The sequence below is a fragment of the Capra hircus genome, chromosome 29 (assembly GCF_001704415.2).
Source record: "Capra hircus breed San Clemente chromosome 29, ASM170441v1, whole genome shotgun sequence".
In the NCBI taxonomy this organism is placed as follows: Eukaryota; Metazoa; Chordata; class Mammalia; order Artiodactyla; family Bovidae; genus Capra; species Capra hircus.
Window position 1 is genome coordinate 43,651,237 of NC_030836.1, and position 134,394 is coordinate 43,785,630.

Below are 134,394 nucleotides of genomic sequence, written 5' to 3' on the forward strand. Positions count from 1 at the left end.
GATGCAGGAAGTGGACTGTCTGGATCCAAAAGGTTACACCTCTGGGACTTCCCTGGCAGTCTGGTGGTTAAGACTCCGTGCTCCCAGTGTAGGGGGCACAGGTTTGATTCCTGGTTGGGGAACTAAGATCCCGAATGCCATGGGGTGTAGAAAAAAATTTTACATGTCTTAAAATTAAAACCATAAGGCCAGATTTTCCTCCTCAGATATTGGATATTGGATATTGGATATTCCCTTTTAGAAGGCATCTAGAACTCTATCCACAAGTTAAAATTCACTTACTTAGTTCCAAGAAACTCTCCCTTCCAAAGCCGGTTTCAGAGCTGTCAGGATTTGGGTATTTTAAGCTCATGAGTCTTTCCTGTGAATATGTATATATTCAAAAGATATATATATATTCACAGTTATATATAACTACAGCTCTAGAGATCTTCTTTCCCAGTTTTCTTTCAAAGGTATTCCCCAAAGATTTTATTTCCTCAAGAGCAACCTTTCCTCCTTTCCATGAGGCAAATGAAAATAACTTTCACCAGGCTCCTAACAGGGCTTTCCAGGTGGCGCTGGTGCTGGAGAACCTATCTGCCAACGCAGGAGACGGTAGAGATGTGGGTTTGATCCCTGTGTTTGATCCGTGTGTCAGGGGCGTGCCGTAGTCCACGGGCTCACAGAGTCGGGCACGACTTATTGCCTTAATAACAGCAACAACAGCAGTAGTGAAGTAAGACCACCCAGAAGTGCTTACAGCAATAATTTTAAGTTTCCCTCAAACCTGCTCCAGCGTTAACAGCGGAGTTGCAGCAATTTTCAAACTTCTGTGACTATGACCTTGTGAGTACATATATTCTGATATAAATCAGAATCTGATATAAATATCAGAAACAAACGTGCTAACAAATACCACGTACCTTCTCTTCAAGGGCACAGGCAGCAATGTTTTATTTATTTATTTATTTGGCTGTGCCAGGTCTTGGTTGCAGCACATGGGATCTTCAATTTTTTGTTGCAGCATGAGGGATCTCTGACCAGGGATTAAACCCGGGTCCCCTGTATTGGGAGCAAGGAGACTTAGCCACTGGACCACCAGGGAAATCCCAGAAATGTTGTGTTTTCTGTTTCGTTCCTTCTATTTAATTTTTGCTCATGCTACCTGGCCGAGCTATATGAAACTGGTATCTGTGTGGTCCAAACGGTCAAATATGAGCAATTTCATATGGTCCAATTTATTTGTGACGCTAAAATAACTCTACAATCTACTTAATGGGCTACTTAGTATCCCATAGTTTAAATAACATTGTTTAGGGGTTATTGTCATTTCAAAAATTAAAATGGGCCTGAAATTCTTTTTTTTCACTTAATATGGCCTGCACATCTTTCCATGCAGGTATTGGGTTGGCCAAAATGGCCATTCAGGTTTTTGTAACATCTTATGAAAACACCTGAACAAACTTGTTGCTCAACCCAATACTACACCTTTCTCAAAGGCTTAATAGAAACCACCACACGATTACCCCAACTTAGGTAACTGATGTCCACTGACGACTCTTTGATTTTTTTCCAATTTCTTGCTGTTCCAAACCATGCCAAAGTGAACTTCCTTGTCATAAATGTTCATGTGCTAGTGCTAGAATTTCCGTAGTGTAGACTCAGGGAGGCACGATGGAAACACACTGTGATCTTAGCTGTATTTCAAAGCCTTTGAAGAAAAATTACTGTCACTTTTTCCCCTTGGGGGCGCTTGCGGAGCGCAAGCGGTGCTGACTGAGGGGCCCCACCAGGCACCCCTTTCTGTCCAGCCCTCATCTCTCTACAACCTTCTTCTGCAAGATGGGAAGTTCCAGCTCACCCCAGACCTCTCCTCTGTAGACAAACACCATGGAGGAACCCAGAAAAACAATGCTCTGTACTGCCCACCAGACCTAGTTTAAATTGCTGCCCAAGTTCCTTAAACTCTGGGGACTCCACTATCACATCTACAGAAAGGAAATAAATCTCTTAGGGCTGCAGGGAAGATAAAGCAGGAAACGTGGATGCTTTATAAAATGTCACAGAAATCATTCTTTTCAGCTAGTGCTGCACTGGTCTTTCCCAATCATTAGACACAGCTGCTTCTACTGCCTACTCACAGTCACCCCATCATTCTCCTGGGAAGGGCTCAAAACAAAGACACTAAGGCTCACCCTTCGTTTTTTATTTTAATTTTTTGGCCTCCTGGCACAGCAGGAGGGATCTTAGTTCCCCCATTTAGGGACTGAACCCACACCCCCCTGCAATGGAAGAAAGAAGTCTTAACCACTGGATCGCTAGGGAAGTGCAAGGCTCACCTTTCTTTTTCTTGGAGTGGGGCACTGAGTGGCATGCTGGATCTTAGCTGCCCGACCAGGAATAGAACCCCTGCACCCTGCAGTGGAAGCAGGGAGTCTTAACCACTGGGCTGCCAGTGAAATCCCAAGCTCATCCTTCTGAGTTTACAATCTGCAGAGTCCCTGGCCTCGGCTTCCTCACTTATTCTGGACTTGAGAACGTAAAGAACCAAACTCTTGGACAAAGTCATTCATTAAACTACAAATATTTATTGAGCACCTACATGTCAGTTATGCTAAGCACATGCGAGCATCAATTTTCTTATTGGCAAAATGAAAAATGGTGCTTCTCAACAGAGAAACAATGGGCATCTTGGGCAGAACAATTCTTTGTGCAAGTCTGTCCAGTGACCTCTAGACGACAGGCGCTCTGCCTTGTAATTGGAACAACCACTGACAGCCCTACACATTTCCTCAGGGGCATTTCCACCCTGGATGAAGAATTCCCAGCCTACCCCCTACGATTGATTTCGGAAGCCAGGGAATGAGGGGAAGCCCTAACACTGGCAGATTTAGGATGACGCCTTCCAGGGCCCAAGACAGCAGGATCTGGATCCTGTTTCCGCGGAACAAAGTAGCCCCAGGGTGACGTAAACGGCCTTGGGGCTCTCGGTTCTGACTCCAGAACTACTCCCTCTGCAGCTAAGACACAGCACCGGAACTTCAGGTTTCCGTTCCAGTCGTGCCTGAGGTCCTGGAAGCGCGGTGCCCTGGTCTCCCAGGAACTGGGGATGCGAAGAGTTAACGCGAGCGGCCGCGCTGAAGCGTCCCCCACCGGGCAGGCTAGAAGGATTGTGCATCCCACCACCTCCCGGCGCCTTCGCGGTCACGTGGGAACGAGGGCGGGCCCAATCGAGGAGCCAGCCAATAGGCTGTGCTGTCCGTGGGCGTGACAGCCAATAGGAGCAGGGAAAGGGGTCCCGGGATACGAAGAAACGGCGGCCGGGAGGGGGCTACCGGGACATGGGGCTTCTGACCATACTGAAGAAGATGAAGCAGAAAGAGCGGGAGCTGCGACTGCTCATGCTGTATCCTTCCTGACGCCGGAGCCGGAGCCGCGAGGGTAGCGGGAGGGGGGGCGGGGGGGGGCCCGCCGGGCGGGCAGTGTCAGGCGCCCCCTACCGGGCGCTGCCTGTGCGGCCGGCCGGCCTGTACCAACTGCCCATTGCGCGTCACGCTCGTGGGCCCTACCATAGCTTTTGGCGGGGGGTAGCCGGGAGGAGGCCGTACCACCGGCTCGACGAGGTGGGGGGGGCTTCTTTTCCAAGGTGTGGGCGTCACGGCGCGGCGGCCGGACCAGGTGTCTCAATATAGGGGGAGGCGGGGCTGGAGACTGGAACACTACCACCCGTCGGCCCGAGCGTGGGGCCGCGGGCCTCCCCCGCCCTGGGCGCCTCCTCCCCTAGTTGGAGGGTGCCGGGCCTCGGCCCCGCCCTCAGGGTCGGCCTCTCGGGGGCGTGCGGGCCCCGCCCTACTCTCCCTGTAGAGGGCGGAGGAGGGGCGCCGTCTGCGGTCGCTAGGTTCGTGTGGGTCCGACTGTCCATCTCTTTGCTGTCTCACGGCCAGACGGAGTCCCCGCGGTTGACGGCTTGTAGGCCCGAGGGCCTTGCCGATTTTCTGAGTCTCACTCGCAGGCGTGCACATCCGTTCCCCCCTTCCGTGCCAGGCTGTGGCGGGGTGGGGGGCAAGCTGAGATCCAAGAGCTGGACTTGCCTCACCCCCCAGCAGAGAGGAGACATTTATGTGCACAAATAACTTAGTAACATTTACATCATGTTTGTTTTTAAGACAGGCACAGAGAATTCACTCATCCAATAAACATTTATTGAGCGCCTGTTATGTGCTAAGTTCTGTCCTGGGCGGCTAGGGAAAACAGCAAAACAAACAAAAATCCTACCTTCGGACATTTTGTGTGATACTGAGGGAAGAAAATGTTAACAAAGTTAATAAGTAAAATATATAGCACTTAGAATAATCCTGCATAAATACGGTGGTCAAAGAAGACCATCCTGAGAAAGTGACAGTTGAATCTAGACAGGTAAGGCATGAATTATGTAGAGATCTGGGGGAAAAATGTTTAAGCAAAGGAAACAGCAAGTGTCAAGGTCTCTGAGGAGGAAGCCGACTGGTGTGTTCAAAGGACTGTCAAGGAGGAAGTGTGTGACCTGAGGGAGTGAGAACACCGAAGGCGAGGTCAGATGAAAGAGGTATTTCAGGTGGGGCCTTTAGTTCTGAAATTTTCCTCTGTTTATTTATTTTTGTGGATTTTTTTTATGAGGACCATTTTTAAAGTCTTTGTTGAATGTTACAATATTGCTTTTGTTTTATGTCGTTTGTTTTTTGGCTCTGAGTCCTGTGGGATCATAGCTCCATGACCAGGGATTGAACCCACAGCCCCTGAATAACTGGAAGGTGAAGTCTTAACCACTAGACCACCAGGGAAGTCCCATATTTTTTTTTTTCAATAAATTTTTTTTTTGCATTTTAACTTTATTTTGCATTAAATTTAGAATTTTTAATATAATTTTTATTTTGCAGTTGATTTTGGGGCTTCCCAGGTAGTGCAAGTGGTAAAGAATCTGCCTGCCAATGCAGGAGACGAAAGGGACAGGTGTTCAGTCCCTGGGTGGGAAGATCCCCTGGAGTAGGAAGGGGCAACCCCTTCCAGTATCCTTGCCTGGGAAATCCTATGGACAGAGGAACCTGGCGGGCTACAGTTCATAGAGTTGCAAAGAATCAGACATGATTAAGCACACACATGCACATTGTTAATTTACAATATTGTGTTAGTTTCAGGTATATAGCAGAGTGTTTTGGTTTTATATATATATATATATATACACACATTCTTTTTCCATCCATTTTTTAAGGTGGTTGGATGGCATCACTGACTGGATGGACATGAGTTTGAGTAAGCTCCAGGAGTTGGTGATGGACAGGGAAACCTGGTGTGCTGCAGTCCATGGAGTCACAAAGAGTCAGACACGACTGAGCGACTGAACTGATTCTTTTTCAGATTCTTTTCCCATATAGGTTATTACAGAATATTGAGTAGAGTTCCCCATACTGTACAGTAGGGGATGTTTCCTTTAATGAGAAGTGCAGAGAGGAAGTGAGAGCTGAGACCAGTTAGGCTACCGCAGTAACACAAGTGAGGTAGGATGGTAGCTTGGATCAGGATGGAGGCAGTGACGGACGTTGATTTAAACCTTGATAGACTAGCAGCAGTTGCTGCTGAATTGGCCATGAGCTTTAGAAGAATGGTGTCAAGCGTGGCTCCTAAGTGATAGGATGAATGAGGAGCCACTTGCTGACAGGTATTATAGAAGGAGGTGGGGAACACATTCAAGGGGAAGATGAGAGCTCAGATTGGGCCTGTAAGATGCCGCTGAGACATCCTAGAAGTGTTACCCGGGCGGCTGGATCTAGAGACCAATGTCCAGGGGAGCAGCCAGGTGGGACGTACGAATTTCAGAGTCATCAGCAGAAAGATGGTATTTGAAGCCATAATTCTGGGTGAGACCACTGAGGGAGTGTGTGTGGACAGGGAAGAGAACCTAGGGGCCAAGCTCAGATCAAAAGGTCAGGGCGATGAGGAAGGGTGACCAGAAAAGTCAGGAGAGCCAGGCAAGGCCGTGTCCCGGAGTGGAGGAGGGGGCTGGCCAGGAGCAGGAGGAAGAGGGCTGAGGATACCCGGTCAGTGGAGAGCAAGGCGTCTCTAAGGACTGACCTTGGCTAGAGCAGTTTCGGGGAAGCAGTGGGAGCAGAAGTCTCATGGGTTCACAGAGGAGCAGGAAGACAGAAACTGCAGAGGGTGAGTATGGACAACAGTCCTGAGATTTGCTGTAAAGGGAACGAGATAAAGGAAAAAGTCGGGGGGAGAGGGGTCAAGAGAGGGTGTTGTCCGCTTCTTCTTGGTGGGGGAGACATCCGCTCATCAGCTGATGAGAATGATCCAGTGGAGAAGGAAGCAGGGTGATGGAGCTGGACTGGGGGGCGATGAGGAGAGCAATCAGCCACCAGTGATCAGGGACTAAGGGTGCGTCTCGGGAGAGGTCCTCTCACCGCCCCCCCGAGTCCCAGCTGTAAGCCCCCATGGGTGTCAGAAGGAAAAAGGAGGGTGGTTTTCTCCGGCTGGTGAACTTACCCATTTGTTTGCACACTCAGCACCAAAGGCTTTGGAATATTCCAGAAACAAAAGGGCAACGGTGGCTGCCTCCAGATACTTGCTCCCTGGAATGCTCTTCTTCCCCTAGTCCTTCAAAAAGCCAGCTCCTTACAGTCTGGGCCTCAGTCCAGCTGTCTCACACTGGAGCGGAAGCTGCACAGGGCAGGGACTGTGATTCCAGGGCACCCCCAGAGCCAGAGGTATTCTGGAGCAGCATAGGCCTTAAGCATGGGGTTGGCAATTAGTCCATCAGGTTTTTCTGTAACATCTGTGGCGAAACCGAAGGGACTTTTTGGCCAACAGTACATTTTTATTTTATGTTTTTGTGTTATTTGGCTGTGCTGGGTCTTCGTTGCCGCACAGGCTTTCCTCTAGTTGCGGTGAGTCGGGGCTCCTCTCTAGCTGTGGTGCGCAGGCTTGTCCTGGTGGCGGCTTCTCTTGTGAAGCAGGGGCTCTAGGGCCCGCGAGTTTCAGTAGTTGTGGCTCCTGGAGCACAGGCTCAGTAGTTGTGCACGGGCTTAGTTGCTTCTTGATGTGTGGAATCTTCCAGACCTGGGAGCGAACTCGAGTTTCCAGCATTGGCAGGTGGAATCTTTACCACTGAGCAACCAGGGTAGCCTGGCCAACTGTGTATATTGTGGGATGAATTAAGAGCATCTGGTCAGATGATATATTTTCACATTTATCGTGTAGGTCAGGCAGGTACTCAACATACTTTTATATGTGGTCAGAGAGGGGCCCTGGGATGATGTCACCAGCCCGCAGAGCCTGGGGGCTTCTCCTTAACCCGGCGTGCCCCCAGGGGCCTGGACAATGCCGGCAAGACAACCATCCTCAAGAAGTTCAACGGCGAAGACATCGACACCATCTCCCCCACACTAGGCTTCAACATCAAGACCTTGGAGCACCGAGGGTGAGCGGAGTCCCCGAGGGTGGGCCTGCCCAGCGCAGGGCAGGGAGGGCGGGTGGGGGCCAGACTGACCCTGCAGCCCCCACTGCCCTGTCCAGATTCAAGCTGAACATTTGGGATGTGGGCGGCCAGAAGTCCCTGCGGTCCTACTGGCGAAACTACTTTGAGAGCACAGACGGCCTCATCTGGGTGGTGGACAGCGCCGACCGCCAACGCATGCAGGACTGCCAGCGGGAGCTCCAGAACCTGTTGGTGGAGGAGGTGGGCAGGGGGCTCCCCCAGTGTCCAGGTCCCAGTGCTTCGTGCACCTGTGTGGATGTGTGAACACTACCCTCAGCCGATTCCCCACGGGGTCCATGATCCCAGGGGGATGCTCATTTGGGGTCTGTTCCTTCACCCAGCCCTCACCACATGTCCAGCACCCTTGGGGAGGCAGAGACAACCTGTACACCCGCCCTGGGGAGGCTCACAGTGCCATGAGCAGAACACGGGTCCGTGTGGACTGAGATGTGGGTCCATGTCCCTGCAGCGTCACTGCTTCACCACCCTGAGCTTCAGTTTCTGCACCTTGAGTCAGGCTTTGGGGAGGATGACTTGAGGCTGGTGTGTGAAGCTTTGGCAGGCAGTGGAGTTGGACTGTTTGCTTTGTGACCTTAGGCAAGGCACTTAGTTTCTCTGAATCGCCACTGCATTTCTCACATGGGCATTATATTAATAATTACGGTGATCTTAAAATGTACTGTCTGGGCCAAAATGCTCTTTAAATAAAATTTTAGATTTATAGAAAAGTTGCAAAGATAGTGAAAAGTTACCCATGTATCTTTCACCTGGTTTCCCTTAATGTGAACATCTTACAGAACTGCCAAACATTTGTTAAAACTATTTAATAAGAAATTAACAAGTTGCTGTTAACCAAACTACAGGTTTTGTTTGGATTGCACCAGTTTTTCCATTAATGTCCTTTCTTTGTTCCAGGATTTAATCCAGGTTACTCCATGCATTTAGCTGAAAATCAGGACCCTTTTGAGAGTTAAAGAGGGAGTTGTTAATGATTATTTAGGGACAACAGGCCTAACCAGCAGTCAAGCAGATCCAGTGAGATCCTGGCTGTTGAATGTTCAGCCCTGGCCTGGCACCTCAAGGCCCTTTTTAAGGGCTAGAGCCACCATCCACATGGAGGGACTCCTGGTCACAAACACACAGAGGGAAATAACTGGAATCACAGGCAGAGAGGAAGGCCTCTCAGGGTAGTGGGACAGTTAGGGGACTGTATGAACTTGGAGGAGGGGAAGCTCATTGCCCACAGCCCCACAGGCCCTGGGATAGTCGCATTCTTTTTGATGTCAGGTCATCAGGTCAGAGCAGTCTAGGAGCAGAGGCTTGAGGATCATCTTGTCCATCACCCCCTCCCCTTGTCTCTAATGCCTCCCCTTGTCCCTCACCCCCTCCCCTTTGTCCATCACCCCCTCCCCTTGTCCACAACCCCCTCCCATTTATAGAAGAGGAATCTGATGCAGGGAGGAGAGAGGTGCCCACTTGGGTGTGACTGTGCTGGAACCAGGGTCTCAGCCCAGCCCACAGCTCCCTCCAGCCCATAATGGCTGGACAGGAAGGCCGTGTTCACACTGCCCACCCTAGTTGTGTCTTTGCAACCACCATGGGACCTTGCTCTAATCTTCCAAACTGCTCTCTGACCCCAGCTGCTCTGGGTGATTAGCGCAGGGGCTGGGCTGCCCTCTGAGCCTCCACCCCGCCTCAGGGTAACTCTGTTTCTCTTCTCCAGCGCCTGGCCGGAGCGACCCTTCTCATCTTTGCCAACAAGCAAGACCTGCCCGGAGCACTGTCCTCTAACGCCATCCGCGAGGTGAGTCCAGGCCTTGGCACAAGCTCACAGAGGAATAGGGGCATGTGATTCTTTGTTGATTTGTTTAGAAAGCATTTATTAGCCCCTGCTGTGTGGCAGGACCTGTTCAGGGTCCTGGAGATTCAGTGATGGAAGACAGAGTTGTGCTCCGCAGCCTGGGGCATGGCAGACCGGCAGGTGGATTGTCCCCGGGGAAAACTAACGGGCAAGCAGTGGGTGCCTTCTGTGTGCCAGGCTCTCTGCGTGGACTACCTTACTCAGTTCTTGCCGCAACCTCCTGAGGCAGGAACCATTATCATCATTCTACAGATGGTGAAGGAGGCTTAGAGAGGCTAGGTAACTCACCCAAGGTCACACAGCCAGGAAGCAGACAAGCCAGGATTTAAACACAGGCCTGTGTGACCGCAGGTTACATCTTAACTCTGACTCTGAAGCTTGAATACCAGAATGAGAAAGAGTGGGGTTAGAATCTAGGTTCTGCCACTGATTAGCTGTGTGACTTTAGGCAGGCTGCTTAACCTCTCTGAAGTTTTCTCCTCAGTGAAATGGCAAACACAATCCCTGGCTTACGGGGCCATGGGGGTGAATGGATAAGAGGACATTTGTAGGGCCCATAGCACAACATCGGGGGCCCTTGTTGCGATCTTATTATAAGGGGTAGTGCTGGCATGGTGGTGACAGAGAGCCCAGGTGCCCTGGGAGGCCAGCAGGTCTTCACCAGGGGCCAGGGGAGGCTTCCCAAAGCAGGCCTTTGAAGGGGGCTTGGATTTCTCTGGGGCCAGGGGAGGGAAGGGGCTGAGGGTGGGCAGGGCCTTTGGCCCCTGGGGCCCGCCGTCACCTTCCGCCCTCCCAGGCCCTGGAGCTGGACTCTATCCGAAGCCACCACTGGTGCATCCAGGGCTGCAGCGCCGTCACCGGGGAGAACCTGCTGCCTGGCATCGACTGGCTCCTGGATGACATCTCCAGCCGCATCTTCATGGCCGACTGAGCCGCTCCTGATGCCCCCCCACTCAGCTCACAGTCTAGGCACCCCCCACCCCCCACCAAGCACCATCCCTGGAAGGGTGGGAGTCCGCCAGCCCAACTAACAGCCCCCGCCCCCGTCCATACCCTGCTGCTGCTACTGCTGCCCACTGCTGCCCTGTGGCCAGCCGGCTCCCAAGGCGGGAGGCCTGTCACCCTGGCTGTCCCCCTGGCTCCTGACCCGGCCCGCCTGCAGCTGCGGGACCAGGAAGAGAGGGCTGTGGCTGGGAGGGGGCTGCCTCTGCTGCTATCGAGGCTTTGGGCCTCACCATTTGCTCAGCTGTGAGAATAAATTGTTCCCCACTCCCATTCCTGGCTGAGTCATTTGTTGATTCTGCAGCCCTGCAGACTGCCTAGAGCCCGCAGCCCAGTGGGGGACGAAAAAGACATCATTTCAGTCAGAGGATCAACTGTCGCTGTGTCAGGGGAGTAGCAGAGAATTACAGAAGCACGGGACAGGGCATTGGAATTCCCTTTGGAAAAGTTCAGGTGGGCTTCCCAGAGGAGGTGACACGAAAGCTGAGAGTAAAGGATGAGTAGAAGTTTTCTGGCCAGAGGAAGGGGAAGGACAATTTACTGGGGCAACTGCTACCTTCAGAGTTATGAATGAGGAAAAGGAAGGCACCCCGACATCAGGGCTCCCAGCTTGTCACACGGAACATGGGCTGCATCTCAGCTCCCAGCTTCCCACTGCAGCCAGGAATCTGTGTGCGGTGGGCAGCCTGCACGGCTGTGTGAGGCAGCACTGGTTCAAGCAGAGGGACTCACAGGACAGAGGCCTGAAGAGCAGGGGCTCTTGGGAAACGGAGGGGTGATGACTCCGGGGTAGGAGGACGTGGATGTCAGGCTGGTTAGCTAACCGAGAACAGGGCTAGGAAGGGACCTTCCCTGAAGGCTAACGGGCACTCTTTGAGGCAAGGGCCAGGGTGGGAAAGGATGGGAACCGGGGGGACCCCAGGGCCCCCATCCAGGTGGCAAGATAAATGGATATTTGGACAGGGTGCCCTGCTTGTAGTCCTTCCAGTGGGGGCTTACTCTGCAGGGCTCTGTTTGAAGTACTTCTCACTTACCATCCGATTGAATCATAAGCCCAACCATACATGTCCCCATTTATGTAGGAACAAACTGTCCAGGAGGTCATGCGACTTACTCAAACCACCCAGCTAGGAAGTAGAGGGCCTGGGATTTGAACCCGGCACGCTGAGCCACCACATCCTGCTCACCGTTTTGTCCTTCTCTGCTCAGAATTCCAGTGCCAGATGGAATTTGGCATAACGTGTTTATGAGGGAAGATGAGTTTTCCTAAGGGACAGGTGAGGAAGAGACACAGATTCACTGCTCTAGGAGCCCTCCCTGGAGGGTGGAGACCACCGCAAATCTGCACTCTGTTAGGAGATAAGAAGGGAAATGGATTTTGGGTGGACAACCTTAAAATACAAACTTGTCGGGACACCCCTGGTGGTCCAGTGGTTAAGAATCTGCCTTCCAGTGCAGAGGACGCGGGTTCGATCCCTGTTTGGGGAACATGCTGTGAGGCAACTAAGCCCAGGTGCTGTAACTACTGAGCCCTCGTGCCTCGATGGCAACCCCATGTGGCAAATAAAGACCTGACGCTGCCAAATAGAGTAAGAAAATCAGTATTAAAGTGTTTAAACTGTCCATCACCGTAGAAATTGAGAACCACCTGCCGTGTCTTCTGTGCAAGATAGACACCATGTCCCAGGCCCCCATCCCTATGAGGAGCAGAAATAGCCAGTCCCCAGAGCCGAACCCTGGCTCTGCCGCTCACCGACTGATGAAAAGCTAGTTGCTTAACCTGTCTGTGCCTCGGGGTCCCCACCTGGGTTGAAAGATAGTGTCACCTACTTCCTAGGGTTGGGAGGAGAATCAGATGGGTGGGTTGCCTTGTGTGTCGTATGCACTATAGGTCAGCTATAATTATCTTTATTTGAACCAGTAGGAGTTCAAGCAGATCCAATCAATGTGAATTCAGGCATCCACTGATCTGGGTGAGTCAACCCAGTGTTCAAGCCTTCCTAGGGGCCCTTAGTAAGCAGCATGCTTTCACTCAAAGGTGAATTATACATGGCTAATGACAAATATTTCCCAGACAAGAATACTGGAGTGGGTTGCCAAGCCTCGCTCCAGAGGATCTTCCTGATCAGGGATCGAACCTGGTCTCCCACATTTCGGGCAGATTCTTTACCATCTGAGCCATCAGAGAAGTCCAGAGACAAATAAGAAAACTAACAAGCTTACAGTCATCACAAGTCCTCTGAATGTGGAGGATGAGCTGCAGCAGAAAGTCTGCATCAAGTGGTCAAGCCGACCCAGTGGGAATGTGGGGAGCAGACCCCCTGCCCCTGTGCATTTGCAGCTCTTCCTTCTCCCCTGCCTTCTGAGAAGGCTCTTCTGTTCACTTCTACCAGTGATGGAACACCTGATGGAAGGAGAAAGGCCAGGGGCTAAGCTGACCTATTTGGGAAAGGTCTTAGATGGATAAAGAAGGCAGAAATGGGAGAATGGGGAGCTGCTGGGCAAGGGAGGGGATGGAATGATGGGAGAGAAGGGGACTTGAAGCCAGGGTCCTGCCAAGAGAACTCTGAAAACCAGGTGTGTGTGTCTGTTAATCGCTCAGTCCTGTCTTGACTCTTTGCGACCCTATGGACTATAGCCCACCAGACTCTTCCGTCCATGGGATTCTTGAGGCAAGAATACTGGAGTGGGGAGCCATTCCCTTCTCCAGGGGTCTTCCCAACCAAGAAAGGGGTCTTCAGAGGAGCCCTGTGTATGCTGTAAGAGGGGACACAGCCCATCCCAGCCTCCTCATGAACACCTCCGGATGAACTACCCTGTTTCCACCACTCCCAAGAGTCTGGTCTGGGAGTTTGCTTTGTGTTTCTGAAGTTATAGCACCCACTCATCTGAGTTCCAGTAAGAATGGCCACCCTTGCTACTCCATTTAGGCTTCACAGCGTGGTGGTGGTGGAATCAGTCAGGGTTCTGGGTGCGCTGTCCAGACACAGATCACTGCCTTCAACAGAAAGAACGTTTCTTGGACAGATACTGGGAACTCAGGGCATATCAATGGAGATTGGACAGCTCCAAAGGCTGGGCAGCCAAACCCACAGCCAACACTATACTCTAGGAACAAAGTTGTCCCCTCACCAGGCACTGTGCCTGTCCCTCACTCAAGAGTCAAGTCCTTCAGGAGGGAGTCCCCAACCCCTACCTGGGACCTGGGGCAAGGAAAGGAGCTGGCACCTTTGGATTCTGAGCTAAGAGGCTGGAGGGCTGCACATACTAGTGAACTACCTTGAAAGATCTGGTGCTATGGTGCTAACAGAAGGGCAGGGGTGAATGCTAGATGGACCCACAAAGGAAAAAGAGAAACATCCACTGCAGCAGATTCTATATCAACATGCCCATTCTAGAGATGAGAAACTGTCGCTCAAGTAGTTAAGGTAAACTCTCGTAGTTAGTAAGACATGTGGCTTCAGAACCCACGTCACCACTGTACTTCTCTGGAGTTCTTTATGTTCCCCTAACTTATATGCAGAGTACATCATGAGAAACGCTGGACTGGAAGAAACACAAGCTGGAATCAAGATTGCCGGGAGAAATATCAATAACCTCAGATATGCAGATGACACCACCCTTATGGCAGAAAGTGAAGAGGAACTAAAAAGCCTCTTGATGAAAGTGAAAGAGGAGAGTGAAAAAGTTGGCTTAAAGCTCAACATTCAGAAAACGAAGATCATGGCATCCGGTCCCATCACTTCATGGGAAATAGATGGGGAAACAGTGGAAACAGTGTCAGACTTTATTTTTGGGGGCTCCAAAATCACTGCAGATGGTGACTGCAGCCATGAAATTAAAAGACGCTTACTCCTTGGAAGAAAAGTTATGACCAACCTAGATAGTATATTCAAAAGCAGAGACATTACTTTGCCGACTAAGGTCCGTCTAGTCAAGGGTACGGTTTTTCCTGTGGTCATGTGAGAGTTGGACTGTGAAGAAGGCTGAGTGCTGAAGAATTGATGCTTTTGAAATGCGGTGTTGGAGAAGACTCTTGAGAGTCCCTTGGACTGCAAGGAGATCCAACCAGTCCATTCTGAAGGAGATCAGCGCTGGGATTTCTTTGGAAGGAATGATGCTAAAGCTGAAACTCCAGTACTTTGGCCACCTCATGCAAAGAGTTGACTCATTGGAAAAAACTCTGATGCTGGGAGGGATTGGGGGCAGGAGGAGAAGGGGACGACCGAGGGTGAGATGGCTGGATGGCATCACGGACTCGATGGATGTGAGTCTGAGTGAACTCTGGGAGATGGTGATGAACACGGAGGCCTGGCGTGCTGTGATTCATGGGGTCGCAAAGAGTCGGACACGACTGAGTGACTGAACTGAACTGAGGGAAGGAGAAGGTAATGGCACCCCACTCCAGTACTCTTGCCTGGAAAATCCCATGGACGGAGGAGCCTGGTGGGCTGCAGTCCATGGGGTCCTGAAGAGTCGGACACGACTGAGCGACTTCACTTTCACTTTTCACTTTCATGCATTGGAGAAAGAAATGGCAACCTACTCCAGTGTTCTTGCCTGGAGAATCCCAGGGACGGGCAAGCCTGGTGGGCTTCCGTCTATGGGGTTGCACAGAGTCGGACACGACTGAAGCAACTTAGCAGCAGCAGCAGGGGAGAAGAAAGGGAAATGATTTGCCAGTGTCTGCCACATACTGAACACAATAAAATTTGAGGGAATGGATGAAAGAAGGGAATTGGGAAGCAAAGAAGTCTTCACGACCCAGATAATCACGATGGTGTGATCACTCATCTAGAGCCAGACATCCTGGAATGTGAAGTCAAGTGGGCCTTAGAAAGCATTACTACGAACAAAGCTAGTGGAGGTGATGGAATTCCAGTTGAGCTGTTTCAAATCCTGAAAGATGGTGCTGTGAAAGTGCTGCACTCAATATGCCAGCAAATTTGGAAAACTCAGCAGTGGCCACAGGACTGGAAAAGGTCAGTTTTCATTCCAATCCCAAAGAAAGGCAATGCCAAAGAATGCTCAAACTACCACACAATTGCACTCATCTCAGGCCGGGAGCCAGCGTGAGGAACTCCGCCCATGGCAAAGGTCATGAGGAAAGAGGCTTGGCATACGCAAAGGCGTGATCAAGCCTCAGGAAACCCCCTGTTCCCGAGCATCTAACCCCAAAACCAGAGTCTGTTTTATGCTCTCACCTACACCTCTGACTTTACGGGGGGCTCTCCCCCATAACCGTTTCTCTTGGAGAAGGAGTAAACGTGCAGCTCCAAGGCAATAAAAATTCTTGGGCTTGACAAGAGTGTTTCAGCTTACGGACTGCTCTGAAGGTTATCTAGCCCACCTGTATAGGTTTGTCCAGCCACGTGATTGCTTACAGCCTCCCAATCTGAGAGGCACGAGATGTTTTAGACTTACTAAAGGCAAATTATTTTAGGGAGTTAGAAATTATTAGTATAGTGTGTTGGTTAGGAATTATATTGGTGAAGGGTTCTTCATTTGTTGTGTCAATAATTGCTGCTAATACCCTGCTCTGGGTAGGACAAGGATGTCTCAGGTCAAACCTCTCTGCTGACAGACTAGCTTGTGTGACAGGATTATCCATACTCCTGCCACTACGCACATGATTGTTTACTACCTCTTAACCATAAACAGCACAGAGAGTTTTGGAGTATTTTGAGAGTCTTAATTAGCATAGGGCTTTTTCTTCTTGTAGAGTCAATGATTGCCGCCAGGCCTCCATATCCTTAGGCACCTGGGAATATATTAATCAATGTATTTGGACTATAGAAAAGGAAATATAGTAGTTTTTGATGTTAGCAATACTAGACTTTTTGAGTTAATGGATTTTCTCTTTTGTAATAGATCACTGTATTTTGTTATAAATCACTGTGTCCTTGCTATGTGAAAATGTAACTTTATCATATCTTAAGACTAAATAGATCTTAAGGGGAGCATTGGTGAAAGGATTTTCATTTGTTGGGCTGATGTTTGCTGCTAAATCTCCATGTTCCCTATCCTTATAATGAATATAACTAACATATAGGAGAAATAAGTATTAACCTTTAAGCATATAGGAGAAATAAGTATTAACCTTTAAGCATATAGGAGAAATAAGTATTAACCTTTAAGACTAATCATGTTAACCTTGGGTTAAATAAATTCGTTTCTTGATTGTAACTCACTACACCCTCACCCTATAGGAATGTAACTTTATTTGGAGGGTGGTGCCTGGTTTAAGAAAAAACACCCTTGGAAGAAATAAGTTTTTTGGTTATCAGAAAGAAAGGATCATAAAATGTCAGCAGGTCTCACTCATGGCCAGAAGATGATGTACCTTTTTTATACATTTATGTGAAGCACCTGATTTTGATAAAGGTCAGGACTGCTGACTCCCCGCGTGACTCTGTATTCATCCCTATGTGTAACAAAAGGTATATGAGCAAACCCAAAAATAAAGAAATCGGATCAGTTTCCGAAAAGACTGATTCCCCCATGTCGCTTCTTTCTTGCTCCCGTTTTTCTGGCTAAATTCCCATCTGGAGCACGGATGCTATTCCACATAATCCAAGTTATTCAGCCTCTTTTTCTCCACTAATCTTCCTACTGCACTATCCATTTCTAATCTCTCTATATCTGTGATTAAATATGTATTTTTCCAAAGACGCCGACTCCGTCCCCACCTTCGAATCACCCTGGATCCACCGGGGCTGGACCCTGGCAATCTCACATGCTAGTAAAGTAATGCTCAAAATTCTCCAAGCCAGGCTTCAGCAATACGTGAACCGTGAACTTCCTGATGTTCAAGCTGGTTTTAGAAAAGGCAGAGGAACCAGAGATCAAATTGCCAACATCCGCTGGATCATGGAAAAAGCAAGAGGTCCCAGAAAAACATCTATTTCTGCTTTATTGACTATGCTAAAGCCTTTGACTGTGTGGATCACAATAAACTGTGGAAAATTCTGAGAGAGATGGAAATACCAGACCACCTGACCTGCCTCTTGAGAAATCTGTATGCAGGTCAGGAAGCAACAGTTAGAACTGGACATGGAACAACAGACTGGTTCCAAATAGGAAAAGGAGTACATCAAGGCTGTATATTGTCACCCTGCTTATTTAACTTATATGCAGAGTACATCATGAGAAACACTAGACTGGAAGAAACACAAGCTGGAATCAAGATTGCCGGGAGAAATATCAATAGCCTCAGATATGCAGATGACACCACCTTTATGGCAGAAAGTGAAGAGGAACTAAAAACCCTCTTGATGAACGTGAAAGAGGAGAGTGAAAAAGTTGGCTTAAAGCTCAACATTCAGAAAACGAAGATCATGGCATCCAGTCCCATCACTTCACGGGAAATAGATGGGGAAACAGTGGAAACAGTGTCAGACTTTATTTTTGGGGGCTCCAAGATCACTGCAGATGGTGACTGCAGCCGTGAAATTAAAAGACGCTTACTCCTTGGAAGAAAAGTTATGACCAACCTAGATAGTATATTCAAAAGCAGAGACATTACTTTGCTGACTAAGGTCCATGTAGCCAAGGCTATGGTTTTTCCAGTAGTGTATGGATGTGAGAGTTGGACTGTGAAGAAGGCTGAGTGCTGAAGAATTGATGCTTTTGAAATGCGGTGTTGGAGAAGACTCTTGAGAGTCCCTTGGACTGCAAGGAGATCCAACCAGTCCATTCTGAAGGAGATCAGCGCTGGGATTTCTTTGGAAGGAATGATGCTAAAGCTGAAACTCCAGTACTTTGGCCACCTCATGCAAAGAGTTGACTCATTGGAAAAAACTCTGATGCTGGGAGGGATTGGGGGCAGGAGGAGAAGGGGACGACCGAGGATGAGATGGCTGGATGGCATCACTGACTCGATGAATGTGAGTCTGAGTGAACTCTGGGAGATGGTGATGGACAGGGAGGCCTGGCATGCTGCGATTCATGGGGTCACAAAGAGTCGGACACGACTGAGCGACTGAACTGAACTGATGAGGGTTTACCATCGCATGGGGTGGGTTTATCTCTAAGCAGACCTGAGTGATCCAGCTTGCCCAGTCCTTGCTGCTGCTGCTGCTGCTGCTGCTAAGTCGCTTCAGTCGTGTCCGACTCTGTGCGACCCCATAGACAGCAGCCCACCAGAGGCACCCCCCGTCTCTGGGATTCTCCAGGCAAGAACACTGGAGTGGGTCGCCATTTCCTTCTCCAATGCATGAAAGTGAAAAGTGAAAGTGAAGTCTCTCTGTCATGTCCGACTCTTCGCGACCCCATGGACTGCAACCTACTAGGCTCCTCCGTCCATGGCATTTTCCAGGCAAGGGTACTGGAGTGGGTTGCCATTGCCTTCCTTACTCTTCCCCAATCCTTTTCCAAATCACTTGGTTCCGGCTTTACCAACCATCGAGAACTTTTTAGACGCTCCCTTGGCCAAGCGCCTGGCCGAGAATTGCGCTGTCACTTGCGACCAGCTCCCTGGGCCGTAGGATGAAAGGCGCAGGCCCGGGCGAGGCGGCGACTGGGGAAGACTGAACTGGAAGGGCGGGGGCGGCGTGGAGGAGGCGGAGGCCGGCGGTCAGCTCCGCTCCAATTTATTTGCCATGTCCCGGCAGGCGAAAGACGACTTCCTGCGACACTACACAGTCTCCGACCCCCGGACCCACCCCAAGGGCTACACTGAATACAAAGTGACGGCGCAGGTAAGGTGGGGCCCAGCGGGAATTTACCCTTTTAACAAGAGCGGGGCCGTGTTTTACTTCAAAGGAAGACGCTGCTGGAAGCGCCCATTTTAGACGACAGAATGGATTTCCCCTTTAAGGAGGGGTGGTGGTTAATCGGCCCTAGTTTACTTCTTTAGCCATCAAGGGGCGGGGCCACAGGGGGGCGCTGCTCTTTTAAAAGGGCGTGCCGGCAGTTCCCAGACTGCGAGGTGTGTCCACGCCCAATGCGTGGCAGCTTGCTGTGAATTTCTTTAAGTTAAGCTGAAAACTGGCTCATCCCAAATATTGATTAGGTCCCCAGTCTCTTGGAGTAAGCTTTGTCTGTTGGTTTGTTTGATATTCATATGAAAACTCTTTAAGGAGTTGAATTACTTTAAATTTTTTCAAAAAATTATCCCTGTGTATGATTAAAAATTCATACACTTCAAAAGAAATAAAGGAATAAGTCTCTTCACAGTCATAACAGGAAGTCAGTAGATAAAGACGAAAGTTGGTATACGAAGTAGTAATAATGTTATAAGTGTATAGAGACAGGATATCATGAAAGGGATTAAAAATAGAAACTATAATATTATCTGTAGAATGACATACAAGAACTAATTGGGGAAGATTTTTTCATTGTAAATATTTTTGTATTTTTACAATTTTGAAGTAGGCAACTATTAAACTGGTGCATTAATAACTTAAAGCAGAAATGTAAAGATTTCCGAAATGATTTAAATGCAGAATCCTAGATGTTTAAAATGGTCTTTCCTCAAATCTTTTGTGTCATTCCTGTATCTAAAAAATGCAAATATTAAAAAAAATTTACAAAATGAAAATAAAAAGGTAATCCAAGACAAAAGGTATCACTTATATCTGGAATCTAAAAAGATTATACAAATCAACTTATTTTAAAATGAACAGACTCACAGACAATAAACTAATGGTTACCATAAGGGAAAGGGGGGTGGGGAATAAATTAGGAGTTTGGAATTAGCAGATACAAACTACTATATATAAAATAGATTAGGGCTTCCCTGGTGGTCTAGTGGTTAAGAATCTGCCTGCCAAAGCAGGGGACGAGTTCGATCCCTGGTCCGGGAACATGCCACATGCCGCAAAGCAGCTGCTAGTGCTCCACAACTACTGAGCCTGTGTGCCCTAGAGACCATGCTCTGCAATGAAAGAAGCCACTACAATAGGAAGCCTGCGCACCGCAACTAGAGAACTAGAAAGTCTGCACCCAGCAATGAAGACCCAGCGCAACCAAAAATAAATAAATAAATCTTAAAAAAAAAAAAGGATGAGCAACAAGGCCCTACTGTATAGCACAGGGAACTATAGGCAATAGGCAATATCTTTCTCTTTTTTTTTGCCTCACCCCCAGGCATATGGGGTCTTAGATCCCTGACCAGGGGTCAAACCCATGCCCCTTGCAATAGAAGCCTGGCATCTTAACCACTGGACTGCCAGGAAAGTCCCTATAGTTGATATCTTGTAATAAGAAGAAGTATTAGTCACTCAGTCATGTCCGACCCTTTGTTACCCCATGGACTACAGCCTGCCAAGCTCCCCTGTCCATGGAATTCTCCAGGCAAGAATACTGAAATGGGTTGCCATTTCATTCTCCAGGGATCTTCCCCAGCCAGGGATCAAGCCCAGGTTTCCTGCATTGCAGGCAGATTCTTTACTGTCTGAGCCACCAGGATCCCATCTTGTAATAAACTAATAAACTATAATGGAAAAGAATCTGAAAAAATATTATTTATGTATGTGTATATACCTGAATATTGTAAATCAGCTATCTCAGTTCAGTCAGACTCTCTGCGGCACCATGGACTGCAGTATGCCAGGCTTCCCTGTCCGTTACCAGGCTCCTGGAACCTACTCAAACTCATGTCCATCGAGTCGGTGATGCCATCCAACCATCTTATCCTCTGTTGTCCCCTTCTCCTCCCGCCTTCAGTCTTTCCCAGCATCAGGGTCTTTTCCAATGAATAGGTTCTTCACATCAGGTGGCCAGAGTGTTGGAGTTTCAGCTTCAGCATCAGTGCTTCCAGTGAATATTCAGGACTGATTTCCTTTAGGATTGACTGGTTGATCTCCTTGCAGTCGAAGGGACTCTCAAGAATATTCTCCAATACCACAGTTCAAAAATATGTTCAAAATCAACTATAATTCAATAATAAATAAGAGTTGAAAAAAAGAGAGTACCTGGGCATTGCTGGGTCATTTGCTGGGCATATGTGTAACTTTTCCTAGTAATTTTCAGTTTTCCAAAGTAGTTGTACCATTTTATACTCTCATTCTCACCAACACTTGATATCATCAGCATCTTTAATTTTAGCCATTCTTGGTGGGTATGTAGTATTTCACTGGGATATTAAAATTTGCATTTCTCTTAGGACTAATGAGCATATTTTCATGATCTTTTTGGCCATTCAAACATCTTCTTTTGTGGGAGTTGCCTGTTCAAGTATTTTGTCCATTTTATAAAGTTGGATTGTTTGTCTTTTTGATATTAATTTATAGAACGTTCTTTTTTTAAATTTTCTATGCTTTGTTTCCAATAATTCTTACATGAGCTGCAAGATTTCCCCTTCTTGTTTGTTTTTTATGTTAATTTTATTGAAGTATCATTGATTTACAATGTTGTGTTAGTTTCAGGTGTACAGCAAAGTCATTCAGCTATACAGACACATATATTCATTCTTTTTTAGGTTCTTTTCTCTTATCGTTTATCACAGAATATTAAGTAGAGTTCTCTGTGCAATACAGTATGTCCTTGTTGGTTATCTATCTTGTATATAGTAGTATGTTCATCCTAAGCTCCTGATTTATTCCCCTATTTCCCCTTGGGTAACCATAAATTTGTTTTCCATATCTGTAAGTCTATTTCTGTTTTGTAAATAAGTTCATTTGCAGCTTTTAAAAAACATTAGATTCCACATATGAGAGATGTCATATAATATTTGCCTTTCTCTGACTTACTTCACTTGGTATGATAATCTGTAGGGTCACCCGTGTTACTGAAAATGGCATTATTTCGTTCTTTTTTATAGCTGAGTAATATTCTGTGTATATATGTACCTATAGGGGTTCTTTCGGCTTCCCTGGTGGCTTAGTAGTAAGGAATCCTGCCAATGCAGGAGATATGGGTTCAATCGCTGGGTTGGGAACATCCCTTGGGGAAGGAAATGGCAACCCACTACAGTATTCTTGCCTGGGAAATCCCATGGGCAGAGAAGCCTGTGGGTTACAGTCCGTGGGGTTGCTAAGAGTCGGACACGACTGAGTGACTGCGCACACACATGGGAGGTATTTATATATCCTGGAAAGGAGTCCTTTGGCAGGTATATATTCCTCAATGGTTTTTCAATATAGTTTCTTTTACCCAAAATATTTTAGGCAAGCCTGTTGTGAAAAGCAAAGACTAGGGTTTCAGTGCTAGCAGTCCCCCCACAGGTCAGGAGCCCTCTCTAAGCCTCCATTTCCTCTTCTCATAAATGGGCATGTGAATGATACGTGCCTCCCTGGGATGTAGAGTAATGAACTGGAGATGTTTGAAAACTGTCAGAGCTACTTCAAGCTGTAGGGTGTTATTTCTTTAATTCTTATGAGCATGCCCTAGTGAAAATGGAGTCTTTTTTCCATGTCAGACGCCAGTCTGCTCTTCACAACCCCGGGGAGGTTTCTTCCGTGTCCAGGAGTGTTCACTTCCGTGTCCAGCAGTGTTCACCCACAGTAGCTTCCTCCTTGAACGGAGGGGTGGCTCCTGGGACAGAACCTCATTCTTTAGAGAACTTGGAGGTCTTTGGTTTCAGAAAGAGATGCAGGGGCTTACCCTCTGAAGGAAGTGAGATAGAAGCTGGGTTGAGGATGGAGCCCTCTAGACGGGCCTTTAGGGCTCCTCCCATTTTGAGAGTGGCTGGGACCTGGGACCCTGTACTGGCCTATATACGCTTGCACCTGGACAAACAGAATACAAAGAAACTGTAAGGGTAGCACTTGCCTGGTGGTCTGGTTGCGAAGACTCCACACTCCCAGTGCAGGGGGCCCAGGTTCGATCCCTGATCAGGGATTTAGGTCCCACATGCAGCAACTAAGGGTCCGTGTGCCACAACTAAAGGATTCCGTGTGCTGCAACTAAGGCCTGATGGAGCCAAGTAAGTACACAAGTAAACAGAAAAGTGTGTGTCAGCCGCTCAGTCGTGTCCAACTCTCTGCGTCCTCATGGGCTGTAGTCTGCCAGGCTCCTCTGTCCATGGGATTCTCCAGGCAAGAACACTGGAGTGGATAGCCATTCCCTTCTCCAGGGGATCCTCCCAAGCCAGGGACCAAACCCGGGTCTCCTGCATTGCAGGCAGATTCTTCCTTATCTGTGCCACCAGGGAAGCCCAAATAGATAGATAGATATTTTTAGAAAAGAAAGAAACTATAAGGAACTCAAAATAACTGCCTGCCTGCTGCTGCTGCTGCTGCTGCTAAGTCGCTTCAGGCGTGTCCGACTCTGTGTGACCCCATAGATGGCAGCCACCAGGCTCCCCCGTCCCTGGGATTCTCCAGGCAAGAACTCTGGAGTGGGTTGCCATTTCCTTCTCCAATGCATGAAAGTGAAAAGTGAAAGTGAAGTCACTCAGTCGCGTCCAACTCTTAGCGACCCCGTGGACTGCAGCCTACGAGGCTCCTCCAGGCTAAGTCTAGGCAATTGTGAACCGTGAGATACAATAAGGCCACAAACCTACTGCCACTTCAGAGGTGCCTGGTGCAAAAGCAGGGTGCTGTGCATGGTCCCTGCACACCGCACCACCAAGGGGATGAGCTGATCACTCAAGCCACCCCTTGGGCCCAAACCATTTAAGGAACCAGCCAGCCCTCCTCGGAGAGAGTGAACAAGGGTCCCTGTCACTTGTTTTCCATCCCTTGTGCTGCATCTGGGTCCCATTAAAGCCTTGCCTGATTTTTCTCAGCCAGCCTCATCAGTTTCTGTTGATTAAAGAGTCCAAGGACCCAGGTCGGTGACAGTTTGACAGATGAAGAAACTAAGGTACATGGTACAAAAACTGCTCAAAGTTATTCTCAAGGCCTTAAACCAGGACCCCTTGATACCACTGGCTGATGGGCTCTGCTCTTCTGAAGGGGGCTGGAAGGTAGCTGGGCCATCTTTTACAGGAGATGGATGTCGGTCTCACTGGTTTTTGCCTTTTTTTCCTCAGTTCATCTCAAAGAGGGACCCGGAGGATGTCAAAGAGGTGAGCCTCATAGGAGGAAGGGGACCATCTCCCGATTCCAGATCCAAAGCCAGTGAAGCGACGCTGGTAACTGCACAGGAGACCAGCCCCTCTCTCTCCCTGGCTCTGGGAGGAGGGGCTGCTGGGCCCTAACGCACACACTGCCTGGAGCCGGGCTGGGGCTGGGGAAGGCCACGTCCCGCCACTGCTCAGCCCAGTCAAGTCACGTGTCCCTCTTAGGTGGTGGTCTGGAAGCGGTACAGTGACTTCCGAAAGCTGCATGGAGACCTGGCCTACACCCACCGCAACCTCTTCCGCCGCCTCGAGGAGTTCCCAGCCTTCCCCCGCGCCCAGGTGTTTGGTGAGTCTTGATTCAGGCATTCAGGCCAAAGATGGAGGGAGCACTGGGCAAAGGGGACACTTGCTGCTGAGGGTTGGATGGAGGGGGTCTGAAACTCCTGGCAAAGATGTGTTTCAGACCACTGGAAGGGCCCTTGTATGGGTGTTTGCTAAGCCACTTCAGTTGTATCCGACTCTTTGCGACCTCATAGACTGCAGCCCGCCAGGCTCCTCTGTCCATGGGATTCTCCAGGCAAGAATACCGGAGTGGGTTGCCATGCCCTCCTCCACGGGACCTTCCTGACCCAGGGATCATTAAAGACGATCTCATTTTACACATGGGGAAATGGCCCTGCCCTTGTTGTGTGTAGAGCCCTTTAATATTAATTCCTGTCCTCATTAGCCCCATTTTCAAGATGAGGAAACTGAGGCTCAGGGTGAAGGGGCTTGAGCCAGAACTCCAAGCCACAACCCGGTGTTTGTTCTAGACCCGCACTTGGCCAGAAAGAGCAGCCATGAACCACCTATGGCTGAGGAGCACCAGAAATGTGGCTGGCCTGGACTGAGATGTGTTTATGGGTCAAATACACTGAAAAAACAATGCAAACTATCTCAATAGTTGATATATTGTTTATATGTTCAAATGAGACTATTTTGGATATACTGGGTTAAACAGAATATATAATTAAAATTTAATCCGTTTCTTTTCATTCTTTTTAAATGCGGCTCCTAGAAAATTGTAAATTACATATGAGGCTCATATTATATTTCTCCCAGACAGGGCTGGTCTGTAACTTGTGTCTCTGGACTCACAGGAGATGTTCTTGTGTAGCAAGGTGAAAAGTCCTCACTAGCAAATTATGCCAGGCAGTGGGATAACTCCCCCGGGCAGCATGATAACTAGCCCAGAGTTAAATAACTCTACATGATGCCTGGAACCGAACAGAGAAGCTGTAGACATGGGGCTACTTTCTGTGTGACCTTGGGCAAGTCACTTCCCCGCTCTGTGTCTTACTTTCCTCCCTAATACATCGAAACCATCTGAAATTATTTGTTTCTTGTTGGTTGCCTGCTTCCCCCTTTCTGGGATGTAATAACCATCAGGGCAGAGACCTCGCTTCACTCTCATTCACCTCCTGAACCAACCAATAGTAGGTGCTCAATAGTCATCCAGTAAATGGATGAATAGGGAGATAGGTCGCTCCTTGCAAGACCCTCACCCCAGGCAGAGCCAAGGAAGATTTCTGGGAGAATGGGGTGGGGGCCAGTGGGCTGCTCAGATCCTCTCAGGCAGGACCAGGAAAAGTGGCCTGGAAGCCAGAAGTCCCCGTGGGTCACTCTTGTCTCCTTGTCCCTTGTCCTGGCGGGTGCAGGCCGGTTTGAAGCCTCGGTGATTGAGGAGCGGCGGAAGGGGGCCGAGGACTTGCTTCGCTTCACTGTGCACATCCCCGCGCTTAACAACAGCCCCCAACTCAAGGAGTTCTTCCGGGTATGTGCGCCTGCTCTTCCCCAGTCCTCAGCACCTGGGGAGCCTACCTGCCCACAGGCTGTCCCCTGTGACTACCCTGGCTGGTCTTTCTCTCGTGCAGGGTGGGGAGATGACACGGCCCTCCGAGGTGTCCAGAGACCTGCACATCCTGCCCCCACCTCTGATTCCCACACCACCGCCCGACGAGCCCCGGGCCCAGCCTCATGAGACTTGGTTGCCCCAGCCGCTTCCTGCAGAGAGAAGGGGCCTTGAGGAGTTGGAGGTGCCAGGTATGTGGGGCGGGAGAGCAAGCCAGGGCTGGAGGGTCCAGAGCCTGTCTGTATGAGGAGTGGGAACCACTCCCTCCTCAGTGAAAAGCCTTTCCTGACTCCTCTACCACTATCCTGCTGAGGAACTCTGCCCAGGTAATTTTCCTTCTCAGGGCTATAGTTTGTTAATCTGTAAAATGGGCACAAACTTTAAGAATGGCATTGTCTATGCTGTGGTTGCTACAAGGCTTCAGTGAGCAGGTAATGACATTTTGAAAGCTGGGAAATAATAATAAAAGCAGGCATGAATATCCCCACTGATCTATTCCTCAGCGGACCCGCCACCATCCAGCCCTGCTCAGGAGGCCTTGGATCTCCTCTTTAACTGTGGGAGCATCGAGGAGGCATCCAGTTCCTCTGCCCGAGGCCCCCTCACCGAGGCTGAGCTTGCTCTGTTCGACCCCTTCTCCAAGGAAGGTAACAAGTTGGGATGAGTGGGGTGGGGGTAGGGTGAGGGGGGTGGAGCTGGGCAGAAGGTCCTTATGGTAGGGAGGCATAGCCACCAGCTACACCTTGCTTGTGTAAATCAGAGAAAGGTGCCCCCTGTAGGCAAAAGGTGGCTTTGATGAGAATTAGAAGCAGTGCCCCTTCCCAAGGAAGGTGTTGGAGAATCTTGAGAGTCCCTTGGACTGCAAGGAGATCAAACCAGTCAGTCCTCAAGGAAATCAGCCCTGAATATTCATTGGAAAGACTGATGCTGAGGCTGAAGCTCCAATACTTTGGCCACCTGATGCGAAGAACCGATTTATTTGAAAAGACCCTGATGCTGGGAAAGACTGAAGGCAGGAGGAGAAGGGGATGACAGAGGATGAGATGATTGGATGGCATCACCGATGCGATGGACATGAGTTTGAGTAGGCTCCGGGAGTTGTTGATAGACAGGGAAGCCTGGCGTGGTGCAGTCCATGGGGTCGCAGAGTCAGACATGACTGAGCAACTGAACTGAACTGAACTACCCCTTCCCAGGTGCTGTTGCTGCCCTGGCCAGCTAGGTACTCCAGCACAGTGAGCAACTGCAGAGGAAGTGAGCCCCTTCCCACCATGGATCCTCTCCCTGAGAATGCTTTGGAACCAGCAGGGTGTCACACTGCCCTGGGAGGGTCTGACTTCTTTTGCTCGAAGCTCAAGGTGGAGGTTTCCTGGCTGGCTCAGGGTCTGGCTGTAGATCCTGAAGGTTATACATCCTGTCACTGAAGGGCAGTCCTGCTCCAAGGACAGCAGAGGAAGCCCCTGGGGCAGCGTGTAAGGGCACCAGACGTGAAAGGGCCCCCCATGGAGGCCCTGGTCCTGAGCTCCTTGTCAGATCAGGAGCTTGACAATCCCCAGCTCTGAGACTCAGGATCTTTTCATTTTAAAATTCTGAGTTTATGCTGTTACTGCAGCTAGGGTGTTGAAGTGGTCGGTTGCACTTTGGGTCATCATGACACAGTTTCATTTTGGCTTTTTTTCAGCCTGTTTTGTTGGCTTCCCTTTACCCTTTGGTGACCTCTTGGGCAGGCCCTTAGCTTTCTGATTTTTTCAGGCACTTGAGTTGTCTCACTCTGAGATCTGATCCAAATCAGGACCTCAGTCTTGCGTTCAGTTTTCAGCCTTACCCTACACCCCCCACTCCCGCAACTCTGGCCTGATTGGTGGCTGGGCCCCTGGCCATGGTAAGCAGGGTGTGAGGAATGTCCTTTGGAGGAGAAAGGCAGGGGTAATGTCACCGTGGCTGATGAACCTGGCTACAGAGAGGCAGGATCCAGGCACTCTGCCTGGCCCCAGCCAAGCCTCCTGGGGTGCCCAGTACCCAGGTACTTGGGCAAGAGCCTGGCAAGACTCTTCAAAGGCAGCTCCGATAAGATGTTCCCTTGACCCATGGAAAAACTCCCAAATTCTCGCCCCCACCAAGCTGGAAGGGCACTTTGCTCAGATGCTACCTCCTGTCCTTGCCCCACTTTGTAGGTTCGTCCAGCCAACCTTTTACCATCAGAATTCTCCAGGTGAGGGCTGGCATTCATCTCTCTCTCTCTTCATCACATACGCCAGGCTCTTGAACTCAAGTCCTAGGGTTTCCCAAGATCTCTTCTGTCTTCTGCTTCATGAACAACACAGAAAGGACTGTAGTCCAACTGGACAGTGAAATGTCACCTTACCTTCCTATAAGGCCCCTGGGCTCCACATGGGGTCCCTCTGGTGGGGCTCTAGAGAGGCCCACCCTTCCCTCTCCAGGCCAGTGGTGTGCAGCGGTGGTTCCTAGTCCTGCACCTTCCCTTTAAAGGCCTTTTCATCCAAGGTTCACCAGATCGCTAGCCTTCTATTGTGGAATCTACAGAGGGAATCTTTGACCATCTCCTTGCCAGTCCTAGAGTATATATGAGCCCTTCTCTCTGGAATGTGTGAATACCTTCCACCCACTTCTTCCCATTTGGGGTCAGCTCATATTGAAAGACTTGAAAAAGCCTGGAGGTTCTCTGGATCCATTATTCTAAGATTCCAAAGCTTGGAGCATTTCTACCCTTGACCTGGCATGCTTGGCCTAGCATCCTTCAATTAAATTTTGTGGAGGAAATTCTTGGATTTGTTGTAGTCAGGAGGGAAGTAGATCCAGTGACCTGTAGCTTGCAAATTAATGTTAATGATGACTCAGTGGTAAAATGTTAATAATGACTCACCGCAATGCAGGAGACAGGGGACACCTGGATTCGATCCCTGGGTCGGGAAGATCCCCTGGAGTAGGAAATGGCAACCCACTTCAGTATTCTTGCCTGGAAAATCCCATGGACAGAGGAGCCTGGCAAGCTACAGTCCATGGGGTCTCAAAAGAGACACAACTGAAAATGCACACACACAAAGAAAGAATTAGGTTATGTTGTACACCTGAAACTTATATAAGATCGTAAATCAACTATATCTCACTATAAACAAAGAATTAGAGAAGTAAGACTATTTTTACAAAAGCACACAAACTCCACCAACCAAATAGATCACGGCTAGTGTGCTATGCACAAGTGGCTTTTGGATTGCTCAGGCACTGAGAAACCCAGACAGGTTGGTGGGCCAGAGAGGTCTGGGGTTGGGCAGCAGGCCCAGGGAAAAAGAGGGCCGATCTGACCTGAGTCCTCCGTATCTGATTACAGAAGGTGCAGGACCCAGTCCTACCCACATAGGGGAGCTGGCAGCATTGGAGGCAGAATCTGGAAGGCCGGACCAGGAACCCTGGGAGCCAGGCGGACAAGCAGAGGAGGACGACGAGGGAGGAGAGCCCCCCCCCGCCTATCTGAGCCAAGCCACAGAACTCATCACCCAGGCCCTACGGGACGAGAAGGCAGGGGCCTACCCTGCTGCTTTGCAGGGCTACCGGGATGGTGTGCACATCCTGCTCCAGGGAGTTTCTGGTGAGCAAAACTTGAGGCTGCAGGGTCAGGCCTGGGATCCTGGATGGTACAGTGAAGGGAAAGAAAAGTGAAAAACAAGGATCAGAATTGCTCTCCACTGACCAATTGTGTGACCTTGGGCTGCTGCTTTATCTCTTGTGGCCTCAGTTTTCTTATTTGTAAAATGGGGAGCATATATCTGACTCCCAAGGAACAGGGAAAGACACATGGTGATGCTCTGTGGACAGTAAGGAGCTAGACCAGGGGTTCTGAATCCAGGTACCCGCTGAGCCATTCTGTCTTCCCAGGTGACCCATCACCTGCCCGCCGAGAGGGTGTGAAGAAGAAGGCGGCCGAGTACCTGAAGCGGGCAGAGGAAATCCTACACCTGCATCTGTCCTAACTCCCACCCCGAGATGGGAGTGGACCTGTTCCCAGGACTCTGGCTCCAGCACTGCCAGCCACCCTCTTCTCTCCCTGGTGCCTGATCTCCTGGTCCTGTAACTGGCCATTTCTATATGTAACTGGACCAGGAATGAGAAAAATAATGATTTCTCAGCTCCCTGACCACACCTGCCACTTTGGAATCAGGGACTCAGATATCTGATCCTGCCTGTCTCTGTCTTGTTATGGGAGGCTGCAGCTCTGGTCCGTAAGCCATCTGTTTATCCATCTAGAACCGGGGTATGCAAACTACCGCCCACAGTCAGATATGCCCCACTGCCTTTTTTTGTAAGGCGCATGAACTAGAAGAGTTTTTACTTTTTTTTAATAGGTGAAAAAATCCAAAATAATAATATTCTGTGACAGGTGAAAATTATAATGAAACTTAAGTATCTAAAAAATAAAAGTTTATTGGAACACAACCAGGCGTTTTCATTTAGTGTTGTCGACCGTTGCTTTCTCACTACACCGGCAAGCCTGAGTGATTGGTTGTGACCTGTAAATCCAAGAATATCTACTATTTTGGCTCTTTGTAGAAAAAGTTTGCTGACCCCTGATCTAGAAAACAGGAAGAAGAGCCCTCAAGGAAACAGAAACGAACGGCAGTAAGGCTGACTGAGTCAGGTTATCAGGTGAAGAGGAACCAAAGCGGGTGTCCCCACTTGGGTCGGGTGGTTCAGAGCTAAACAGTGATGGGATTAGAGGACAGGAGCCCGGGAAGGCGTGGCTCCACGCCTGCCCTGCCTCTCCTGCAAAGCGATTGGTTACGGAAGGGAACTATAAAGCGGTGCATCATGGGAGTGGTCGAACTATGGCGGTGCACTGTGGTTGGGCTTTAGTGGGACCCGAACGTGAGGAACAGTGTTGCCGACGCTGAACTACAACGCAGAGGCTCTCGGGAGGCCTGCTCGGAGATCTGTGGGAGGCGACAGGACTCGGTGAGGACTGCGGCGGCCAGACGGGCGGGGGGAAGGTTCCGACCCGGGCGGGGAGGCGGGCCGGGAGGGGTCGGCCCCGCCTTCGCCAGCCTTGGCGCGCTCTCCCGCAGAATGGGGCGAGGGGCCGCCGCAGTCCGCTGGATGCTGAGCGCCCGTCCGTTCCCCCCAGCCCACCTATGCCCGGCTACGAGCTGCCCGTGGGCACGTGCCTGGACATGTGTCCGGCCGCCGAGCGCACACAGCGCGAAAAGGAGCGCCGCCTGCACCGCTTCGAGGTGGCGCCGGGCTGCCGCGGGGACCGGCCCCGAGCCGACCCGCAGCGCGCGGTGAAGGAGTACAGCCGGCCGGCCGCCGGGAAGATCCGGCCCCCGCCGAGTCAGCTTCGTCCGCCGTCCGTGCTGCTGGCCACTGTGCGCTACCTGGCCAGCGAGGTGGCCGAGCGCACCGATGCGTCCTGCGCGGAGGTGGCCAGCTTCGTGGCGGACCGGTTGCGCGCTGTGCGGCTGGACTTGGCCCTGCAAAGCGCGAGCGACGTCGAGACGGCGTTGGTGCTGGAATCGGCTCTGGCCGTGCTACTGGCCGTGGTGGCGCGGCTCGGACCCAACGCGACGCACGGGCCAGTGGACCCAATGTTGCTGCAAGCCCAGGTCCAGGAGAGCTTCGGTTCTCTTCGCCGCTGCTACGCGCTGGGCGCCGGCCCCCACCCCCGCCAGGCCACCTTCCAGGGCCTCTTTCTGCTGTATAACCTGGGTGAGTCAGGGTCCCCGCGGCAGAGCAGAGGCCGGGACAGTGGAGACCGAGAAAGGAAGGAGAAGCTTTCAAACCTCACCAATAGCTCCCTCTCCATCCTAAATGTGTGTCTCAGCCATTGCACAAGATCCACTGAGCCCCTACATGGAGCTTCTGACCGATCCTTTCCCTTCTCTGGGTCTCGGCTTTCTCATTATGAAAGTGGAGGGGATAGAGTTGAAATGGGACAGTTGAACCTAGATAGTGATTTTCAAGCTTTTTCTTTTAAACCTCCATTTCAGTCAGTATTGCAAAATGGCCAAGAACACGTATGCCAACAAATATATCTGAGATAGAAGGTTCAAGACTAGATTTTTTCCTATGGATGGATGATGCTTTTTAATTAATTCTACTTAATTTAATGAAATGCTGTTGACTTAACAACCCACTAATGGGTCAGTCAATCCTAAAGGAGATCAACTCTGAATATTCACTGGAAGGACTGATGCCTGATGCTGAAGCTCCAACACTTTGGCCACCTGATGTGAAGAGCCAACTCGCTGGAAAAGACCCTGATGCTGGGAAAGACTGAAGGCAGAAGGAGAGGGGGGCAGCAGAGGATGACATGGTTAGATAGCATCACAGACTCAATGGACATGAATTTGAGCAGAGTCTGGGAGATAGTGGAGGACAGAGGAGCATCAGACACAACTTAGTGAGTGAACAGCAAATGGGTCAGAAGCTTCAGTTTACCCAAGGTCCCAGTGTTGTCATTCTCCTTGGAAGGGGAGAAGAATTTGAAAAAGAAACTGCCTTACCAGGTGGACAGCTGAAAGTGTGGCAGAGCCAACTACCAAACCTTGGGGCAGCTAGGGCAGTGGAGAAAGGGCTGGGCTCTAAGTCAGAAAACTTGGATTTGATTGGGTCACCTTCTTAAATATATATGAGCTCTAGGACAGTCTCAGGCGAATCATTAAATGATCACAGCCTCTTTCCTTCATCTGTAAACACTGCCTCACTTTATTATGAGGACCCAGACTATTTGATGGGATTCTACAATCACTGGCAACAAATTCTGATAAGGATCAGGAAGGGGCTAAGGCGTAGGGAGGGTTCGCTTTGCTTGGGATGGGGCGTAGCCAGAGCAGGAGCTGGTGGGGGAGGAGTGAGTTGGGGGTAGGGGAAGGCCAGAGAAGGTGGCTGAAGATTCATGAAGGTGGGAGGGGAGGGGGGAAACCTAAGGGGATGGGCTTCCCAGGTGGCACCAGTGGTAAAGAACCTGCCTGCCAATGCAAGAGATGTAAGAGACAGGGATTCAGTCTCTGGGTTGGGAAGATCCCCTGGAGGAGGGCATGGCAACCCACTCCAGTATCCTTGCCTGGAGAATCCCATGGACAGAGGAGCGTGGTGGGCTACAGTCCATGGGGTTGCCAAGAGTCAGACATCACTGAAAGGGGATGGCACGGAAGGTGGGCCTGCTCCCGGACTCAGCATCCTCATTCGGGCTTCTCACCCTTCCAGGCTCGGTAGAGGCCCTCCACGAGGTTCTGCAGCTGCCTGCAGCTCTGCGTTCCTGCCCGGCCCTTCGCACCGCCCTGGCAGTTGACTCCGCCTTCCGGGAAGGCAATGCCGCCCGCCTCTTTCGCCTGCTCCGAACACTGCCCTACCTTCAGAGCTGCGCTGTGCAGTGCCACGTGGGCCGTGCCCGCCGGGGAGCCCTGGCCCGCCTTGCTCGTGCACTCAGCACCTCCAAGGGCCAGACCTTGCCCCTGGGCTTCATGGTCCACCTGCTGGCCCTGGATGGGCCCAAGGAGGCACGGGACCTGTGCCAGGCCCACGGACTACCCTTAGATGGACAGGAGAGAGTGGTGTTCCTGAGGGGTCGTTACACTGAGGAGGGGCTGCCACCTGCCGGGACCTGCCAGATACTGGTGGGGAACAAACTTGGAGGGCGCACTCTGGAAGACGTGGTCATGGCAGAGGAGGAAGATGAGGCTGTGGACAGACCCATGACCAAGATATGAAGAGGACTGTGTGGTCTCCCAGAGCCCCGAGACTGGGGCTGGAGCACTCAGGTTTCTTTTTTCATGATTCCTGCACGATACAAGGAACAACAGCTCGGCTTGATTTATTTGGGGAGGGCAGGGAGGAGTTGAGACGTGCTGGGGGTGTGGGGGAAGAGGAACCCAAACTGGACCATGCCCTGTCCACCCTGGGCCTTAGTTTCCCTGCTGATCACTGGGGGTGGCTCTGGCGGTCTCTGAGTTGACATCTAAGATTGGCATTGTGCGTCCCATCCTCACCCATCTTCACCAAGAGCAGTTGGTAGTTTTGCCATTCCCCTCATCCCTGTCTCCTGTTCACTTTCTGCCAACCAGGATCCAGCAATAGGGAAATTTTCATCTGCGGCTTGTCACTCCCTTCAAGCGTCCACACTTGTGGGACCCCTCAGAAGTTTGAGAGGGTCCTGTGGTCGTGCCCCTTCCTAGCATGAAGGGAGATGGGGACATATTCAAAGAAAACTGGAGAGGGAGAGGGTAGGAGTGGGAGCCGAAGAATGAGGGCTGGGTCAGAGATCAGCCACGGGCCTCAGGGTGGCAGCCGCGCCCTCCAGGGCTGCCACCACGATGCTGAGCTGTCTCTGCACCTCAGCCCAGGCTGCAGGTTTGTGGCCTGTGTTCTCGGCCTGGGAATAGGCATTGGACAGGCCAGGGAACGTGGCCACAGAGCCAGTCCGGGGTGCCCAGAGCACATGGCTGAAGGGAGAAATGGAGAAGGATCAAGGTCATGCAGGGGCCAAGAATGAGCAGAGCTTCAGCCTGCAATAGCTCCTGTGTACAGCTAGGGACACAAGCACCTCTCTGCTGGGAGTGGGAGGAGCTGTAGGCTCTAGTCCCAGGGTGACCTTAACTGACTTGCCTCCCCTCTCTTAGCCTGACTCCCCAGCCATCTCAAGGGACTGGGTTGTGCTCTAAAGGCCAGCAAAAGTGACATTCTCCTCCCTCGGATGGGTACCCACTGCCCAGCCTCATCTCACCACACCTCCCAAGAGCTTTGGACAGGCTCACCTGTAGTAGCGCTCTTCTGGGAAGGCTTGTGAGTTCAGGAAAGTCCGTTCCAAGAGCATCAGCTGGTCATTGATCATCCGCACCTGCAGGGGACTGAGGGTGACAAGACCCTCTGGTCACCCTACAGCCACCCAGCTGCCAGCTTGCATCCTGCCCTGCATGCTGCCCTCCCAGATACCTGCTTGCAACCCTTGTGCCCTCCCAGATACCTGCTTGCAACCCTTGCTTACTCAGAGGTGCCCTCTTGCAGTGTTGCTATGCGTTGGTTGAACGACGTGGCTGCCCCCTCAAACTTCTCCACCGCGGTCACCAAAGGTCCTGTGGGGGAACAGCCGGCATCTTAGCCCTGGGGGCACAAGGCTCCCCATGCCTCGATATCGGGATCTCCGTACCGAGGCTGATATTGTGCTGCTCCAGTGGGACCCTGAGGTTTTCGGCAGCCTGCAGGAAGCTGCGGAGGGTCTCGCTGTAGTCACTGACGTTAAGAGGCAGGAAGAGGCTGTCACTGAGCCGGAGAAGCACGCTTCCCGCAGTCCGGGCCACAGCCTGATGGCTGGTGAAACCTGGCGGGGAGGGCAATGAGGCCAGGCTCGGCCTTCAGCCCCGCCTCCTCTCGCCGCAGGAGACCCCTTGCCCCCTTCCTCACCAGGGTCCAAAAACTTGTTCACGTAATCAAAGGTGTCAAAGGCTGTGTGGTAGGTGGGGTAGATCCGGGCTGAGGTCTTGCTCTGAGGAAACAAGACCCACGGGTGACAAGCTTGGGATGAGAAGTGGAAGGAGTTCAATGTAGAACCATTATCTCAAGTCAGTTGTCACCACACCTGTGAGGCAGGTTCTGGGGTTCCCACCTTACAGAGGCGGAAATGGGCTCAGAGAGGTTAAGTGACCTTTCTGACATTGCACAGCTAATAAGTGGCAAAGCTGGGTCAAGTGCCAGTTTCCTGTTTCACATGAAGGAGAAGAACCTGAGGCTGTGCCATCAGACGGGAGAATTCAGATCCCAGCGCCACCACTCAGGAGCGGAGTGGCCATGGAGGGGAGAAAGGGTATTTTGGAGCATCAAACGGGAACAGTCTGGCACTCTGCAGCCCTTATCTCATTTTACCCTCAAATCACCCGTTTTATAGTGTTTTTTAATCTACTCTGAGACAAACGTTTTTTCACATTTTAAGATCTCTGAAATCAGGATGCTTCTTACAGTCAATGTCACCCTGCAATCAACTGACCGTGCATTTTTTCCCTTCTGAATAATGCATATCACAACAGTGCATCTGATACTCAGTGGTGTCTTAATTTGATAAAATAACATGGATGAGGATGAACATGCTCAAGAGAGGTAGAGAAACTTGGTTGAGGTAGCACAGCTACTGAGTGATGGATTCAGTTTGCACAAGGAGCAGCCCGAGGGAGAGGAGGGGGCTAGTGGAGCAAAGTCCCGGGCTGGGGACTAAGGGGTGCCTGCTTACCCGGTCATAGGTGTAGGCGATGTCCATGGAGGAGATGCCCAAGAAGTGAATGAAGGGGGCATAGTCGCTGCCAGCGCCCAGAGTCCCCACACTATGGGAAGGAATATGGTCAGGCTGCAGGGTGCCGGGCCAGCTCACCAGCCAGGGGTCCCCATCCTGGCCCCGGGCTCACCTGGGGACCAGGCCATACACGGAGCTGCTACGGTTGTAATATCGGATCCAATTGTCATAGATGCTGAGACCGCTGGAGCCCGGTGCGGAGATCTGAGTGGAGGGGAATCTAGTCTGCGGCTGGGCCCTCCCCAGGTCCAACAACCAGGCAGGTCCTCCGCGCCACCCACCAGGGTCTCCAGACCTCGCGCAATCCTGCAGGTCCTACAAGGCCCTCCCCGCAGCCTCAATCTCACCCCCGGCCCCTCTCCGAAGTATCAGCTCCGCCTACCCCGTGTAGGCCCGCCCCCGACAAGTCTCCCAGCCCTTCCCCTTTCCACCTGTTTGGCAGCCGAGAAGACGACACTTTGGATCGGGGGCGTGCCCTGCACCCTCAGGGTGGCATTAGCTGTGAGAGGATCCAAGGAAGACTCTTTTCCGGCCCTGTCTTTTCGTGTCCCCGCTCCCCGAGTCCTCCCCGCCGGCCCTCATACCAAACACCGAGATGTCCACGTTGATGTAGGCCACGGCGCGCTCCTGCAGCTTGCTGAAGAACTCCTGCCGGTGGACGCGGCCACGTCAGCCCCGCACGGCCCGCCCCGCGAATCCCCTCGAGCGCCCAGCTGCGGGGCTCACTCACCTCCGTGAATTCTGTGGAGCCGATGAGCCCAAACTCCTCTGCCCCCCAGCTGGCAAACACGATTGATCTGCGGGGACGCCAGGTGCCTGGGGAGGGGGATAAAGTGCTAGAGGGCAAGATCCCCCAGATCGCGGAGTGGCCTAGGGGGAAGGCTGGGCATGTGGAGGGGAGGGAGGGCTGGAAGCCACAGGGCAGCTGGCGATTGGAGGTAGGTCTTGGCACCTCTCCGGCCAAACCTTCGCTGAGGCTCCGCCCTCTTTTTACCAGGGCCTCTCATCTGCTGCGACACCCCCAACTTTGGCCCCCACCCCAGACACCAATCTCCTTCAGTCCGGTGGTCCGTTCTGCCAGAATGCCCTACCCCTCTCTTCTCTCTGGATGTGATGGTTGGAGATCCCCTAACTCTCTTTCTGGCATCTTATGCAAAACCGGCCCCTACTCCTATACATTTGGTGATGAAACACTCACATTGACCTTAGAGCATTATCCATATTGAGCCAGTCCTTACAAGAAGGTCTTGAGAGACAGACTCTCACTGTCTCCATTGACGAAATGGAGCCACAAAGAGGTTTAGTGACTTGCCCAGGGTTACACAGCTGGTAGGCAGCAGAGCCAGAGTTCAAATTCAGGGTCTGGCTCCAGAATCCAGGGGCTTAACCAAAGCCCCACATCGCTCTCATAGCCTCCTGCAGGCTGGCCCCCATCCCATCTCATGCCCTCACTGCTCTTGCCACAGTCCTCAGTCACCTCCTGGAAGCCTCGGAGCCCTTGCTTGCCCCTCACCTCCAGACGCCCCTCACCCTCCATGGCGCTGTGTGCTCTGGGCTGTACTCCCATCACCAGGCGCAACTCAGTCCCCTTTGATCATTTCTCATCTTTTTGTTTTGAATCAAATTTTTTAAAGGATAAAATGATTATATGCTTGCAATGGAAAGTTCCCACACTTTTTTCTGCCCAAAATGCATAAGCTGAATCTAATCCGACAAACTGAAATTGAGGGACAGTCAACAAACTAAATATCAGGATAACAGCTAAGAAACTATTACAGATGACCCATGCTATTACTACACAGGCAACCTGTGTTCCTGGATTGACTCTTGGACCAGAACATTCTTTTGCTCTAAATGTTATCGGAGGGAATCCCCTGGTGGTCCGGTGGTTAAGAATCCATCTTCCAGGGGACACACGTCCGATCCCTGGCTGGGGAACTAAGATCTCACATGCCTCAGTGTAACTAAGCCCTGTGCTGCACAACTAGAGAAGCCTGCACGCTGCAACCAGAGAAAGCCCTAATCATTTTTGAAATTTATTGGAACAATTGGTAAAAAATGTCATTTTCTGATTCTGATCATTGTAGCGTGGTAATGAAAGGAAATGTCCCTAGTTTCAGGAAATACACAGCTCTGCCACCTGGTGCAGCCACTCTTTCCCACCTGGACCCCCACCCCCACCTGGAATTGCCACCTCCCTGAGCTCTGGCTTCCACCTGGAAAGCCCTGTAGATATTTTTCCTAATAGCACGTTTCATAGTTGTCATTACAGTCAGAATTCTGGGGTTCTCTGGGGGGACGTCCAGTGCCTAGAGCTGGCCTGGCACACAGTAGGCATGGCTGAAGTGTTTGTAGAGTTAACGACTGTCTGTCCCCCTGCCTCAACCAAGCTGAGACTCCCCAAGGGCAGAGCCTGGGCACGGCCTTGCCCGTGACCACAGCTGATCTCGCTTTACTGGAGGGGTGCAGAAGACCCTCAGAAGGCATTGCAAGAGTTCTCTGTACCGCACTGGGCTACTTGAGCGAAGCCAGAGCTAGTGTCATGCATGTCTGCCCCCAGGGCCCTCAGGCTTGGACACAGGCGAAAGCGAGAGTGGAGGGGGTGTCAGCGCCCAAAATTCAGGGAGGACTGGGTTTAGGTGCCCTCTTGGGGAGCGAGTCCCTGGACCGGGGCAGGGCGGCCCGCTCACCCTTCTTCAGCAGAGTCCCCAGGACGCGGGAGAGCTCCAGGAGGACGGCAGTACCAGTGCTGGGGTCCACGGCCCCGTGAACCCAGCTGTCCCGGTGGTTTCCATATAGCACGTAGCGGTCTGGTAGGAAGAGCAGTCAGAAACCTCAGAGGAGCAAGGGTGGGCGGGGCAGCCAGGCGGGGCCGAGGGGCCGTGGTCAGCGGTGCCCGGGGTTGGGCGGGGGTCCTGGGGGTGCTGGAGCCGTGAGGAGGCGCTCACCTGGCTCCACAGCCCCACGGATGATCCCCAGGACATTGGAGGAGTTCCGAAGCTCCAGGCGGTTGTGGACACTCACGTTCACCTGGCTGGAGGGAAACAGGAGTCTTGGCACCGCCCACTCCCCCTTCAAAATGCAGGAAAACATGAGGCCCAGAGTCAGAAAGAAACCTGGCAAAGTCACCTGCTTGGAAATATCAGGAGAGACAGCGAGGCTAGAGCCCAGCTTTTCTGACTCCAATTCTCCTTTGTACTCACTCGGTTACCGGATACTTAGTGTATGTCAGCATCGTACCAGCTCTGGGCAATGGCTGAGACAGATATGGACCCCACCCTCGTCGGATCTCCCGCTCCTGGAGCAGCCAGACCCCAAGGAATTGAGCAACCGCAGGCAGTGAAGGAGCTTGGGGGGACACTGACAAGGTGCCTGGTGGCAGGTGGGGTGTTAGGACAGGCCAGGAATGGCAGGGCTTGGGGAAGAGTGTTCCATCAGCCGGAACAGCAAGTCCAGAGGCCCTGATTTGGGAAGGAGCTTGGTGTGTTGGGGCTCCTCCAGAGAGGGGCTGGCTGGAGAACAGAGGTCCAAGGTGAGGTCGGGGGACTCCACAGAGACTTGTGGGGCACACAACTGATTCACAGGCTTCCCCAGGACAAGACAGGTGTTTTGGAATCAAGGAGGGGCTGGGAGAGAGGAGAAAGGGAAGGGCCAGGCCTCGAAGTGAGCAGAGAGGAAGCCCAGGGTCAGGGAAGCATAACCAACTTCCGTGGTTGTCCAGTGGTCAAGAATCTGCTTTGCAATGCAAGGGATTCCGACTAGATCCCTGGTCCAGGAAGATGCCCTGTGTCATCGAGCAGCAGAGTCTGTGAGCCACAACTACTGAGACCACATCTACTAAAGGCCACATCTACTAAAGCCCGCATGCCTGAAAGCCTGTGCTTGGCAACAAGAGAAGCCACCGCAATGAGAAGCCGGCACGCCACAACTAGAGAGCAGCCCCTGATTGCCGCAATGAGAGAAAGTCTACGTGCAGCAACGAAGACCCAGCATGGCCAAAAATAAAAAATAAATAAATTTTTTTTAAAAAAGAAAGCATAACAAGGGAAGAGAATGGGAGCATTGAGGAAGGAGGGAGCTCCATCTTACCTGTCTTCTGGGAAGGTACCATTCGACCGGAAGCCTGGCCCCAAATTGTAGTTACAGCCCAGTCCTCCCTGCCAGTCAGCCGGCGCTAAGTTGCCTCCAAGGTTACTGGGGAGGAGGGGGAGGTCCTTCAGAGCAAATATGCACGTGGGGGTTGAAGTCGGGGGGCCACCACGGGAGAGTGGGCAGGAGACCCCCGGGCACAAGCTCACCAGAGAAGGACCTGTGCATCCTTGAAGCCAATGGGCTGAATGGGAATTGGGGGAAATCCAGAGGCATTGTCAGAGTTTAGGCGGAAGGAGGAGGGCATAGCTGGAAGGTAAGGAGTCAAGGGGTCCCCAAAATACTCGAAGTAGGAGCCTCGCTCCACGCCCGAGGGAGGCAGGCACCAGGAGTGTGGGAAGGTCTCATTTGGCAAGCTCTTCCCGTCGTTGATGTCTTTGGGGTCCGTGTACACTAGCACTCCAATCACCCCGTACTTGGCAGCATTCACAGCCTGCAGGAAGCAGAGGAGGCTGTGTTTAGGGAAGGGAGGTGAAAAGGGGGCACATCTCACATCCCTCCTCTTCTTCCCTTCATCACTGTGGAAGCCAGTACAGGTCTGTCTTCCTACCAGCAAGATGACTCTTACACAAGTCATTTCTTGCAGTGCTGCTTGAGACAGCAGAAGACTGCTGAGTGTAGGCAACGGCTCATCGGTGGGACCGTTAAACTGAGGTACCCTGCAGTGGAGTAACGTGCAGCTGTAATGAGGAAGGAGAATGTGCTCCTACACCCCTATTCATACAAGCACTATTCATAGTAGCCAAAAGATAGAAACAACTCAACTATCCATCACCGATGTACAGACAAGCAAAACTGATTATATAGCATGCAAACGTAAATTACTCAGTCTTAAAAAGGAGTGAAGCTCTGATACATCAATGAACCTCAAAACATTGTGCTAAGTGAAGTAAGCCAGACATGAAAAGACAAATATTGTATCATTCCTCTTATGTGAGCTACCTAGAATAGGCTAAGAAAGTAAAATAGAGGTTACTAGGGGCTGCAGAGGGAGAATAAGGGTGTTAAATGGGTATAGAGTTTCACTTGGAACCATGAAAGCAATCTGGAAATGGGTCGTAGTGATGGCTGCACGACACTGAATGTTCTTAATTTCAACGTACATTTGAAAAACAGTTCACCAGGCTTCCCTAGTGGCTCAGTGGTAAAGAATCTGCCTGCCAACGCAGGGGACACGGGTGTGATCCTTGAACTACGAAGATCCCACATGCCTCAGAGAAACTAAGCTCATGTGCCACACCTGTTGAGCCTGTGCCCTAAATCCCAGGAGCTGCAATAAGAGAAGCTGCTGCAATGAGAAGCCATGCTCACTGCAACCAGAGAAAAGCTCTCACAGCAACGAAGACCCACTAAAGAATGGTTAACATAGTACAGTTTATGTTACATAGATTTTAAGTCAATGAAAACAAAACAATACGTTAAAAAAGAAGATCAAGGACAGAGTTTATGTACCACTTGAGAATGATCTCCAGGATAACTTTTTGTTTGGTTGGTTGGTTTGGGTTGTTGTTGTTGTTGTTGTTGTTTTGCCAGGCTGAGTGGCTTTTGGGATCTCAGTTTCTCAACCAGGGATGGAACTTGGGCCCCCTGAAGTAGAAGCAAGGAGTCCTAACTGCTGGACCACCAGAGAATTTCCTCTAAGATATATTAAGATGAAAAGAGCGCAGTTCAGAACAGTGGGTATTGTATGCTATTTTTATATAAAAAAAGAGAAAGAAGAATATACCTTCATATGTTCTTCTTCCCAAGGAAACTCTGGATCACATTCCATAAACAAATAAACAAAGCTATCTCTTTGGAGGGTAGGATTATGAGAAAACTTTTTTTTTTTTTAAACTGAGAGTTTCATTGTATCATTTTACCACACCTGTTCCCCTTTCCTTTTTTCCCCACCAGCTCTTATGAAGGGCACTTCTTTTATGTATGTATGTACATGTGTATTTATTTTTACTTCTTTTAAAATTGTGATGAGAGGGCTTCTGGGTCAAAACGGTGGCGTAGAAGGATAGGCACTCCTCTCCTTCTGTGAGAGCACCAAAATCACAACTATCTGTTGAACGACCATCCACAGGAGGATGCTGGAACCCATCAAAAAGATACCCGGCTTCCAAAGACAAAGAAGATGCAGCAATGAGAGGGTAGGAGGGCACAATCACGACTAAATCAGATCCCTTACCCGCCGTGTGGGTGACCCACAAACTGGAGCACAATATACCAAAGAAGTCCTCCCACTGTTGTGAAGGTTCTGAGCCCCACATCAGGCTTCCCAGCCTGGGAATCTGACAAAGAGACTGGGGACCCCTAGGGAATCTGACCTTGAAGGCCAGTGGGATTTGATTACAGGAGTTCCACAGGACTGGGTGAAACAGACTCCAGTCTTGGAGGGCACAAACAAAATCTGTGGGCACCAAGACCCAGAGGAAAGGAGCAGTGACGCCACAGGAGACTGAACCACTTGCTAGTATTGCAGGGTCTCCTGTGGAGGCGAGGGTCAGCAGGGGCTCATCACAGGGATGGGGACACCGGCAGTAGCACTCCTGGAAGGCCCCCTTCATATAAACTGTCTTGGAGGTTGCCATTAACCCTATCATAGAGCCCATAGGCCCCAGGGCTAGGTCCTCTTAGGCCAAACAACCAACAGGGAGGGAGTGCAACCCCACTCATTAGCAAAAAATTGGATTAAACCTTTACTGAGCACAGCCCTCCCCACCAGAGCAAGACTCAGTCCCTCTCATAAGGAAGCTTACACAAAACTCTTAGCCTCTTCCATCAGAAGGCAGACAAAAGAAGCTAGAAGAACCACAATTGGTTAGAACAAAAACCACATTTCAGAAAGTTAATCAGGATGAAAAAACAGAAAGTTACATCCCAGATGAAGGGACAAGATAAAGCTCCAGAAAAACAATTAAATTCAGTGGAGTTAGGTAACCTTCCAGAAAAAGAATTCAGAATAATGATAGTGAAGACGATCCAGGATCTTGGGAAAATAATGGAGAAGATGCAAGAAACTAGAAGAACTAAAGAACAAAAAACAGATGAATAATACACTAGAAAGAATCAATAGCAGAATAATTGAGGCAGAACAGATGCATGACCTGGAGGATAGAATATGGAAATCACTGCCAGAGAATAGAATATAGAAAAAAGAATGAAAAAAAAGAAAAAAGCCTAAGAAACCTCTGGGACTACATTAAAGGCACCAACAATTGTATTATAGGGGTCCCAGAAAGAGATGAAAGAGAGAAAAGACCTGAGAAAATATTTGAGATAATAGCTGAAAACTTCCCTAACACGGGATAGGAAATAGTCAACCAAGTCCAGGAAGCACAGAGAGTGCCAGGCAGGATAAATCCAAGGAGGAACCCACTGAAGCACATAGTAATCAAACTGACAAAAATTAAAGACAAAGATAAAATATTAAAGGCAACAAGGGAGGAACTTCTCTGGTGGTTCAGGGGCTAGGACCCCTCGCTCCCAATGCAGGGGGCCCAGGTTAGACCCCTGGTCAGGGAACAAGTTCCTACATGTGACAACTAAGAGTCTGCATACAGAAACTAAAGATCCCAAATACTGCAATGAAGACTGAAGATCTCATGTGCTGCAACTAAGACCTGGGGCAGCCAAATAAATAAATATTAAATATATATATAGTTTAAAAAGCAAGGGGAAATTGATAAATAACATACATGGGGACTCCCATCAGGTTATCAGCTGATTTCTCAACAGAAACTCTACAAGCCAGAAGGGAATGGCATGATATATTTAAAATGATGAAAGGGAAGAACCTACAACCAAGAATACTCTACTCACCAAGATTCTCATTCATATTGATGGAGAAATCAAAAGCTTTCCAGACAAGCAAGAGTTAAGAGAATTCAGCACCACCAAACCAGCTTTACCACAAATGCTAAAGGAACTTCTCTAGGTAGGAAACACAAGAGAAGGAAAAGATCTACAGAAAATAAACCGAAGACAATAAAGAAAATGGTAATAGGATCATACATGTCAGTAATAACCTTAAATGTAAATGGATTAAGTGCACCAAACAAGAGATACAGACGGGCTGGGTAGCATACATGTGCATGTATGCACTTCCACTTACTACATCACTCTGCTTGACCCCCCAAATTGTGTGTGACTATTTTATATTGTTAGAAAGTTAAGTCACTCAGTCATGCCTGACTCTATGTGACCCCATAGACTGTAGCCCACCAGGTTCCTCTGTCCATGGGATTCTCCAGGCAAGAATGCTGGAGTGGATTGCCATTTCCTTCTCCAGGGGATCCTCCCGACCCAGGCATCGAACCCAGGTCTCCCACATTGCAGACAGATGCTTTATATTGTTAGGTTATTCATATTTTCATTATGGCTTGCAATTATAATCTTTTATTTTTTTCCAGCTATTGATTCTGAAAACTGATACATATATTTTACTATTGCAGAAAAAAACTGATGAATACACATAACATAAAATTTAGTATCTAAGTGTACAGTTAGTTCAGGGACTAGATCCCACATGCCACAGCTGAGTTCGCATTCTGCAGCTAACGAGTACCGTGTGCCACAACTAAGACCCAGGACAGCCAAACAAATAAATATGAAGAAAAAAAAAGAGTACAGTTCAGTGGCATTAAGTACATTTCTATTACTGTGCTACCATCACCTCCATTTATCTCCAGAACTCTCTTCATTTTGCAAATTTGAAGCTCTTAACCCACTAAACACTAATTCCCTAGTCCCATCTCTTGTTATGTACCTTTTTATATTCAAAATAAGTAAGTAAATAAACATTTAAAAACCATAGACAGGGCTTCCCTAGTAGTCCAGTGGTTAAGAATCTGCCTTGCAATGCAGGGACACTGGTTTAAACCCTGGTCTGGAAGATTCCACGTGCAGCAGAGCAAGTAAGCCCTTGAGCCACAACTGTGGAGCCTACACATCGCAACCACTGAAGCTCGAGTGCCCTGGGGCTGGTGCTAGACAACAGGGGAAGCCACCACACCGCAGGGAAGAATAGCCTCCCACCCTGCTCCCGCAACCGAGAAAGCCAGCACCAAGCAACCATGGCCCAGTGCAGCTTAAAAGAGAATAAATAAATAAAATAATAATAAATAGCAATAGGCATGGAATCCTCTGTCAAAATTCTGTATTGCAACGAAGCAAACTGGTGGGTGGAGGGGACAACAGGAGGGATTTAAGTCAGATATTCAGAGAACTTCACAGGAGATATTCACAGGAGAACTTAGACTTTCGGAATATGAAAGCTGAAATTTTTCCCCAATTCCTTTATTTCCCAAGGCTCAGGGATGTTGGGAAAGGCACCCACGGTTACATAGCACATAAGTATTCTTTGGGCCTACCCATGGACTAGAACCTGGGTGGGCGGAGTCCCATAGCAGCCATTGTGGGTGAAAGGAGGAATCACCCCCTTCTTCTGCCCCAAGCCCAGGGCTTGGTGCCCCACTCAGCACTGCTCATCCCCTTCCCCTCACTCCTCCTGTCCATTGCCAGCCCCTCTCTCCACCCAGCCCCTTGCACTGGGGGCTGCTGCTTACCTTAGCCCCGCGCCCTACACCCCCATAGCGGGTCAAGACGATGCTATCTTGGAGTTTGACTCCCTTGTTCTGTAGTTCCTTGAAGTCTTCTTCCGAGCCCTGGTTGGCATAGACGAGGGGGCCCTGCTCCCAAGAGAAAGTGACTTGAAGCCAGGCTCAGGAAAGAAAGGGAAAGGCTGAATGGCAGGATGAAGGATTTATATCCCGTCCCCCCACCTCACCCAGAGCCTCTCAGCTCCCCAAGACCAAGTCACACCTGGTTTTCTCTGTGCTCTGTGTCCAGGTACCCTGTGTCAGGCCAGGCCTGGAGCAGGGCCCGTTAGTGTTTGAATGACTAAGCGATGGGCAAAATGGAGTGTGGAAGCGAGTACATTCTGGGTGGGGGCTGAGCCCCAGTTGAGGCACTTCTCTTCAACAGCCCCTGGGGTCAGGATGGGAGCAGCTGAGGAGGGAACCAGGGGGAGTTGGGCCGGCAGTGGGGAGGGGGCATCCCAGGCCCACCTGTGGGGTTCCCGGGGGAGCATAGGCAGCATACGGCGGCACCACGTTGGGGCCCCCCTGCTCCCCAGTCAGGTTCTCTTCGCTGTGTCGGCAGGAGAAGAGGATGGCTCCAGTGGAGTTCACTGTCGAGAGAGGGCAGTGTCGGGGCACGGCCAGCGGCTCCCCCAGCCCACAGGCATCCTGGAGCCAGAGCCGGAACTCACCCACATCCACACGGTTGGGCTGCTCCTCGCTGGGGAAGGACAGCAGCACTTCGTACTCAGTGGTCCTGGCTGAGTCCAGGCCTGACTGCGGGTCCTGCCAGCGCTGCAGCAGCAGCTGCACCAGCACCTCATCCCGGGGGCTGGTGGCCAGATGCGGCTCCTTGGAGAGTTCTCTGCAGGGTGGGCGAGAGAGGGGTGGGTCCAGGGTCAAGGAGGGGCCTCTGGCACACGGGAGAGGTGCAAAGGCAGGCCTCTGACCTAAGGTTCTCCCGGATCCTGTTGGCATCTAGCTGTTCTATGACAGTCTTGAGGATCTCCCGGTCCAGGTCCTGGGAGGCTGAGGCACTGGGGGCTGGCGAGTCAGCCCCCTTGGGGATGGCAAAGTGACCCACAATGATCCCCAGCCCCAAGAGGGCAGCGGCCCCCACCACCCCTCCCAGCACCTTCACCCACTGCATCCTGTGGGATCTTGGCCAGCTCAGGGGCCTCCTTATAGATGGGGCCTCCTTATAGATGGGGCCTCAGATCCAGTTAACCATTATCTAATATGCGGCCCTGCCCTTTGGTCACTAGCTGGCAGAGAAAGGATGGGACGTCCCAAGGAAGGGCCAGGAGCTCCTTACATCCGCCTCGATTTCTGCAATATTCACTTGGAAGAGACCCCCGAGGGGGAGCAGATCCACGCGTGGACACTGAGGCTTGGAGATGGGCAAAGTCTCACCCACTGTCTGCCAGTAAAAGAGGCCAGGCCAGGACTAGAACTCAGAGCCCCTGTCTCCAGAGCAGGGCTGGCCCTGCTGCTCACCATCCCGGCCTCTGGTTCCTCGGTGTCACTTGATCTCTAGCCCATCCAGCCCTGGCTCCTTGAGTAGGTTTTAAGTTCAAATTCCATCCTTTGCTAGACATTAGCTGTATGACCTTAGACAATTCACTTAGTGTCTCTGAGCCCGTTTTCTTAGCTGTAAAAATGGGATAATATAATAGAACCAATTTCACAGAACTGGGGTGCTATTTTTATTAAACAAGGCCACATCTGTAAAAATGTCTAGCCTGGTGTTAGACCCATAGTGGGAACTCAGTATATTTTAGCCATTTCTGCCTCATCTGAACTCCCTAAAAATGCTAAGCCTAGAGCTAAGGGAAGAAGAGAGACCCGGAACTCTCTGTATCTATCCCGCAGGGATCTGAGCTTACGGAAGGAAGTGGGACCCTTAAAATGAAAACCGTTGTAGAGGATGCAGCTGGGGAAGCCCACACTTTCTTGATAAGGTGATCTCCTCCTCCTCCTCATCCCCTGACTGTATCAGGAATCCATCCATCTGTTCATGCACCCACCCCATTTATTCACCCATTCTCCCATCCACCCATCCTTGGCCCTCCCCTCCAACCATCCATTCATTCATTCATTCCTTCACTCTTAACTGCCAGCATCTTTCATTTATGCCAGACCCATGCCAGGCTCTGGGGAAGCCAAAGTGCCCAGGAACTCAGGTCCAGCAGAGGAGCCAGACAGGCTTTGGGTTCAACCATGCGGTGAGCACCCCTATAGAGGGGAGGACCAGCGCGCTCCCAGTGGAATGAATGACAAATTCTGTCCAGAAGGGAACATTTGAAGGGATCCTCCAATGATAAGATAGTATTTGGCATGCATAAAAGGCAAGGGGCAGGCCATCCATACAGATGAGGATGGGTGGAGAGGGAGCCACCAAGTACTTAGTGTAAGTGTTGAGCCTCTTTCTGACTTCAAAGAGAGCCAGGAAGGGCTGGGAAGATCCCTGGGGCTCAAATGTGACTCCTTCCACCCTCCATGGCTTATCCTGCCTTGGGATTTTGTCCAGCCAGGCTGCAATCTATTGATCGGCCCAAAGATGCCTGGAGATCCAGGAGAGCTGGGCATGGTAGACTTTGTGTGTGTGTGTGTGTGATTTCACAGCACCCTCTCAGAGCAGAGCAGCCCCCTTCCTACTGCTTACAGCCCCATTCACCTGTGCCATGGTGCCCACCTCCCTCGTGCTATTGGTCAGGTATGTTAGCACGGCAGCGTGTCAGGACTAGGGGTGGGGTACAGTGTGATCAGGGACTCCAGGCAGGTGCCCCAGAAAGCCAGGTATTGGAGAGATGATTATCAGCACCCAGCATGTGACCTTATCGGTAGCCCATCAGTGTGCGGAGTGCACACATTCCTTTACAAGGGCATGAGAGGAGTCACCACCGGGCAGCCAGCCAGACACCAAGGTCAACTGATAATTAAGGAACAGATGTGGTGATGACACCATGAGACAGAAACCCCATGGTCCTGCCCTGCCCCCGTCCTGGAAAGTGTGAGGCCACAGACAAGACACCTGGGCAGGAGTGGGTGACATCTGAGTGGGTGGTGTCGGAGAACTCCGGCTCAGGTTGTTGGAATCAACTGGCGTCAACTCTGCTGTCTGCACCAGAAGTTAACTTGATCAATCTTCTTTCTCCATCTTGGCTGGGAGGGTGGTATGGCCCCTCTGAACATTTTGGATGGACTGTAGGTATTGATGGAAATCCCTTCAGAGAGCGAATGCATTTGATTTCCTTTAGTGAATGATTCTGTCCAGCCACTCATCCATTTATCTTACGTTTGGGGCGCACCACCTGGCATGTGGGATGTTAGTTTCCTGACCAGGGATCAAACCCACACCCCCTGCAGTGGGAGGGCGCAGTCTTAACTGCTGGACCGCCAGGGAAGTCTCTTGATTTCTTCATCTTCCCACCTCACTCCGTCCATCCCTCGGACTCAGAGTTCTTCGATCCTCCAGGACGGCCAGTCCATTGGCGCTGGCTCCTGTCCTCTCTCTCTCAACTCCCAAGTGTGCTTATCTTCTTCCTCACCCAGCTGGAGTCTCTTGCAAACCCTCTCCACCGCCTTGATCCTCTCTGCTTTGGTCACATTCACTGGAAAAATCCCTGACCTGGTTACATCCACCCCTCTGCCTACACTTCACCTTCACTCTTGACCCCAAACGTACCTGTGCAGTCAGATGACCACACTCATCTCACCTTAAGTTTATAATCCAGGACCTCAAGCAGGCCAACACTGCCCAGCAGTCCTACCATCCTTCCCCAGTCCACAGTCCCTCCCCCCATCCTAGATGGAGGTTTCATATTCCCTCCTCTTTTTTTCAAGCTTCCGACATGTTCTTCTCCACCCTTACTCTCAGCTGAAGACTGTGCTTCCTATTTCATTGAGAAAATCAGAAGGAACATCCCCTTGTGTGATCCACACTTCCATCCAAGAGAACCTCTACCCTGGGCAAAACCCACCCTGCCCTCACCGCTCAAGGATGTGGCCCCACAAGTCTCCCTGCCTTTACTGGATCACTTCCACCCACCTAAAGCATCTGTTTATGGTGCTTAACACTATCTTAAAAAAAAAAAAAACACCTCTCAGTTCTACTTGCTCGTCTAGTAACTGTCCCATTTTCTGTCCCCTTTTACAAAAAAACTCGGAAGAGTAGATCATGCTCATCTCCAATTCGTCTCCTCCCATCCTTCTTCTTCATTTTAGATATTTGTTTGGCTGTGCTAGGTCTTAGTTGTGGCACTTGGGATATGCAATCTTTGTTGCGGCATGCAGGATCTTTAGTTGTAGTGAGTGAGGTCTATTTCCTGACCAGAGATTGAACCCAGGCCCTCTGCATTGGGAGCGAGGAGTCTCAGCCACTGCACCATCAGGGAAGTCCCTCCTCCCATTCTTTCCTGAGGCCACTCCGTTTAGGCTTTATTCCACTGAAATCACTCTTGAGAAGGCCCACTTTGCTCCATGTTGCTCAGTGCGCTGGTCAGCTCTGTCCTCTTTTCTTACCTGAACCGGCTGCAGCGCTGCTCACAGCAGATCACCCGTCGTCTTTCTGCGCTTTGGTCACTTGGCTTCCAGGACATCTCATCTGCCCGGTTTCCTTCTTCCCTTTCAGTCTCCTTTGCTGGGTCCTCTCCATCTCCTGACCTCTTAGTGTCAGACGACCAGGGCTCGCCTTGGACGGCTTCCCCAGCTGCACCCATTTCCTAGGCGATCTCATGGCTGTACATCCCCCTGTGGCCCCTCCCTCAGGTCCTCCAGACCTCTGCTCAGATGTCACTTCTGCACGCGATCTTCCCTGCCACTCTCTCTAAATTGTGTTCCTTTACCTCTCAGGCTTTCCCTCCCCTCTCCCGCTTCATTTTTCTCTATTGCATCCATCACTGCTCTGATATTAATTATCCCTTATCTCCCCTTCTAGAATGTAGGTTCTGCTAGGGTCCGCATCTTTGTTTTACTGAATCGCCAGAGCACACAACAAATACTTGTAGAGTGGATGGAGACCTGACCCGAATGAGCTCAGCTCCGCCACCCTGGGCATTCATACTCAGCTGTCTGATATTTAAGGGGCGTCCAGGGCAGCCACAGGGATACCAAATGCGGGCACGTGGGCCTCCCTGGTGCCTCAGTGGTAAAGAATCTGTCTGCTAATGCAGCACACTTGGGTTCGATCCCTGGTCCAGGAAGATCCCACATGCCGCAGAGCAGCTAAGCCCGTGCACCACAATTATTGAGCCTGTGCTCTAGAGCCTGGGAGCCACACTGCTGAGCCCAGGTGCCCTAGAGCCCGGGCTCCACAAGAGAAGCCCCCTCAATGAGAAGCCCCCATTCTCTGAAACGAGAGAAAAATTTGCACAGCAATGAAGACCCAGCACAGCCAAAATGAAAACAAATAAATATATAAAACTAAACTAAAATAAATAAATACATAAATAAAAACTGCTGCCTAGCTTGCCAAGGTGGGGTAAGGGAGGGATATATTAAGAGTTTGGGATTAGCAGGTAAGAACTATTACATATAGTATAGAAAAAAGCAAGGTCCTAAAACATGCTGCAACTAAAGATCCCCTATGCTGCAAATACAGGGAACTATATCCAATATCCTGTGATAAAACCAGCCTAAGGCAGGCATCCCCCCACTGTCCAGGTTTGCTGGGCAGTGCCAGCAAACTGGTGCCAGCAGACTTCACAGGGAAGACAGAGCTGTTCCAATAGTCTGCCTTCTGTGGAGGGGATTACTGAGACAGGGAAGAAAAGTGCAAGAAATTGCCCCTGGTGCCACCTGACGGCAGCTTTGACATGGGTTCTTCTTTATTTTTTTAAATCTTTGTGATTCTCGGGCTTCCCTTGTGACTCAGCTGGTAAAGAATCTTCCTGCAATGTGGGAAACCCTGGTTCGATTCCTGGGTTGGGAAGATCTGCTGGAGAAGGGATAGGCTACGTACTCCACTGTTCTTGGGCTTTCCTTGTGGCTCAGCTGGTAAAGAATCTGCCTGCAATGCGGAGACCTGGGTTAGATCCCTGGGTTGGGAAGATCCCCTGGAGAAGGGGAAGGCTACCCACTGTAGTATTCTGGCCTGGAGCATTCCATGGACTGTATAGCCCATGGGGGAGAAAAGAGTCGGACATGTGAGCAACTTTCACTTCACTTCACTTGTGATTCTCACCTACCCTAATCCAATCTTCATAAAAGAGGCAGTCTAGAGAGAAAAAAAAAAAAGCATGCATATACACATAAGATGTTATGGAAAAACCCAAAAGAAGTTTTTGGTCAATCCTATTTAACCGAATTACTTTGCTATACAGCAGAAATCTGGAGGAGGAAATGGCAACTCTAGTATTTTTGCTTATAAAATCCCATGGACAGAGGAGCCTGGCGGGCTACAGTTCATGGGGTTGCAAACATTCAGACATAACTGAGTGACTGAGTGTGCAGGAACAGCAGATATTAACACATCAGAAAACAACTATACTTCAATGAAATAAAATTTTAAAAACCTGCCACCTATCAAATGAGACCATGCAATATCTTGGAGATAGAAGTGGTTAAACTGATTTAATTATTTAGCTGATCTATCTTCCTCAATATCATTATGGCATGACTCCCTTCAGGAAAAGAACACAGCTGTACCACTGGGTCACTGGTTGGCTAAAGGAGGAGGGTGGAGTCTTGGGAGTGGAGGGCAGGTAAATCAGAGCCCAGCTCAGGTGGCACTACTGGTAAAGATTCTGCTTTCCAATGCAGGAGACACAAGAGACTCAGATTCAATCCCTGGAGTAGGAAATGGCAACCCCACTCCAGTATTCTTGCCTGGAAAATTCCATGGACAGAGAAACCTGGCAGGCTACAGTCCATGGGGTCACAAAGAGTCGGACACAACTGAGCACACACGCACACACAGCTCAGTATAAAGTGAAAGTGAAGTCGCTCAGTCGTGTCCGACTCTTTGTGACCCCACGGACCAGAGTGTACTGGGCTCCTCCTTCCCTGGGATTTTCCAGGCAAGAGTACTGGAGTGGGTTGCCATTTCCTTCTTCAGAGGATCTTCCCAACCCAGGGATCGAACCCAGGTCTCCTACATTGTAGGCAGATGCTTAACCGTCTGAGTCACCAGGGAAGTCTCAGTCTAAAGCTGTGACCAAATCAATCCTTCACTGGTCCAGTGGATCACGAGGTTTTGGCCTGGGCAGGATCCCACGGGTCTGGTATAAGTCAAACTGGGTCTGACAAGGGGCCCAACCTGGACCTCCATCCCCCCAGCTAGTGTACCCTGCAGTGGGTATATGAAGGCAGAGAGATGGTCACGGTTCTTTCCACACCACACTACAGGATTCTGCCCAATAAATAATACCACCCTTAGGGTTATGGGGCTTTGCCAAAAGTTGTCCTATAGCATGCTGACCGATTTTGTATCTCATTTAGCAATCTCGTTTCAGGATTCCTCCTCTTTTTCTCCCTTGAACATATATGTGTCTTGCTTTCTTGTATCCTCCTTTGAACAGGCTTTGTCAGCTTGCTGGCTTTGTCATCTCCTTCATTAGGGAGTTGAAAAAAAATCTAAAGCACTTTATTTGTTTAGTGGTATGGGAAAAATTTCTAAGTTTTTGAATACTCCACCTATACATTCTCTGTGCGTCTGTCTCTTCTCTCTCTCATTACATCAGTAATCAGGGGATGCCTAGGAAGGCTCCCGGGGCTGGGCCAGGTCTGAGGGCAATGCAGCTGAGGGGTACAAGCCCTGAGGGCCTGTCGGTGGCCGGAGCACAGGGACCACAGCTGGACACTCGGGTCCATAGATGAGGTAGGGGTGGAATCTATGACTCAGGACAGGAAGACCATCATTGGTGAAGGGGAGCAGGTCTCAAGGCGGGGCCCCAGGAGACCCTGGTTGGAGGTGGGAGTGGGAATTCAAATTCCAGCAGCATTTCCAGGCCTGAAGTATGGGGCCCCTTTGGGGAGCTCTCACTCCCCGCTCCCCGATGACTTGACTGACAGAAGAGGAGACTCATCCAAGGCCACAGGGTAGAAAGTGGCTCTTCCTGCCCCTCCCTAATCTGCCCTTTGGAGTTAGACCTGGGGCTTCCAGCCTCCCAAGGAGAGGGTGTGTCCCCCTTCCAGTCCCACCCCAGTGCTTATCACAGGATCGCTTATCTTGAGGATGATAACAGCCAGATCTGGAGCCTCCTCTGGGGTGGGGGCAGCTCAGGGCTCAGGGAGGTGGAGGATGTTGGAGGATGGCCTACTTGGAGCTGGCGGCCTCCTCTCCACCTGGTTCCCAGGGCCCACACACAGGCAGGGGGAGCCGTGGCTCAGATTCGGTAAAGTTTACTGCAGGGAGCTGAGAGGAACAGCCAGGGGCCTCCCCAAGGAGATGTGCTGTCTCCAGCCTTGGCTCAGCTAGGGCCTAGGGCTGACGTGTTTCCGCTGTTGAGGGCAGGGTCAGGCTGCAGGATGACCAGTCCTGCCATCTGGGAGCTGGGTTGCTGCAGACAGGGGGGAATCGGTTGAGTGGCGCTGGGCAAACTGGTCCTCTCACCCCACCCAGAGCTGGGTGGAGTTCCTGGTACCTGGAACAGCGCCCCCTCCTGGATGGCCTGGGCTCCTTCCTGGATGGTCTTACCCTCCTCCTGGAAGGCCTCTCCTTCCTCCTGGATGGCCTTCTCTCCCTCCAGGATGGCCCTTGCTTCCTCTTTCAGGCTTTTATACAAGGAGTCAGGCTGGAACAAAGGGTTGCAGGGGCCAGAGGTGGGTAGATGGCGCCTGCCAGGGGCCTGCCCAGGAGCGGGGCTAGGAGGTGGGGAGAAGGCACCACAAAGGAGGTGGGTCCTGGGTTGAGGTCTCACCAGGTCTCGCAGCTTCTCCCCCAGAGCCAGATTGTCGGCTTGGATCATGCTGAGCGACTCCCGAAGCCTAGGGTTGAAAGGGAGACCTGCACCCTCAGCCCCCAGACTTGTCTTAGGCAGCCCCCCACCCCCACGGCACATAGCTCTTGCATGAGCTCCTGATCTGGCATAGCCACAAGCCCAGGGTTTCACCAGGAGCCCAGTCTGGTTCTGGCAAAGCCACAGGCAGGGAGGGAATTCGTCTCCCCTTGTGACTGGCAGCAGGGGACCTAGAGGGAGATGAATCCTGCTTCTCTTTAGCAAGGGGAGATCCGACTGCTGCCTTGCACGTACTGGCCCGGCAACCCTCTAAAGGAGCCTTGGGCTAGCCGCCCACCCCTCTGGTCTGCAGTGGGGGCTGTGGCAGGGTTCTGCATGGTCTCTGTGTGGAATTAGCCCGGCCCAAGCTCCTTGGCCAGATGTAGATGAATATGTGTCAACCACTCGGATCCATGGCTGTGGGAATCTCCTGCAGCCTTGGGGAATGACTGTCACACTCCTCCCACCCCAAGACCTCTGTCTCCGTGGAGTGTGGACCCTGGCATTGCCACTGGTAGACAAGTGGTCATGGGACTGTGCAGACCTAAGCTCCAGAGCCTGACATCCAGAGAACTGACCACCCCCACCCCCTTTCTCTACAGACCAAAATACCCCTCAAGTTTTGGACAGTTAAAGGTGGCGGCCCCTTGCAGGCAACGTCATAGACTGCCTGCTAATCGGGCACACGGGCACATGGATGGGAAAGGGCTGTGGCCCCCACTCCTCTGGGAGAGGACATACAAGGCCACTGATGCTTGAGAGGGAAGGGACCTACTGGCTAGCAAGGAGGTCACCCAGAGCAGAACAGAGAGCAGGGAAGGGAAGGAGGGGAGGAAGAGGGCCCAGTCAAGGCGCCGACTCACATCCAGCCCCAGGCCCTGCACTCCATTCTGGGAAACCCCGTCACCCTCCCCGTCCCCAGCTGCCCCGTCCGGCTCACCTCAGGCACACATTTTGCAAATGGCCCATTTCCCTTGAGGTCCGCTGCGGGCCCCAGTCTTCCTTATCCAGGAACTGGGACTCCTGGATGTCCAAGTCCCTGGGTGGGTGCACAGTGAGGATTGGACCCGAGGCTGGAGGCTGGAGGGTGGGGTGAGCAGAGGGGAAACCCAGCCCAAGGCCCAGGCTTCTTCAGTCCTGTCTAGGCCACCCCCACACACACCCCCCAGGGCTGAGTCCTGGCCCAGATCTGAATGTTGACGGCGGAGAAGCACCCTCCGGCCCCTCCCCTCTCGCAGGGCCTTACTCTGCAGGGTCGCTGGCGGGCTCGGTTGCGGTCAGGAGGGTAAACAGGAAAGTGGCGCTGGCTTCCTGCTCCTGGCCCAGCTGCTGCTCTGAAGAATCTGAAAAAGATGGCTTTGGCAGAGAGGGTGCCCTGGTGACTGAAGCGGCATGAGGCTGGCTCGCCGCCCGAGAACTGGGGTCCTCCCACACCCGACAGTAAGAGGATGGGCGCAGTGGATAGGGGTTCAGACCTCCCTCCAGGGAGGAGAAGAATTTCTCCAGCCCCCGCCCCGCCCACGGCCTCAGGAGGTCCTGTCACCTCTGTGTCTGGCTCCCCGGAGATCTGAGTGTCTTCTGGCTTCTGCTCCCCAGCAGGTGGCGGCGCTGGCTTCTCCTCGGGCTCCGAGTGGGCTGTTTGTCCATCCCAGGGACACTGAGGGAGATGGTAACTCAGTTGGTGAGCCACCCCCACCATCCTGCTGGTCTCCCCTTCCCAGCCTCCCCTGCTTTTCTTGGGGCGACCTCCAGCCTTGAGAACCGCCACCACCAGCTCTGACCTCAAAGTTAGGGTTGCCAGATTTAGTATGTAAAATGTAGGACACCCAGTGAAATTTGACTTCAGAATAAATGGTCATTTTTTTCAAGCGTATCTCAAACATTCCACAAGCCACACTCATACTTTAAAAAGTGTTTGTTTTTCATTTGAAATTCAAATTTCACTGGTGTGTCTTGTGTTTTATCTGGCAACCCTATCAAAGCTATACGGTAACGGTATCTTGCCAACTGAATTCTTGCAAATGCAAGGTGTCCCTGGTAACTTTGCTTTGGAAACTAGGCCTAAAGAAACATCTCCAAAAGAAAGAAAAATAATTCACACAGAAGTCCACAGTAGCCGACCGACAGCCAGAAGAAAAATTGAAACCTGCCTGAAGGGCCCAAATACAAGGAAAGGGAAGTAAGCAATGACTTCTGATTGTGATAGAACACAATCCACTCTGAAGTTCATGGTCTTTGGTAAACACTGGTCCACCAAACTCTGTCCTTGAGCCAAGTGTTATGCTGGATACTGAGACTACACAGATAGATGATTGTGACCAAGTTTTGCCCAGAAGCTCCCAGAGACGGGGGCGGGGGTGGCCTAGGCTCTCAGATGCCCACTGGGCAGGGACATGTGCCATCCAGAAGCCTGTAAAGAAAGCCTTGACTGAGAGGGCCACTTGGCTTAGGAGCTCCAGAAAGACTCCACCAGCGGGTGCTGCTTGGTCTACGAGTGGGGCGTCTTGGCCAGAGAAGGAAGAAGGGCAATCCAAAAAAGGAAGTGGCTTGGGCAGGATGATGCCAACGGGCATGGCACTTTCAGGCGTGGGGTGCTCCCACTGAGAGCCGGGGTGCGCAGGCCCGGGCTGTGGCCCCCAGGGGATAAGGAAGAGTTGAAGTAGGAGATAGATGGGCCCCTGGGCCAGAGACCTGCTGTTTGTCAGGTGGAATAAAACTGAAGCTTTGCCCTCAGCAGGTGAGATGCCCCGTTTCCTTCCTCCATTGATATGGAGGAAATGAAGTAATGGTGGGGAATTTGTGGCAGCAAAAAAAGAAATGAGACTTTTCTGATAACTTAGAAAAATAAGGAAACAATGAACAGGCTGGGGAAACAGCACAAACTGAAATAGTTAAGCAATCTTGGGTATTCTTTAGGGTTACTGCTAACAAACAACTTGTAGTTGGACTTGTCCTTCACAAAGCTAAACAAAGGAAATTACTCTCTGACTCCACAAGAATTCCACTCTGCACCCAGCTCTCTTCTCCCCCTACACTCTTTTGTAGCATTCTTCATTTCAGAAAGAAGGTCACGGGCCGATAACCAGAGACCAACCCCAGTTACCATCTGCCTGATGCCAGCTGTGGCTGTTTTGAGATTTTTTTTTTTTTAATCTATTTCTCTTTTAAAATGTTACATATTTATTTTGGCTGTGCTGGGTCTTCATTGCTGCACGCAGGCTTTCTCTAGTTGTGGCCGCCAGGGGCTAGTCTTTGCTGCAGTACTTGGGGCTTCTCATTGTGGTGGCTTCTCTCGTTGCAGAGCAGAGGCTCTAGGAGCACAGGTTTAGTTGCTCCACGGCATGTGGGATCTGCTCTGCTTCCCGGACCAGGGATCAAACTTGAGTCCCCTGCATTGGCGGGTGGGACCATCTGGGAAGTCCCTGTTTTGAAATCTTGCAAAAGGGAAAAAAAAAAAAAAAAAAACGCAAGATTTTCATTAGGATGTAAAACCTCTGTCTTTCCTGGGGGCACAGTTCTTGAGGTGCTGGCCTGCCGTTTGCGTTTTGCCTGGCAAAGAATAAAGCTATTCTTCCTTTTTTCCTCCAGACTCTGTCTCCATATTTCTAGTCAGCATCAGTGAACCGGGAGCCAAGATTTTAGCGTCAGCATGGGAGATCTTTGGGTGTTTGTGTTGTCGGAGCCGTGGCTGAGCAGATGGATGGGAGGAGGAGAGCCTGGGGGCAGAAGCCCAGGGCCTTGAGGGTGAAGGAGAGTGGCGTTCACAACTGCCGACTGTGACAAGTGTCTACTCTGAGTTGTACCGTGGAAGGTGAGCACGAGGCACTGTCAGGCCACAAACGCAGGCCTCACGTGGTCTGCATATGCTATGCACCAATGCACCACACAGGGTTGCCAAATAGAATACAGGATGCCTGGTTAAATCTGAGTGCCAGATAAACAATGAGGTTTGTTTTAGTATGGTGATGTTCCAAATATTGCAAGGGACAAACTTGTACTGCAAGATTATTATTTATTGAATTTGGGAGATGATTACTTTAAATAGAAAATTCATTGTTTATCTGACATTCAAATTTAACCAGGAATCCTGCATATTTTTGTTAAATCTGGCAACCCTAACGCCACGCCTACCTATTGGTGCCCATCAGAGGAAACTGGGACGCACGAACAGCTTTCTGGCTAGAATTAGTAACCAGAAAGTACTGGAGATGATTGGAGATATAGGAGAGTATCTGAACAATAAGAAATATGGAAAGTTGTAACATGATAGGGAGTCCAGGGTCACTGGTTCTTTGACTTCCCTTTGTGTCCACATTAGCCTCAGCTTGGCTGTCTAACAGCCGACTGTATGAAAGCTCTCTCCCCCAGGCTATTGAGCACTTTCCCAGAGAATGCCTGGCATTCCCTTGTTGCCCCATCAGGGTCCCACTGGCCAAGCATTAGAGGTGATCAATTCAGACTTAGACAGAAGACAGCTCCAAGCTGAAAATCCATAGACCCATGTTGGAGTCTCGCTCTGCAGTTCAAAGATGGGGCAGCCCCAAGCACTCAGGTTCAGTTTCTTAGCCTTTAAAATGGGTATCAGTTCAGTCGCTCAGTCGTGTCCGACTCTTTGCGACCCCATAGACTGCAGCACACCAGGCTTCCCTGTCCATCACCAACTCCTGGAACCTACTCAAACTCATGTCCATCGCATTGGTGATGGTATCCAACCATCTCATCCTGTCGTCCCCTCTCCTCCCATCTTCAATCTTTCCTAGCATCAGGGTCTTTTTCAAAAAGTCAGTTCTTTGCATCAGGTGGCCAAAGTATTAGAGTTTCAGCTTCAGCATCAGTCCTTCCAAAGAATATTCAGGACTGATTTCCTTTAGGATGGACTGGTTGGATCTCCTTGCAGTCCAAGGGACTCTCAAGAGTCTTCTCCAACACCACAATTCAAAAGCATCAGTTCTTCAGTGCTCAGCTTTCTATATGGTCCAACTCTCACATCCATGCATGACTACTGGAAAAACCATAGCTCTGACTAGATGGACCTTTGTTGACAAAGTCATGTCTCTGCTTTTTAATATGCTGTCTAGCTTGGTCATAGTTTTTCTTCCAAGGAGCAAGTGTCTTTTAATTTCATGGCTGCAGTCATCATCTGCAGTGATTTTGGAGCTCCCCCCAAATAAAGTCTCTCACTGTTTCCATTGTTTCCCCATCTATTTGCCATGAAGTGATGGGGCCAGATGCCATGATCTTAGTTTTCTGAATGTTGAGTTTTAAGCCAACTTCTTCACTCTCCTCTTTCACATTCATCAAGAGGCTCTTTAGTTCTTCTTCACTTTCTGCCATAAGGGTGGTGTCATCTGCATATCTGAGGTTATTGATATTTCTCCCAGCAATCTTGATTCCAGCTTGTGCTTCAGCCAGCCCAGCATTTCACATGATATACTCTGCATATAAGTTAAATAAGCAGGGTGACAATATACAGCCTTAATGTACTCCTTTCCCAGTTTGGAACCAGTCTGTTCCACATCTGGTTCTAACTGTTGCTTCTTGACCTGCATACAGGTTTCTCAGGAGGCAGGTCAGGTGGTCTGGTATTCCCATCTCTTTCAGAATTTCCCACAGTTTGTTGTGATCCACACAGTCAAAGGCTTTGGCATAGTCAATAAAGCAAAAGTAGATGTTTTTCTGGAACTCTTTTGCTTTTTCAATGATCCAACAGATGTTGGCAATTTGATCTCTGGTTCCTCTGCCTTTTCTAAATTCAGCTTGAACATCTGGAAGTTCACAGTTCACGTACTGTTGAAGCCTGGCTTGGAGAATTTTAAGCATTACTTTGCTAGCATGTGAGATGAGTACAATTGTGTGGTAGCTTGAGCATTCTTTCGCATTGCCTTTCTTTGGGAATGGAAATAAAACTGACTTTTTCCAGTCCTGTGGCCACTGCTGAGTTTTCCAAATTTGCTGGCATATTGAGTGCAGCATTTTCATAGCATCATCTTTTAGGATTTGAAATAGCTCAGTTGGAATTCCACTCCACAAATATTTATACTGAACCTTGATTTTGTACCGGGCCCTGCCCTGAATGTGGAAAGGATATAGAAAGGAATTCCCTCCTTTGGGGAGTCTGTTATGGACTGCATATAAAGATGCCTGGGGTCAGTTTTTACATATTCTACCAGGAGCTATGCATGTGATCATCAACCTGGACAACCAGTTGACCAAAGCAACTCTATCATAGAGGTGGAATCAGCTCTGCTTTTCATGAGAAAAGCAAGACTTAAAGAGGCTAAGTAACTTCGCTGTGGTCTCAGAAGAAACAAAGGTGGGGTTCAGAGCCAAGGCTGAGTTCCAGTCTGATGGCTGTCAGAGTTTGGCAACTTGCCAGTCACGTGGTGGGAGCACATGGGCCGGAGGTGGGAGTGGGGAAGGCAGCCTTCTCAGGACCATTCAAGCCTTGGGCCAAGGCCTTCAAGCCTCTTCTTTCAATCCTGAAGAGGCGGCAGGTCACAGGGTCTCAGGACTCAGGATGAAGCGGTGGGGGAGGGGAGCTGGGTAGGGAACTGTCCTGTGCAAGAGAGTGAAGTCTACACCCAGGGCCATGGGGATCAGTGTGAACCCTGTGGTTGGGTCCAGGATTCGTACTGGGGGAGGCTGAGGTCTCATGTTTGCCTCAGGCCACCCAGGTGCCACTGCTTTTGACTCACCCTGCCCCTCTTTCCTCCAGGGAGCTCGAAGCTCTCCAGGAGGCTGTGAGCTGCCATGGGCCAGGCTGGAGGGAAAGCATCACCCCTCTTCATCCTTCATGTGTCTGGACACTGGGAGGACAGAGCTTAATATGACTGATTCAGCCTCTACCCTCAGAGCTCAGACTACTATGTAAATGTGTATGTCCAACACACAGACTGTGAGCTTAAAGGTGCTGCGAGGGGTCTGCACATGGTCTGGGGAGTTAGAAAGGTGGGCATGGTCAGGTCTACCTGTAAATAACTATTGTTCACTGAGTACTTATCATGTACTATGCATTTTACTCATATCATTTCCTCTCATTCTCATCGAAATGACATGAGGTGGGGACAGCTATTCCCCACTTTTCCAAAGTTCACTTTATGCCACTTGCTTTTATGAAAAGTCCTAACACTGGCACCTGTTCTTGCTAACTGAAATTTCCAGTTTTAGGAAACCGGAGAAAATTCACATTTTTAGGGAAAAAGGTAAGAAGCAAAAACAACGTTCAGTTTTGGTTTCGAGTTTTGGAGGCAGCTTGCACTCCAAGCAGCCAGAAGAGCCCTTCCAAGCAACTCCACCAGAAACTGCACCCACCACCGCAGCACCATGAGCATCTGTGCTTCACCTCGATTTATGCCATGCCTGTTAGCAAGCTGAGTGTCCTAAGGCGACTGCTTCTCCACTTTACACCATTTCGGCTTACAAAAGGTATCACAGGAATGCTCTATTTTCAGATATCTGGGAAACCTATAGCTTTTTGTTGTTTTTTTAATGTTTATTTATATTTGGCTGTTTGGGTCTTTGTTGCTTCATGGGCTGTCCTCTAGTTGCAATGAGTGGGGGCTACTCTCCCGCTGCGGTACACGAGCTTCTCACTGCGGTAGCTTCTCTCGTCGTGGAGCACAGGCTCTAGGGCCCGTGGGCTCAGTAGCTGTGGCCCAGGGGGTTAGTTGCCCGGGGCACGTGGGATCCTCCTGGATCAGGGATTGAACCCTTGGGACAGGCGGGTAGGAAAGACTGAGCAGATGTGACACTTGAGCCAAAGCCACACCTAATCAAGGCGGAACTCAGCAGGTGAGGACCTTGCAGCAGCTCGGGGCCTGCACTGGGTCTCTGGACCCTAGACTGGAGACCTGGCCAGTAGCCTCACCTTGCAGTCCTCATGAGCACCAGCAAGCAATCTGGACCAGCAGGGCTCTGGGTTGCAAATAAGAGAAAACAGCACTGGGTAATTTACGCTAATGAGGAAGGGTACTGCGGAGTCAGGGAACTCTGAGGAAGAAGACTCAAAGGGCTGGAGGTGTGGAATGCTGGCTGCCAAAACATGAGGACCCCACCACAGGACTCAACCAGAGTGCTCTGCCATCTCCACACTGGACCACAGAGGTCCAGGGCTGCCACCGGACCTGTGAGGCCTTCACCTCACTGAATCCTCAACGATCCTTCTCTCTCCTCCTGGTCCTCGGTCCAGGTCCTCATGCAGTCTGGCTGGTTGACTCAGGTCAGATGCGCATGTTCTGGTCTCTGGGATCAGGGCAAGTGTCTGACCCCTTCATGCCCAAGGAGAAAAGTGGGTCTTGCTGTTGGGCCATTTGTAGGGGTTGACACTCTTGGCAGCCAAAACCTGATAACACCCATTACACGACTGCACGGGCAATGAGAAGTCATCAAAGGGTGTTTCTCTCATGGCTGCTTTTATTTTTTTGGGGGTTGTGCTGGGTCTTTGCTGCCGCACGCAGGCTTTCTCAAGTTGCAGCAAGCAGGGGCTACTCTTCACTGTGGGCTTCTCATCGCGGCGGCTTCTCTTTTGCAGAGCACAGGCTCTAAGCATGGGCTGAGGAGCTGCACATGCACTCAGCGTTGTGGCTCGCGGGCTCTAGAGCACAGGCTAGGCAGCTGTGACACACTGGCTTAGTTGCTCTGCAGCACGTGGGATATTCCTGAACCAAAGATCAAACTCGTGTACTTACAGGTACAATAGAATATACAAAAATGTATATATTACATTTTATCCATTCATCCATCAATGGTTATTTGTGCTATATCCAACTTTTGGCAATTGTGACTAATGTTCCTATGAACATGGGTGTGCAAATATCTTGAGACCCTGCTTTCACTTCTTTTGGATATTGTACCCAGAAGTGAATTGTATCAATATACATTTTTGTTATATACAATAGGTACAATGGAATATTACCCAGTCTTCAAAAGGAATTGATTCTGACACATGCTATCACATGGATGAACTTTGACAACATGGTGAGTGAAATGAGACATAAAGGAATGTCCCTGGTAATTCAGTGCTTAAGAATCCACCTTCCAATGCAAGATCCCATGTGCCATAGGGCACCTAAGCTGGAGTGCCACAATGAAGATCCAGTGTAGCCAAAATAAAAATAAACAAATTTTTTAAAACTTTAAGAAAGAAATGAGACACAAAGGGGCAAACATTCTCTGGCTCCTTATGGACAGAAAGTAGGATGGTGGGTGCCAGAAGCTGAGGCAATAGGGAATAGGGAATTAGTTACAGTCTAACAGGGACAGAGTTTCACTTTGGGAGGATGAAAAGGTTCTAGAGATGAATGATAATGATGGCTGCACAGCATTGTGAGTGTGTTTAATGCTACCAAACTGTACACTTAAGATGCTTAAAATGGTAAATTTTATGTTATGTATTTTGTCACAATAAATTAAAAAAAACACAAAACACCACTCTGGACTTGCCTGGTAATACACAGGGCTGTTGTTAAGGATTGAGTCCGATAATGTATGGGATTATTGTATCAAAGGGTTTCAAGCAGGAGAGAAACAGCATCATATTTTGTCTCTTAGAAAACTCACTCTAAGGAGATCCACTAGGAGGCCAGGGCAAATGTCCAGGGGCCACAGAGGTGGGATGGAGAGGTGCTGAGGAGCTTTTGGCTGATGGGATGGGGTGAAGGCGAGGGTAGATCTACGGATGATCCCAGGTTCCTGGCTGTGTGACTGGGTCAGCAGGTGGTGTTGATAACAACACGACAAGCACAGAAAAAGGCACGTTGGTAGATGAGCTGAATTTGAGATGACTTCTGAGTTGAGATAGTTTTAGAAGACAGTTCTAGATTCCAGTTTGAGCTCAGTAGAGATGTATGGTTTGGAGATAAAGACTAGTAAAATCTTGAGACTTCCCTGGTAGTCCAGTGATTAAGAATTCACCTTCCAATGCAGGGGATGCAGGTTCGATCCCTGGTCAGGGAACTAAGATCCCACATGCTGCTGGGCAACTAAACCCACATACAACTAGAGAGCCTGAGCACTGCAACTAAAGAAGCCTACACATTGCGAGGAAGACTCAGTGCAGTGAAAAAAACCCAACAACCTAGGAAGTCTTGAGCAAGGAGGGGGCATGTTTATTCTAAAAACGAGGAGGCAAGGGCAAGTGTAGAAAGGATGAGGAAAGGGAGAGCGGGTGTGCCATCTGCATAAAGATGCATTTATGTCCCTGGGCCTCCTCTGGCCTGGTGGGAGAATTCCTGGGAATCACAGCTTTGACTAGCTCCCCAGGGCGTTCTGCACCCACTGCTGTCGAGCACCCAGGCTGAGCCAGTGAGGAACTGGCTCCTTTTCCTGACAGGAATCTGTCAGGGAAAGGAAGCAGGGTAAGAGCTGAGGGTTGGTGCCCAGGTGCTAAGAGTGAAGCTCTTAGCAGCCTCACCCCAGACCGACTTCTTTCCTGCTGGGACATGAGGGAATGGGGCTCCCCTTCTTGGAGGAGTGACTTGACAGAAAACACAGACCTGGGGGTGCGAGTGATCTACCACAGGGCTACTGGAGGCCAGGCTGGCGGTCCCCCTTAAAAACAGACAACCAGCCCAAAGAAAGCATGGTTTCCTGGGTCCCACACCCTCAGCTCTGCCTTTGAGCCAACAAAAGAAAAGAGTCTATGAACAGACAGAAAATTTTTTGTGTGTTTTAATTTTAATAAGAAGTCCCAGTTTTTCCTTCAACTCTATTCTTAGTTTTTCAGGGACAGAGAGGAGTCTGTAGTAACAACACCAACTGAACATCATCTGGTGACTTCCGGCTTTCAGGACAAAGACATTTCCCAGGAGTTGTCCCGCCAGTCAGCGAGGACAACTCTCCAGGTACAGTCCAGTTCAAGGGCGTCTGGGTTCACCCTGGCAAAGGCGCTTGCGTGAGAAAGCATGAAGCGCTGGACAGGGAGCCTAGGGCTCCTGGGCCTTGCAGAGCTTAACCGGCACCCACCAGGCCTGTGCCATTTAAGGGACCCTAACCAAGCAAACACTCATCCTCCCTGATGTCCTCTGCTATCCACTAGCCCCTCCGCATTCCTCTGAGCTTCTACTTCCATGAATCCATAATCATCAAAAGGCACAGTGGCCTGGGCTACCGCGGAAGCTGCGGTTGGGCAGCCATTGAAAGCCCACCTTTCACCAATATTGAGAAAAGAGAAACAAGGGCTGGGGCATGCGGATCACCAGAGACAATGAGATGACCCCTTCCTCCCCCCAGTTCAACTCCTAGTACCTACCTCAGGCAGGGTCCTCGAGTGAGAGGATGCTAAGGAAGCTGAAAGTTAAAGCTGCTATCAACCTGGCCCCTTTCTGGCACGTGAGAAAAGCTTCCTAGAACTTAACAAAACACTAAGGTCACCAGGACCATACAACCCCAAAGTTTTTCTTCTAGAGCTGAGTAGACTGTACACTTTATAGAAAACAGGTATGACTAACAAAAGAGGGCGCCTTAAGCCATGGGCCCCTTCCTGGCCCTCTGCAGGCATCGACCCAGAATCCCTGAGCCTCAGGTTCTACGTTTCCTCGAGATACCTTCTTCATCTCAAGCAGCCATTGCTCCATCAGCCTGCATTTAACCCAACACCTCAGCAGCAACACACAGAACTACAAAATACAGCTTCCTTGTAGTAGACATTTATCGTCTGAGACACAACCAAGGCCTCCCTCTCTCCTACAAAAAAGACTCTATAGGCTGAGAGTCCAGATTCTTCCTCACAGATAGGACTTCTCCAATCCATGGGTTCAGTGCTCCCGGACCATCTACAGAATCTAAGAGGAAGCCCAAGCTTCACTACTAGATGGGCTCAAGGAGGGGAACCAAGCCCCAGCAAAGGTGACTCAGGAGAGAAAGCCCGAGGCTGGCCACAGCCCCTGCACCCGTCTCCGGCGGGCTGGTGCAGAACAGCAGCACTTCCCCACAGCAGCAGAGAGGTGCCCTCTCTCCCCACAACCCCCAGCCCTTTAACCTCCTCTGGCTGGGCCAGTGATGCCTGCTCCCGAGTCTGTGGCCTGACTGGAAAGTGGCTGGGATACTCTGGGAGGCGAGGGGAGGATGATAGGTCACTGACGACAGACAGGACACCAATGTGACGCTGAGCCAGGGAGGTCCCCCTTCTGGAAGCTCGGATGGCTGCCGCCACTGCACCAACCCCCAAAGGACAGGCCCCACGTGCAGCAACAGCACACGCATGGGGAACAAGACCAGCGCTGGGGACCCCAAGCATCTTTTCCACAAGGAGAGGGAACTATGTACAGCGGGAGGAGGGCAGAGTCTGGCCAGGGACACCCCCACTTCATCTCATTCAACCAGGAGATCAAAGCGCTCAGCGGCTTCAAACTCAGCATTCATGGCCGCGGCCCACTCATCCAGCTCCGATTTCTGGGGGAAGAGAAATGGGGGGCAGGTGAGTGGCGAAGGGGGCACGTAGGCTGTGTATCTCCACCCATACTCTGCAGGCACTGCCTTTCCACCACAAGAGCCAGGGCTGAGCCCCTGCTCTGCCTGTGTCCTGATGTGTCCCCCCGTGTGTCTGGCGTGGTAGCAGAGGAAGACCCCTGCCCCTCACTCACCAAGATCTCTGGCAGCTTTTTCTTCTTTCGTCTCTCTTTCACAACCAGAGGGGAGATTCCAGGGAGAGTTGTGTCTGGGGCCCAGGGCTTCACAGAAACCCTGGGGACCTCAGCTAACACTGAATCCACCACTGGCGAGACTCCAGCCAAGTCTTCAGCTGCCAGCAGCCCCTCAAAGCCAAAGCAGGACCGGCGGCCTGGGGTGGAGGTGGACGCAGAGCCCAGAGTCTCCAGGCGGCTGTACGAGCGCCTGACCTTCTTTGACATTTCCAAGTCTCTGGCGTCCACGTCTCCTTTCCAGGAGTTGGACTCAGCACTCACGGGGCAAAGCACAGGAGTGGAGGGGGCGGTGACAGGGACAGTGCAGGTCTGGAAGAGGTCCTCCTTAGTGAGCTTCTTGCTAGGAGGGTTGTTTTCTTTCTCCAATAAAAAGGCGATCTGTAGCAGGACAGAAGAGAGAATGCCTCCCAGTTATTTAATTGTGCTACTAGCCCAAGGATCTAAAATGTCCATCCAGTCACTAAGTCCTTACTGGTCACCTGCCAGGCACTGTGCCAGGCACTGGGAAGACAGCAGGGAAGAAAACAAAGAAGACACACCTGTTTCCACAGGGCTTCCATTCTAGTGGGAAAAAGACCACAGGGGGAATCGTGTCACATGTTAGAGGCGCTAAGCACCTTGGGAAGAAAACAGAACAGGATGGAGCGTACATGGGGTGAGCGGGAATTTTAAATGGGTGTAGGTCAATGTAGACCTCACCGAGACAGACGTAGCACTTGAAGGAAGCAAAGGAGTCAGTCATCCAGAGAACTGTCCTAGGCAGAGAACAGAAAGTGCAAAGTCCTGAGGTGAAACTGTGCCAGTCAGGGTCAAGGACAAGAAGGGCAGTGAGGGTGAAGTGAGAGGGAGTGAGCCGAGGAACTGGTGATGGGATTCGAGAGGTAACGCGGGTGTTATAGGGCATGTCTGCAGGCCATTATTTTAAGGGGAGGCCCCGGGAGCCATGGCAAGGTTGTGAACAGGAAAATGCTTAATCTGACATGTGTATTAAGATGTTCACACGCTGGTTTCTCATAATTCCAGTCTCAGCTCTAGTGCTGCTTCCTCAGAGAGACGGTCCCTTACCATGGAACGGAGGCTAGCCCCTCCTTACCTCTGCCCGTCACCCTCTGTCACAGTGACCCCTTTCCTGGCCAGCGAGATCACTACTTGATTTTGACTGTTTGCTGGTTGGCTGAGACCTCAACTAGAATGCGCACGTCCCACGTGAGCAGGTGTCTTCATCTGTCTGGTTGACCTGGCCTATGCCCAGCACCTTCAGCAGAGCCCTGCATGGAGCAGGTGTTCAATACATAAAGACTCAACTGACTTTCACAAAACTTGACACTGAGCTTTCTGATAACTAAGGTGAGAAACAGGACAAATTTAGTGACCCTTGTGGTTTAAAAGAATTTCATTAGTTATCATGAGACACTTCCTGGCTATAGGCTCTGGGGAAATCTATCCCATCAGTCTTATTAAAAGGGATGCTGAACAAAACGAGGGTCACCCAGACTACCACTTTGTCAGTCCCTACAGCCATCCAAGTCCTTGCACATTTTTTTGGTCCAATATCTCATGAATTTATCATTCAGACAACAACTATACAAACAAAGTACTCTTGGCTATTCATAAGGCCTATCGGGAAGGCTTCAGGGAGGAGGTATCCTTTGAGCTGAGTCCTGTGTGATCGGGCTCTCCAGCAGAACTCCAGCAACACTCTGCTTTTACCTTACTTCATGCGCCCAATGTCTCACTTTAGGACTCCTTTGATGTCCTCCTACTTGGTCTTGGAGTCCCCAGAAGGCTTTCTCCAACCAGACCCAAGAAGGATCTTTCTAAAACACCCAAGGCTGCCTCAGTAACTACCTTGCGACTCTCCAAAGCTGCCCACAGAACGAAGGATGAAGTCCAAGTTCATCAGGATCTGCTCTGGCTTAGTACACTCCCTCTCCTGACAAGGTCTACTGCAGACAGACCAAAAGTGCTGTTCCTGAAACCTTGTGCTTCTCCTTGTGGACTCCAGGTGTCTACAAACACAGTTTCCTTTGCCTGGAACACTGCTAACTTGTCTTCAAAGACTAAGTTCAAACACCTCTGTGAAACGTTCCCTGAGCTACCTGGTCTGGGTTAGGTATCTTTACAGTATCTACTACTTTCTTTATTACAGTCCTCAGCACACTATGTTACCACTTGTTTTTCTCCCCAATTGACTAGAAGCCTCTGAGCTACTCAAAGGCAGGTAACATTTCTCATTCGTTATATTTTCAGGTGCAGATCTTCTGTTAATGAGACACCTTTAACAATAATTTCTGCTAAAACAGTTCAAGACATTATAAGTTACTGAGTAAAAGAGGCTAGAAAGAAAAAAAAGTAGTAAGATCCAACTCAACTTTAAAAGGAAAATGGTAGAGAATACCAGGGCATTAAACGCACCAAGTGTGTAGGAAGTAAGCAAGCCTGGCAACATATGCAGGTGTCCAAAGGCAAACTGTTTCAAAATACAGCAAAAACAACTCCCTGGGCAGACATGAATGAGTGAGTGAAAGTCGCTCACTTGTGTCCAACTCTTTGCGACTCCAGGCCAGAATACTGGAGTGGGTAGCCTTTCCCTTCGCCAGGGAATCTTCCCAACCCAGGAATCGAACCCAGGTCTCCCGCATTGCAGGCGGATTCTTTACCAGCGGAGCCACAAGACATGAGCAGCCATTATATCCCACCCCAGCTGTAGAGTGTCTGTCCTGGACTCCCCTTAACTAAGAAAATGAAAATGAACTTACCCGGGGGCTTCTTCGAGGAGAGTTAATGGATGTGATCTGTGGGGACAACGAGTTGATCACACAGCCGACTCCCGATCCTGGCTCTCCACCTACAACCCCTCTCTCAGCCCTCACCTCTACAGTATGGGCCACGATCTTCTTCAAGACGATGGGCTTTCTGACTGGAGCCTCCTGAGGCGCCTGGAGAAGAGGAGTTAACATGAGGTCTATATTAGCCCAGAGGCTTCCAGGGCAGGAGGAACCTGAGGCTCACCTTAGGCAAGATTTCCGGGAGGGTGTTTGGGAGATCAGAGCCTGATTTCCGCTGGGACCTCCGCAGAGACCGAGTGGGAGTTGGGGCGCTGGGTCCTGCAATCAGAAAAATTTAGGAGGTAGGGGAGGACTCTAGGCCTGAGTCTAGACAACAGGTTCTGAAGAAAGAGAGAGAAGGTTCCCAAACAGGCCCTTTGGGGGCGCCTTCCTGGCCAGGAGACTAGGGAGCCTTGGAGGGCGGCGGGCGGGGGAGGGGGTTCCTCACCGAACTGCGTCCCTCAAACGGCTCAACCCCACCTCTCCCGCGCGCCCCCTCCGCTCACCGGGGCACTGGGGGGCCCCTCCGGACCGGGTTCGTCTCTCGGACATGTCTAGCTGTGGTCTCTATCCCCTCTGCCGCAGGTGCCGCCACCAGAGCGCGCGCCAACCCGAAGGGTAAACGTTCGAATTACCCGCCTAGCGCGGGAGGAAGCGGAAGTGACGTAAGGGGGAGGGCCGCGAGCTCCGGTCACTCCTTTTTCCACCCTCCTCCATGTCTAGCGTCTACAGGGGCGGGGTCACTGGCACCCTGACGTCATCAGAGCGCGCCGCACCCGGAAGAGACGTGGCAGCCGAGGGATAATCGGAGCGTTGTGAGCTGGAGAGAGCTGGGCGAGAGCTTGGCTGAACGCGGTCTGACCTTCCGCTCTTCGGACCGGCCCTCGCGCCCGTGAGGACCGGTGCCGCAGCCGATTAGTAACACAGAGAGTGGGGTCTGTGGAGAAGGTGGGGGCGGGGCATGGAGGGGGTGGGGCTCAGGAGGGACCTCTGGGGGCGGGGCCGGTGGTATCGGAGAGACTGATGGAGGGGCCTGCCCAAGGATGGGATGAAGGACGAATACGGGGGTCTCAGGAGGCGGGATTTATGCAGGGGCCGTGGCCCAGAATATAGAGAGACGGTGGGCAGGAGTTTGGGGTTGGAGCGGATACGTGCGGTGTCTAGGGAAGTTAAGAGTGGAAATAAATTGGGGTGGTAAATGTGTAGAGGTCAGCAGAACCTGGCTTCCTGCCAACTGTGACGCTTTCCTTAGGGTCGACTATGGGACTTTGCAAGTGCCCCAAGAGGAAGGTGACCAACCTATTCTGCTTCGAACACCGGGTCAACGTCTGCGAGCACTGCCTGGTAGCCAATCACGCCAAGGTGGGTGTTCATGTTAGAGACTGAGCAGGGCACTAGGTGGGCAGGTCGTCGACTTTCCTCCAAATTTATGAAAGGTCTGGCCCTAAAATGGGAGCTCCGCAAGGACAGGGACTTAGTTTATTTTGTTCACTGTTGTATCCCCAATGCCTAAGACAGAGTCTGGCACATATGTGCTCAATGAATGTTTATTGATTGGTCAAACAAAAGAATGAATCTCCTCTGTGATGACAGAAATTCTAAGAGGCACCTGGGCCTTGGGGAGACGGGCTGTGGAGCCCTGGCTCCAGTTGTGACCCCCTTCTCCCACTTCAGTGCATCGTCCAGTCCTACCTGCAGTGGCTCCAAGATAGCGATTACAACCCCAATTGCCGCCTGTGTAACATACCCCTGGCTGCTCGGGAGACAACCCGCCTCATCTGTTATGGTGAGGCCTGGGCACCCTGGGGGTGGGGATATGGACAAGACCAGTGTGACTGGTTTCCAGCGGCTCCCCAAGCAGCAGGACAGTGAGACCTTCAAGCTTGGGAGGCTGGAACTCAGATTCTGGTCCCACTAGGTAACTTACCTGCTATGTGAGCTCAGGCAAGCCACTTTCCCTTTCTAGGCCTTAGTGTTTTTCCCTAAAAACTAAGCTCCTAGCTTCCTGCCTGCCAATCTCTCGGGTGTGGTTGTGGCTGTGAGCAGTAGCTGGCTGTACCTGTAGTGAGCTGAAAGCCTGGGGCTCTCAGACGTTCAGGATCTATTTCTAATTCCAACATTACACAGAGAGGAACTGAATTTCCCACAGTAACGTCAGTTAAAAGAAGTCAACAGAGGCATGTGTCATGATCTTGACCCGACTCTGCTGTAAGAGCCTTAGCTCCACTTTTTGAGCTTAACGTATGTGTTTCTCACTGTGAGTGTGTGTTTATATGTTCATGAGTTAAACGTGTGTTGTGTCTTTACCTGTTAGTGTATTCATTGGTACTGTGGGTGAGTGAATGGGTCAGTGTTGTATGTGAATATATGAGCATGTTGTGAGGTTGCAGAATTCCTGGGTGTGAATGCTTGGGTATTAGCATACTTGAGTGTATGTGAGAGTTAGTGTGCCTATAAGTGTGGATATAGGGGATGGCACTTGTGTTTGACTACATGTATATAAACGTGTACATTTGTGCCGATGGATGTGTACACGCATCCAGGTGCCTGTGTATATGTCTAGTAACCTTTTGAGCTCTTAGCCCAGTGAGTTTGTGATGAGTGCAGGTGCAGAGAGGACTCCCGGAGAGGGTAGGTGGCATATTCTTCCCACTTCCCCCAACCCCCTAGGGGCTGGGCAGCCTGTTAGCATCTGCCCTATCTTAGACAGTGGTGGCCAGGAAGACCAAAGTCTTAAGGTACACTGATATAATCTACCTGGGAAGGAGGGGGCCCTGGGCTTACACACGTGTGCAGATATCTCTGCAGTGGGCTAGTGGACTAGGGGTCCTAAGTGTCTTCTTCATGTCTTTCCTCCACTACTTCGTGGGCTCTAAGATCTCTTCCACTGGGCCTGCCTCAATGAGCGTGCTGCCCAGCTCCCCCGAAACACAGCACCTGCTGGCTACCAGTGCCCCAGCTGCAGTGGCCCCATCTTCCCTCCAACCAACCTGGCTGGCCCCGTGGCCTCTGCGCTGAGAGAGAAGCTGGCCACGGTCAACTGGGCCCGGGCAGGACTGGGTCTTCCTCTGGTGAGAATCTTTCTGCCCTGGGTCCCACCTGGGCCAGAGGGGTGGGTTGGGACAGCACTGGGCAGACTGGTGACATCAGTTCTTTCCTCCAGATTGACGAGCTGGTGAGCCCAGAGCCTGAACCCCTCAACACATCCGAGTTCTCTGACTGGTCCAGCTTTAATGGTAAGTGGTACCCTCCACTGCTGATGGGGTCCTTGCCTTCCCACCCTGCTGACCGCTCTCTTCCTGCCCATAGCCAGCGGTAGCCCTGAACAGGAAGAGACAGCCAGTGCTTCTGCTGCCCCAACCTTCTACAGCCAAGTCCCCCGGCCCCCTGCCTCCCCGAGCCGGCCTGAACAGCACACGGTGATCCACATGGGCAATCCAGAGCCTCTGACTCACGGTGAGCTGGGGAATTGTCCAGGCCAGAGGGGGATAGAATGGGGGGCGGGTATGCAGAGGGAGCTCGGCAGTCCACCCACCCACCCACAGAACCCTTCCTGTTCCATCAGACGTCACCTCCCCACGATCCCAATATGCTCTGTCAGGCTGAAAAGTGCTAGGGTCTCCTGCCCTCCCCCCTCCCCACCCCTCTCTGGGCCAGTTTCCTGAACCTATGGATGCTGGTGGCTCTGCCCCTGCAGCCTCAGCCCCGAGGAAGGTGTATGACACACGGGATGATGAGCGGGCACCAGGCCTCCACCGGGATTATGATGACGACAAGTACCGGCGCCGGCCAGCCCTGGGGTGGCTGGCCCAGCTGCTCAGGTACACAGGGTCAGGTGGGGCAGGATGCTAGGAACGAGGAGTTGGGGGAGTGAGAGCCAGAGGCCCTGGGGGGACGGTTTCATGATAAAGGAGGCCTGTCCTGGGTAATAACGGGACCTGGTGTTGGGGCCCTGCATGGAGGCCTGGGCTGGAGTCTGCCCCTCTCCAGCTCTTTACTTCCCTGCTGCATATGAGTTTCAGACTCAGGCTCTTGAGGCCCCTTCCCACTCTGACACCTCCCCAGTCTTTGTGACTCCCCTTAAGCCTGACACATTCTGGCTTCCAGAACACAGCTGTTGCCTCAGCTGCTTTGAGCTCCACGATCATCCTTGTAGCGGGCAGGCGCAGGGATGAGCCGCCCCTTCTGCCCCCATGGCACATTTGAGGAAACAAGGCTCAGGGCTGGTGGCACTGGGGCCAGAAGACAAGGGTCGTGGCTGGCACTCCTCTCCCAGCCACAGGGCCACCAGGGACCTGAGGCCTGACCTGACTTTCCCCTCACCCCCCCAGGAGCCGGGCTGGGTCCCGGAAGCGGCCGCTGACCCTGCTGCAGCGGGCGGGGCTGCTGCTGCTGCTGGGGCTGCTGGGCTTCCTGGCCCTGCTGGCCCTCATGTCTCGCCTGGGCCGGGCTGCGGCTGACAGCGACCCCAACCTGGACCCACTCATGAACCCTCACATTCGTGTGGGTCCCTCCTGAATCCTTGCCTATGGCTGGGCCAGCCTAGGACCTAGGAGCCTGAGGAGGGGCGTAGGGGAGGCCGTCTGGGGGGCCCTTCTCTGTTCCTCTCTCTTAAGCCTGAGACACTAAGATCCCAGACCCAAAGTCAAGTCCACCAGAGTGGTTGCAGGCTAGGCCTGGGGTCCCTGCAGATCAAGCATTTGACTTGCTCCTCCTGGGTCTCCAGCTTCCCCCGCCTCCCCATTCTTCCTGCCGACCAAAAGGAGCCAAAAGGTGGAAATAAATGATAGACTTTATTAAAACACCCGAAGCAGCCTTTTCCTTCCCCCTTCTCAGCCCGGGTCCCAGGCCTCAGTGGCTCTCTTCCCGGTACTGGATGGCGAGAAACTCCAGGGACAGGCGGTTGAAGAACATGGCCCCGTTGAGCACTGGGCAGAGGAGAGAGCCCCCGTCAGCCTTGCCTGCCCCCTCCTTGCTGTGTCTCTGCGTTCCAAAGCTCCCCCTCCCCGAGTCCACCTTCCTCCCCTACTTACTCAGGATGGTCAGGGAAAAGCAGCGAAGAAACTTGTCATATGTCATCTCCGCGTAGAGTGACCCCATGGCGGCCCAGCAGATGCTGATCACCTGGGAGAACTGTAGGCCCCATCCCGTGGGAGAGTGGCCCCTGACACAACAGTGGGGTTTCCATCAGCCCCTGGGCCTCCCCGGGCCACCTCTCGAGCCCCCGCCCCAGCCTACCATCAGGACAACTGTGTAGCGGAAGCTCATGCGGTCGTAACGGTAGGTGACCCAGAAGTTGTGCACGTCGTTGGCAAAGACAGCCAGGTGTATGAAGAAGAGCATCAGTGCAGCCATGGTGAGAATCATGCCTTGTGGGAAGAAGAGCACAGCCACACGGTCTCGCCACCGCATCATGGCAGGAGTACAGACTCAAGGCGGGCGGCAGAGCTTGAGCAGGCGGACACTGTCCAGGAAGAGCAGCCGACCCCTCTGGTTCTAGAGCGCCCAGTCTGGAATAGCCATGGGATTCTAGAATAAGAAGGACATTGTAAAGTACAAGATTCTAGAACATGGGCTGGTTCCGGCCAATACAGCCATGTTTCATGGGTGGCCAGGGCAGCTCTAAATTGGGGGAGGGCGCCAGGCTAAACGTACAGAGCAGGGGGCCCTATTGTACGGAGGAAGGGACAGCGCTCCTCATCCTAGTTTGTGCTCTGATGTGAGTCTTCTCACTGAGTCTGCAACATGTCCACGCAGGAGGTAGTGTGGTCACCTTCCACAGATGAAGAACTGGGATCCAGAAAAGGGGTGGGGCATGTAGATCCTCAGGGCATCTTAGGTGTGTGTGAGGTCAGATGTGATCTCATTTATTCAAGTCTCTCCGGTGTAACTGGAAGGTGTAACCAGGTGAGGGCAGGCCTGAGCTGGATCACAAGCTACAAGTATTTGTTCCAACTTCTGATGGAAGGGACAGTGGATCCTCCATAGCTGTCCCGGGACCTTCCCACAACCTCCCAGGCATGGCCTGGAGAGCAACTGGCTTTTCCATCTTCTCCTAGATGTTCTTCCAACATATGATGCTGACCAGCTCTCCCCTCTGCCACCTTCCCGCAGTTAGCATCCTCACACCCATCGCCTCTACTCTGCCAGGAGTCCCAGGAGAAAGCTGGTATTGGTGGCACAAAGCCTATTTTACTCACAGACCTGGGGCACAGAGGGGGACTGTCTGCTGAAGTTTTCACAGTAAGGGACTTGGTACTGAGACTAAGATCCAGTTCTACCCAAGGCTGTGGAATGGGCAAGAACAGAAGCCAAGAAAAGAAAATTGTGAGAACTCCAGGACTGCCAACAAAATAAGGCCGAAAACTGGCCCAAAATGGTGTGGAGGAATGTGCAATCTCCCAGGAACTAAAGGAGAAAAAGTTGATTTTGAATTTGGCCAGCCCTGTTTCCTCCTGCCTGACTGCCCCAGAAGTCAGGTCCCAGGCCTGGCCAAGATCTGAAATCTCCAGCCTTTGGAAGGAGTAAGGTTAGAACCTGACCCCATCAACCATGGTTGCTGCCCAGTGTCATTAATCACAAAACCCTCAGACCTCATCTTAACACATTGAAGGGGTGATGCCTGTTCCCCCGCTGTGTTCACACTGTTGAAATGCTTGTTCACACTGTAGTTTTCATTTGAATACAGATGAACTTTTTTTTTTTTTTTGGTTAGGTCTCCTACCTCAATGCCATTTTTAAAAGTTATCCGAGTATGTTCTTGAAGATTTGCATGATACACAAGCATACAGAGGAATCTTCCTCCGCACCCCTCCCACCACAGAAGTAACAGTTGGTGAGTGGGCATCTTTTGAGTCCCTTGATGTAACTTCATACACCGGCATGTATGTCTCTACATGCATAACTTAAAAGGATCACGCCACACATATTGTTAAAATATATATATTTTTAAAGTTAACATGGGACTTCCCTGGTGGTCCAGTGGCTAAGACGCCGTACTCCCAATGCAGGTGGCCCGGGTTCATTCCCTGGTCAGGGAACTAGATCCTACATGCCACAGCTAATACCAGGCACAGCCAAATAAATATTTTAAAAAGTTAAAAATATACTTGAATAAACACAACTAAGATATATTAACTTCGTCAGTGAAGGGGTTCCCCCTCACTCATGTGTAATGCATGATGAGGCGCTAGGTATTGATAGGCATTTGAAGAAGAGTGTTAGGACATGATTACTAGATACAAGATTGGTTGATGTCCTACAGGGCAATAAAAACAAAATTTTGAGGTTATTTTTCCACTGGATAGTCCCACTGGAGATGTTTCACATCTCTCCAACACTATCTGAATTGCAAGATCAAACAAATGTACACTCCTGTGGGTAACTGAATAGTCTTTGGGTGGGCTTGTGAAACAATGCCCCAGTATGGTATTGGAAGGTCATGCTACACTGTCTTTATTCCAACTGTTGGATAATTTTTCAAAACAGTATTTGTGATTTTTTTTAAGTTTATAGATTTCCTGGAGTAGATCTAAATCTTTATACTTTTGTCTTCATTTTTCTTAAGATTATAGCTTCATAAGCTGAAATCTTCATATATATATTTTTAGACAGTCTCTGAATATCCCATAGATTTAGGGGTCAACAAACTTTCTGTGAAAAACAAGATAGTAAATGGTTTTGCCTGCCAAAGAATAAATAAAGTGGTTTCCATTCCACCCCGGACCCCCAACCCATAATATGTCTCAAAGACCACACTGACAAAGTCTTTTTCTCCTTTTTCATCCACTCAAACTCCGTGTGTCTCAATTTGAACTCCCAAGTCTTTCCTTACCTTCAGCTCTTTACTTCAGTGAACAGCTGTGCATTTGTCCCAACCAGAAGCCTGAGAATTACCTTCAACACCTCCTCCTAACCCCTCTAGGCAGAGCATTTCAACAGTCACTTGGAGAAACAAAGTTAGTCTTTCCGTAGTGCATGCGCTGTAGCCCGGCCAGGTTCCTCTGTCCATGGGACTTCCTAGGCAAGACTACTGGAGTGATTTGCCATTCCCTTCTCCAGGGCATCTTCCCAGCCCAGGGGTGGAACCCAGGTCTCCTGCATTGCAGGCAGATTCTTTACCACTGAACCACCAGGGAAGTCTTATCAGTGAGTTAAGATCTACCAAGTGTGTCTTCTCAGGGTATAACAGGAGTTCTCAAATGTAAGCGCATCAGAATTACTTAAAGACTTAAAAAAAAGAAGCTAGGTCTGAGGGGAGCCCAGTCTTCACAACTCGCCACAGGTAATTCTGAAGGCTATTCTGATGCGCGTCAGAGGACCAGGCCATGAGAGACACTTCCCTTGAGGCACTGTGGTTGTCCTTTAGTCCCTAAGTCGTGTCTTTGAGACGCCATGGACTGTAGCCCGCCAGGCTCCATGGGGTTTTCCAGGCGAGAATACATGCATTTAATCCTCACAGTCTCCTTGTTAAATATGTGCCCCGATATTAGGAATGAAGGAAAATGAGCTGCTGCCCACCCCCTCTCCCCTCAACAAGGCAGTGGCAGGATGCCAGGCACACGCTCTCTGGCTCCACTGGCCCGCGCTCCCTCCACTGCCTGCATATAGGGACATAGGGTGGAAGCCACGACTCGTCCTCCTTCCGGGAAGACAGCGACCCAACCAGTTTCGCAAAATCCTTCCATCTGAGAAGCTGGAGAAGGCGGGTGAAGGGGTGCGGGGGTGGGGGGTGGGGCGTGGGGGCGGGAACCCAGGGCTTTCCCGGAACCTCTGAGCTCGGGGAGAAAGCATGCGGGGGAACTCTAGTCTCGAAGGACTCGAGGCTGCAGGGGGACGTTTCACCTGAAGGACTGCCTCGTTTCAACAACAACTTTATGGCTCCCGGAAGTGCCTCCTCCCTGTCCCCTGCCCAGCCTCACGCCTGTGGGCTGCACTTGGAGCCATGGCGGCGGCAGCCGCTGCGCCTGGCCCAGGGTCTGGACCTGGGGACTCCCCGGAAGGACCCGAGGCGGAGGCTCCAGAGCGTCGGCGGAAGGCTCACGGAATGCTGAAGCTTTACTACAGCCTCTCAGAGGGGGAGGCGGCGGGACGCCCCTCGGGGCCAGACCCCTTGGACCCTACAGATCTCAATGGGGCGCACTTCGACCCGGAAGTATACCTGGATAAGGTGTGTGTAGGGGGAGGGGGAACAGGCCCCGATATATTACGCCCCAGATCATGCCTCCGACTTTTTGCGGGGGTGTGGGAGGAAGGGTTCATAAAAGCAGGACAGCCCCGGGTGGAGCTGTAGGGGCAGAGCTGGAGGATAAGGGGGCGTGGGCAGACTTGAACTGGCCTGAAGTGGTGTGAAGTCTGAGGTCTCCTGGGCTGATGTTCAGTTAGACCCGAAATAGGGGGCGTGTCCCAGGCGCTGACTGGCGAAGGAAGGACCAGGACTTGCCAAATCTGAGGATTTGAAATGCTGACAAACCTAAAATAAGGTCTAACCTGGAAACTCTTGAGCTATGCCACATAGTTTCCTTGTCTGGAATTCTTGACAGGGGTGAGATCAGGATTTTCTTGCACCAAAAGCCTACCAGTTGGGGACATGAGTGCCCCCTGTCCTGGACACTAACCACCTAATTTCCTCCAGCTGCGTAGAGAGTGCCCACTGGCCCAGCTGATGGACAGTGAGACGGACATGGTGCGGCAGATCCGGGCTCTAGACAGCGACATGCAGACCCTGGTCTATGAGAACTACAACAAGTTCATCTCCGCGACAGGTGATTCCTGCTGGGACACAAATCCTCACGTCCCACATCCCCCAGTTCCTCCAGTGTTGGGGAAGCCAGCAGAGGGTTTAGACAGAGCAGACCCAGATTATGGTCCTACCCTGGCGCGAATACACTCTCATCTCTCTCTCTTAGAGCTTTTGTGGTTTGATAACCATTGAGGTAATAACTGTTCTCAGAGGGTTGTTTTGAGGACCAAAGGGGAGAAAAAGACAAAATGAAATTTTAAAAAGAAATGAATTTATCTGAAGCACTTAGAATCTCTGACACTAAGGATGCCTCAGTAACAGTTTCTTTCATTAGTGGTAGCTTTCTTCTGTTCCAAGTCTAAATCAAGAATGGGCTTATTTCTCTCTTTCCTTTTCTCTCTCTTCTTTCCTTTCTTCCCTCCTCTTTCCCCTTTTCCTCTTCCTTTCTCTTTTTGTAAATGAAGCAAAGAGATAGAAAATGTATGTCATTAAGGGACAAAGATCATGTAAAGGCTTCCCCCCACCCTCTTCTGTTCCCTTTATTCTCTATTCAAGACAGTGCTAGGCAGTGTTCAGCTTTCATCCACGCTAGCTTCTGTCCTGTGTTGGGGAAATGTACTGCTCAGACTTCTGTAATAATTTTTGACCCACATGTACTCAGTCCTAGAGGCAGATCTCATGGGTCTACCTGCAGTGTATCTTATCTTTACTCTGATTGAGATGAAATGAACAGAAGATGGGGTGACCTGGCTTTTGATTTAAAAGGACCCTTCTATCCCCTGTCAAAAGTGGACTATAGGGAGGCAAGGATGGTAGAGACACCCATTAGAAGGCTGTTTTAACAGTCCAGGCAAGATGCTGGTTGTATGGACCAGGGTGGATGCAGTGGGAAAGTAGAATGGCTCAAGATTCTTAAAAGTTTGTAAGTTGAGGGATCTGGAGTTCAGAGAAGGCTGTAACTTGACACACAAGTGGAACAAGATGAGATCTAGGGAGGGAGTATACAGACAGAAGAGGTCTGAGGACTGAAGCTTGGGGCATCCTAAGATTTGGAAGTCACGAAGAGCAGGAAACTCTCACAAATCTTCTTTCTCAAAGGAGCAAACATTTGGGAAAGTTTGAGAACAACCAGGACCCTGGGTGTCTTAGAAGATAAATGAAGAAAAGCATTCTAAGAAATTGATAAGCTTGACCAATATGTTAGCTCATGGAGTGCTCATCAGTGGTGCAAGAGAGGGAGAAACTACAGAAGCAAGGTCCTCAGGAAAGAAGGAGGGGATTGAGCAGTGCACAGTGGAGAGGTTCACCTGAAGACAAGGCCAGGAGCCCGTCTACTGTAGCAGGAGGGAGAGCAGACTGTGGCCAGAGCCAGTCAGGTGGATAGGCAGATAGAGTTCAACTAGAGACCTTCCAGAGCACGTTAAGGAATCCAACCTTTATCTAAAGCATACTTAGCTAATCAAGCTGTTACGATTTTTGTTTTGAAAAGATCCCTCTACCTCCTAGCCGCATAGAAAAGAATAGATTGGAGAGGGGGTTAGAGTGAGGCCGTTTCAGTAGGTCCAGACCAGAGATTCTGGGAGCTTACTCCAGGATGGTGATGGTGGAGGCGGACAGTGATGAGTAAACTGAGAAGTGTTAGGGGCACCATTGACAGGACATAGTGTTGAGGAGCTTTGAATAAACAGAATGCCCTAGTTTCAACTTGAACACTGGATGGCAGATGTAGTGCCCAAGAAACTGCAAGCAGATCTGGTGTAAGAGAGGAAACATGACGAGCTAGGTTTTTTCTTGTTTTTGTTTTTAAGTGGAGTAAGGCATGACATGAACCTGGAAGAGCCTGTGGGGCCACGTCAGGAGGGCCCTTTGTAGACAAGATAAGGATTATGGTCTTTATCATAAGAACTCTAGAGATACTTCTCACAAACAGTAACCAGAAGAGAGTTGGGACAGTAGTACCAATTCAGACAAAATAATATGTAAGACAAAAATTGTTACTAAAGAGAAAGAAGGACATTTTATAACAGTCAGCTCATTAAGATGTTAACGAATATAAACACTTATGGACCTAACAACAGAATCCCAAATACATAAAGCAAAATTGGATAGAATTAAAGACAGAAAAAGAAATTCAGCAATAATAGTTACAAATGTCCATATCCCACTTTCAAAAATGGAGCGAACAGTTAGACAGAAAAACAGCAAGAAAATAGAAGGCTTAAACAGTACTTACTCAGGAAGTTTAAACTGGGGCTCGTGGCAATCTAGAGGGGTGGGATAGTGTGGGAGGTGGAAGGGAGGCTCAAGAGGGAGAGGACATATGTATACTTACGGCTGATGCATGTTGACGTATGGCAGAAACCAGCACAATACTGCAAAGCAATTTACCTTTCACTTAAAAATAAATAAAAATTTAAAAACGAAAAACAACACTTAAACCAAATAGACCTAACAGGCACATACAAAACCCTCTCCTGCAACAACAGCAGAATACACATTCTTCTTAAGTGAACATGGAACAGTCTCCAGGATAGACCATATCATAGGCCATTCAAGTCTCAGTAAATTTAAGAGGATTGGAATCAAGTGATTAGTGTTCTCTGAACATAGTGGAATTCAATTATAAATCAATAACAGAAAGGAATTTGAGAAATTTGCAAATTTGCCAAAGTTAAACTATGCTCCTAAGTAACCAATGCGTCAAGGAAAAATCACAAATCAGAAAATGCTTTGAGATGATTGAACATGAAAACAACATTCCAAACCCTATGAGATGAAGCAAAAGCAGTGCTCAGAGGGGAATTTATAGCTGTAAATGCTTACATGAAAAAAGAGAGGACTTCCCTGGTGGTCCAGAGGTTAAGAATCTGCCAGCCAATGCAAGGGACATGGGTTCGACCCCTGGTCCAGCAAGTTTCCATATGCCTTGGGGCAACTAAGCCTGTGCGCCACAACTGCCGAAGCCTGTGAGCTCTAGAGCCCATGCTCTACAGCAAGAGAAGCCTCCTCAGTGAGCAGCCCACACTCTGCAGCTAGAGTAGCCCCTGCCCACCGCATCTAAAGAAGCCTGTGCACAGCAACGAAGACCCAACGCGGCCCAAAATAAAGTTTAAAAATAGAGATCTTAAGTCAATAACCTACTGCCTAAGAAAGTGAAGAGGAAAGATGTGCAAACTAAACCCAAAGTAAGTAAAAATCAGGAAATAATAAAGATTGGAATTAAGAGCATAGAAAACAATAGAGAAAATCAATGAAACCAAAAGTTGGTTCTTTGAAAAGCTCAACAAAATTGACAAACCTAGCTAGACCAAGAAAAAAATGAGAGAATATTCAAATTACTACAACCAGGAATGAGAAAGGAGATGTTACCACCTGTACAAGTGTAAGACTTGTACATTGAAAACTAAAACAGTTTGAAAGAAATTAAAGGATACCTAAAATAAAAAGATGTCCCATATTCATAGATTGGAAAACTTAATATTTAAGGTGGCAATACTTCCAAGCTGATCTACAGATTCAGTGCAGTTCTTATCAAAATTCCAAATGCCTTTTTTTGCATAATTGACAAGCTGATCCTAAAATTTATAAGGAAATGAAGGAGATCCAGAATAGCCAAAAAATCTTGAAAAAGAACAAAGCTGGAGGACTCACATTTCTTGGTTTCAGAATTTACTACAAATCTACAAAATCAAGACAGTATAATTCTGGTATAGGGTAAGCTTTCACATTAATTGAATTTCAGAATTTTTTTGGTAATAACTAGTTTATTAGTAATTATAAATAATAGCAACTTTGGCTAATACTATCCTTTAATTTCTTTCAAACTGTTTAGTTTTCAACATACAAGTCTTACACTTGTACAGGTGGTAACATCCCCTTTCTCATTCCTGGATGTAGTAATTTGAATATTCTCTCATTTTTTTTCTTGGTCTAGCTAGGTTTGTCAATTTTGTTGAGCTTTTCAAAGAACCAACTTGATTGCGGTGCTTAACATATATTAATTAAATTCTTACACATATATGAAGTAGTTAACTATATATCCATTTTACAAATGGGGAAACAGGTAATGAGATGCTAAATAACTCAGTTAAAATTTTATAGGTAAAACACAATGTTTAATGCCTTGTTTCAAACACAAAGCAAATCTAAAAATAACTTTAAAAAAATCAGGTTTTTTGTCCTAGTACCTGTAGTAGCTTTTGAAAGAGCTACATGTCTCTAAAAGATAAACATTATTATGCATAATAAATACATTCCTAAATGGATCATTTTTATGTTTGAATATTATTTAACAAGTGAAAAATAAAACCATAACAATTAGAAAGTAGACAAATAGATTTAAAAAAATGTTGCCATAAAGGAGAAATCATAATTCAAGGAAGTGTAGCAGGCCTTCCCTGGTGGCTCAGTGGTGAAGAATCCATCTGCCAGTGCAGGAAACATGGGTTCTATCCCTGGTCCAGGAGGACCCTACATGCCACGGAGGAACTAAGACCGTGCGCCACAGCTCCTGAGCCTGTGCTCTAGAGCCTGGGAACTGCAACTGCTGAGCCCTCATGCCTCAGCTACTGGACGCCTGCACAGCCTCGAGCCCATGCTCTGCAACAGGAGAAGCCACTGCAATGAGAAGCCCAAACACCGCGAGAAAGAGTAGCCCCCGCTTTTCGCAGCTAGAGAAAAGCCCGAGCACAGCAACAAGACCCAGCTTCCTTTGTTTTGATTTCCTTTTTTGATCCAATAGTTGACAAGAATGAGGATTTTCTCTAAATAATGGGATCTTTTTATTTTTTAGTTTTGTTATTAATCTCCAATTTCACTGCATTGTGATCAGAGAATGCTATTTGTACCATATCAGTTTCTTCTGTAAATGTATTGAGATTTCCTTTATGACCTAATACATGGTAAGGTTTTGGTGTATTATGGAATCTTGAATATAAATCAAGTAGGTCTTCCATATTGTGTTGTTTAGGCCTTCGGTAGCTTCATTTGGCTTTTGTCTTTTTGATCTGTCATGGATTGATGGAAGTGGATTAAAGTCTCCTATAATAGATATGTTTCAGTTGCATCCTCACTGCTCTCTGTTAGGCATATTGATGATGAGTTCCAGAGTGGAGTTAGGAAAGTCAGTTGGGAAATACTAGAAGTATTTAGACAAGAAATGAATTTCTAAGTATTTAGACAAGTATTTAGCCAAGAATTTCTTTCTTTCTTGGGAAGAACATGTTGGAGGTAAACTTTGCACAGCTTGCTGTTGGACTGAATGTAGGGTAAAGGAGAGATAAAAATCAAAGATGACTCTTAAGAAATGGCGAGGAGCCAGAATGGAAAAGATTCGTGGAGGAACAGGTTTGGGATGAGTCAGGAATTCTGTTTTGGACCTGTCATATTTGAGGTGCCCGTTTGCCATATGCATCAAGGTGTTAAGTAAGTTGTTAGCTGGGCGCTGGTTAGTCCCGGAGGCAGAAACATCTGAGTCATCACAGGCATGGCACTGGAGGAGACCCCACAGGGGTCCATTCACGCACAGGGGCCCACCGATTCTAAGAGGAGTGAGCAGAGGAGTGCAGCCATGAGAGGTGTTGCAAGTAGTGATTTGGAAGGAGTTGATGTTTACTTGTATTTTCTCTGTGAAGTGTGAATCAAGGTCACCATTTGAGAGTTGGGGGAATGTACTGGAGTTTTGAGGACTGAGGAGCAAATGTTAGTTTGGAAAATGGGAACACAGACACATCTGAAGGATGGCTGACCAATATGTAGTGCTGCTTTGGGACCTAAGTCCTATTCAGTAACATTAAGGGGAGGCCAGTTAGTGTGATTCTGTGGCCCATTTTCAACTGTTCCTTCTTAGGCGGTGGGTTGCTAATTGGGCTTAACCTGTCGTAAGGTCTTGCTGATAAATAATGGGAGTCGGGGTCAAGAGAGGCAAGGGGGCTTGCAAATGGGTGACAGTGCTGGCGGGGCCCCACCGATTCTAAGAGGAGTGAGCAGGGAAGTGCAGCCATGAGAGAGATTGCAAGAAGTGACCAGTGGTTGGGCCAGTGGGTCTGGAGTTCCTGAAAAAGCCAAAGGAATTTTAGAGTGTGGTCCACAGGATGAGTGGTTGTAATTACAGAAGGCAGTGAGACTTGAAGCTGAAGTTTTATTTTTTTTAATGTTTTTAAATTTAAAAACATATTTATTTTTGGCTGCTCTGGGTCTTTGTTGCCATGCAAGAGCTTCGTCTAGTTGTGGCCACCAGGGACTACTCTCTGTTTCAGTGCACAGACTTCTCATTGAGGTGGTTTCTCTTGTTGGGGAGCACCAGCTCTAGGGCCCACCGGCTTCTGTCCTGGCAGCTCATGCACTCCAGCTTAGTTGCTCCTCAGGATGTGAGACCTTCCCAGACCAGGGATCGAACCTGTGTCCCCTGCATTGGCAGGCAAATTCTTAACCACTGGACCACGAGGGAAGCTTTGAGGTTTTAGAGGAGGCAGTTCTTAGTGAGGGCAAGGAGAGGGTAACATGGATGAGACAGAGGCAGGAGTTGACGGAGTTAAGGAGGTCAGCAAACAGAATCAGGAATGTCCTAAGCTTCATCCTTGTGGATGAAGAAGGTGAGTGATCACTCAAGAACGTGAGTGATCCTAAACTGAGAGGCATGGCAAAGAGGACAGTGGGATGGCAACAAGAAGCGGTGTGGTTTGATGCCATGGTCTTCAAAGGTAGAAGAAGAAGCTGTGTAGGAGCTTTAAGGGGCCAAGCCCTGAGGCACCTGGGTGGAAAGGAAGAACAGCCTCGGTAGGTAGGTTTCTGTCAGGACTGAAGAGGAAGGGCCCTTCAGAGACGGTCAGCCATGTTCCAGAAGGCCAACGGCTTGGAAGTCCAGGAAAAAGATAAGGGTGAACAAGTATTTACTCTCTGCCCTGTGCCAGGCAGGGTGCTGGGCATAGAGGATGCCCCTGGGACCCAGCGGACAGGTCCTTGTACCCTCCCTTTGAATCTGGGCATTTCCTGAGAGCAAAGGCTGAGGCTTCATGAGCCATCTTCTCTCTGCATCCCAGCTTGGGCACACAGCGGGTGCCCAAAAAACCTTTGGGGCACTGACATGACACCTCACCCTGGCTCCTAGTGACCAAGCACCACTGCCGCCCATTTCAAGCACCAAGTCATCCAGGTGACCCTCCAGGAGTGAGCCCAGGCGCGACTGGGGAGGGGGCGAGTGTGTGAGGGCACCCGGGCCACGTGTCAAGCTGAGAGTCCCGCCTGCGCCCCTAGTCATCTGCCTTTCCCTCCTGCGCCCCTAGTCATCCGCCTTTCCCTCCTGCGCCCCTAGTCATCCGCCTTTCCCTCCTGCACCCCTAGTCATCCGCCTTTCCCTCCTGCGCCCCTGTCCTCCCAGACACCATCCGGAAGATGAAGAACGACTTCCGGAAGATGGAGGACGAGATGGACCGGTTGGCCACCAACATGGCGGTGATCACGGACTTCAGCGCGCGCATCAGCGCCACGCTGCAGGACCGCCACGAGCGCATCACCAAGCTGGCAGGTGGGCCGCGCCCCAGAGCCGCTGTTAAAGTGGGCCACCCTTGAGGCTGACACCACCTCCGCCTGTCCCCCAGGGGTCCACGCGCTGCTGCGGAAGCTGCAGTTCCTCTTCGAGCTGCCCTCACGCCTCACCAAGTGCGTGGAGCTGGGCGCCTATGGGCAGGCCGTGCGATACCAGGGCCGCGCGCGGGCCGTGCTGCAGCAGTACCAGCACCTGCCCTCCTTCCGCGCCATCCAGGACGACTGCCAGGTCATTACGGCTCGCCTGGCCCAGCAGCTACGGCAGCGCTTCAGGTGTGGGTCCTGGGCCACCAGCCACTGCCGCTGGGCTCCCAGGTCTGCTCCTCCCCTTCCCCCCGAATTCTGTCTTCCTGCCCTTCACCTCCGTCTCCCTTCCTGCAGGGAGGGCGGCTCTGGCGCCCCTGAGCAAGCCGAGTGCGTGGAGCTGCTGCTGGCCCTCGGCGAGCCTGCGGAGGAGCTGTGCGAGGAGTTCCTGGCGCACGCCCGAGGGCGGCTGGAGGAGGAGCTGAGAAGCCTGGAGGCTGAGCTGGGGCCTTCCCCTCCAGCTCCCGACGTGTTAGAGTTCACTGACCATGGCGGCAGCGGCTTCGTCGGTGGCCTCTGCCAAGTGGCGGCGGCCTACCAGGAGCTGTTTGCCGCCCAGGGCCCGGCGGGCGCCGAGAAGCTAGCAGCCTTTGCCCGGGAGCTGGGCAGCCGCTACTTTGCGCTGGTGGAGCGGCGGCTGGCTCAGGAGCAGGGCAGCGGAGACAACTCCCTGCTGGTACGGGCGCTGGACCGCTTCCACCGGCGCCTGCGCGCACCCGGGGCCCTGCTGGCCGCTGCCGGGCTGGCGGAGGCCGCCACCGAGATCGTGGAGCGCGTGGCCCGCGAGCGCCTGGGCCACCATCTGCAGGGCCTGCAGGCGGCCTTCCTGGGCAGCCTGACGGATGTGCGGCAGGCGCTGGCAGCCCCTCGAATTGCTGGGAAGGAAGGCCCCGGTCTGGCAGAGCTGCTGGCCAATGTGGCCAGTTCCATCCTGAGCCACATTAAGGCCTCGCTGGCTTCTGTGCACCTCTTCACCGCCAAGGAGGTGTCTTTCTCCAACAAGCCCTACTTCCGGGTACGGCCTGTCCCTGTGCATCCTTTTTTTTTTCCTTTTTGGGGCATTCTTTTGTTCATCCTGTATGTGGCTTGACAGCTCCAGGGCCCTCAGTCTTTGCCCCACGCCGACTAGATGTGGTTTCAGGCTGTCTTGAAGACTGCCACAGCCTGGAGGGGTGGGGCAGGCTCTGAGGGCATTTCCAAGCAGGGTCCCCAGTGCAGGCTTTGCCCCCTTGCAGTCCCTTCTCCAAGCAGGGGTGCTGCTCTCGGGTACTGGAAACAGGATGAGAGAGGCCAGGGCACTTGGGGTCCCAATAGAACATCACTGGCAGCCTCTGCCTGGAAGAGGGGGCCTGCTGTGTATCTAGGCCCCTCCTCCTCACAGGGCGAGTTCTGCAGCCAGGGTGTGCGTGAGAGCCTCATCGTGGGCTTCATCCGCTCCATGTGCCAGACGGCTCAGAGCTTCTGCGACAGCCCCGGGGAGAAGGGGGGTGCCACGCCACCTGCCCTGCTCCTGCTGCTCTCCCGCCTCTGCCTGGACTACGAGACGGCCACCATTTCCTACATCCTCACCCTCACCGATGAACAGTTTCTGGTGCAGGTGAACTGCTAGCTCATAGCAAGGTGGGGAGTGGTGATGCTAAGAACACAGGAGACTGTTCAGTGTCCTCACAGTTAGGGTTGCCTGTGCCCAGCTTAGCCTCCCCCTTGCCAAGCCTGTGCCCAGCTCCTGGTGGGCACTGGCGGCAGAGCTGACCCCAGTTCCCACTGACTGCCTGTCCTCTGCATCCGTGGCTCAGGACCAGTCTCCAGTGACGCCCGTGAGCACACTCTGTGCGGAGGCCAGGGAGACGGCACGACGCCTGCTGACCCACTACGTGAAGGTGCAGGGGCTGGTCATATCGCAGATGCTGCGCAAGAGTGTAGAGACGCGGGACTGGCTCAGCACCCTGGAGCCGCGGAACGTGCGTGCTGTCATGAAGCGGGTGGTGGAAGACACGACAGCCATCGACGTGCAGGTGCTGCCCCAGGCTGGCCGGCGGTGCTAGGGGAACGGCCCTCTAAGGATCGAGACAGCTGGGCTCAGGCAGGGCCTGCATCTCTGGCCTCCGCCTCACCCATGGTGGCATCACCCCCATTTCACCTCAGAGGAGGAAGCTGAGGCCCAGAGTCACCCGGGAAATCGGGGCAGGGTTGACACTGAAGATTGGGCCTCAGTACCAACTCATGTTCCACCTTTCCTGCACTCCACTGGTTCTATAAATAATGACTGAGTACCAGCGAGTACAGCCCTGGCCGCCGCCCCCGCCCCCCCCCCCCCCCCCGCCCCACTACCCTGTGTTTATTTTATAACGTAACATGTTGTAACTTCTGTAACATGAGTGTAACTTAGGGCATCCTTGGTGGGCTGAAGTTCCCCATGCTCTGGCCTCCTTGCAGTTCCTCCTTCTGCCACCAGGTGGGGCTCCTGTATGAGGAAGGTGTTCGGAAGGCCCAGAGCAGCGACTCCAGCAAGAGGACCTTCTCGGTTTACAGCAGCTCCCGGCAGCAGGGCCGCTACGCACCCAGCTATACACCCAGGTCTGACTGGTCAGGGTAGCCCCGGGGGGGGTTGGGGTGGTGGGGGTGGAAGAAGGAAGACTGGGGTGCAGGGGTGGGCTCTGATTTCTTGTCTCCCCCCATCCAGTGCCCCAATGGACACCAACCTCTTGAGCAACATTCAGAAATTGTTCTCTGAGCGTATTGATGTGTTCAGCCCTGTGGAGTTCAATAAGGTTCGAATACCCCAGTGACCCTGCCTTCCCTGGGCCCCTTGGGAAGGTCAGCTGAAGCAGCCCCACATTGGTCCCAGGAAGCCCTGGGACTCAGTCCCCTCATCTCTGTTTCTGGGAAATGTGTCTAGGAGCAAGTGCTCACCCAGAGCCCCACCATGACCGCCTCATCGCTCTCGGCCTTGCCCTGGGTGTGCTCTAAGCCTGCGTCTGAGGGGTCACCTAGTCTGCCTCTTTGGCCTTTGTTCTTACGCCCTCCATAGTCGTGGCTCCTCCCTGGGGATTGCTGTTCCCCCCATGATCTCCGCCCCCACCCAGCCCGTGCTCAGGAACCCGGTGCTCTCCCTCCAACGTAGTAAGCCTTTCCCCTCCCTACGTCCATGCTGACGCCATCTCTGCCTCAGATCGCTGGGCCCTCCTTGTCTGCTCCCCCCCAGGTGATGAGGCCGACATCCTATTTCCCTCTTACCTGGGTTCTGGGACTTTCTACCCCATCACAGCTACTGGCCCCTGGCCCCTGCACGGAACGCGGGTGCCTTCAGGGGTCTAGTGCCCCTCCCCAGCACCTGCTGTCGTGGCTCTGCAGCCCCATGTCCCTGTCCACAGGTGTCGGTGCTGACCGGCATCATCAAGATCAGCCTGAAAACACTGCTGGAGTGCGTGCGGCTGCGCACCTTTGGGCGCTTCGGGCTGCAGCAGGTGCAAGTGGACTGCCACTTCCTGCAGCTCTACCTGTGGCGCTTCGTGGCTGATGAGGAGCTTGTGCACCTGCTGCTGGACGAAGTGGTGGCTTCAGCTGCCCTGCGCTGCCCGGACCCAGTGCCCATGGAACCCAGTGTCGTTGAGGTCATCTGTGAGCGCGGCTAGGCTCCGTCACGGCCATGCACGGGCTTGCCCAGTCGCCCCAATCCGCCCATCCCCTGGTCTCCTGCCCCGGCGGCCCTTCCCCTCAAGCTCTGCCTACTGCCTAATAAAGCCGTGCTGTCTCCTCCTCTCTGTCGCTTCCGGGGAGGCTGGGCGGGACTTGGAGGACTGGGGTGGAGCTGTGAGACTGCAGAGGCTGCTTTGGAGGTGCTCACGTTGGTCTCGCCCCCGAGAGCTGATTGGCTGACCCGCTGGGCCCAGGATGGGCCGGGGGCGGGTCCATTTAAAGACCTCGGGACAAAAGCGGTCGCTGTCTGCTGCCCAGACAGGTGCAAGCCCAGCTGGGCTCGGTCCTCCTCGGCAGTGAGCCCACCTCCTGGGGGATGGGGTGGGCTGTGTTTCCTTGACGCTTGAGAGGTTCCAGCCCCCAGCGCAGCGGAGACCATGGCCCCTCCTCAGGGCTCTCGGGCCCCGCTGGAATTCGGAGGACCCTTGGGTAATGGGGCAGAGAGGGGTACTTAAGGTCTGAGACTTAGAGGGAGAACTGGAGGGTTGAGCTGTTAACAGGGATCTGAGGGTGAAAGACCGCGAGGTATCGGGGGGCAGTGGGATCTAGGGGTTTGCAGGGGAGTGTAGGGAGAAGGGGCTGCAGAGCTGGGGATTTGTGCAGTGGAGGACTGGGCCGACTAGGGGACTAGGAGTGGAGTCCTCGAGGGGAGCAAGATAGAAGTCAGAGAACGGGACCAAGGGCTGAGAACCGGGTAAGGAAGAGGGCAGTGGGAATGCCAAGGGAGCCCTGGATATGGAAAGGTGCCTGTGGGGGTCAGGGAGAGCCGGAGAGCGGACCCCCGGACGGATCGCCCCCTTCCCCAGGCGCCGCGGCGCTGATGCTGCTGCTCCCGGTCACTATGTTTCACCTGCTACTGGTGGCCCGCTCGGGACCGGCGCGCCTTCTGGGCCCACCCCCCTACCTGCCGGGACTGGAGGAGCTGTGGAGCCCGTGGGCGCTGTTGCTCTGTCTCACCTGGCTCGGCCTGCAGGCGGCGCTCTACCTCTTGCCGGCGCGCAAGGTGTGGCCTCTGCTCGCGAACGCGCTGGGGAGGCGGCGGAGGGCAGGGGCTCGGCGAGAAGGAAGGCCCCCCTCAACCCTTATCAGAACCGCTTTGTGCCCGCAGGTGGCTGAGGGGCAGGAATTGAAGGACAAGAGTCGACTGCGCTACCCCATTAACGGTGCCTGGGGGCTAGGTCCTTGCGTGGAGCTGCGGGTTTGGCGGGTGGAGCCCCAGGCCCAATGGGAAGGTCATAGAGATGCGCCCGAGACCCCAGACACTTATTTTGCGCCTCTTTTACACCCAGGACATACGGGGTTTCATTGGTTCCCTCCACACCCCTCCTTTCTCCATTCCTAGCACTTGCTGCTACTCAGAGACGTGGCTGGGGTGACCCCCCCAAGAGCCAGTGTCAGATTAGTGGCTAGGTCTGCAACCTCCCTGGGCTTTAGGTTGTGTGTGTGTGTTCAGCGGTGGGGGGCGGCGGAGGTGGAGAGTCTCAATCCCAGGACTCATCATGTGCTGCGGTTCAGGCTTCCAGGCCCTGGTGCTGACAGCCCTCCTGGTGGCCCTGGGGGTGTCAGCCGGGCTGCCCCTGAGCGCGCTCCCGGAAATGCTCTTGCCCTTGGCATTTGCGGCCACCCTCACCGCCTTCATCTTCAGCCTCCTTCTGTATCTGAAGGCTCTGGTAGCCCCTGCCTCGGCCCTGGCACCTGGAGGGAACTCAGGTGAGAGGAGACCCGGTCGGGTAAGGATAGTGGCAGATGGGGGTGCTGGCTTGCAGCGTCACCCTCCTTTATTCTCCAGGCAATCTCATCTACGACTTCTTCCTGGGACGGGAGCTCAACCCGCGCATCTGTTCCTTTGACTTCAAATATTTCTGCGAACTGCGACCTGGCCTCATCGGCTGGGTATGCTGGGCATGGCTAAGTGGGCCTCCAACCAGGGGGAGGGGTGGGATGGGTGAGCAATGCCTGGGCAAGGCAGGGCCAAAATAGTGCTGACATGTCGTTAATCATTCCACAATTATTTGTTGAGTTCATCATGTGCTCTAAGCACTGCTCCAGGTACTGGGAGACAAAAGAAAAACATAGTTACAGGGAAGAAAGAAAAAAAAGTCTGTCTTCATGAAGCCTACATTCTAATAGGAATAAAATATGTCACATGTCAGGGGATGCTGCGAGGAAAAAGCACGGAGGGAATTAGGAGAGACCATTTTAAATAAAACCATCAAGTGCAAAATTTTGAAGGGATGATTCTGTGCTGCTAGAGGTCAGAACGGTGCAGAACTTCAAACTCATCAGTGGACTTAGCAACCTGTCCATCATTGGTGGCCTTGACAACAGGCCAACTGTGTTTTTTGTTTATAATCACGCATACTGGTCTGTGGTCATGATTTCCTGAAGCATGTCTTGGGCAAGGTCCCCATCACCCTGGAAACTGCTTCATCCAGAAGCGGGAGGAATGCTGAGTGCCCATCAGGGGTCTGGATCCTGGCCTTCAAGGCTATTTCCTCATGTGTGAAATGGAGTAAGAGCTTCCTCCCAAGATTATGGTGAGGATTAGAATTGGTAGCCTGACTGACAGCACCAAGCCCAGTGCTACCTGAATGGGGATGCTCATTACAGATTTGATGCCAGCTAGTCATTACTGAGCACTTACTATGGCCAAACACACCATGCTGAGCACTGCACACACATTACGGCCATGATTATCTCCATTTTCTACGTGGAGGTGGGAAAGGAGGCTGACCTTTAGAGAGGGTGAGCAGCTTGCCCAGGTGGCAAAGCTGAGATTCAAAACCAAGTCAGATTTGACTCTCAAGCCTGCAGTGTCCAGTTGCTCCCTATGCTGCTCTCCTGAAGGGAACACTGCAGGACAAGGCAAGGAAAAACAGGTCAGGAGGCAGACAAACGCAGTCTCTCTGCCCCTGGGGACATGGCTGGAGCCACTCAACACAGGCCTGGAGAGTTAGCGACGGAGAGCTGAGACAGGGGGCAGGCTGGTCGCTGCCTTTCCAGGCACTGTCACCTTTGTAGAAATGGACTGGGGACAGACTGCCCTGTCTCACCCTCCGCCTAACCCCCAGGTCCTCATCAACCTGGCCTTGCTGATGCAGGAAGCAGAACTTCGGGGGAGTCCCTCACTGGCCATGTGGCTGGTCAATGGCTTCCAGCTACTGTATGTGGCTGATGCCCTTTGGTACGAGGTGAGGCAGGACAGGGCCGGGGAGGTAGGGGAGGGTGCCTGAGGACTTTGCAGGGACTAAGCCAGTGTGTCTGGGTCCTGTTCCTGCAGGAGGCAGTCCTGACCACCATGGACATCATCCATGACGGGTTTGGCTTCATGCTGGCCTTTGGGGACCTCGCCTGGGTACCCTTCACCTACAGCCTGCAGGCCCAGTTCCTGCTGTATCACCCACAGCCTCTGGGGTGGCCCCTGGCCTCATTCATCTGCCTCATCAATGGTCAGTGGGGAAGGAGCAGCATTCCCCTTCCCCCTTTCATTATTTACTGAGCACCCCTTGGGTAGGTGCCAAGCCTCACATGCTTCTTTAAAGCTAAGGGCTTGGTCCTCGGTCTCCTGGCAGACTGAGTCTAGGCTGTGGGTAGTTGGTCAGGGTCAGATGGAAGGCCCCTGACCGCCTGCTCACGCTTTCCCCCAGCTGTTGGTTACTACATCTTCCGTGGAGCCAATTCTCAGAAAAACACCTTCCGAAAGAATCCTTCTGATCCCAGAGTGGCTGGTGAGCTGGGTTTCTTGGGTGCCATCAGTGAGGTGGGGCAGCTGGATTTCCAAGGGTTCCCCCATCCCACTGTGTCTTTCTCCAGACCTTGAGACCATCTCTACAGCCACAGGGCGACGGCTGCTGGTGTCTGGGTGGTGGGGTATGGTCCGCCATCCCAACTACCTTGGAGACCTCATCATGGCTCTGGCCTGGTCCTTGCCGTGCGGTGAGTTATTTGAGAGGGGCCACAACTGTGTGTGTGGGGGGCCAAGGTAGAAGATGCCCAGTCTGGATGCAGAATGGAGAACAGGGCTGCACCCCAGTGGAGGGAGTAATCAGGGAGCTGGGGATGCACTCAGGCTGTGGCTGGGGCAGACCTCTGCAACAGCCTAGCATGCCAGCTCTCCCTGCAGATTTTAGCCCTTTTAGCATTGAGCCGATGCCCCTGTGAGCCACTAGCGGCGGAAAGGTTTGTGAACCGGTAGGCTGGCTGAGTGGTCAGAAAAACCCCTTTCCCCACAGGGGTGTTCCACCTGTTGCCCTACTTCTACTTCCTCTACTTCACTGCGCTGCTGGTGCACCGTGAGGACCGGGATGAGCGGCAGTGTCTGCAGAAGTACGGCCTAGCCTGGCACGAATACTGCCGGCGTGTGCCCTACCGAATCGTGCCCTACGTCTACTGAAGCAGCTCCAGACACCCCAGGTTGGGGCACGTGCCTGCCCAGCTGCCAGCACACTGGGCACCAGGAGCCTGGACGCACCCGGGACACAAGGGCCTGTACCCTACCCTGCCCAGAGCTCCAAAACACTGGGATGAACGGCCTGATAGGTGGCTGGAGCAAGGGGGAAATGAAGCCAGTGCTCCAAAATGGAGTGGGTGTGTAGGGGGGGTGTGCTGCTCTTCCTCCTTAGATAAACAGCTGGAATCCTTGGTGCTGCTTCTCTCCCTTTCTGGGCCAGGCTGTTTAAAGACTGGCTGGGTCAGCCCCAGTCAAGGAGAAGCTGACAGGCAGTTTGTGGGCCCAAGAGTCTGGGGAACGGTGGCACAAGACCCACCACTCAGAAATGGGCACTGGCGACAGGGCAGAGCGGTCACAGCTTTATTAATGACAAAGGGTTCAGCCGGGGAGCTCCTCAATAAGAGTCCTCCGGGCAGGTGGCAGGGGGCCTCCCCAAAGCTGCTCCAGCTCCCCCATGAGGGCTGCCACCTCCTCGGCTGCCACAGTGTGAGCTCGGTGGGCCGTGGCACAGTCTAGAGCCAGGGGTGTGAGGGCGTCCTCATTTTCGTTGGTCCAAGACAGAAGGAACTGGCATTTCTTTCGGGCCCGGTAGAGGCGATCTCGTTCTTCGGGGGCCACCGCTTGTTTCCGGGCCCGGCCCAGGGTCTGCGCCAGGTCCCCCAGCGCTGCCAGCGTGTAGCTTTTCTGGTTGGCCGGGCCCTCACCCAGCAGGATGCGGGCAGCCTCGCGCATGGCTCCCCGTGTGCCCAGAGGTCCGGGGGGATGCTCGCCTGCTTCCAGCACATGGGCTGCGGCCTGCAGGGCTTCCTCGGCAGAGGCGAAGACCTGCTGGGAGCCCAGGGCTCCGGAAACGCCGAGCAGTGTGGCACAGAAGTCCGAGAGCAGCGCCTCGTCGCCGCCGTGATACAAGGCCAGAGTGTGCGCGTAGGCAAATAGCACGTTGGGCAGCTGGAAGCGCACGAGCGGCGACGTCCGGCCCCTGCTCAGGCTGGCCAGCGCGGGGATCCGGGTGGGCACGGCGGGAGGGCAGGCCCCGGGGAGGTCTCCAAGAACCGGCTCGACAGCCGCGGGCTCATCCCTCACGGGTTCCGGCGGCATCCTCGCGGAGGAGGGCTCCAGTTCCTCGGCATCGCCGCTTGGGGCATCACCTAGCTCCTCCAGAAGCCGCGGCCCGGCCCCGCGACCCCACCACCACGGCCGCCACGGAGGCAGCAGCCTCCCGGCCTCGCCTCGGCTCAGCAGCCGCTCGAAGGCCACCTTCTCGGCCGGGGCCAGCCGCTCCCAGAGTCCTGAGAGGCCGCCGGGCGCCGGGCCAGGCCTGAGGCCTGCGTCCCCGGGCTCATCCTCGGTCTCACGTTGCTGACGCAGCCGGCGCAGGGCGGTGGCCAGGCGGCTGGGCGAGGCGCTGCGACCGCGCAGTTCTCCCAGCACCTGGTCACGGTAGAACTCTTCGGCGCAGCTGCCATGCGCCCGGTAGCAGCGCAGCGAGCAGTAGGGCACGTTACAGCGAGGGCAGGTGTAGCGAGCCGGCTGGGCCTCCCCAGTGGGGCAGAAACCACACGGCCCGGCCGGCTCCATGACAACTGGCGCAGCGCACAGCCAAAGAACTCGCGCCGCAGATCGGAAGTTTCCGGCGCTTCTCGGCTACTTCCGCCTCTTTGCGGGGCCGACGGAGCGCTTCGTCAAAGCCCTTCTCGGCAGTTTCCGGCCGCATTCGGAGGTCAAGCGACACCCGCCACTTGACCCGAGATACGGCACAGGGGCCGTTGGTGAGGTAGCCCCGCCCCGAGCGGTGGGAGCGTAGGAAAAGGGCGTCTGCCGGGAGCTCGGTCGGTACCAGCCCGCCCCCTAGTGGTTGCTTTTAGCATCATAAAGCGCTTTGGCAAAACCCAATCTTTTATTTTTTTTTCCAAAACCCAATCTTGACTAAACTTGAAGGACAGGGAAGCCTGGCGTGCTGCTGTCCATGGAGTTGCAGAGCCGGACACGACTGAGCGACTGAACTGAACTGACCTACTCTAGGCACTAACTGTGCCAAGTCGATGGGAGATGAGGCGTCCCTGCGCTGGAGGGGCGGCCATTCTACCAGGGAAGAATGGAAGGAGAGTGAAAGGAAGACCAGGGAGGGGTACTTAGCCTAGACAGGGTGTGTTGGGAGCATTTCCCCTCTTGAGGAAGCAACATTAAAATTTTTGAGCTCCTCCGACTTCCAAAGAAAATACACCGAAGAGCAAAATGAGATGGGGTACCTGTCCTAATGGAACTAAGTTTGCGGTAGATTGGGGGTGATGACTCACCAACTGTGCCAAAAGCTATGAAGCCTCGATTTATGGCACCCCTGAAAGCTCTGGTTCCAAAGAAACCAAAGTGCCTCACCTTACTCATATTCAGTCCCACAACTAGTCAGTTCTACCTTTAAAATACCTTGTCTTTATCTCAATATGGATCATCTATTTTCCTACCAAGATCTGGATGGATTTGAAGTCTGCTCATTTTTGCATCCCCCCTTCCCAGGTGTTGCTGGAATTTTTCAGGCAAGAGTACTGGAGTGGGTTGCCATTTCTTTTTCCAGGGGATCTTCCCGACCAAGGGATTGAACATGGGTCTCCCGCATTGCGGGCAGATGCTTTACCGTCTGAGCCACCAGGGAAGTGGGTTCCCAGGTGTCACTAGTGGTAAAGAATCCACCTGCCAATGCAGGAGACGCAAGAGATGGGTTCAGTCCCTGGGTCAGGAAGATCCCCTGGAGGAGGAAATGGCAACCCACTCCAGTATTCTTGCCTGGAAAACTCTTATGGACAGAGGAGTCTGGCAGGCTACAGTCCATGGGGTTGCAAACAGTCGGACATGACTGAGCAACAGTGCACACACACCCACACTACCCCTGGCAGTCTAAGCTACTAGTTCTTCAATTAGACGACACCAGCCTAACTGGTTTCCTTTTGCCAGCCCTCCAGAAAAGTCAGCTAGAGAAAGTAGATCACAAGTCACAATCCAGCAGGCCCTTACTTTAAAACCCTGACCTGCACTTGGACTGAAACCACACTCCTCTCCACATCTGACAAGACCCTGCAGGATCTGCTACACATCGCCACAGTTTTCCTGGCTGAAAAGTCACCGTTTAACCACTTAATCATTTCCTGTTTAAGGTCTCAGATCCCATCCTCAGAGACCTTCCTAGGGTAGCTGTCTATCCACCACTCACTCCCCCTTTGATTACCGCACCCTACTTTCTTGCTTTCCTCACAAGAAACTAAACTCCTAAAAGAGATGGGGCCAGTGTCTTTCTAGAAGGCTCACTATAAAAGACAAAAATAGTACATTTGTGCACTTTTCTAGATGGCAGGAGCTGATCTAAACCCTTTATATCCTTTAATCCTCAAAAGCAACTCTCAAGAGAAGATGGCAAGGACTTCCCTGGTGGTCCAGTGGTTAAGACTCAACACTGCCAGTGCAGGGAGCTCCGGTTCAGCCCTTGTCAGGGAACTAGATCCCTGATGGTGCAACCAAAGTTCCCCGTGGAGCTACAAAGATCTGGGAGATGATGGCAGAGGACTTCTCTGGCAGTCCAGTAGTTAGGACTCAGTGCTTTCACTGCCAGGCCTGGATTCGAGCCCTGGTTGCCAAACCAGAATCCTATAAGCTGCATAACACAGTAAAAAAAATTTAAAAAGCCAGCCAGCCAGTGAATAAATGGAGCAAGGATCCGGACTCAAGACAGTCCTGTCTAGAGCCCAAGGTCTTCACCCCATAGTATGCCGTATCCCAAGAAATACGAGGTTCAAAAACCTTAGCAGAATAAATGTGTATGCATGTGTTTCTAGGAAACTTTAATCAGCTCCAGATAACTCCACTTCTGGGAACACTGAACCCATCAACCAAGCAACCTCACCTGTGAGGTCTATGATTAGGTTACCAAGGCCAGTCAGGAAATCACAACAAATGATCACTGCAGTGCCAATATGATCAGGCAACACTTTCTAAAGCTAGGGTAGAGTAGATTCCTGACCTGGACTCCAGTAAGGCCACACCTATTCCAAGTTCAGAGAAACACTAGACTGATATTCCCCAAAAGGCTGGCCTCTGTGGTTACCAATTTTCACAGGAAGTTTTTTAAAAACATGTTTACCACTCTTCCACTCCCGTCCAGTCACTGAGTTTACAATGCCAGGAAACCAAAGTGAGGCCTGTTCATACCACTAGCCCTAGAAACCACATCATTCCCTCAGGCCCTGGAAATGAAGATGAAACAATGGTATGATTGGGTTAAGTGGCTTTATTAGAGAAAGCCAAGATTACAGAGAACTTAGGAGTTAGCATTAGGGCCCTTCTTCTTGCCAAAGGTGGGCACAACATTGACAAAGCGCCGGTTGTACTGCATACGCCTCTTGGCCCTACCCGTCTTCTTCTTCTTCTTCTCTTGCTTGGCCACCTGGGAAAAGGGAGGGATGATCAGACCTAGGTTGGCTCTTCTAGGCCTTCCTCTGGCTCATTGCCAATAACGAAGAAACCAAACAGGGCAAGAGCCCAGGGTTTTGGCTTAGCTGTGCCAGAAAAAAACAAAATCCAAACACCACCACCAATACTCTCACTTACCTTGGGAGTCTGACCTCTCACTTTCCCAGCACGGGCCAGGGAACCATGGACTTTACCTGTAGTGGGAAAGGAGGACAGCAAGCAGTTAGAACAAGAAGGCACCACCGAGCAAAATCCTTTCTCCGTCCCTCCAACTTAAGCTTTTAAAGGCAAGATGGGCCCAAGAGGAAATGAAAACAAAGTCATAGAGATTTGAACTCTGACCAAGAATGTCTAGTCTGGAACATTCTGGAGTGCCACTTCAGAATTTTCTACCTCCTGACTTTAAACAAGACCTAAGGAAGCTTCCGGAGATAGTGAAGGATGGGGAAGCCTAGTGTGCTGCAGTTCATGGGGTCGCAAAAAGGAAGACACACTTAGCGAGTGAACGACAAGGTGCACTTTAGTGATCTGGTCTGACGACCCAGTTTTGACGAGGAAACTAGGACCCAGACAAGGGTCTTTCTGGTAAGTGACTGAAACAGAACTACACTCTGGCTCAGTCTCCCGTGGACCGCTCAAAAGTTCCTTCTGAGGGAGATAAACAGGAAGAACCACCCTGGATTGAGGACACACTCTATACCCATAAGATTACAGGCGGTTCAAAAGACAGTCCTCCCCAACTCACCTCCAAGCATGCGGCCGGCTACTTCCAGAGTACTCAGAGCCTCCACCCCACACTGGCCCAGAGTAGCCTCATCCTCTAGGGGCGTGCCAGCCAGGAGCAGGACTTGATCTTCTGGAGCGATGCCCTCCAACGAAGCTACATGAGCCTAAGGAGAAAAACAAGGTTCAGCGTTCCCGCAAGGAGCGAGGATGAAGAACACACGCACAAAAAAACCAGAGGGCACCAGGGAGTCTTACCTTGATTTGGGCGACCGTCTCCTGGCCGGTCACCTCGAGAGTGTGTAGCTCCTGGGCGCGGACAAAGAGCTGCATGTTGGCGACTGAAAAAAAGATAGGGAGGGGTGGTTTCTAAGAGAAGAAATACTCTGGGAGAGAGGAGGATCGGTAAATGGGTGGGCGGACGGGGACGGATGCGCAGGGAAGTAGGTGGTCTCGGGGTCTCACGTGGGTAAGGCCCGAACTGCCAGCGAGGACCGACAGGAATCAGCCCCAAGAACAGTCCCTCGTTCCCTGTTTTTTCCGCGTCTTCTAACCTCGAGGCCAATCTGCTAATAAGTCCTTCGGATCCACCCGTAGCCCAACTCTTACCTAGATCGCGGACACCGCTGCCGCTACTACGAAGATGGAGTCGAGAAAGAGGAAGGAGCGAGGAAGCGCACGTCCTCTCCGCCTGCTGCGTGCGACGTCACTGAGGAGCGACCGCCACGGCCTCTGATATTTGTACCGCCCGAAGCCATTCTGGCTCCGCCTCTTTAGGACTGCGCAGGCGCCTTCTCGGTCCCGGGCGGGGCGAACAGGAAGGGGCGGGACCAGGCTGATTGCGCACGCAGAAAGCTAGTTAGGGGACAGTTCAAGATGGCGGCGACTACGTTTCGGTTTGTGCTGCGGGGCTGGAGGACCGGTGTTCCGCCGGGCTGCGGATTACGGCCACTGGTGAGAGAGCTGATCCTGGAGCTGAGGGCAGAGGGCTAGGTGTGAGGCTCACTGTGTGCCTTATAATCTAAAAACTGCGCCCCTCCCTAGGGGGCACTTTTCTGGAGCTCAGATACAAGATTGACAGAGAAGGTTGCAGGGCCTGGAGCGCGTTTCCGAATGTGGGGCTTGAAATATGATTGGAGGACAACGAGTTAATGAAATTAACAGGCTTGAAATATGATTGGAGGAAAACTTGAGTTAATTAAATTAACAGGATTGAAATATGATTGGAGGACAACTTGAGTTAGTTAACAGGACAACTTGAGTTAATCAGCAATCCGACTCTCGCTGCCTAGTTTTTTTCTTTTTTGGCTGCGTCCTTTTTTTTTTTTTTTTTTGGAAGAAGCCAGAGGGTGAAGATTGGCCCCAGATCATTGGCGAGACTTTTGGGAACCTAGGACTCAAGATATATAGGCCGCTTCATCTTTTCATTCTCATTGTAACCTTGGGAGCCCGGGCTTTCTGTTGGGAGAAGTATGGAAGGACAGACTGTAATGTGACCTTAGGTATATTGTTTGCTAATGTCTTTATCTGTCTTGGATGTACAAAGGAGGTAGTAAAACCCCTAACATGTCGAATTAAAAGAATTAAGTGAAACAGTACCCCTAGGCACTTAGTGCCTGGTTGTGTCCAAATGAATTTGAGCGTGAAATGTTCCAGGTGAGGGAAGGTCACTTCAGATGAGTGTGAGTGGGAAATTATCAGGATTGCTGAAAGTCCCTAACCCAGAGGTGGAATATTTCAGTAGAATCTTCAGAAGAAACTAAAATAATGAAAAATGCCGGATTGGTTGGAGCTAGGGTTACTCGTCTTTCCAGAGGTATACACACACTTCTCATTTGAGTCCCACAAAAGTCCTGAGAGGCAGGCCCTTCTGAGTTCCTGACTTGTACCCTTTGTTGTTCAGTCACTAAGTCATGTCCCCCATGGACTGCAGCACACACCAGGCTTTGCTGTCCTTCACTATCTCCCGGAGTTTGCTGAGATTCGTGTCTATTGAGTCCGTGGCACTCACCATCATATCCTCAGCCTTGTACCCTGAGGGTAACGCTGTGGCCTCAGCCTGTACCCTGCAGCCTGGCAAACCCAAGTCTGGTGCTTTCCTACCTCCTGACCCCAGGAAAAGGGATAGCAGTGCAGTGAGCAGCCTCTTATTTATACTATTTAAACTCCAGCCTTTTATTTATACTATTCTCTTTGCCTGTAATGTTTCTTTTTTCTACTTAACTGAAGTTCTGCCAGCTGATGGAGAGATTTTTTTTTTTTTGTCTCAGAGCCAGACCCAGGGGACGCCTGATTACCCCCGCTTCCTGGAGTCTGTGGATGAATACCATTTTGTGGAGCGCCTGTTACCCCCCACCAGCATCCCAAAGCCCCCAAAGCAGGAACATTATCCCACTCCTTGTGGTTGGCAGCCCCCTAGAGGTGAGCTGGGTGATGGGGATAGCTTGAAGGCTGCAGGGAAACATCCCTCTCCCTAGAGGTCTTTCTGCCCTGGCCCAGGCTTCCCAGAGGGTTATATTGAGATCACTTAGATAGCTTGAAGGCTGCAGGGAAACATCCCTCTCCCTAGAGGTCTTTCTGCCCTGGCCCAGACTTCCCAGAGGGTTATATTGAGATCACTTAGAGCTGGCATCTTAGGTTCAACAAAGGGCCTGGGATTGGATACCTGTTTTAGTAGGACCCATCCATTCACACTATTGGGGTGAGGTCTTCTCATGTGGGAAAAGTGAAGCATAGAGAGATGACCCAAAAACTTCTACCCCGGCCATAACTGAGAACATGGCTTGGGAGTTGGGCAGTTCTGTGTCCAAGTTTGGGTTTGCCATGCATTGTCAGTATGATCTAGTTGCTTAGCTTCTTCCAACCTTAGTTTCAGCAAAATAGAGCTCATCTGCTCAGCACATTAAAGTGCATTGTGCAGAGCTCGGCCCGTGCTCGGTATTTGGTTCTTGTAAATCGCTATCCCTTTGTGCCAGATTGATTTTAGCCTCCCTGACCTAGTGGAGAAGGGCAACAATTGGCTCCAGAGGGGGACCCAAAGATCCAGGGAGGCATAGCCCCGATTTCATTTCTTCTTCAGCACCTGCTGGTGCCGGGCCTGTGCTGGGCCTCGAGGTACCAGTGTGAACAAGCTGATCCTGGCACTAAACTTACGGAAAGAGTGGGTCTCCTGATCTGAAGTCTGGAGGTGGCTTTGCCGTAGTGTTCACTGACCCCCTACACACCTAGGAGAAAGGCGAGGTGAGAGGAAGTCTGAGGACATTTGACTTATCCCTGTCCCTCTGTCACAGACCCCCCACCCAACCTGCCCTACTTCGTGCGGCGCTCTCGGATGCACAACATCCCAGTCTACAAGGACATCACGCATGGAAACCGTCAGATGACTGTGATCCGGAAGGTGGAGGGGGACATTTGGGTAAGTGGGTGGGTAGGTCAGGGTCCAGTTCTGACCTTTCAGGGCTGAAGGGACAGGAGCCTCTGGAGGGAAAGGTCTCCTGACCAGGCCTGATCCGTCATCTTCCCCCAGGCCCTGCAGAAGGATGTGGAAGATTTTCTGAGCCCACTGCTGGGGAAGACACCTATCACCCAGGTCAATGAGGTGACCGGTACCCTTCGGATCAAGGGCTACTTTGATCAGCAGCTCAAAGCCTGGCTCCTGGAGAAGGGCTTCTGATGCCCAGCTGAGCAGCCTCTGTGACAGCATCCCCCTCAGACTGGAGTCCTGGGGATCCCGGGAGGAGGCTGTTGGAGCAACAAGGAAAGAGAGGGTACAGAGACCAGGGCTGAGGGCTCTTGGAGCAGGCCTTGCATGCATAAAGGAGGAAATGGGACTCTGTGTGGGTGTCAGCACTGGGGGAGAGCTGTCTATTGGAGACGCACCAGAAACAGCCAAGTTGAGGGGAGTGTTAATTCCTCCCTGCCCCACTTTGGCGTGATCCTTCTCTCCCTTCATTGGAGCTCCTTGACTTTAGCCACTCAAGCTTTAGAGGTTGTTAACTGCCCCTCTCTCAAAAGCAATAGCCCAGCCTGGTTTACTGGAAGGTAGCCCAGGGCAGACCCATTGGGCACATTTCTTCCTTGGCCCACAGACGTTCACTGCTGCAAAAAATCCTTGAGCCCTTCTAGGTCAGACCTGGCTTGGTAGAGGCTACAGAGAACCTAGGGTGACTCAGACACAGATCCTGGAGGTCTTCATTTCCAAGTGCCATGCACGTCAGACCCTGGGCTCATTCCTTTTACCCATGGAGGTAAAAAATGGCCTCCATCTCATTCTGTATTAGATTTGGACCTGACTGGGCTTCTAGCTCCAGGAAGCTAAAGTGATTAGCTGGCCTGCAGGGCTTCTTGAGAGTTCCTGGCGCAGCCCACAGCCATCCCTCTAGGTTGCTGACCTGGTATCAAGGCTGGACAATGTACTTAAGGCAGGAAGATACTGACCTTTTGTCCCTATCGTCCTACCCTGCCCCAGCCAAGGAACCTTCGCACTTGCCTCACCTTGGGAGTCCTAAAGGCCAGAGACCTGAGATCCCACCCCATCCCCACCTCAGGATCAGGCTGCCTCAAGACAGGGTTCAAAGCATGGCTCCCCTACTTGCTCTGACCTCAAGCAAGGTAGTTACCCTCTCTAGGGTTGTTTTTTCATATGTAAAATGGGTATATCTTCCGAAGACCTTAATAATTCAACACTGTGCCCAGGGACAGTACTGCCTTATATAAATAAACCCGCAGATTCCAGGCCACTCTCAAGGCTACACCCTGAGTTTAGAAAAAGGGAGTGTGGCACACCAATCCTATCACACCAGTTCCACCAGTCATTAATGCAAGTTTTTATTTGGCTGTATATACAATTTAAGCTATTAAAATTTGTACAATATTTACAAATTAAATAATCATCTGAAACTGTCTCCAGCAACTCTTGTAACATAAAACCAAGGGGAAAAAAACAGGGCAGGCAAGGCCTTGGCTCCTGTGGGCCCTACCTGGCCCAGAGCCTTCTCTAAACTGGAAAGATGAGGAGCTCAGCACTCCTGCTTCCCTTTCCTGGGGGTCAGGCATTCCAATTCAAAATTTAAGCCAGAAGACATAGCAAGGAATAACTCCCATTCTTCTAAACTCAAGAAAAATTCTGCAAGTTAAGAAGTGGCCTTTCCATAGGTTCTGAGGCTTGCAGTGGTTCAGAATCAGACACACGAGCTCTCAGCCTAGAGTGAGGCTGCCCGGTCCCTGCTGGGTGAGACCAGAGTCTCACCTTAAACAAACTACAGGGAGAAAAGGGCCCGGGGGGGAGGGGCAGAGCAGGGCCCCTTGGTGCTGTCACCTGCCCTTCTACCCCCAGATACTCCTTTCCCTGAGTTGTGTGGTTGCTAGTAAGACATGGAAGTGCCACAGGGCACAAAGGGCACAGCAGACCACCGCAAAGAGCTTCTGGAGAGTTTAGGTAGGAAAAGAGGTTAGGTACCAGTCTTGGAGGGCGGGCCCAAGAGCAAGTTCCTGGCCTGCCTCCAGCCCCTTGAGTCCACACTCGGGAACGGGAGCTAATACTGTTCGGCACTGCAGCGTGACTCCACACACAAGGGGGGCTCAGAGGGGCTGCCCCTTCTCCCAGAAGGGCATTGGGAGGGTCAGAGGGCGTCTCAGATGCTGCACCTTTCTGCCTTCACGGTCCCAGCAGAATACAAGGCTGAAGGATTGGAGAGGAAGCCTACAAGTGACCCCAAATCCCCATGGCTGCCAGGGGACTGTAAGGGCTAGAGTCAGCTGGGGCCTCCAGCCTCTTTCCACTTGGTCTAGGGTGCCACCTCCTCCGCCCCAGAGCTGGGGGTTACTACTCCCTGGTGCAGGTAGGGAGGGAGCTGGCACTTGGTGGCAGGATGTGTCCCAGCGAGGGCTGCTCGAGGGGGCAGGTCAAGGCTGGGGCGTTGTCAGTGGGCAACAGGGGACTCCAGCTTTTGTAGGCGGCGGCGGCGCAGCTCCGCTGCATCAGGCTCCCCATCTTCAGGCAGCTCCTCGGTGCCCGCTGACTCCGCAGCTGGGGACAGAGAGGTCCAGAAATGGAACCCAGACAAGGCCCCTGGCCCACTCCCCGGGGGCTGACCGCAACTACCTGAAGGCTTCTCAGGTTCAGGGGCTGGTGGGGAGGCTCCCGGGGATGGGGTGGTGGCTTCAGAGCTGGGGATGCTGGTGGAAGAGGTGGCAGCAACAGCGCTAGGGGCAGCCTCCTCAGTGGGGTTAGCTGCGGTGGCAGGCCGGGGGGGCCTAGGAAGAGAAGGGATGAGAGGAGGGCGTGGCATCCTGGCCTGACTGGACAGACTGCACTCGGTGCGCCTGGCAGGGTGAAGTCCAGCACCAACGTCATCAGCGGACGCCAGTGGACCAATGTTGCGTGACTCCTTGGAATTCTGTACCACAGACAGTAAACCACGAACAGGCAGGGACTGCGGGCCACGTTCACTGTTACACTGCCGAGTCCCCATCTGAGGTGCCAGGCACCTTCCAGACCAACTAAGTCCACCGAATAACCCACAAAGCACACGAGTCTCAGACTCAAGCTCCCCTCCAAGTCTGTACTGACATTGTTGGGTACCATGTACTTTGTACACGTTCCCTGCGAACAGGAATTAGAACACCTCTATTCAAATAAGGTAAAGAAGGTCACGAAGCGAGTGATAGGATTGGGACTTGAACTTGGGCCAGGCTAGCTGCAGGTGACTTTATCTGCTGTCTCAGATCAAGGGCAGTGATTCCCAGTCAAAGTGTCACCCTGTGTCAAGAGAGGGTGTACAAGACAAAACTGAAGTACCAGGAATTAGGAGTAATCTGACTTTAGGAAAGTGTAAAGGAACAAGATTCAGGTCAGCTCTTTAATAAACCCTACTCCTCTGTAGATCCCGACAGGCCTTGTGCAGGGGCAGGATAAAAAGTCACCAAGAACCCTGACACCTTGGGTGTGCCTACAGGTAGAATGCCTGAATCAAAGGGTGGCAGGAGAAAAGGGCTGAAAACCACCGCTGGGGGCCTTCTCTTGGCAGCTCCACAGCCCTGCCGCCCACCCTGGCCCCAGGTGCAGACGTACCCCAGGGAGGCGAGCACAGTGAGGTACTGGTTGATCTGCAGCATGGCGGCGTCCAGCAGCGTGTGGATGTTGCGCAGGCTCTGTAGCCGGGCCTCCAGGTGCTGTCGCTCGTGGCCTTCCAGAGCCCGCAGCTCCTCTGGGGTCAGCCCAGCAAAGCCTGCAGGAGGCACAGGCATGGGGGGGAAGGCTGAAGGGAGAGAGAGAGGCTCAGCCTGGGCCTGACACCCCCCACCTCCCCAAACCACCCCTGGAGAGGCCCCACTTACCAAAGGGTGGAGGCAGCGGCATGCCCATCCAGGGAGGGGGGAAGGGGAAGCCGGGGGCAGGGCTGGCCTCCGGGGAAGAGGCAGAGCCAGGTGCTGGGGCAGAGGCGGCAGCAGCGGCTGTGGTTGTGGCTGCTCCATTGGGCCGAGAAAGGGCGGCTGAAGAGCAAGAACAGGAAGTCAGCAAGTGTTGACAGCCCTCTGCTTCCCTTGCTTCCATCCCCTGGCTGATGTCCAAAGGGCTCACCTGCACTGCTGGACGGAGGGGCCACAGCCTCTCCTGAGCCGGGGGGAGGTGGGACAGGTGGAAAGGGGCCCATGGGGGGCCACAGTGGGAACATGCCTGGAGGGAAGGGAGGCAGGAGGCCCTGGGGGACTGTAGAGAGAAGACCAGTGGTGAGAAAAGGTCCAACTGATAGATCCAGGTCACAGGCAGGGGGTCTGGATGTCCCGTCCTCTGCTCCCACAGGCCCTCTCTGAGCTCAGCACAGATCACTTGTGACTGCAATCATCTATGTCTCTTCCTGTGACCAGCCCTTGTGGCCCCCCCACCTCCTCTAGAGGGCAGAGACTCTGTTTCACCTCAGGATTTCCCATTCCCAGTCCAGGGCAAGTACCCAACACTGTTGGACGGCCAGATGAAGGGGCCACTCACAGTTGGGGGGCTGGGGCAGGAGTGGTGGGGCGTGGGGGGCAGGTGGCGGCCCCTGATCTGCAGGCTCAGGGGGCGGCGGTGACTGGGTCGGCAGCGATGCCCGAAGGACGTCCATACGGCAGGTGGGGCAGGTCTGCTGCCGCTGGAACCAGGAGCGCAGGCAGCTGGGGGTCAAGACCAGGCAGTGGTTGGCAGGTCCCTGGGATTCTGCCTCCCAGAGCCACCCCTGATGCCCAGGCTCCTCGGCCTCTCCCACCTGGTATGGAAAATGTGGTTGCAGGGCAGTCTCTTGGCACCAGTCACCATCTCTTCTCGGCAGATAATGCAGACATTGTCCATCGCCTGCAGTTCCTCTGGGGTGGCGTCTGGATACCTGGTCAGAACAGGCCAAGGGCACGTCAAGACCAGAGCTGGAGGTGGGGCACCTGGGGCAGAGCTTGGGCGAGCAGCTGGGACGGGGCCACTTACAGAGTGTTCATGTTGCGGATAGCTCGGCGAGACATGATGGCGTCAGTCACAGCTTTCTTGAACTGCCTGAAAGGACAGTTTCAGTAGAGGAGGGAGACGGAGGGGGAGGGGTCGAAGGTGTGGCAGGGCCGGGCTAGGCTCACCTCATGGCCAGGTACATCGGCCGGATGGCGAAGAGGGGGAACGTGTGCACCTTGATCATAATGGTCATGAAAGCCATGTACAGCAGAACCTTGATGAAGCCTGGGCGTCGGGGACAGAGTGACTGGTCACGGGACTGGGCAGGACGGGCTGGGGGCGCTGGTACAGGTTGGGGAGGGCCAGGCTCCTCTCACCTGTGAACAGCTCGGTGTAGAGCATGTACACAGCCTTGTTGTCCCAGGGATTTTCGCTCTGGAGGTCCACGGAGTGTAGCACATACTTGATGAAGATGGTGAGCACCATGGTCATCAGGATGGCATACTGGTGGGGAGGGCAGGGAACATAAGAATGCAGCCCCCTTGCTCCAGCCAGACTCTGCTATCCCCAGGCCTGTGCACAGCAGAGTGCCAAGGGACAAGCACAGGCTTGGACGCCACCAGGGTCCTCCTCGCTTCTCCACTCACTAGCTGATGGCACTTTCGGCAACTTACTAGACCACTCTGAACTTCAGTTTGCATGTCTGTCAATGACAGAATTAACTGCTTCTGTGTAACAGTGTTGCTTTGCTGATTAAAACAGATGCAGGTTGTGCTCAGCACAGGGCCAGGCATACAGAAAGCACTCAACAAAGATGGACCATCATCACCAGACACACCTCCCCAGCTGTCCATCAAGCTAATTCCTTCTGTCCATTAACAGCAAGCTCCTCTGGCATCAACTGAGCAACAGGTCAGGGCTCCTCCACACATGCCTTTCTAGGCCTTGCCCACTCTTTTAGGAGTGTGTAGTGGGCAGGGCTGGGACTGACTGACAGCTGCTCCTTGGTGGCCACACAGGTTGGCCACAGAGCAGGTGCTCAGTAAAGGTTTGTGAAGTGATTGAAGGCACGTGCAGTGCCACCTCAGGCCTGTCCTCCCAACCTCCCAAGCCAGTTTTACCTCAAAGCCAAACACCAGCTGCACAGAGGCCCCTCGGGTCAGGATGCTGTGATAGGCATGGCTGACGAAGAGGAAGTCCAGGATACCCAGGAGGAACATAAGGGCTGTGGGGACCCCCCAAATGGGAGGTTGGTGGGGTCAGCCCAGGGCCTGACAGCCACTTCCTGCTCCAAGACAGCTCCCACCCTCAAGCCCACCATGGCCCCAGCTAGTCAAGTGGGCACATTCCACCGAACCCGGCCCCCTGGGATCTCTGGTTCTGCCTAAGGGTGGCCCAAGCTCCAGGTGAGGAGGCATAGAGCTAACACGGGGCCAGGCAGTTGAGAAGCCCTGGAGTGGAACAGGGCAGAGATGATGCAAATTAACTTCCTAAATTATCTTTCCTGTACAGCTGTGGGTGGAGCGGGCAGCCTGTGCTCTATGGCATGCTCCATGGGTAATGACTTTTCATGTTCCAGTCCTTCATGGCGCCTCTTCTCCCTCAAGCTCCCTCCTCTCCATTCCCGTGGGTCTCACTCACAGACAATGCGGCAGTGAAAGAGCCAGGAGATATTGGGGCTGCGTTCCATCTGAGGCAGAGCAGAGAGGGGGCCTGTCAGGAAGTCTGGGGCTCACCCCATACCCCGAACCCAGCCCTCACTCCATGAGTCTGCCCTCTAGCCACTCTGCTCCAGAGAACCCCCTGACCCAACTCACAAAGTCCACACGGTCCTCAGCCAGCCAGTGAAAACACTTGAGGAAGAGAAGGAGAGTAAAGAGAGCAACAAAGCGGGGGCTGAAGTCGTCCCGAAAGACGGTGAAGGCCAGACAAGTCTCAGTGACAGCATACCAGGAACGTTCCAGAAGGTGCTGGAGGTTGAACAAGGAAGGATATGGAACTCAGACATTCTGTTTGCCCAGCTCCCTGCTCCTCACCTTCGGAGCCATGAACATCTTACCTCCATCTCTGCTGCCCTCAGCTGTCCGAAAAACACTTTGCCCATCACCTTGCCCAAGAGGAAGACAAGGACAAAGGCCTGGATATATAGGACCTAGGAGTGAAGAGAGGCTATGTTTTGAGGTCACTTTCTGCCTTGTTCTGTCCGGGGCTCATCATTCAAGAACCTCTCCACATCCCCAACACAACTGGTTCCAAATTAGGTCTGGCAGCTACTTCACTCTTCTCCTACCTACCTGACCTTTAGCCCCACCCCTGTCTCAAGCCGACTCCTCCTTCCCTCCCAGGGAGTTCCTCCCTCCCCGAGCCCTGAACTCACTGCCATGCTGGGGCTAGACTTGGTCAGGTACACCACCGTGGGGTAGAACTGGTGCTTGAGGTAGTAGGCATGAGCCACCACGGCCCCGGTCAGCGCCAGGCTGGCCGCCATCATCACGGCAGTTCGGAACATTGCCCTGGCCTGAGGACCTGCAAGGGGAAAAGAGAGAATTGTTGATACCCATACTGCGCAAACCTAGCACTGTGCCTGAGACGCCGTGTTAATAAACAGGAGAAAGGAAAGAAACCCTCACTTCGTCCTCACCAAAATCGCGTCAAGAATAACATATGCTCCCCTATCTTACAAATTAGAAGGCTGAGACTCAAAGGGGTTACGAGGTTACACTGACGCAAGGCCTGGAGCCTGAATTAGTCCTGTTTCAAATCTAGGGCTCTTTCCACGCTGCCTTGCCAGACCGCCGCCTCTAGGGAAGAATGAGGAAAGGCGGCAAAGTCGGAGAAGGAACCTGCTCCCTTTGCCCCTAAAAGTGACTTTGATGGGGTGGGATGCAACAGCAGAAACCTCCAGAAGCGGGAACAAGCTGCCCGGTCTGGGAGAAGGCAAGGTGCTGGGGGGCGCAGCCGGACAGGGGCAGCGCCAGTGACAGCTCGGTCAGGGTGGGCAGCTCTGACGCGCGCCCCGCGGGAGCGGGGCGGGGTACGTCAGCCTGGAACCCTGGCGCCCCCACCCCCCGGGGCAGTGTCAACTCGGGGCACCGGAGAAACGGCCGACCGTCAGGATGCAGGAGCGGGACGGATAGGGACCCGGGTCGCCCCCACCGCCCTGCACCTGTAAGCGCCAGGAGCTGCGAGCGTCGCAGGCGGGGCCGGGCCTCCGGGAGAGCGGCCGCGCGGGCGCCCGTCTACCACCAGCTGACAGGCCGACAGCGGGCGGCGGGGCTGAGGCGGCGCGTCAACCCCGGAGGCTTCGAGGGGGAACGCCCAGGTCCCGACTCCAACCACAACCCGGGCCCGACCCCGGCCCACTCACCAGGAGCCCAGCACCGCCAGCCCGCTCAATGCCCGCGACTGCGGAGGCGGCTCCGGTTAACAACACTCCCCACCCCCTGCGAGCCGGAACTTGGAGGGTGAGACACCTCACTTCCGGCGGGGCGGGGCGGGGCGTGGGTCGTACCACGCGCCCCCTTCCCGTGCCCGCGCTGCCGGTGGCGCCGGGAGCGGCAGTCCTACCACCTGTCTGGGGTTCGCGCCTATGGTTCGCGCAACAGATGAGAGAGGCGAGAGGTGGTCTGAGCGGCAGAGGGGCACCCGGGGAAGATTAGAGTCTCCCCATTTACTAAGCACAGATGGTAGCGTCTCCGCCGCTGAGTGGACTTAACTTACCCGAGGACACGGGCTCTCAAAGCTGCTAGCGGGAGAGGAGGGTGGGAGGGGAGTCGTGCGGGCCGTACCATTCGGAGGGGCTGCGTAGGCAAGGGAAAGACATTACGGGCCTAAGAGAAATAAACAGAATGTCTTAGAGACTCATTCCAAGGGGACTCACAATAGTTTGATAAGTTAGGTGCTTTCTCAGGGAACTGGATGCAGGAAAGAAAAACGTGTTCCCTCCTAGATCACCCCCAAATTGGGTGGGAGTGAGTTAGATCCCCGTGGCTGCTACTGATTGCTCAAAATAGAGTTACGCGGACCAATCAGAAAAAGAAGTGAAAACTGCTGGCCTATAGGAAGAGGAAAGCAGTTGAGCCGTTGCTAGGGGCGGAAGGTAGCGTTGCCTAGGGCTAGCTCCAACCCCAGAAGGGTAGTGAGTAGAGAGGGCGCAATCCGTGGGCGGGTGTTCTGAGTCTGCCCCAGGGGAACGTTTGCTGCGCCGCAAAAGGGAGGTGTACCTGGGACTGAGTAGAAGATAGACCTTTCATTCCGGTTCACCTTGCGATGGGAGTGTTCTATGCAAAGGGAGTGACTTCACCGTCGCGTGCCTTCACCCCTCCCCAAGCCTACTGCGTTGCTGTTAGATCGTTCTGTCCTGGGCCACCGTTGCCACAGATCGCCAGATCTTGGCTGTCAATCAGCCAACCTAGTCTGCTCATTGAGAGAATAGAGTTAATGCGCCCACCGTGCGTTGCGTGTTCCTCCGTCCTCGCATTTAATCATCAACCACTGAAGTTGATAAGCTAAGTGGTGCTAGTCTCGTTTTGTACCGTGTGCACAGTTGCTTCAGTCGTGTCCGACTCTTTGCGACCTATGGGCTGTAGCCCGCCAGGCTCCTCTATCCAGGGGATTCTCCAGGCAAGAATGAATGCTGGAGTGGGTTGCCAAGCCCTTTTGCAGGGGATCTTCCCGACCCAGGGTTCTAACCGCGTCTCCTATGTCTCCTGCAATGCATTTTATGTGTTCTTATTTTATACATTCTCATTTTATATGTTGGAAATTGAGGTATAGAGATTTAGCAAGTCCTGAGATGGACACCGGATCTGTCAAACTCAATTCCCATACTGTTAGCCTCGGTCACCTTTATCACCACTTGTTAATCTGAGTTGGCCTGATCAGTTTAACCTGTAGCCTGTCACTGAGCTGGCTCCCTTATAAGACCATCTATGACTTTCTAATGACTGTATCCAGTGGGCAGCTTTCAGTTCTTTGGTGACTCAACCGCACTCTCCTTCCTTCCTTCCTTCTGCACCGATTAGCATGAGGGATCTTTGATCCTCCAGGGATCGGATCCGTGCACCGTGCAGTAGAAGTATCCAGTCTTAATCACAGGACAGCCAGGGACGTCCCCATCTCTTTGATTCTTAACAGTCTTCTCCTTGAGCTTCTGTGACCCCACATGCCTCTGTGTTTTCCCCAGTTATGTATCTGCCCTCTTCCTCTTTCCTTCATTTAAATTTTGTCCACAAAGTCCTTTCCTTCTCCAAGGAATGTCTTTCTTCTCAGTTATAATCACAGTAAACATTGCTTAACTTCTTGAGTTGGATGGGGGCCCCTTCTATGTGTTCCCATGATATTTTGTGCTTCCGGTATAGTGGCATTCAGCACCCTGGGCTGACATTGGCAATGAACTTGACTCTCATTTTTAGAGGTCCTGAGCTTAAGGATGGAGGCCCAACTCTTTTTGCCACACACTGAACGAAAGTAGATTTCCAAGCAAACAGTATCACCACTGATGAGACTTCCCTGGTTGAACTGCTAGGAGAAATAGGCAAATACATAATAATGGTCAGAGGGTTTAATAATCTTCTCTCATTCACTAACAGAACAATAAGTAGGCAGAAGATCAGCAAGGACACAGTAGACTTGAGCAATGATATCAATAACTTGTCCTGATGAACATTTACAGAACACTTTATATGTTCTGTTACAGCATACATGTTTTTCTTAAATGAATATAGAACATTTACCTAGACTGATAGTGTGTGTGTGCCAAGTTGCTCGTTCATGTTAGTCTTTGTCCCTGTGGATTGTAGCCTGCCAGGTTCCTCTGTCCATGGGATTTTCCAGGCAAGGATACTGGAGTGGGTTGCCATTTTCCTTTCCAGGGGGACGGATTTATTCTGGGACAGTAAACAAGACTCAATAAATTTAAAAGAATTCAAGTCATATAAAGTATTTCTATGACCACAATAGAATTAGATTGCAATCAAGAGAAATCCTTGGAAAATCCTCAAATTTTTGGAAACAAAACACTTTTAAGTAAGTAATGGATTAAAGAATAAACCACAAGAAAAATTAGAAAGTATTTTTAACTGAGTGAAGGTGAAAACATAATAGAACTTAAGAGATTCCACTAAAGAAGTATTTGGGGGAAATTTATAGCACTGAATGCTTATCTTAGAAAAGAAGAAAGGATTAGAATTATGACCTCTGCTTCTACCTTAAGAAACTGGAAAGAGAAGAGAAAAATTGAACCCCAAATAAGCAAAATAAAGGAAGCAATCAAATTCAGAAAGGAAATCAATGAAATACAGAAATAAAAATCAAAGGAAAAGCTGGTTCTTTAAAAAGATAAATAAAATTGATAGACTTTCCAATCAGATTGATCAGGAAAAAAAAAGAGAAAGATACAAATTACTGATACCAGGATTGAGCGGGGTACTATCTGTACAGATTCTACAGATACTAAAAGGGCAATAAGAGAGTATCATACAATTTTATGCCAACAAACTATACAACTTCTAAGATGAGCAAGGCTAGATGTCTGCTTTTCCCACTTCTACTCAACATTGTGCTGGAGGTCCTGGCCAGGAGACTAAGGCAAGGGAAAAAATTACAGATTGTAAAAGAAGAAATAAAACTGTATTTGCTCACGGTCAGCATTATTGTCTATATAAATACTACTAAGTGCTTCCCTGGTGGTTCAGTTGGTAAAGAATCCACCTGCAATGCAGGAGACCCAGGTTCAGTCCCTGGGTCAGGAAGATCCCTTGGAGAAGGAAATGGCAATCCACTCCACTATTTTTGCTTGGGAAATCTCATAGAGGAACCTGGTGTGCCATATAGTCCCTGGAGGCACAGAGTTGGATATGACTGCGTGACGAAACCACCACCAAGGAATCCACAGGAAAGCCACTAGAACTAAGTGAGTTCAGCAGGTGTAGGATGGAAGGTCAGTATGCAAGAGAAACTACATTTATAAATATTAGTAGTAAACAATTGGAAATTAAAAATTTAAAAATACTGCTTCAGTTCAGTTCCGTCTCAGTTGTGTCTGATTCTTTGCAACCCCATGGACTGCAGCACGCCAGGCCTCCCTGTCCATCACCGACTCCCAGAGCTTGCTCAAACTCATGTCATGCCATCCAAATATCTCAGCCTCTGTCGTCCCCTTCTCTTCCTGCCTTTAATATTTCCCAGCATCAGGATCTTTTCCAATGAGTCAGTTCTTTGCATCAAGTGGCCAAAGTATTGGAGCTTCAGCTTCAGAATCAGTCCTTCCAATGAATGTTCAGGACTGATTTCCTTTAGGATGGACTAGTTGGATCTCCCTGCAGTCCAAGCGACTCTCCAACACCACAGTTCAAAAGCATGAATTCTTCAGCTCTCAGCTTTCTTTATGGTCCAACTCTCACATCCATACACGACTACTGGAAAAACCATAGCTCTGACTAGACGGACCTTTGTCAGCAAAGTAATGTCTCTGCTTTTTAATACACTGTCTTGGTTGGTCATAGCTTTTCTTCCAAGGAGCAAGCGTCTTTTAATTCCATGGCTGCAGTCACCATCTGCAGTGATTTTGGAGCCCAAGAAAATAAAGTCTTTCACTATTTTCATTGTTTCCTCATTGATTTGCCATGAAGTAGTGGGACCAGATGCCATGATGTTAGTTTTCTGAATGTTGAGTTTTAAGCCAGCTTTTCCACTGTCCTCTTTCACCTTCATCAAGAGGCTATTAGTTCCTCTTTACTTTCTGCAATAAGGGTGGTAACATCAAATGATAGGGAAGGAATACAACCCCACCCATCAACAGAAAATTGGATTAAAGATTTACTGAGCATGGTCCCCCCGATCAGAACAAGACCCAGTTCCCCCACAGTCAGTCTCTCCCATCAGGAACTTCCATAAGCCTCTTATCCTTATCCATCAGAGGGCAGACAGGAAACCACAATCACAGAAAACTAATCAAACTGGTCACATGGACCACAGCCTTGTCTAACTCAGTGAAACTATGAGCCATGCTGTGTAAGGCCACTCAAGATGGATGGGTCATGGTGAAGAGTTCTGACAAAAATGTGGTCCATTGGAGAAGGGAATGGCAAACCACTTCGGTATTCTTGCCTTGAGAACCCCATGAACAGTATGAAAAGGCAAAAAGATAGGACACTGAAAGATGAACTCCCCAGGTCAGGAGGTGTAAAAATATGCAAGACTTGTACACTGAAAAGTACAAAACATTGCCAAGAGAAATTAAATATCTAAATAAATGGAGAGATATACCATATCTGTGAAGCAGAACACTCAATACTTCTATGATGTCAATAAAAGGGAGAAGATTAATAAAGTACAAAGCTGGCTCTTTGAATAAGCTAATAGGCAAAACTCTGGCAAGGCTGATTAAGAACATAAAGTGAAGTTAAAAGTAAACAATATAATGAATAAAAATGGGAGATAACCACAAACACAGCAAAGGTTTAAAAATAATAAGAATATGATAGGTGTAATTTTATGGCAATACATTTGAAAACTTAGGTGAAAGGAATAATTTCCTAGAAAAGAAAAGGTGTGTAAGACTGACACAACACAGAATAGAGAACATGAATAGACCAACGAATATTTTTAAGATAACTCAGTATTAACTATCTTCATTTCTCCTCCAGACACAACTGATTATCCATGTGGGAAATAACTGGATTTCTAGTTCACACTGTATACGAGAATCAGTTCTAGGAAAATTGATTCACTTAAATGTTAAAGAGCAAAAATTTTAAACTTTCAGAAGAAAATATGGGGAAATATGAGGTAGTCAAGGATTTCTTTAAAAAGACCCAACAAGCACAAACCATAAAGGAAAACAAATATGGATACATTTGACTTCATTAAAACATAAAATTTCTATGCACTCAAGATTCCATAAATAGGGTTAACAGTGGACGTGAAGAATCATACTGAAGTGATGGAAATGTCCTAAAACTGATTTATGATCAAGGTTGTACAACTTGATAAATTTGCTAAAAATCTGTTGAATTGTGCACTCTAAGTGGGCAAATGACATATGTCAGTTAAGCCTCAATAAATTTATGCCATTAAAAAAATTAAAAGATTCCATAAGTAAAGGAAACAATACATGACAGATTGGGAGAAGACTAAGGCTTAGTATCCAGAATATGAAGAGCACTCTTCCAAATCAACAAGAAAACCTGAAAGAAAAATGGTTGGAGCACTTTTCTAGTTGTTAGATGAAATGCTGTTTTATTGATTCCTGGACTGTGTAATAAAACCAGTTAATCCACAAAACTTGAAAAGGTACTCAACATCACCAATAATTAGGGAAATGAATGTACAAATAAAAATGAGATATAATTTTTTATTCATAGTGTTGGCAAAAAGTAAAAGTCTTAACATCCCTGTCCCTAGTGATCCAGTGTTTAAGCCTCCACATTTCCACCACAGGGGGCATGAGTTCTAACCTGGTGGGAACCAAAATCCCACATGCCGAGGCATGGCCAAAAAGAACGTAAAGCAAAGTAACTCTGGTGGAAGAAGGTAAAGCAGAGTGGTTTGGCAATATCTGGTAGATTTAAACACATAGCTGCCCTTCAACCTAGCAATTTCACTCCTTGAGAAAGTCTCCCATGTGTACAGAAAGGACACATGCAGAGAATATTCATTGCGGTTCTTCATAAGTAGAGGAGACATCCAAGTAGGCATTTTTAGAAGAAAATGCATAAGTAAGTTGTAATTTAATCATGTGATGGAATTTTGTATACAGAAAATGAACAGAGGGAAAACTCAGCAGTGAACACAGGACTGGAAAAGGTTAATTTTCATTCCAACCCCAAAGAAGAACAATGCCAAAGAATACTACCTTACAATTGTGCTCACTTCACATGCTAGCAAAGTGCTCAAAATCCTTCAAGCTAGGCTTCAGCAGTACATGAACTGAGAACTTCCAAATGTACAAGCTGGGTTTCAAAGAGGCAGAGGAAACAGAGATCAAATTGCCAACATTCATTGGATCATGGAGAAAGCAAGGGAGTTCCAGAAAAACATCTACTGCTTCATTGACTAAAGCCTTTGACTGTGTTCACAACAAACTGTGGAATAATTTTAAAGAGATGGAAGTCCCATACCTCCTTACCTGTCTCCTGAGAAACCTGTATGTGGGTTAGGAAGCAACAGTTAGAACCTTACATGGAACAACTGTTCAAAATTGGGAAAGGAATGTGACAAGGCTGTACGTTGTCATCCTGCTTATTTAACTTCTGTGCAGAGTACAACATTTGAAATGCTGGGCTGGATGAGTCACAAGCTGGAGTCAAGATTGCTAGGAGAAATATCAGCAACTTCAGATATGTGGAAGATACCACTCTAATGGCAGAAAGTGAGAGGAACTAAAGAGCCTCTTGATGAGGGTTAAAGAGGAGAGTGAAAGAAGCTGGCTTAAAACTCAACAATCAGAATACTAAGATCATGGCATCCAGTCCCACCACTTCATGGCAAATAGAAGGGGGAAAAATGGAAGTAGTGAAAGATTTTATCTTCTTGGACTCTGCTCCATTACTGCAGATGGTGACCGCAGCCATGAAATGAAAAGATGCGTGCTCCTTGGAAGGAAAGCTAAGACAAACTTAGACAGCCTTTTAAAAAGCAGAGTCATCACTTTGCAGACAAAGGTCTGTACAGTCAAAGCTATAGTTTTTCCAGTAGTCATATCTGGATCCGAGAGCTGGTCCATACAGAAAGCTGAGCACTGAAGAATTGATTCTTTTGAACTGTGATGCTGGAGAAGACTTTTGAGAGTCCCTTGGACTGGAAAAAGATCAAACCAGTCAATTCTAAACGAAATCAATCCTGAATATCAATTGGAAGCACTGTTGCTGAAGCTGGAGCTCCAAATCTTTGGCCACCTAATGTGAAGAGCTGACTCATTAGAAAAGACCCTGATGCTGGGAAAGATTGAAAGCAAAAGAAGGGGTTGGTAGAGGATGAGATGGTTAGATACTATCACCAACTCAATGGACATGAATCTGAGCAACTCTGGGAGATAGTGGAGGACAGATGAGCCTGGTGCACTGCAGTTCACGGGGTCACAAAGAGTCGGACATGACTTAGCAGCAGAACGACAAATTCAACATGAAGAAATCTCTAAAAAGTGTTGATCAAAGTAACAAGTTACAGAAGAACACGTAGAATATGACACCCTTTCTTACATTTTGTTATGGATAGAGATTTACTTACTAGTGAAGACATAAAGAACTGCCCCGAATTTAGGATGAAAGTGGGGCAAGGTAAGAAACATGGTCCTACAGAGATACCTAGCTGTGTTTATAGTGTTTCTTTTCCTGCGCTGGGTCGGGGGGTTATGTGCGTGTGCCTACATTTTTCTCTTTTTGTAATCTGAAATATTTAAGTCACAAGAATGAGGCAAATCTGTGTATCCTGGTATAGAAAAATTTCTAAGACATTTTATGACGTTAAAAAAGTAACTTTCAGGGCTGCCCTGGTGGCTCAGTGGTAAAGGATCTGCCTGCCGAAGCAGGAGACATGGGTTCGATCCCTGATCTGGGCAACTGCGACCCTACGCCACAACTACTGAGCCTCTGCACTAGATAGAGCCTGGGAGCCGCAGCTACTGAGCCCAGGGGCCACAGCCGTGGAAGCCCTTGAGCCCTGGAGCCCACGCTCTGCAATAAGAGAGGCCAGCTCGGTGAGGAGCTGGCACACCTCAGCCGGAGAGCAGCCCCCGTTCTTCACAGCTAGAGAAAACCACGTGTAGCAATGAAGACCCAGCACAGCCCAAAATCAATTAAGAAATGATTGTTTTAAAACAGTCACTTTTAGAAAAACGTTATAAACATGATCTCATTTACGTAAACACAAATAAGCTATGAGTGTATATTTATATACATATGTATGATATGCACCTATTAAAGAAGGGTACACTGTTAAACAATGGACATCTCTAGAGAAAGGAGAATGGGGGTGGGGTGTTGTGAGGGGAGATTACTGTGTTTTACCCTGTTTATTACTACTTATATAATAATTTATAAAATGATTTTGAAGATTTCAATGAACGAGAAAATTCATTGACCCAGGAATTCCAGTTCTAGGAACCTATCCTCACACAGAAGTCATTAAAGCAGGGTTTGTAATAGAGGAAATTAAGAAACAACCTACACATCCATCAACAGGCAGTGGTTAAATTATGTATCCATGCAGTGGAATGCTGGACTTCCCAGGTAACACTAGTGGTAAAGAACCCACCTGTCAAGGCAGGAGATGTAAGAAGCACAGGTTCGGTCCCAGGGGCAGGAAGATCCCTTGGAGGAGGGTGTGGCAACTCATTACAGTATTCTTGCCTGGAGAATCCCATAGACAGAGGAGTCTGGCGGGCTACCATCCATAGAGTCGCAAAGAGTTGGAATCGACTGAAGTGACTTAGCACACAGGCATGATAGAATGCCCTGGAAGCCTGGAATCTTGCCACTGCACCGTCAGGGAAGTCCTGTCCTGCCACTTTCTTGATGGAACACTCCCAAGTACTCCCAGCCTCTCCCGATTTCCTAGAATGACCCCGCAGAACTGCACCACGTGTGAGGCTCGTGCAAGGCATTGACCAAATTGCAAAATGGTAAGGAAATAAATGATTGTTCTTGTTGCAAACCTCTAAGTTTCAGGTGTTTTGTTTTGTTTTGATTCCACCGTCATTGACAACCCAGGTAGTCGGCAGCAAGTCTGGTTTGTCTCCCTGTTCCAGGCCCAGCTCCAGGGCCTGGTACAAAAATGAGAGCTCAGTGAGTATTGAAGGAGCAAATGAACAAATGGATGGCTGGATAGATGGATAGAAGAATGGGTGATGGAGGGATAAGTGAACTGTCTTGGTAACCTGTGGGTGGTAGGTTGTGGCAGAATCAGGGATCCCAAGAGTAACAGCTTTGTGGAGGATGAGGCAACAGTCTCTGCTGGGATTTTTATAAATGCAGGGTGCCTGCAAGGTCTAATTGGGGCAGCGTATTACAGGCAGTGCACTCACAGCCGTTCAAGTGCAACCTGGAGACGTGGAAGCCTCTGCGGTGCAGGAGTTCCAGAGCCACACCATACCCGCCAGAACCACACCATACCTGCCAGAACCACGGTGGCCGAAGGGATGCCTGGAGAGCCACCATTTCACTCAGCTCCAAATGTAAGTCTCGCATGATTGCAACTGTGGGAGGAATGCCTGGAACACGTGGTTTTTACTGTTCCAGCCTCTGCAGTCCAGGAAGGCAGCTGGAAGGAGGGGGCAACAGATGCTGAGTGAGCCAATCGGCTACACCCACTTCCACTTCTACTGGCTGCTCTGCCAAAGACCTCAACTGGGCGTTTGGATTCCTGCACAATCTATATCCAGCCTGCCTCCCCCTTTCCACATGACCCTGTTTGTATTGTGGCCGACTAACTTGTCCCATTCCATGAAATATGCTTGTTCCTCAGACTAGGTGTCTCCTCTTTGGCTCCTCTTTCTGTAAGATGCTCTCTGTCTCCTATTTGCTCAGAAAACCCTTCTCACATACCCAGAGACACTTTCTAGCGTCAGCTAAGAATCTGAGTGAGTCTCTCCTTTGTCTTGGCACCAGTGGAGTTGACCCAATGGGAACACAGTCTTGTGCGACCCTATGTTGTAATTGCTCCAATGTCTGTGACCTCCATCAGGGCAGGGCTCAGAATAAAAATTTTAAAAAGTACTGTACATGTGCTATAAATTGCAAGGATAGTTATACAGCCCATTGCATGTTGAGCTCAGACTGTCTACCAGACACATGTTTAACCCTCAAAACAGTCCTGTGAGTCAGGTCCTATTCTCATGCCTATTTTATAGATGAGGAAACCGAGGCACAGAAAAGTTAAGCGACTCGCCCAAGGTTTGCATAGCTAATAGGGGAAGACAAAGTCAGGATTTAAAGCAGGCAGTGTGGGGACTTCACTGGTGGTCCAGTGGTTAAGAATTCACCTGCCAACGCAGGGGACACAGGTTTGATCCCTGGTCAGGGAACGAAGATCCCACGTGCCTAGGGGCAACTAAGCCTGTGCGGCACAGCTACTGAAGCCTGTGAACCCTAGAGGCCGTGCTCTGCAACAAGAGAACTCACCGCGAGGAGAAGCCCGAGCACGGCAACTAGAGAAAGCCCCGGCACAGCGAGAAGGGCCTGTGCACCGCGACGAAGACCCAGCACGGCTAAAGAGAAATAAATAAATTTAAAAAGGAGAATTTCTATAAGTGAAGCGGGCAGTGTGGCCCACAGCCCCACTCTCACCCTCCGTACTTTGCAACATGTTCATCTTCTCAGTCCTGTGACAACTTGTTTCACTGATGAAAAAGCAGTGGCTCAGAGAGGGCAAGGAACTTACCCTAAGTCACCCTGGAGAGTGGCTGAGGTGGGCTGTCTGGCTCCCTGACATACCACAGCCCTCCTATAAGCCACCAGGTCCCACTGTCTGGCCCCAACTCCCTCAGGGTCTGTGATGAATCCACCCCCAATCCAAGCAGGGTCGGGGGGCTGTGTCCTTCCCAACAGTCTCTGGGCAAAGCCAGGGGACAGCCACCACTGGGTTAGACCACCTGGGTGTCCTAGGAGGGCAGAACAGGGCTCGAAGTCCGAGTCTCTGCCCACCACAGGGGGCAGGCAGCCAGGTCTGAGGCCACATCAGGACGCAGCTTGGCCACCAGGGGTTCCGTGAAAGGGACACGCAATACAGAGGACAGGTCCAGGGACAGCACCTATTGCCCAGGTCTAGCACAGACAAGGAAAGGTGTGGCTTGGGCAATCAGCCGGCACTCAGCCCATCAACACACTTGTGTGGAACCTGTTCTGCGTCAGAGTAGGGCTCAGTGCTGGGAACTCAGTTGTGAACAAAAAGACACCTTCCGCTCTCAGGAGCCTTCTTGCCCAGGGTAAGAAACCCAAGGCACATTCCTTTCCTCCTGCTTCTCCCTTACTCCCGTCTTTTTCCCGTTAGAACAGATGGAGTTTCCCTCCTCCCATGGGTTTTCATTCATCCAGCAAGTATATGCTGAGTCATCACCATTAGCCAGCCCTTGTTCTAAGTGTAGAGAATGAATTTGTGGACAAAAGAGATAAAAATCTCTGCCCTCCTGGAGCATGCATTCAATAAAAGATGACAAACAAGGAAACACATAGCGAAGTGAGGACTTTGGGAAATCCATAGGGGAGGGGAGAGGAGGGACTTCCTTGGTGGTTCAGTGGCTAAGATTTTGAGCTCCCAACACAGGGGCCCCAGGTTTGATCCCCATGTCTAACTCTTTACAATCTTATGGACTATAGCTTGCCAGGCTCCTCTGTCCGTAGGATTCTCTAGGCAAGAATACTGGAGTGGGTAGCCATGCCCCTTTCCAAGGGATCTTCCCTGCCCTGGGATCAAACCAGCGCAGCTTATGTCTCCTGCAATAGCAGGTGTGTTCATTGCCACCAGCACCACCCGGGAAGCCCAAGAGTTCAAATGCCGCAACTAAAGATCCCACTTTAGATCCCAAACAAAACATATTTTTAAAAATTTTAGAAAGGTAGGGAAGGTGGAGCAGATGAGGAGGATCCTGACTGTTTGAAAGGTGGAGAGGCAGTTCTGTCTGAGCTGGAGGTGGATATAGATGTGGATTCAGGTAGATACAGGAGCAGGAAAAGAGAAGTGAGGCGTGCGGAGAAGCTGGGATTAATTATCTCAGAAAGAGGGCACAGGAACTTTGTATTGAGCTGCAGCAGGAGTACCAGGAAACATATGTGTCCAAAGAATTTTATGGCCCTCTGGCCCTGAGTTCAAAGTGAAACAACCTTCTGAGTTGATTTCTACCCCCGCACAGGCACCGAGTTGGTGGAAATGTTCAGCCAGGGATGGAACCTTCTGGGTGTGGCAGTTTGGGGACATGTCCATACATTCATGATACCTCTCATTTCAAGAGGTGGACCCTAATTCTCCTCCCCTTGAATGTAAGCCATACTCAGTGACTGGCTTGTAATGAATAGAATAAAATGAAGTAGAGGGTAGGAATGGCAGGAAGACATGCAAGCAGCCCAACAGGCAAGTCCAGGTGCTGAGGAACTGAGGCCCACTCTGTGAGAGTGACCCCTGGGAAAGGGGAATCCTCCAGCCCCAGCCAGGCCTTCAGAGGACTGCAGCTCTGGCCAGCTTCACTACAAATCTCACGAGACTGTGAGTCAGACCCTCCCAGCTAAGTTGCTCCTGAATTCCTGACCCACAGAACAGTAAGATAAATTGCTTTTTAAAATTTTAAGCCATAGAGTCCTGGGATAATTTTTACACAACAACAGTTAACTCATACACCAGGTATCATGGATAGATTAAGGAGCAGTGGAAGGGTGGGCTTCCTCTCAGCATATTCAAGAACCCAACTCCTATCTGATGGCCCTGCTATCCCCAAGGGGCCCTCAGAGTTCCCTGCAAATCTTCTGCATTTGGCTGGAAGTCAAGGATATAGAAAGAGAGAGATCATAAGAGACGGAGGTTTTCAAAGGCCATATCTGGTAATGAATAATAAAGAGTAATGAAAAGTGGGATGAGGAAGTGACATATAAAATGGAGCCAAAAGAGAATTAGAGGGTAGGAAGGGAGAAAGGCATACAGATCAGTGGGAAGATCTCTGGCCTGAAAGTCTGTATTTTAGAAAGCAAAGAGAATCCCAGGGTGACTGGAGCTTGGGGAGAGAGGCTGAGAATGGCCAAAAAGGAGTCAGAGCAGGTGGGTGGGGCCTGATGTGCCAGACTCTCTACAGAACTTGGGGTTTATCCAGGTCAGTAGGAAGACCCTCCAGGGTTTCAGCAGGAGATAGCTGAACAGATCTGCACAGAGCACCAGCCTGGAGGAGGGAGGGGAGCTTCAGCTGGAGCAGGAAGAGTGGTCAGGAAGCTGATGCAATTGCTCAGGGAGTGATAAAGACAGTGGTGCTGGGCTGAGCAGGGTGGACAGGCTGAAGGTATGACGGGCCAGGGGGCAGTGTTGGATTATGTGTGAGCGGGGGAAGGACCTCAGGGGCCCCAGTCTTCTTCTCTCTTTAAATATTTATCTATTTATTTATTTGTTTTTCTGTTTTGGCTGCACGGCAGTCATGTGTGATCTTAGTTCCCCGACCAGGGATCCAACCCACACTTCCTGCAGTGGACGTGTGGAGTCTTAATCTCTGAACCACCTGCCCCAGTCTTCTTGTGGAAGGTAGAACTGTTCTTGAGGATGGGGCTTCCCAGAGACAGCAGATTTGCAGGCAGCATGTCGAGTTCACTTTGTAAGATAATGAGATATCTGACATGTACAAAGTAATTGATGTCAAATATACATAAGCAAGGGCTGCCCCAGTGGCTCAGGGGTAAAGAATCCTCCTGCATTCGATCTCAGGCTTGGGAAGATGCCCTGGAAAAGGAAATGGCAACCTACTCCAGTTTCTTGCCTGGGAAATCCCATGGACACAGGAGCCTGGCGGGCTACAGTCTGTGGGATCCCAAAAGAGTTGGACATGACTTAGGGACTAAACAACAACAATAACAAATACTTAAGCAATGGAGTGAAATCAAATCAGACTATTAGCAACATTGCCAGTTCCCTGTTTCTCTTTCCCATCACACCTCCCTGTCTCCCACCCCAAGATACCATATTCCCAATTATATTATTTTTAAATATTAAATGGTTTTAAACTCATTACCTTGATTTTATTTTTCTCACAAACCCAAGTGGTTATTTTATTGTAAATATGCTTGCAAAAATGTTCCAGTTAATCATTGAATGGATTTGCTTTTCAGCGCGGAATTGACTGCACTCCAGATAAAGCTGCCAGTATTTTGATCCCATCTCAACCACTGCCTCTCCTGTTGCTCTAACCACTTGTCCCCCTCTGCCTCGTGCGGTCTTTATTACTGGGCACGGCACAATGAGCCTCGGCATTCTCCGAGATGGTGCACTTTTTCCCTCCTCTCATCTGTAAAAAGGGTAAATTACATTAATTTTCTTATCCCTAACCTTGCATTTTTGGAATGAATCCAACTTGTGCAGGGTGTCTTATCTTGTCTATATATTACTGCTGCTGCTGCTAAGTCGCTTCAGTCGTGTCCGACTCTGTGCGACCCCATAGATGCAGCCCATCAGGCTGGGATTCTCTCACCGTCCCTGGGATTCTCCAGGCAAGAACACTGGAGTGGGTTGCCATTTCCTTCTATATATTATTAGGTTCAGTTTAATAATTTGCTTCAGTTTTTCACATCTGCGTTTATGAGCCTGTATTATGAGCATGAAAGTGAAAGTGTAAGTTAGTTGCACAATTGTGTCCGACTCTCTGCGATTCCATGGACTGTCCTGCTCCTCCGCCCATGGAATTCTCCAGGCAAGAGTACTGGAATGCGCTGCCATTTCCTTCTCCAGGGGATCTTCCCAACCTGGGGATCAAACCCAGGTCTCCCACATTGCAGGCAGATTCTTTACCAGCTAAACCACAAGGGAAACCCGAAGTATGAGCATGCTGCTGCTGCTGCTAAGTCGCTTCAGTCGTGTCCAACTCTGTGCGACCTCAGAGACGGCAGCCCACCAGGCTCCGCCATCCCTGGGATTCTCCAGGCAAGAATACTGGAGTGGGTTGCCATTTCCTTCTCCAGTGCATGAAAGTGAAAAGTGAAAGTGAAAAGTAAAATTGAAGTCGCTCAGTCATGTCCAACTCATCGCGACCCCATGGACTGCAGCCCACCAGGCTCCTCTGTCCATGGTATTTTCCAGGCAAGAGTACTGGAGTGGGTTGCCGTTGCCTTCTCAGAAGTATGAGCATACTTGATGCCAAAATCTAAAAAGGACTACATAAGAAAAAAAATACTGCAGGCTCATAAACACAGATGTAAAAAACCTAAGCAAATCATTAACCAAACTAGTAATATATAAACAAGGTTACACACTGTCCCCAAGTTGGATTTATTCCAAAACTTCAAGGTGAGGAATAGGAAAATTAATTAATATAATTTACCCTTTAACGGATTAGATGATACATTTATTACATGTGAGTGGGAAAGGTCCCCCTTTTTATATACCCTGGAAGAATTTATGCAAGATAGAAGTGTTTGTTCTTTGAATGTCTAGTTAATCTTCCATTGAGGCCTTTATGATAAGATTAAAAAAATTTTTATATTGATGTATAGTTGATTTACAATGTTGTGTTTGTTAGTTACCGGTGTACAGCAAAATGATTCAGTTATACATATGTACACATTCTTTTTTCAAAATATTCTTTTCCATTATGGTTTAGCATAGGATATCGAATAGAGTCCTCTGTGCTATATAGTAGGACCTTGTTGTTTAGCCATTCTACATCTTTGTGATAAAATTTTATCTACTGATTCAACTTAATATTATAGGATTAACCAGCATTTTTGTTGTTGTTGTGTGAACTTTTCGTTGTGGCTCAAGGACTTAGTCACCCTGAGACATACAGGATCTTAGTTCTCTAACCAGGGACGGAACCCCCGTCCCCTGCATTGAAAGGCAGACTCTCAACCGCTGGACCACTAGGGATGTCCTTAATCAGGATTAATATTCCTACCTGTTTTAGTTTTGCTGAGTTTTATTTTTGTATAGGGACTTTTCTATTTTTATATAATTTAAATATATTAAAATGACATAAAACACAAAAGTTGGCATAAAGTTGTTTATAACATCTTTGCATTTTTATTGTCTAACATATCTCACTTTTTATTTCTATTATTGTTAATTTGTGCCTTCTCTTTTAAAAATTACTCTGATTACAGCTTGCCAAAGTTTTGTCAATTTTATTGGTATCATTCAGTTCATTTCAGTTGCTCAGTCATGTCCAACTCTTTGTGACCCCATGGACTGCAGCATGCCAGGCTTCCCTGTCCATCACCAACTCCTGGAGCTTGCTCAAACTCATGTCCATCAAGTCAGTGATACCATCCAATCATCTCATCCTCTGTTGTCCTCTTCTCCTCCCACCTTCAATCCTTCCCAGCATCAGGGTCTTTTCCAATAAGTTGGCTCTTTGCATCAGGTAGCTGAAGTATTGCAGCTTCAGCTTCAGCATCCAATGTATTCAGCTTCAGCTTCAGTCCTTCCAATGAATATTCAGGTTAATTTCCTTTAGGATTGACTGGTTTGATCTCCTTGCTATCCAAGGGACTCTCAAGAGTCTTCTCCAGCACCACAATACCAAAGTATCAGTTCTTCAGCACTCAGCCTTCTTTATGGTCCAACTCAAATCCATACATGACTTCTGGAAAAACCATAGATTTGACTATACGAAGCTTTGTTGGCAAAGTAACGTCTTTGCTTTTTAATATGCTGTCTAGGTTTGTCATAGCTTTCCTTCCAAGGATCAAGTGTCTTTTAATTTCATATTAAAAAGAAAAGAAAGTAAGGTTGAAGTTGCAAAGTCTTCTACCATCTAGGTTCAGAAGTCACAAGATGTCATTTCCACAATGTCCCATTGGTATACAGGTCAGCCTTATTCCATGAATACCAGGCTCATTTGAAGGCCACTTGGGAGGCTGGCTACCACAACTGTCCTCGGTCTTCTCCATTTGGAACAGTTTCTCAGGTTTCTTTTTCTTCTATGAACTTGAAACTTGTGAAAAGTATTGGCCAGTTATTTTGTAGAAGATCCCTCAGTCTGGATTTATCTGATGTTTTCTAATGCTTACTTTGAGGTTATTCAGTAGGGGCAAGAATAATACAGAAGTGATGTGCTCTTCTCAGTGTGTCCTACTGGGTGGTACGTGAAATTGGCTTGTCTTGTTATTGGTCCACATTGACTTTGATCACTTGGTTAGGATATGTCTGCCAGTTTTCTGCAAAGCAAACTGACTCATTTCCCCTTTGTAATTAGTAAATATCTTGGGTGAGGGGAGATACTTTGAATTTATGCAAGTATCTTGTTTCTTATCATACCTTTTTAATCATCAGTGATTCCTGCCTGCAACAAGTACTACTGTGGCATTTGCCTAATGGTGAATTTCTATGTTAATCATGCCTTTTCCTTTTATTTACAAAATCCTACTGGAAGAAACAACTATCCAGCTTCCGTGGTGGCTCAGTGGTAAAAACCCCACCTACCAACGCAGGAGGCATGGGCTGGACCATTTGATCCAGGAAGATCCCACGTGCCTTGGAGCAACTAGCCCATGCACAGCTATTGAACCTGGGCTCTAGAGCCTGGGAGCCACAACTATTGAGCCCACGTGGTTCAACTACGACGGAAGCCCAAGTGGCCTAGAGCTTGTGCTCCACAACAAGAGAAGCCACCGCCACAACTAGAGAGCAGCCACACCAGGAGCCACAGCTCCACTTGCCACACCTGGAGAAAAGCCCGGGCATCAGCAAAGACCCAGCACAGCCAAAAATAAATAAGTTTTTAAAAGAGAAAGAGCTGTCACTTCTCCACCATTTACTTATTTATTTATACCAGTATAGATTCATGGATATTTGTTTTATGCCATGGGTAGCAATCCCTTACCATCTATGATAGTTAATTTTATGTGTCAACTTGACGGTATCAAAGGGTGCCCAGATATGTGGCTACATATTATTTCTGGTTGTGCCTGTGAGGGTATTTCCAGTTGAAATTTCCAGTTTGCTCAGAATCAGTGAAGAAGTTTGCTCTCCCAAATATGAGTGGGCATCACCCAGCCCACTGAAAGCTTCAGTAGAAGGAGAACGTGGAGGAGGAAGGAAGAATTCACCCCTTTACCCGATTCCTTGAGCTGGCCATCGATCTTCTGTCCTTGGCCACCCTTGTTTCCATGTCTTCAAATTCAGAAGTAATTACACCACCGCTTTCCTGGGTCTCCAGCTTGCAGACAGCAGATGATGGGACTTTTCCACCTCCATAATTGCATGAAGAAATTCCTAATAACCGGGGTCCCCAACCTCCCAGATCTAATGCCTGATGCTCCGGGGTGAAGCTGATGTAATAATAATAGAAATAGAGTGTACAATAAATGTAATGTGCTTGAATCATTGGAAACCATCCCCGCCTCCCTCCACCATGGAAAAATTGTCTTCCAAGAAGCCAGTCTCTGGAGCCAAAGAGGTTGGGGACTGCTGCTTATACTAAATCTCTTTGTATGTGTATCCTATTGGTTCTATTTCTCTGAAGAACCCTAACTAATGCACTATCATTGCTTATTTTATTGTTCAAATCGTCCCAGATTAAGCCCCAGGGAGCTCCTTCGGGTTGACTCATCTTGCTCCTTACTTTCTGTCACTAGGTGATATTCCAGATTCATGATGTACCATCTCTGCACCAGGGCAGAAATGAACCATTTCTCCAAAGAGCCCTGATTCCTTTTCACTGAAGAATGGAATTTAAGAACCAAGAACTGGGTGTCAGCAGCGCTCATTGTTACTGGGGTGTTATCGCCTCCAGGTCCTCTCAGTGGATAGAGTAGGAAATACATGTATGTCTGTACCCATCTGTTTATTTCTAGATCTACCCATCTGTACATATGTATACATCACACAAGTTTATACTAATGCCTTCGATTCTCATCCAACATCACAGGGTTCTTTCTAGCTTTCCCCTTTCCCTACTTGTAATTCTTCTCTGACAGTGAGAAATCGGATTCTCATAATTTACAATATTCTATTTATGTGCTTAGTACTTGTAAATATTAAATAGGTTCAGAATTTCTAACCCACATCTCTCTGAAAAACAAAGTTGCTACTAAGAGTACAATACTTGTATTGTTCAGCTCTTTTTTCTTATAGTAGTTACTCAAAGATTGAAGCTGGAATCAAGATTGCCAAGAGAAATATCAATAACCTCAAATAAACCACACTTATGGTAGAAAGCAAAGAACTAAGGAGCCTCTTGATGAAAGTGAAAGAGGAGAATTAAAAAGTTGGCTTAAAACTCAATACTCAAAAAACAAAGATCATGGCATCTGGTCCCATTACTTCATGGCAAATAGATGGGGAAACAACGGAAATGATGAGAGACTATTTTCTTGGGTTCCAAAATCATTGCAGATGGTGACTGCAGCCATGGAATTAAGAGACACTTGTTCCTTGGAAGAAAAGGTATGACCAACCTAGACAGCATACTAAAAAGCAGAGATATTTCTTTGCCAACAAATGTCCATCTAGTCAAAGCTATGGTTTTTCCAGTAGTCACGTGTGGATGTGAGAGTTGGACCATGAAGAAGGCTGAGCCCCGAAGAACTGATGCTTTTGAACTGTGGTGTTGGGGAAGATCTTTAAGAGTCCCTTAGACTTCAGGAGATCCAACCAGTCCATTCTAAAGGAGATCAGTCCTGGGATTTCTTTGGAAGGAATGATGCTAAAGCTGAAACTTCAGTACTTTGGCCACCTCATGCGAAGAGTTGACTCATTAGAAAAGACTCCGATGCTGGGAGGGATTGGGGGCAGGAGCAGAAGGGGACGACTGAGGATGAGATGGCTGGATGGCATCACTGTCTCGATGGACGTGAGTTTGAGTGAACTCCAGGAGTTGGTGATGGACAGGGAGGCCTGGCGTGCTGTGATACATGGGGTCGCAAAGAGTCAGACACGACTGAGCAACTGAACTGAACTGAAGAAATATATGTCACATATTATATATAATATTAACACTCTATATTATATATTAATTATGCAAAGTAACATATTATACATTGGTTATTATATACATATTTGTATAAGTACATATACATATATTAAGATATATACATACATACTATATATTAATGTATAAAGTGAAAAGTGAAGTCACTCAGTTGTGTCCGACTCTTTGGGACCCCATAGACTGTAGCCTACCAGGCTCCTCCGTCCATGGGATTTCCCAGGCAAGAGTACTGGAGTGGATTGCCATTTCCTTCTCCAGAGGATCTTCCTGACCCAGGGATCGAACCCGGGTCTCCTGCATTGTAGGCAGACGCTTTACTGTCTGAGCCACCAGGGAAGCCTATATTAATGTATAAAATATCTGTTAATTCCTATTTTCTTTAATGTTTTTAAAAAGAAAGGGTGTTGAATTTGGTAGGTTTTTCTAGCATCTATGCAGATAATCATATATTTTTTCCCTTAAATCTATTAATGTGGCCTGTGATATTAATGGATTTCTTATCATTAAATCAATCTTGGGCTTCTGGAATAAATTCCACTCGGTCATGGTGCATTGTTTTCTTGCTGTAGCGTTGGATTTCATTTGGTGATATTTTATTTAGTATTTGTGTCTCAATATTCATGAGTGATTTGAGTCTGTAGTTATCTTTTATTATTCTGCCTTCTAGGTTTAGATGTTAATGTTTTACTTGCTTCATAAAAGAAATAAGTTGTAACTCAAGCACACATCCATACAGTAAACTTTTTTAAACTGAAAAAAAAATAAAAGAATGTTCTGAAATGATTTCTAGAACATTGGGACTATCTGTTCTTTAAAAGATGTGAGAAACTTCTGTGAAACCATCTGGGCCCAGTGCTTTTTTGTGAGGTAGTTCTTTAAAACTTTTCTTATTTCTTCTATGGATATTGGTCTAGCTGAGATTTTTTTCATTATAATGAGATAAATTATGCTAATCTCTGTTTCCCTAGGACATTATTACTTTATCCCAGGCTTTCCAAATTTACTTTTATTAAAGTCTGCACAGTAACCTCATAATTTCAAAATTCTTTAAAAA

At 50.6% G+C, this 134,394-nt stretch overlaps 14 protein-coding genes across 21 annotated transcripts; 7 read left to right on the forward strand and 7 right to left on the reverse strand.

Annotated features, from left to right (window-relative positions):
- ARL2 (ADP ribosylation factor like GTPase 2) lies at positions 2,940-10,634 on the forward strand. The gene is made up of 5 exons (XM_005699871.3): positions 2,940-3,388; positions 7,331-7,441; positions 7,537-7,699; positions 9,222-9,302; positions 10,156-10,634. The coding sequence occupies exons 1-5, from the start codon at positions 3,324-3,326 to the stop codon at positions 10,288-10,290; spliced, it is 555 nt and encodes a 184-aa protein (XP_005699928.1). The 5' UTR covers positions 2,940-3,323; the 3' UTR covers positions 10,291-10,634.
- On the forward strand, positions 18,209-30,652 carry SNX15 (sorting nexin 15). 2 transcript variants are annotated; one of them, XM_018043537.1, is made up of 9 exons: positions 18,209-18,247; positions 18,974-19,060; positions 24,280-24,315; positions 24,535-24,655; positions 26,007-26,122; positions 26,223-26,391; positions 26,704-26,847; positions 29,550-29,807; positions 30,095-30,652. In XM_018043537.1, the coding sequence occupies exons 1-9, from the start codon at positions 18,212-18,214 to the stop codon at positions 30,187-30,189; spliced, it is 1,062 nt and encodes a 353-aa protein (XP_017899026.1). In that variant the 5' UTR covers positions 18,209-18,211; the 3' UTR covers positions 30,190-30,652. The 2 variants fall into 2 exon arrangements, with proteins under 2 accessions (XP_017899026.1, XP_005699930.1); XM_005699873.3 differs by lacking the exon at positions 18,209-18,247 and having other exon boundaries at positions 18,848-19,060.
- On the forward strand, positions 31,023-34,013 carry SAC3D1 (SAC3 domain containing 1). Its single transcript, XM_005699983.3, has 3 exons — positions 31,023-31,168; positions 31,338-31,918; positions 33,419-34,013. Exons 2-3 carry the CDS (start codon positions 31,345-31,347, stop codon positions 33,919-33,921), a joined length of 1,077 nt encoding a protein of 358 aa, XP_005700040.2. The 5' UTR covers positions 31,023-31,168; positions 31,338-31,344; the 3' UTR covers positions 33,922-34,013.
- Positions 34,000-47,364, reverse strand: NAALADL1 (N-acetylated alpha-linked acidic dipeptidase like 1). Its single transcript, XM_018043499.1, has 18 exons — positions 47,158-47,364; positions 46,900-47,072; positions 46,697-46,818; positions 46,196-46,318; positions 40,790-41,073; positions 40,581-40,685; positions 39,440-39,525; positions 39,182-39,301; positions 37,222-37,307; positions 37,076-37,139; positions 36,923-36,990; positions 36,604-36,695; positions 36,432-36,522; positions 35,612-35,693; positions 35,358-35,528; positions 35,196-35,283; positions 34,966-35,058; positions 34,000-34,653 (listed from the first exon to the last, which is right to left on the reverse strand). The coding sequence occupies exons 1-18, from the start codon at positions 47,355-47,357 to the stop codon at positions 34,467-34,469; spliced, it is 2,235 nt and encodes a 744-aa protein (XP_017898988.1). The 5' UTR covers positions 47,358-47,364; the 3' UTR covers positions 34,000-34,466.
- On the reverse strand, positions 54,535-61,898 carry LOC108634206. The gene is made up of 6 exons (XM_018042757.1): positions 61,842-61,898; positions 56,393-56,682; positions 56,087-56,185; positions 55,069-55,135; positions 54,793-54,942; positions 54,535-54,708 (listed from the first exon to the last, which is right to left on the reverse strand). Exons 1-6 carry the CDS (start codon positions 61,896-61,898, stop codon positions 54,619-54,621), a joined length of 753 nt encoding a protein of 250 aa, XP_017898246.1. The 3' UTR covers positions 54,535-54,618.
- LOC102187109 (sororin) lies at positions 65,232-71,254 on the reverse strand. 2 transcript variants are annotated; one of them, XM_005699876.3, is made up of 6 exons: positions 71,122-71,254; positions 70,800-70,894; positions 70,661-70,726; positions 70,547-70,582; positions 67,728-68,165; positions 65,232-67,536 (listed from the first exon to the last, which is right to left on the reverse strand). In XM_005699876.3, exons 1-6 carry the CDS (start codon positions 71,165-71,167, stop codon positions 67,456-67,458), a joined length of 762 nt encoding a protein of 253 aa, XP_005699933.1. In that variant the 5' UTR covers positions 71,168-71,254; the 3' UTR covers positions 65,232-67,455. The 2 variants fall into 2 exon arrangements, with proteins under 2 accessions (XP_005699933.1, XP_005699932.1); XM_005699875.3 differs by having other exon boundaries at positions 70,547-70,726.
- Positions 71,367-77,417, forward strand: ZFPL1 (zinc finger protein like 1). 4 transcript variants are annotated; one of them, XM_018043490.1, is made up of 8 exons: positions 71,367-71,550; positions 71,868-71,977; positions 72,290-72,401; positions 73,493-73,686; positions 73,779-73,851; positions 73,925-74,071; positions 74,313-74,436; positions 77,331-77,417. In XM_018043490.1, exons 2-8 carry the CDS (start codon positions 71,876-71,878, stop codon positions 77,377-77,379), a joined length of 801 nt encoding a protein of 266 aa, XP_017898979.1. In that variant the 5' UTR covers positions 71,367-71,550; positions 71,868-71,875; the 3' UTR covers positions 77,380-77,417. The 4 variants fall into 4 exon arrangements, with proteins under 4 accessions (XP_017898979.1, XP_005699935.1, XP_017898977.1 ...); XM_005699878.3 differs by lacking the exon at positions 77,331-77,417 and adding an exon at positions 74,947-75,421; XM_018043488.1 differs by lacking the exon at positions 77,331-77,417 and adding an exon at positions 74,947-75,419 and having other exon boundaries at positions 71,378-71,563.
- On the reverse strand, positions 75,241-77,318 carry TMEM262 (transmembrane protein 262). Of its 2 annotated transcripts, none has more exons than XM_013976038.2 (3): positions 75,854-76,104; positions 75,681-75,748; positions 75,241-75,543 (listed from the first exon to the last, which is right to left on the reverse strand). In XM_013976038.2, the coding sequence occupies exons 1-3, from the start codon at positions 76,028-76,030 to the stop codon at positions 75,261-75,263; spliced, it is 528 nt and encodes a 175-aa protein (XP_013831492.1). In that variant the 5' UTR covers positions 76,031-76,104; the 3' UTR covers positions 75,241-75,260. The 2 variants fall into 2 exon arrangements, with proteins under 2 accessions (XP_013831492.1, XP_005699934.1); XM_005699877.3 differs by having other exon boundaries at positions 75,390-75,543; positions 75,649-75,748; positions 75,854-77,318.
- Positions 79,433-91,746, forward strand: VPS51 (VPS51, GARP complex subunit). The gene is made up of 10 exons (XM_018042976.1): positions 79,433-79,784; positions 80,250-80,379; positions 87,736-87,882; positions 87,956-88,175; positions 88,284-89,001; positions 89,368-89,583; positions 89,783-90,001; positions 90,442-90,563; positions 90,670-90,757; positions 91,361-91,746. Exons 1-10 carry the CDS (start codon positions 79,560-79,562, stop codon positions 91,619-91,621), a joined length of 2,346 nt encoding a protein of 781 aa, XP_017898465.1. The 5' UTR covers positions 79,433-79,559; the 3' UTR covers positions 91,622-91,746.
- On the forward strand, positions 91,838-96,326 carry TM7SF2 (transmembrane 7 superfamily member 2). The gene is made up of 10 exons (XM_005699882.3): positions 91,838-92,114; positions 92,492-92,688; positions 92,794-92,848; positions 93,201-93,395; positions 93,475-93,578; positions 94,757-94,876; positions 94,966-95,134; positions 95,333-95,413; positions 95,499-95,621; positions 95,918-96,326. The coding sequence occupies exons 1-10, from the start codon at positions 92,063-92,065 to the stop codon at positions 96,076-96,078; spliced, it is 1,257 nt and encodes a 418-aa protein (XP_005699939.2). The 5' UTR covers positions 91,838-92,062; the 3' UTR covers positions 96,079-96,326.
- Positions 96,473-97,913, reverse strand: ZNHIT2 (zinc finger HIT-type containing 2). The gene has a single exon (XM_018042978.1). It carries the CDS (start codon positions 97,711-97,713, stop codon positions 96,514-96,516), a length of 1,200 nt encoding a protein of 399 aa, XP_017898467.1. The 5' UTR covers positions 97,714-97,913; the 3' UTR covers positions 96,473-96,513.
- FAU (FAU, ubiquitin like and ribosomal protein S30 fusion) lies at positions 100,392-102,091 on the reverse strand. Its single transcript, XM_005699885.3, has 5 exons — positions 101,926-102,091; positions 101,575-101,657; positions 101,339-101,483; positions 100,732-100,787; positions 100,392-100,567 (listed from the first exon to the last, which is right to left on the reverse strand). The coding sequence occupies exons 2-5, from the start codon at positions 101,647-101,649 to the stop codon at positions 100,442-100,444; spliced, it is 402 nt and encodes a 133-aa protein (XP_005699942.1). The 5' UTR covers positions 101,650-101,657; positions 101,926-102,091; the 3' UTR covers positions 100,392-100,441.
- On the forward strand, positions 102,170-106,216 carry MRPL49 (mitochondrial ribosomal protein L49). Its single transcript, XM_005699886.3, has 4 exons — positions 102,170-102,270; positions 103,587-103,737; positions 104,607-104,731; positions 104,843-106,216. The coding sequence occupies exons 1-4, from the start codon at positions 102,193-102,195 to the stop codon at positions 104,987-104,989; spliced, it is 501 nt and encodes a 166-aa protein (XP_005699943.2). The 5' UTR covers positions 102,170-102,192; the 3' UTR covers positions 104,990-106,216.
- Positions 106,131-113,203, reverse strand: SYVN1 (synoviolin 1). 2 transcript variants are annotated; one of them, XM_018042980.1, is made up of 16 exons: positions 113,100-113,203; positions 112,110-112,258; positions 111,792-111,884; positions 111,550-111,702; positions 111,374-111,422; positions 110,854-110,957; positions 110,110-110,236; positions 109,918-110,017; positions 109,775-109,840; positions 109,563-109,679; positions 109,307-109,470; positions 108,899-109,027; positions 108,655-108,810; positions 108,389-108,545; positions 107,420-107,571; positions 106,131-107,344 (listed from the first exon to the last, which is right to left on the reverse strand). In XM_018042980.1, exons 2-16 carry the CDS (start codon positions 112,239-112,241, stop codon positions 107,238-107,240), a joined length of 1,806 nt encoding a protein of 601 aa, XP_017898469.1. In that variant the 5' UTR covers positions 112,242-112,258; positions 113,100-113,203; the 3' UTR covers positions 106,131-107,237. The 2 variants fall into 2 exon arrangements, with proteins under 2 accessions (XP_017898469.1, XP_017898468.1); XM_018042979.1 differs by having other exon boundaries at positions 108,389-108,575.

Excerpts from the sequence above, each read along its gene's own strand:
- ARL2 (XM_005699871.3), top strand. The coding sequence starts at position 3,324 with ATGGGGCTTCTGACCATACTGAAGAAGATGAAGCAGAAAGAGCGGGAG. Across the intron at positions 3,389-7,330 it reads GAGCTGCGACTGCTCATGCT|GGGCCTGGACAATGCCGGCA; the intron begins GTATCCTTCCTG and ends GCGTGCCCCCAG. Across the intron at positions 7,700-9,221 it reads AGAACCTGTTGGTGGAGGAG|CGCCTGGCCGGAGCGACCCT; the intron begins GTGGGCAGGGGG and ends TCTCTTCTCCAG.
- SNX15 (XM_018043537.1), top strand. The coding sequence starts at position 18,212 with ATGAGATGGCTGGATGGCATCACTGACTCGATGAAT. Across the intron at positions 18,248-18,973 it reads GCATCACTGACTCGATGAAT|GCGAAAGACGACTTCCTGCG; the intron begins GTGAGTCTGAGT and ends ATGTCCCGGCAG. Across the intron at positions 26,848-29,549 it reads CGACCCCTTCTCCAAGGAAG|AAGGTGCAGGACCCAGTCCT; the intron begins GTAACAAGTTGG and ends ATCTGATTACAG.
- SAC3D1 (XM_005699983.3), top strand. The coding sequence starts at position 31,345 with ATGCCCGGCTACGAGCTGCCCGTGGGCACGTGCCTGGACATGTGTCCG. Across the intron at positions 31,919-33,418 it reads CTTTCTGCTGTATAACCTGG|GCTCGGTAGAGGCCCTCCAC; the intron begins GTGAGTCAGGGT and ends TCACCCTTCCAG.
- NAALADL1 (XM_018043499.1), bottom strand. The coding sequence starts at position 47,357 with ATGCAGTGGGTGAAGGTGCTGGGAGGGGTGGTGGGGGCCGCTGCCCTC. Across the intron at positions 47,073-47,157 it reads AGGATCCGGGAGAACCTTAG|AGAACTCTCCAAGGAGCCGC; the intron begins GTCAGAGGCCTG and ends CCCACCCTGCAG. Across the intron at positions 46,819-46,899 it reads GCCCAACCGTGTGGATGTGG|TGAACTCCACTGGAGCCATC; the intron begins GTGAGTTCCGGC and ends CTCTCTCGACAG.
- LOC108634206 (XM_018042757.1), bottom strand. The coding sequence starts at position 61,898 with ATGGCAGCTCACAGCCTCCTGGAGAGCTTCGAGCTCCCTGGAGGAAAG. Across the intron at positions 55,136-56,086 it reads TTGCAAAATGTGTGCCTGAG|GCTTCGGGAGTCGCTCAGCA; the intron begins GTGAGCCGGACG and ends TTTCAACCCTAG. Across the intron at positions 54,943-55,068 it reads GGGAGAAGCTGCGAGACCTG|CCTGACTCCTTGTATAAAAG; the intron begins GTGAGACCTCAA and ends CCTTTGTTCCAG.
- LOC102187109 (XM_005699875.3), bottom strand. The coding sequence starts at position 71,167 with ATGTCCGAGAGACGAACCCGGTCCGGAGGGGCCCCCCAGTGCCCCG. Across the intron at positions 70,727-70,799 it reads TCCCGGAAATCTTGCCTAAG|GCGCCTCAGGAGGCTCCAGT; the intron begins GTGAGCCTCAGG and ends CCTCTTCTCCAG. Across the intron at positions 68,166-70,546 it reads CTCCTCGAAGAAGCCCCCGG|ATCGCCTTTTTATTGGAGAA; the intron begins GTAAGTTCATTT and ends GTCCTGCTACAG.
- ZFPL1 (XM_005699878.3), top strand. The coding sequence starts at position 71,876 with ATGGGACTTTGCAAGTGCCCCAAGAGGAAGGTGACCAACCTATTCTGC. Across the intron at positions 72,402-73,492 it reads AACCCGCCTCATCTGTTATG|ATCTCTTCCACTGGGCCTGC; the intron begins GTGAGGCCTGGG and ends GTGGGCTCTAAG. Across the intron at positions 74,437-74,946 it reads TGGCTGGCCCAGCTGCTCAG|GAGCCGGGCTGGGTCCCGGA; the intron begins GTACACAGGGTC and ends TCACCCCCCCAG.
- TMEM262 (XM_013976038.2), bottom strand. The coding sequence starts at position 76,030 with ATGATGCGGTGGCGAGACCGTGTGGCTGTGCTCTTCTTCCCACAAGGC. Across the intron at positions 75,749-75,853 it reads GCTACACAGTTGTCCTGATG|TTCTCCCAGGTGATCAGCAT; the intron begins GTAGGCTGGGGC and ends TGGGGCCTACAG. Across the intron at positions 75,544-75,680 it reads GCGGAGATGACATATGACAA|TGCTCAACGGGGCCATGTTC; the intron begins GTTTCTTCGCTG and ends TCCTCTGCCCAG.
- VPS51 (XM_018042976.1), top strand. The coding sequence starts at position 79,560 with ATGGCGGCGGCAGCCGCTGCGCCTGGCCCAGGGTCTGGACCTGGGGAC. Across the intron at positions 88,176-88,283 it reads CAGCTACGGCAGCGCTTCAG|GGAGGGCGGCTCTGGCGCCC; the intron begins GTGTGGGTCCTG and ends CCCTTCCTGCAG. Across the intron at positions 90,564-90,669 it reads GCACCCAGCTATACACCCAG|TGCCCCAATGGACACCAACC; the intron begins GTCTGACTGGTC and ends CCCCCCATCCAG.
- TM7SF2 (XM_005699882.3), top strand. The coding sequence starts at position 92,063 with ATGGCCCCTCCTCAGGGCTCTCGGGCCCCGCTGGAATTCGGAGGACCC. Across the intron at positions 92,115-92,491 it reads GGAATTCGGAGGACCCTTGG|GCGCCGCGGCGCTGATGCTG; the intron begins GTAATGGGGCAG and ends CCCCTTCCCCAG. Across the intron at positions 95,414-95,498 it reads TTCTGATCCCAGAGTGGCTG|ACCTTGAGACCATCTCTACA; the intron begins GTGAGCTGGGTT and ends GTCTTTCTCCAG.
- ZNHIT2 (XM_018042978.1), bottom strand. The coding sequence starts at position 97,713 with ATGGAGCCGGCCGGGCCGTGTGGTTTCTGCCCCACTGGGGAGGCCCAG.
- FAU (XM_005699885.3), bottom strand. The coding sequence starts at position 101,649 with ATGCAGCTCTTTGTCCGCGCCCAGGAGCTACACACTCTCGAGGTGACC. Across the intron at positions 100,788-101,338 it reads AGCCGGCCGCATGCTTGGAG|GTAAAGTCCATGGTTCCCTG; the intron begins GTGAGTTGGGGA and ends TTCCCACTACAG. Across the intron at positions 100,568-100,731 it reads TGAGAGGTCAGACTCCCAAG|GTGGCCAAGCAAGAGAAGAA; the intron begins GTAAGTGAGAGT and ends CCCTTTTCCCAG.
- MRPL49 (XM_005699886.3), top strand. The coding sequence starts at position 102,193 with ATGGCGGCGACTACGTTTCGGTTTGTGCTGCGGGGCTGGAGGACCGGT. Across the intron at positions 103,738-104,606 it reads TGGTTGGCAGCCCCCTAGAG|ACCCCCCACCCAACCTGCCC; the intron begins GTGAGCTGGGTG and ends CCTCTGTCACAG. Across the intron at positions 104,732-104,842 it reads AGGTGGAGGGGGACATTTGG|GCCCTGCAGAAGGATGTGGA; the intron begins GTAAGTGGGTGG and ends ATCTTCCCCCAG.
- SYVN1 (XM_018042979.1), bottom strand. The coding sequence starts at position 112,241 with ATGTTCCGAACTGCCGTGATGATGGCGGCCAGCCTGGCGCTGACCGGG. Across the intron at positions 109,841-109,917 it reads CCGATGTACCTGGCCATGAG|GCAGTTCAAGAAAGCTGTGA; the intron begins GTGAGCCTAGCC and ends CTGTCCTTTCAG. Across the intron at positions 108,576-108,654 it reads GCCGCTGCCTCCACCCTTTG|CCTTCCCCCCCATGCCTGTG; the intron begins GTAAGTGGGGCC and ends CTCTCCCTTCAG.